Below are 144,179 nucleotides of genomic sequence, written 5' to 3' on the forward strand. Positions count from 1 at the left end.
TATGCATTTCACTTACAAACATGTGTCAAAATGTTGACTAATTTATCAACGCATGTGAAAGGTGATTGCCACCAGGGGCCTGTTGCACAAAACTAGGATAAGGGATTAAGCCAGGATATCTTGGTGATCCTGGCTCAATTGATCCGTAATCCGGTTGCACAAAAGATGGATAGGGGGCAGGAGGATATGTTATGGTATAAATTACCATGGAGATTTATTCTGTGGAGCTAGCCTGCTCCAGACCAGGCTAAGTTCCAGGATCTATTTAATCTCATCCCTAATGTCAGTCAGCAGTCACCACAAATGGAAACCAATAGTTATTTCACTGCTCACTATACATTGTTATCACATATAACTAGACCCACTGTCATTATTTAAACGTTTGTGATCATTTATTTCAATCATTTTGGATAAATAATGATTTTTAGATGATGTTGCTATCATTAGATAATTTACAGTTTCCCATAGACTATAAGGCTATATATAAAATTATATAATATTACGGCCACATGGGGAAAAAAAAGACAAGTCATAATATTGTAACCAGTTGTTTTAAAGGAGGACAGTTGTTAAAATGACAGATGTGGGGCATTTCGTAAAATTGTACTTCAGTATGGTTTCATAAAGAAAGACATGCTGATGTGCCAGAATATTAAGTATCACATTGTCATAAGTATCAAAACTGTAAAAAGAATATGTAGCTTTTCTGCAGAAAGAACCAGCCTCATAAATTTATGACTTTATCCTTTTTCCTCAGTGTGGCCCTAGTACTCTGTCATATAAACAAATACACATTCCATATAAACATAAAAACACAATGTGTAACATTATGTTCCTTTATTGAATAAGGACAAAACAAAGCAGGTAAACCATCAGCTCCTTTTGAAACTGAAGTCACAGTGACTCTACAAGATGGAAAGCACAGAATCAAAGCATATTATACAAAATGATACATATACATTCAAAGGTCTGTATATAACACACCCTGCATGTCTGCACACTAAAATAAATGCAGGACAAATCCATACACATCAACTGAACAGACAAATGAATGGATGCAGTAGCCTCCCTGCAGCCTTGTATTACACACAGTATACCGCACACACATCATAAGAGGCCAAATTCTTAAAAAAACGAACCCAAAAAAACCCAAATTCCTCTGCCACCGCAGGACATATTTAACCAAAATTGAAAGCACACATACTAACTAAAATAATTCAACACATATTGGTCCCTCAGCAGCCGACCACTGTCGTCATCAGGGAAGATTGCCGGATTGTCCCATTCCATGGCTGGTGGCACTCTGGGGGCCCTCTCCTTCCTCAGGCAGGCCACATTGGGGAGGACCGTACAAGCCACAGTAATATCACATGCCCTAACAGGGCTGACCCTTGATTTGTGAAGGCAGTGAGAGCGTGCCTTCAGGAGGCCAAAGGTCATTTCAACTCTGGCCCTGGTCCTGGCATGGGCATGGTTGTAGGCCTGCTGTGCTTCCTGGGGATCTGTGAAAGGTGTCAGGAGAAAAGGCTGGCAGCAACACACCAGAGAATTCACCTAAATGACCTAGCAAAATAAGTATAGTTTAGACAAAAAATATAAACTTTAAGTAAATGTGTGCTTAAAACAAGCAAAAAAAATCTGTCAATATAATAAGAAAAATTATTTTGAAATAAGTTTACTTTTTCCATAAACACTTACTTTTAGAAAAGTTCTCTTGTTTCACTGGCAGATTTTTTTGCTTATTTTCCTAGGTAATTTTGCTCAAGAAAATATTTAAGATTTTTATTTTAGATATTTTTTTTTTTTAACTGAAAACAAGACAAAAATACTAAGTAAGAAAGACATTTTTGCAGTGCAGTGAGCAACCGACCTTGGGTCCTTTGAAAGGCGCTATATAAATTAAAGTGATTATTATTATAGATCATCTATTTAATCAATTACATTTTATTTATATAGCACTTTTCACACTTGTTTCATTCTGTCAAAGCAGCTTTACATTAATAAAAGCAGGAGAAACACAAAAACATAAGAAACAGAGTACAACGGCTAAGATTAAACCGTACTTAGCGTGGTAACGTTAAATAATAATGTAAGGCTTTAGTAATAATTTATCATAGCTTTATACAGTGTGATGGAGTTACTTTACACAATTTCACTCATATCTGCAGTGCATTTCAATTAAAAATGTAACCGTTTCATAATTACAGTACAACTGCGTTTTTGGAGATGTGAATTAAATATTTGAATTGTAATTGTGATGTTTCAGCGGAGCGGTGAGTGTGTAATTGTGCACTATTTACGCATTCAGGCGGTCTGCAATACTTTGCCACGCTTTTTCTCTTTGCTTTATCACTGTGGCGGTGTTGCCTTTCTTCTTAATTATATCTTTTACCTCCTCGTATGCCTCCATGAGGATTTGTGCTTCCGACGGGGAAAGTACGCGGATCTAGTTGCCATGGTAAATCAGTTAATCTGTGATCTGTGGCGGGGTCTATTTGAGTGAGGCGTGAGCGCCCACCTATCCAGGATTGGTTTCACCTGGCTTAATGAATCCGTGTCTGCTCATCCTGGCTTGGTCTTTGTGCAACCAATTAAGCCTGGACGCACATGTTTTGGCTTCATTGAGCTCAGCTGTGTCATTTATCCCGGATGTCTTAATTCTACTTTCGTGCAACAGGCCTCAGACCTAATGAAATAGTAAATGTTATGTATAGTTAAATAAATATATAGACACTTTTTTTTACATAAATCAATAAGTGCATGAAATGATCCACTATGTTTTTACGTATTTCTCTCTTATTTCACAGATAATGACCGACAGTGGCGTGGACTCAACTCAACTTTATTTATATAGCGCTTTTTACAATTTTCATTGTTACAAAGCAGCTGTACATGAGACACATTGAATACAAGAAAAACAACTAAAGGCATATACCTGTAAAAACAAGAAGGTGAAAACAACAAAAGAAAAAAAAATGCTCCACACGCAAAATATGCATACATACTTACACACATTGACATAGACGCACACACTCATTGTGAAAGCACACATTTAAGATAAAGGAGAGAGAACCACAGGTCAAATATTAAACATACCATAAATTCTTATATGCAATATTAATTATGCCAGCTTCTAAATTCTTAAACAGCCCCCCGGCCAGGCAAATAGTGCACAACAATATACAAACGGTGGCGAGGAACCCAAAACTCCAATCGAGAAAAAAAACCTCAGGAGAACCCAGACCCAACCAGGGGATTCCAGTTCCCCTCTGGCAAAAGCTGCTGCCTCTGCTCAAGCTCAACAGTGCTTGCACAACAAGGCTAAATAAAAAATAAATAAACTTACTAATAAGGTAAATTATAGATTTAAGATTATCATTAACAATCTAATAGCATTTGAAGTGTTGTAGGAAAATCATGTCAAGTCGCCGCGTCCTTTATCCAGCTCTATCATCTCAGCTCTTGTCAGGTCACCGCTTCCCATTCTCAGCTCTGCCATCAGGTCTTGGCATGAACTGCATCCTGCCGTAACCTTGGAACAAAGAGACAAGACTGGCTGAGAGTAGAGTACTGTTCTGCACTCTTTGATGCAGCAAGTACATCATTTGTTGTTGGATGTGTTCCTGGTTCCGGTTGATCTAAATAATGCAGCCTAAATCCTCTGAGGATTAATATTATGGAGGTGTAGTGTATGCAAGATTAAAAAGATGAGTCTTTAGTCTAGATTTAAACTGACAGAGTGTGTCTGCCTCCCGGACCGTGCAGGGAAGAATATTCCAAAGTTTAGGTGCTAGATAAGAAAAGGATCTACCACCTGCACTTGATTTTGAAATTCTAGGTATTACCAACTGACAGGACGCCTGAGAGCGTAATGTACGCGGAGGTCTGTAATACAATAGAAGTGCATTCAAATACTGCGGCGCTAGACCATGTAGGGCTTTATAGGTAATAAGCAAGATCTTAAAGTTAATGCGATGCTTTATAGGTAACCAGTGCAAGGTTGACAGAACCGGGGTTATATGCTCTTACTTTTTTGTACGCGTAAGAACTCGAGCTGCCGCGTTTTGAACCAGTTGCAGTTTTTGTAATAGGCCCGCAGGGCAACCACCTAGAAGTGCATTACAGTAATCTAGTCTTGATGTCATGAATGCATGAATTAATGTCTCTGCATCTGACAGTGACAGCATATGACGTAATTTGGATATATTCTTAAAATGGAAAAATGCAATTTTACATGTGTTGGCGACATGGCTTTCAAATGACAGAGTACTATCGAATACAACGCCAAGATTCTTAGCTGATGACGAGGATTTTATGGAGCATCCGTCAATCATTAAGCAGTATTCTTGGTTGTTACGCATAGCAGTTTTCGGTCCAGTAAGTAACACTTCTGTTTTGTCCGAGTTTAGTAGTAAAAAATTGTTACTCATCCACATTTTTAAGTCAACTATGCAATCCTTTATTTGATGAAACTGCTGGGTTTCATGAGGCATCGAGGAAATATAAAGTTGAGTATCATCAGCATAACAGTGAAAGCTAATTCCGTGTCGCTTTATTATATCTCCTAGAGGTAGCATGTATAATGCGAAGAGCAGAGGCCCCAAGACTGAGCCCTGTGGTACACCGTACTGGACTTGTGATTTGCAGGACGCCTCATTGTTTATTGCTACAAATTGAAAACGGTCGGATAAATAAGACTTAAACCATTTCAATGCTATTCCGTCAATGCCGACGTAATTTTCGAGTCTATGTAGAAGTATGCTGTGGTCAATGGTGTCAAATGCAGCACTGAGGTCTAGCAGCACCAATAACGAAATACAGCCACGGTCAGACGCTAAAAGCAGATCATTTGTAACTCTTATCAAAGCAGTCTATGTACTGTGACATGCTCGAAATCCAGACTGGACTTCATCATTAATGTCATTCCTTTGGAGGAAGGAGCATAATTGAGTTGAAACTACTTTTTGCAGAACTTTAGATATAAAAGGTAAATTCGATATAGGCCTGTAATTCCCTAGTTCTTTAGGGTCAAGTTTTTTTTTTTCTAAAGAGGCCTTATAACAGCCACCTTAAATGCTTTAGGCACATGTCCTAATGTCAGAGATGAGTTAATAATACTAAGAAGAGGATCTATAATTTCTGGGAGCATCTCTTTCAGTAGTTTTGTAGGTATAGGGTCTAGCATGCATGTTGTTGATTTAGATGATCTAATGATTTTAGACAGTTCATCGTGATCTACTGTAGAAAATAATAGCAATTTCTCCTTAGGGGTGCTGTAGTTAGTTTGTTCAGGGAATTTCCCGATAGGTTGCATTGTTATAATTTTTTCTCTTATATCTTGGATTTTACTCGTGAAGTAGTTCATAAATTCATCACTGTTGTGCTGATAATCAGAATCTGATGTCGATGACGACTTATTTTTTGTTAATTTAGCCACGGTGTTAAATAAAAACCTAGGGTTGTGATGGTTTTCCTCTATTAGTGTTGAAAAGTAGGCGGATCTAGACGTTTTTATTGCATTCCTGTAATTTCGAGTACTATCCTTCCATGCTATACGAAATACCTCTAAATTAGTTTTCTTAAAGTTGCGCTCCATTTTCCGGGATGCTTTTTTTAGAGTCTGAGTGTGTTCATTATACCACGGTGTTGGGCTGCTATTTTTAATTTTCTTTAAACGCAGAGGAGCAACTGTGTCTAATATTTCCGAGAAAGTAGAGTTAAAATTTTCAATAGTAGTGTCAAAATTGTCAACGTTTTTACTCATGCTAGATATTTTAGACAATTCAGATAGATTATCGAGAAACGCATCTTTGGTAGTTGAAGTGATCGTTCTACCATATTTGTAACAAGGAGTTTGATTTGCAGCCGTAGGCCATTGAAGCAAACATAATATCAGATAATGATCCGAAATTTCTTCACTCTGCTGAACGATTTTAACATCATCCACATTTATACCATAAGAAAGTATTAAATCTAAAGTATGAATACGAAGGTGAGTGGGTCCTGACACATGTTGACTAACGCCATTGGAGTTAAGAGTGTCTTTGAAAGCCAGTCCCAAGGCATCTGTATCATTGTCTACATGGATATTAAAGTCACCGACGACAAGGACTCTATCTGCGGCCAGTACTAGTTCTGATAAGAACCCACCAAAATCTTTAATAAAATCTGTGTGGTGCCCTGGGGGCCTATATACAATAGCTAGAATAAATTTTAAAAATGTTTTGTTCTTAGTATTAGCTGTCGATACGTGAAGTACCATGACTTCAAAAGAATTGTATTTAAAATTAGACTTCTGAGAGGTGATAAGAGAATTATTGTAAAGTGCAGCGACACCTCCCCCTCTACCTTTTAGACGAGGCTCGTGTTTATAGTAATAATCTTGGGGAACGGATTCATTTAGAGTAATATAATCATCTGGATTTAGCCATGTTTCTGTCAAACAAAGCATGTCTATTTTATGATCGGTTATCAAATCGTTTACAAAAAGTGCTTTATTTGAGAGAGATCTAATATTAAGCAATCCAAGTCGTAACAGTTGATTATCTGTATTTTGTTCATGTTTGATTTGTTTAACGTTTATTAAATTACTTTCAAGAGTTTTACGCAATATCTTATGTTTGCTAATCCGGGGGACAGACACAGTCTCTATTTTATGTTGTTTGTAAGAAGGGATTTTTACATGTTGTATATTTTGTGTATTCGGTGACGCGAGATGGCAAGCAGACAGTTAGTTAAGCCATTCTGTCTCCTTCCTGACCTGGGCCCTAGGTAGTCAGACTTTAGCATTATTAAGACTGTGTGCCAAATTTCTAGAGAGGAGGGAAACCCCATCCCAGGAGGGATGGAGACCATCTCGTTTCAACAGGTCAGGTCTGCCCTCAAAACTCTTCCAGTTATTTATAAAATCTATATTATTCTGCAGGCACCACTCAGACAACCAGCCATTTAGTGATGATAATCTGCTATAAATCTCATCACCACGGTAAGCAAGAGGATGAAAAAGAAGAGGATTTCACTTCCTGTTTGCTGAGAGAGTGTGGTTTGAGACAGAGCTCCGTCAAACTTTTCTAAATATATTGTTTATTCCTATTATATCTTAAGATTTATGTTCTAAGTTGATAATTCACAGAGGGTTAAATGTATCCTTAAGGGTATCCCATACCAAAATCGTCATATAACGCACACACAAATTTGTTTTATACTATCATTCGCTATTAGCCCACAGGCTGTTAGCATTCCCAGCCTTTAGTTTCTGATAATTGCCCTTACTGCTTAACTCACTGTTCTCATTATGACACCACTAATGGGTAATGATTCAGATGTGTTTAACGTTACCTCTGAGTGCAGATGATGAATCTTTCTTTGCACTTCAGTCAGAACTGGAAGCATTGTAGAAGCAGATCCACGATCTACTCGAGAGGCAAACACATCTGTGAGAACGTAAAAACAGCGCTGGAAACATCCCGGGCTGACGCTCGCAAAGCTGCGGTAAGTTTTCGACGTGATTGTAATACTCCTATCACTTCTACTCCGCGTGTTTCTATGCACAGAGCCCAGGCTTCAAGAACACGACAAGCCAAAATGAACTTCACTCCTGCACCGGCACCCACACGGCGGAAGGCGAAATCCAGGACCGGAGCCATGACCTCTCCCTCACCGCCGCCTCCGGTCTTCGAGATCTCTACCAGTGACCGCTTCGCCGCCCTCTGATTGACGAAATGCAACGCTGTGGTCATCGGAGACTCAATCATCCGAAACGTACGCACTTCCTTCACTCAAGGTAAGGTGCGCACTCCCTGTTATCAATGTCTCTGCGGAGGTAACTGCGATTCTGAAGGACGACGAAAGAGTGGGAGCTGTAGTACTGCACGCGGGGGTGAATGATGTGAATATGCGGCAGTCGGAGATCATGAATAGGAATTTTCGGAGCCTTGTCGATACTGTACGCAACGCATTGCCCACGGCCAGGATCACCGCTTCCTACTTACCGACGAGCGAACGAAAAGTTATTAATTTAATAATTGGTTAATGTCATGGTGTATTGAACAGAAGCTGCTCTTCGTAAATAATTTTGATCTGTTCTGGGAGCGACCAAGGCTCTTCCGCCCCGACGGCCTGCACCCCAGCAGCATTGGAGCCGAAATTGTCTGTCTGACAACATCTCAAAGACGCTACGCACCATTTGACTAGTAAGTACAAATTTTAACTACAGTCTGTGTTCCTCTCACCCAACTGTTAAGAATGTTACTGCTTCTAAATGCATAGAGACTGTGTCTGTGCCCGGAATAATAAAACCAAATAATAATTTACGTAAAAGTCAGATAAAAAACCTTATCGTGATTAAACCTAAAGACAATATATTTAATGAGCAAACCCAAACCGGCAGTTATTGTTAAGGAAATGATCACAGACAACAGTTTTGATATACTCTGCCTTACTGAAACCTGGCTTAAGCCAAATTATTACTTCGGTCCACCAAGTTACGGTTATATTCATGAGCCACGTCCGGTTGGTCGAGGTGGTGGTGTCGCAACAATCTTTAGAGACTTTCTTACCGTTACTCGGAGAACAATGCATACATTTAAATCATTTGAAATGCTTGCGTTCTCTTACATTGGTTACTGTGTATAGACCCCCTGGGCCTTACACTAATTTTCTGATAGAGTTCACAGACTTCTTATCGGATCTATTGGTTAACGTCGATAAAGTAGTGATTGTTGGAGATTTTAATATCAACATAAATAGTGCTAACAATGCATTAGCAGTGGTGTTTAAAGAGCTACTAAATCAATAGACCTACTCATCGACTTAATCATACTCTAGACTTGATTATATCTCACAGTGCCGATCTAATCAATATCAATATTATACCTCAAAGCGACGATGTTTCCGATCACCATCTTATAACATGTACACTGCGCACTGCAGAAATCAGTTGTATATCTCGTTATCGACAGGGTAGAATAATCACCTCAACTACTAAAGACAGTTTCGTAAAGAACTTGCCAGATCTGACTCCTCTAATAACCTTTCCAACTAATATAGAATCGCTCGATGACATGACCAGCAACATGGGCACCATTTTCTCTAATGCATTGGAAGCGGTCACACCTATGAAGTCAAAAAAGATTAATGGAAAGATCATAGTACCATGGTATAATAACACCACTCGCGCCCTAAAAAGAGAAACAGGTAAACAACAGCGCAAATAGAAACAAACCCAATTATAGAGAGTGCAAACTGTCACAAAAAGGCACTAGAAGCAGCAAAAGCCGAGCACCTCCGTAACCTCATAGTAACTAACAAAAACAATCCAAGGTTTTTATTTAGTACAATTGCTAAACTAACAAACAAACAGACTTCACCTGACCTGGGTATTCCGTCGCACCTTGGTAGCAATGAATTCAGGATTTTTTTTACAGAGAAAATCTAAATAATACGAGACTACATAACTAAAACCAAACATCCAAGTGTATCTGAAGAATTAGTCTCAACCATCGCCCCAAAAGAAAAGCTACAGTCTATTTCTCCTGTAAGTCAGGAAGATTTAATTAAAATTATTGCAACATCCAAACCGACAACATGCTTATTAGACCCCATTCGGACTACCTTATTAAAAGAGTTACTACCTGTTGCAATTGAGCTCATTTACAAAATTATAACTAAGCGTCTTATCAAAAAACAAACTTAGACCCCAATGAACTTGGAAGACCGATTTCAAATCTCTTGTACTTGTCTAAAATACTAGAAAAAGTAGTGTCCACTCAGTTGTGTTCTTTCCTACAATATAATGACATACACGAAAAGTTTCAGTCTGGCTTTAGACCCCATCATATCACTGAAATAGCGCTCGTTAGAATTACAAAATGACCTTCTTATTGCATCAGATAAAGGTAACATCTCACTCTTAGTCCTGCTTGACCTTAGTGCTGCTTTCGATACTGTAGACCATAAAATACTACTAGATCGTTTACACAGTTATATCGGTATTCAGGGACAGGCACTGCAATGGTTCAGATCTTACTTAACAGACAGATATCAATACGTCCATTTAAATGGGAGATCAAATCTTACGCAAGTCAATTATGGACTACCTCAGGGATCTGTTTTAGGACCCTTGCTTTTCTCCATATACATGCTGCCCCTTGGCAACATTATTAGAAAACATGAAATTAGCTTCCACTGTTAAGCAGACGATACTCGGCTAAATATCTCATCAAGACCAGATGATTCCTTTAAGCTATCCAAGATAGCAAAACAGAAATATTACTTATAGCACCAAAAACACGTAAACAGAATATCTCCGACTACAACCTAAAAATTGAAAGCTGCACCTCCAACAAATACAGTTAAAGACCTAGGCGTTATATTAGACGGCAAACTGTCATTTAAAAATCACATCTCAAATATCACAAAAACAGCCTTCTTCCACCTTAGAAATGTTGCCAAATTACTAAATATTTTATGTGTTGCTGATGCAGAAAAGCTTATTCATGCATTTGTGACCTCATGGCTTGACTATTGTAATGCTCTACTTAGTGGTTGTCCTGTATCATCGATAAACAAACTACAGTTAGTTCAGAATGCAGCTGCCAGAGTTCTTACTAGGTCAAGAAAATACAATCACATAACCCCAGTTTTATCATAGCTTCACTGGCTACCCATTAAGTATCGTAGTGATTTTAAAATTCTTTTAATTACTTACAAAGCCTTAAACGGTTTAGCCCCTACTTACTTAACTGAGCTTTTATAACATTATAACCCATCACTATATCTAAGATCTCAAAACTCAGGACGTTTGATAACACCTTGAATAACTAAATCCACCTAAGGGGGTCGAACTTTCTCATACGTAGCACCTAAACTCTGGAATAGCCTTCCTGATACTATTCAATGGGTCAGACTCACTCTCCAAATTTAAATCTAGAGTAAAGATCTTTTCAGCCAAGCTTACACTTAATGCACAGTTAATGAACAGCAGCTACGCTTATTATTCTCAATCTGACTCCGCCTCCGGATCCCCATCCCGAGGTAGGGAGAAATTCCGCCAGGTCCAGATGATCGACATATGCCCATCCCCACCTAGAGATTACGCCAGCTACAGCTGCAGACTGACTGACCATCCCAGCTCCATCTAAGGCAATTCCACCAACACCCAAGAGAAATATGACCATCGAACCATCCCAGCTCAGACCACTACATCCCCAACAAGAGCAAAGACGGACTATTTGTCTTATTAATGCTGAAGTTACAATACTTTGTATTTAATGCTAAACTTGCATCACATGTCAGCAGTTTGAAGTTATAGCTGCATTGGCTTTTGGTCGGGGTCACTGAGTTCAGAAATGACACGTCAGAGGGGATTTGGCCCTCCCGGCTGAGCCTGGTTTCTCCTTTTTTCTCCATTAATCAATCATTGGAGTTTGTGTTCTCGCCACAGCATTTATTAGATATTATTTATCTTGCTCGTTCTATAAACACCATGCACTGTGCTGTGTTCTACCTTTTCTGTTTTTCCTGTTTGCTCCTGTAAAGCTGCTTTGGAACAATGCACATTGTGAAAAGCGCTATATAAATAAACTTGAATTGAAGTTAATGCACAAGTTAAACTACTAAATTGTACACGCATTTACTTTAGTATAGGCCTATTATAGTAAGGTAAATACTACAGTAATGAAATATATATGATGTGTGTGTATAATTTGTGTGCGTGTGCCCCTACAGTGGCTGAAAATATTCTGCCTTAATTATTTATCATTTAGTTTACTTTTTTTAATGATGGTGAAGCAAACGAGGAAGTGAAACTATCTGTGCACTCTGACAGAGTTAAAGAGATCTTTTCTTGTAGGACATTTCACAACCTCCATAGGTTACAGAAGAAATGTGAACAAAAGAATCTTCTTTATTTAGAATTAGATTAAATCACAAAATGTCAGTAGGCCTATGTGAATTTAGAAATCAGATCAAGTGTACATTTAAAAATCTGAACGTCATCTCAATCCTGCATCTGGTTTGACTGAGAAGCGGTTCTATGGTCAGAAAAGCAAAAACCTCTTATGTATGATAAGCCCGGTCTCCCACCAACAGGCTGTCAAACAGTCCAGTCATAGAACAAAGAAGACATGATTGTATTGAGTTTGAAATTAATTCTTGGTCAGATATTAAAAGTGCTTTGAGCTGTTCCCCCATTTTATTTGACCTTCCTCAGATAACAGACACAACATGGATGCATTAGGGAATGGTGCACGCATTACAGCATTGGAAAACTCTTATGTACACCGAAGTGTAACTTGATTTCTAGAAAAAGAGGATTAAAATAGCAGTTTTAAAAGATATGTGATGTCACCTGTCAATGTATGGCTTTGTCTGTGTCTTTAACGACTTGAAACTTGCTTAACATATATTAACATGCATTTTTCTACCCCTACTTAAATGGTTACAATATTTCTGGGTAAATATCATAAAACAGTTTATAGTCTTCTAGTCGGAACTAAAATGGGATACAAATAAAATTATATATATGTTTATAACATTTACATCCAAAGCGACTTACAGGTGGGGTAAACAATGGAAGCAATTGGGACAACATAAGGACAAAAAAAAATCATAAGTGCAATAAAACTGGTGTCTCATATAGTCTATCACAGTATACAGAGCTAAGTTAGAAGTTTATAAGGGAGGACAATTGCATTTTCTTCCTTTACTCAACACTTCATTTCCCTATTTCCAGGAAAAAAAATATAATATGTTACCAGTTCATGTTAGTGAACAATTGAATGTTGTGGTATGTGATAGTTTACCACACAATAAAGACAAAGTGAAGGTGTTTAAATGGATTAGAGTTACATTACATTTACTGTCATGACTCGATCATGAATAATTTTTAAATTACTTCACACACCATTATGTATAAATGTAGCTTCTAAATATATTATTAATAATAATGATGATTATTAACAGTTGCACTAAGTGTTTGATATTTTGACTAACACAAGATAAAATATGGGTAAAACAAAGGAGGAAGAGTAATATGAAAAAGATGCTGAAATGTATTAAATATTAAATATCCATTTAAGGGTTAAGCTGTCTGAGATTTTTCCTTAAATAGAATTATACATTTTTTCCTGAGCAATATTTAAACGATCCAGACGTGTCTGTATTTCGATTCGATTTCTGCTGACATCAGAGTCTTCAAACAGAAGCTCATTCACTTTTGCACCATCCATTAAGCTGAGCATCTCGGTGCAAAGGAGGCGAGCAGTCTCCTTTAGCATCAAATACTGGATCAACATGGGGATCTGGTCCGCCATCCGCTGTACCACAATCTAAAACAGATGAATAGGAATATTTGTCAAAATTGATAGCACTAATAAAAGTCCTACAAAAGAAAAATGCTTTTGAGAATGAAAAGAGAGCAAACTTAGTTAATAAGTAACATTTGTTGTCACACCTGATAATAACCCTGAAGCATTTCAGAGTACATGCTTTTGTTGTCAAAGACAGGAATGTTTTCCTCCGAAAATGTCTCTTCTGGTTTGCCAATTTCATTCAAGACCTTCAGGTAGATAGGATCTTGAGTGTAGATCAAGTTCTCCATTTCAAACTGCTCCAAGATCCTTTCCTCTGCTTTGGCCTGCTGCTTCAAATGAATGTTATCAATTTTGTTCTATGGTTTAAAGAAGGAAAAAAAGAAAGCAAGAGAGTCATAATCAAAGAGCAAAGAGTTTTTCTTTATTCAATAAAGAAAAACACACAGAAAAAGCTGCAGTTTCGAAATTACCTATGTTTGTGTGGATTACAGCCCGTGATGTACTGCATAAATAAACATAATTTACATAGAGCAATCAGCATCGCCATGGGAACAGAGGGGACTAACAAGGCGCAGCTGCCGGTCGTCAAGATCTGATCTCACAGGAAGCATGGTGAGCTACCACTCCATGACTTTAAGTCTCTGATGCTTGTCTCCCCATTATTCTCACAAGTTCCGACAAGTGACGACCGACACCGTCCATGGAAGCCCACACCCAGACACGACTGGGGTTGCGACACACGGAGTATACGAAGGAAACAAGACTCAACAGGGACACAGCAGCCACGAGGGACACTAGGGACGCATAGGAGAGCCGGGACAAAGCACACCGCCTCACACCCCTCTCCTCAGGCTCAGAGACCCAGACTTCCGGTTTCTTTTGAACGGCCACGGGCGGGTTCTTTTAATAAAATTCCCCCTGTCATTCCTCCACCCGTCACACAATGAACACAACAACATACACTACCCAACAGCCTGATACACAATATAGGCTGGTACAGGCTGATAGCGTGATAGACACGCACACACACAAAATCATAATAAAGAGAAAGACATCACGTTGCCAACTGGTTTGCAATCTTTGGTTTGTGCTGGAAAGGACTTTAAGAGTGCACAAGAAAAGATCTGAAACATTTTTGGGCAAATAAGGTCACCCTATTGTAATTTCCCAGTACATTGCGGATTGTACAGAGCGTCACCACCAGGTCAAATAAAGAAAAACAGTTTTTTTGTCTTTTGTTACATTTACCTTAGTGACATTTAGAAGATAAGGGTAGTTCTTGAAGCACTGTTCCGAAACCTTGGTAAATTGCTTGTGGATGATATCTTAAGGAGAAAACGGAAATAAAAGTATTTTTGCCTGTTCCAGAAAAACTTGTCAGTTGGTTTTGACAATGTTCAGCACATTTTTGGGTACAAAAATAAGATCTGTGATCCTACCTTTTGTGACACTGAGTGATTCAATGGCAGGATCCTTAAGCTTTTCCACACATTCCTGCAAAAGCTTCTCAATCACTTTGTAGTTGCTGAAACCAAGGAGTTCTCTTCCTCTGCATTTCTGGCTGCGATCCTTAAACATCCTGATTGATTCGTGAACTAGTTTAAGAATAGGAGACATTTTCTCATTATGTTATTTAACAAGCACTGTCACATTAAGCTGTTACTCCATCAACAAAAGCACAAAGCAGTAAAGTGTAACCCAGGGTTTTCAAAACTGGACAACCACCAGTCTTCCACTTTTTTTGTCTCCCTCATCCAACGCAACTGATTAAACTCATCGCTCATTACAGGAGACTGCCTGAATAAGATAAAATATAGTATAGGTGCATTCCAAATCGTGCAATTATGAACTTTCCCTCTATTTTCACTGTATTTGAAACCCCTGCTGATTATTTTTTCCTGCTAACAATGAAATAAAAATATAATTTTTATGGAAGGTGTATTTTAACTGATAGAGACAGAATATGAAAACAATCAGGGACATTTTTTTATAAAAAGATAAGAAATTGATTTGCATTTCAGTCAGGGAAAAAAGATTTGGTCCTCTACCAAAATAGTCCATTTGACTCCAGTGGTTCTACCTTATTTTTATGAAGCAACGAGAATACATTTTGTGAACAAAACTGAATTCAACAACTTCCTCTAGTCTCCAATGCATTTTCAGAAAAGTACACAGTGCATACATGTGGTGCTGAGGTAGAATGCAGACGTCTGTGTTTCCTCTACATCAGTGGTTCCCAAACTTTTTACAATGGCGTACCCCCCAGGGATTTAACATCATTCTTTGTACCCCCTTTCTTACAGCACAATTGTGGTCTCGAAAATGTTTTAATGTGAATTTTAAATACATTTCATTTAATTTTTTTCATACAATAAATCATGTATCACTGGTATATAATAAATGACTCAATGCTTAATGAGATGCATGTGCTGGAAATGACTTGCATAACTCTGTGATGTTTGGTTGTTTCGGAGAAAGTCTGAATCTCAAATCATTCTCTATGGAGAGTCTGTGTCGATATTTGTTCATTATGTGGGCAAGTGCTGAAAACACACTCTCGCAAAGGTACGTTGGGGAGAACAGCAGTAATGTTTTCAAAGCGCGATGGCCTAAGGCAGGATAATTTGCATGAAAAGATATCCAGAAATCTGTTAGAAATTTTTGTGCGTAGTCAATTCTCAAAGCGCCACTCGTAAAGATTTCAATGAGACTCTCTCCTTCAGAAACAGGAAGGTTTGCTAAATCTTTGCAATTACTTATCCATTTAAATTAAACAAGCAATTGTTGTTGCTTCGTTGCAAGCCGCGTGCAGTCAAAATATATACGGTACGTAAAGACACGCACTTACGCATGACACTTGAGTGGACGCATATTTTTTGATTGGATGGCATGAATTTGACCTTTTATGGCACTACCTGACTACTTTTTTTCTGTGTGTACACTAGAGGGAGCACGTCTTTATATTAGGTTGTGAGAAAAACATGCCTGGTTGAATGGCCGGGTGCGTTATAATTAAAGGTTCTGTGTGTAAGTTTCAGAGGCCACTATTGTTGATGTAGAAAATACAACCTACAGCTCCGCTAGAGAAGCTACGGTTGCCGTCACAGGACAATAGGGTTCCGTAAATGATAGTGGCCATTATTGGTGGTGTTGATAATTGCAATCGACGTCTCACAGGCGAACAACAGACTGAAGCTACGGACAAATGACAGAGATGTCGTCGTCTGAGACAGCAGAGAGTAACCTTTGCAAGTCAAGTGACAAGGTTTATCTACAAAGAAAAATAAATAAATTCAATTTACTCTAATCGTTATAGTGAATATTATTGTTACTTGTTAACATTGTGTCAGTGATTTGATCGCTTATTTTGCATAGATTTTTTTGGCACGGTAACTAGGTTCGTAATTTACAGCCTATTGAAACGGCTTGCTAATGCTAAAGGTGTGTAATCTAACCGCAAAAGTCTTAGCAGACGTTTTCTCATCATCACAGAGTCAATCAGAGGATTTAACACGGGTAGAAAGAGGGAGAGGGCAGAGAGCTAGGTGTGTTGGAGATGCAGGCAGGGCGAGGAGAGGCAGAGGATCTAACGTTACCCGGGAGGACCGCACAAGATAGGATGTGGAAGCTAAGCAGTATTATAATATAACTTTAATTTACACCCGATTTATCCAAATTATGATTATGACATGATTTCTAACTTGATTTGCACACGGCCATGCAACAAGGATTTATGATACAATTACAAAGTGCTAAAAATTTACAATGAAAAACGCTACTTCACTTGATGATCAGCTCATCTATTACCTAAAGCTATATAACAAACAGTTCACTTGTATATCAGAAATTAGACAAACTAACCGGTCCAGCAGAAAGCTGACAACTTTGGCGTCGCTTAGCAAACACTTGTCCTGCTTCACTGCCCTCCATTTGGGAAAAGCCACCGATGTTTATTCGGGTTTTCTGCCGTTTTTTTGTCTCGACTTCGCCTTGCTGCATCGTATTTTCTCTTTTTTGAATGAACAGATTGACGCTCTATCGGTTCTTGTGCAGAGTATGTGTGGTCCGCCATTATCGCAAATTTTGCTTCTTACTGCAACAAAGAACCGCTTCTATTTCTAATAAAAATCACGACAAGTAAATTCTGTTATTGTTCTTCCACTTCTTCTGCTAATCCTTCTATGTAGTCGCTTTGCAAGCTGCCTCAAAACACAGCCGAAGAAGAAGAACTAGTCCCGTGCATCCTTCATTTTACGAAACATGCTTAGTTTGTCTGTGTAGTGATACTATAGAAACATGGCTGTGCACATTGATAAATTACATGTAAGGGTGTGCCCGCGGTGTATATACATAAAATGGTTTATTTTGTAAGGTATTTCTCTACCACTCACAACATAGTTTTGTATTATATATTACATTTTGGTGAATAAATCCTTCAAAATCCTACACACTGTACCTTTAAGTAAACAATTGATTTGTGCATTTTGTTCACGTACCCCCTCCGTCACCTGGCGTACCCCCAGGGGTACGTTTACCCCAGTTTGGGAACCACTGCCCTACATGCATGCATTGTGAAAGCCGGCTCCTGCGTCTGTACTGCACACATGCATAATGTGCTCTCGTGGATGCACATTGGAGGTCAACTCAAAAGTCATCTTTGAAGATGAGCGGAAGTCCTAGGGTTTCCAAATTACTTGAAGGTGCGTAATTAATGACAGAATTTTCTTTCTCTGGCAGAGTTACCCTTTAAAGGGTTTTTATGGGGGGTTCTTTTCAATTCAAGAAAATTTCACAAATACAAAATACAAAGCTTATCAAAGACACAAGGCTGCATGCGATAGGCTATCAATATGGAGCACTAACACTAGTTAACTGAACTAGACTGTAGATGTCAAATTAACAATTTGGTTCTCAAAGTGTGGGCACGCTCTTTGACATAATTTGCCCTTATTTGTGAAACTGCAAGAATTGGTCAATATAAAACCATGGTGAGTTTATTTGGGACAATATAGTATTGTAAAATTCATACACTACATGAATGTAAAATCTGCAGGTGCCAGTTTGGGCACCCCTAGTAAAGCAGGTCATTTGAGGCCATTTATCTTTCTGAAAAAAGGAAGTATACTGACATGACTCCTTGGTTTGGTCAAGATTGTCACTCCAGCTTTTGAATTCAGCCCGAAGCTGGACAAACAAGTTGTCCTCACAGTTCTGGTCCCTACTGGCAAGCTGCCCATTGATCAGCTCTCCAAGTGACAAGTCCTTGATCATGTCATTAAAACCAGTTAAGGTCTGTAAGAAGAGAGAGAGAGAGAGAGAGAGATAGAGAAAGAGAGTTCTGCATGCCATAATCTGTCTTGGACTTTGGTATGAATGAATAAAGCATGTGTTTGTCGTTCACACTTGTTTGCATTTAACGGAACCTTACTGTTGATGCCCAAATGCCATATGCCCGAGAGGTCAGATCAGTCAGTCAGTCATGTTCAAAATTAGTAAAATGAACTACATTCGAAGCACCTCATCTGCAGTTCTTCAACGTTATCACGGTTGATTGTTCAATATTAGTTGCATTGAATCAATATCACTGTAGAAAGATTCAAGATATGGAAGGAAGGAGTCGGGAACCGGCAAACATTTAATAACAGAAATAAAAACAGCCGGCGGCCCCTCACGGACGACCTCCGGCGAAATAACAAACATAAATAGAAACACAAGTTCGGGCCCGGTCCTCTCTCTTCCAAGGTCCGGTCGCTTGTTCCTTTTATATGCTCCCAATCTCCTACGTGATTCGAACCACGGTCTCGCCCCGCCTACTCTACTACAATCACATTTGCACCTGCCATTACTTTTGCAAAAACGTGGAAATTTCAACAAACCACCATTACTGTGATCAATGTTTGCTCAAGCTGGCAAACAACACATGCATTTTAACACACTATTGACCAAAGTATGCTAAGTTTCAATTTAAGTTTTGTGGCACTACAGTGTGAGATTAAAGCAGTATTATGGATGTCATATCAGATGTGAAATTAAAATATTAATATATATTAACTATTGAATCAATTAGAAATCAAGAATCAGTGTATGAAACTTCGTCGAGGTTGATCTGTTTATTTGAACTAGTTTGTTGATTGTCACCATTGTTGAGGTTTGTATGTTTACTTTGTCACAGTGCTTGTACAAAACTTACAGTTCTCATCAGTCACAGGAAGCTTAACCTCCACTTTTCTGAAAAAGATTGTTTATTTGATCCCAGCTAAAATTATACAAGCAAACAACCAAAAACATGCACTGAAAGAAAATTGACTTAATCAAAGTCAAGATTAACTAAAACAACCACGTTCACAGTAATGGTGGTTTATTGACATTTCAATTCTTTTTAACATTAACAGTGGGTTCAAAGTAATTAACATTGACTGAATGGTTTTCACCTAGTGTTTAAATGCAAACAGAAGCGAATCTTTGATATTTCCATAAAACTCAACATCATTTTAATAATATTAGCCTACCTGTACTGCCTCAACACTCTTTCTGCAGGTGGCACTAAATGTACCAGACGCTGGTATGCCATCCCCCACCAAATAATACAAGAAGAAGATTGGGATTGTGTGCTGAGGCTGCACATTATGGCTAACATTATTAAAACGAAGTTCAGTTATATGAAAATATCAAACGATTCGCTTCACGAAAGTCAACATGTCACAAAGAGGCGCTTTTTGGAATCATGTGCTGTAGGAACTCTTAGACAGGTGGACCCCATAAACTCCCATTACAACAATCTTCTTTATGGTTCTTTTCAACGTTACCTACATCAAGGATGGCCTGAGGTTGAGTAAATAAACAGCAAATTAGAATTTTTGGGTGAACAATCACTTTAAGAAAAGGATCAAACTAAATTCAAGATGATTTTTCCTACCCAACTGGCAGAAAAAAGGTCTCATTTATCTCTTACTAATTGTGTATGCGGGCCCGAAAGCCCTAAGTAGCGTACACCAAAAATTTATAAAACCGTGTGAACCCATACCTGTAAGTAATATTCACTTTATGAATCAAAGATCACATGCAAGTGTGTTTAAGTGAATCAGCCTCACATCCCACCCTGTACACGCCCCTTTTAACTCATAAACAGTCAATGAATGCTGTTTCGTACATTAATAAGCCTGGCATCTAGTCCGCTTGTTAAGCCTGAATTCACAGACCATTATGAACTTATAAAATATCCAGGTCCATCCGCTATCAGATGCCATAGGAAAACAGCACAAAAATGATGTAAAACTGCCGATTACCCCTGATCCCATCCTTTAATTCCTTAAATAAATCACAAATGGCAAATGTGTACAGCATTTAGACTGATCATTAACACCTCATTAAAATCACATCATTAATTAGTGATGTCCTTAACCTGAGATCAATTTTGAAGACATATTTGTAAATTACAAATATTTCTTCATTCTGGTTTTGTTATGAACACTATTATAGTTAGGACTGATAAAAAGAGAAATGATTGTGCAAGAGCTTAATGGCTGTATTTCCAGACTTTGACATTTGATGAGCTCGTTATTTAAGGAAAATTCTAGTTATTGACACACTGAAATAGAATTGTTCACTCAACTTGACTACAAGTCATCTGAAGAGGATCATCTCGCTGCAGTTTATATCTCACAAGAAAATTAAGCAACTCCACAAACACCGTTACAATCTTGACTAATTACAAACCACTTTCGCTTTATATCATATGTCTATGTCTATCAGAGGCTTTGCTGTAGTTAATTTTTTATTGACGATAAGTTTTATTGAAGTCACCATTAGGCCCCTCGACCTTCATTAAATAACTCTCTCCTCTTTCCTCAGTTGCAGTAGTGTTTGACTCTAAACACTTGTGCATTGATGAAAGAGTCTGAAGTTGTTTGCTTTGATTGATATTATTATAACGAGATTTAGAAGCAGAAATGTTGATTGTGTACTTTGTGAAAGTCTCCTTAAACATTAACTTTCAAAGATACATTAACTTTCAAAGATACTAAGTGCAGCTGTAATGTGTCTGAGAAGAACTGAACCCCTCCCGGCTCAGAGTGGTTTCTCCCAAGTCTTTCTCCCTTAATTTATTCATCATTGGAGTTTTGGTTCCTCGCCGCTGGGTCATGTTGGCTCGCTCACCGGGAGACTGCTATTTTTAGATTAGTTTATGGTCTGCTTAATTCATTTAATATTGCCTTATTAGAAGATTGCTTTAAATATTGCACTGTACTATATTCTGCCTCTTTTTGTTTTTTCCTTTTTCTTTTCTTCTGTAAAGTGAATGTTAAAATTTTGATATTTTCAAGAGCTTCATTCATTTCCAGTTTGTTCAGCAAAATTATTAATTCAGATTCAATCACTGATTCATTCAGTGATGATTATTTCAGTCTCGTAGCTGTGCCTTGGGGTGTGACAGACTCATCCCTGAGTCAGACGACCATGATACCTGCCTCATGTGTTTGGGGGTCAAACATGCTGAGACCGGTTTCGTTCATCCCTCATGTTCTGTCTGCGAGTATATTGCGATCAAGGTGTTGCGGTCACGATTGGCAGCGTTCTTTGTGAGTGCCGCCACCACCCCGTCTACCTCGCAGGGGTAGACTGCAGCTACGACGGCAGCGACGCCTTCGGCGAGCGGCGGGGCTGATCTGGGGGTTCCTTTGGATGTTGTTCTGCCAGCTCTTCAGACCACCCATACCCCAGTACGCTCACCTGGTGCGTCCCCGATGGGCGGCGGTCGTCATCCCATAGCGGCCAGGCTTAAAAGAGGGATGAGGAAGAAATCTCTGTCTACGCATCGGACAGCTACCCTCTGGCATCAGATGCAGAAGACTGCTCCGATCTCCCGTCTTCAGGCAGTCGAGGTCAAGAGGAGTCTGAGGCTGTGATGTCAGCCATGATAAACTGAGCGGCTGTGAGCATTGGACTGTCGCCGCTGCCCCGGTGCCTTTTTTGAGGAGTTATCGAAGTCCTGGAACGTGCCCTTCTCGACACGTTCTAGATTTGGTAGCTCTGTAGCTGTCACTTCCCTGGAAGGCGGGGCGGCTAGAGGATACGTCGACATCCCCCAGGTGTCGCGGGACACTCTCGCGGGTCCACCTTGAACTGGAGAGGTTTCTTCCTCTAGTGCGGGGCCATCACGTGCTAGTCTGGTTGGACAGCATGACTGCTGTGGTGTACATCAATCGACAGTTGACAACTCGCCCGACGCCTCCACCTATGGAGTCAGCAGGTGAGCAAGTTCCTGCGGGCCAGGTTTATCCCGGGTGAACTGAACCAGACAGCAGACATGCTCTTTCGTCAGAGGACAACCCGCGGAGAGTGGCGGCTCCATCCCCGCGCAGTCCATGTCCTGTGCAAGGTCAGGGAAGAGGGGCATCAGGTACTATTTGTTGCGCTCTATTGGCCCACCCGGACCTGGCTCTCAGACCTCATGGCGACTGCCCGTCCTTGGCCGATTCCCCTGACGACGGACCTTCTCTCGCAGGGAAGTGCACGTTGTGGCACCCAAAGCCAGGCCTCTGGTACCTCCATGCCTGGCCTCTGGATGGGACGAAGAGACCTTGAGCGGCTTGCCCCAGGCAGTCAGAGGGACTGTCCTACAGGCTAGAGCCCCCACCACTAGGCGCCTGTACGCCTATAAGTTGCGTCTCTTTTTGTCCTGGTGTTCTTCCCTAGGGGAGAACCGATGGAATTGCCAGATTGGGTCCGCGCTAGCCTTTTTACGTTGAAAGTGTATGTTGCCGCACATCACAACCTCGTGGAGGGTAAGTCTCTGGGTAGGCATGACCCGGTCACCAGGGTCGCGAGAAGGGTGAATCCTCCTTGACCGCCCTCCGTACCCTCTCGGGACCTCAATGTGGTCCTTCGGGGCCTTGGTACGACCTTTTCGAGCCCCTCAGAGAAGCCTGTCTTCTTCACGTGTCGATGAAGACTGCGCTCCTGATGGCGCTCGCCTCGACCTCCAGGCATTTTCCGTGTCCCAGGGTTGCCTATAATTTGGGCCTGGCGACTCTCACAGGATCCTGAGACCCAGGCCCGGCTACGTGCCCAGTGTTCCCAACACTCCCTTCAGGGACCAGGTGGTGAACCTGCAGGCGCTCCCTTCTGGGGTGGAAGACCCAACCTCCGATGTGCTGTGTCCTGTACGCACATTGCGCCTCTACTTGGACCGCACGCAGTACCTGAAAAGGTCCGAGCAGCTGTTTGTCTGTTTTGGGAGACAGCACCAGGGGAGGGGTGTCTCCAAACAGAGATTGGCAGCCAGGATCGTGGAGCCATCTCATTGGGATACCGATCACAAGATCGCCGGTTCCCGCTTGCAGTGAGAGCTCACTCCACTCGGAGTATGGCCTCCCCCTAAACACTGGCCCAGCGTACCTCTCTGGCGGACATTTGTCAAGCTGCGGGTTGGGCTACGCCCAGCACCTTTGTGAGGTTCTATAACCTCACAGTGGAACAAGTGTCAGCTCATGTCTTACACCCATACCTACCTCACTTCTAGGCGGAACGCCCTGTCCGTTATGACTGTCAGTACAGGCTTTGCAGTATGTCCAGTACTATTCACTGGAAGGTTACATCTCGCTGCAGCGCTCACTTGGACTCGCTCAGCTCGAGGTCGTTATACAGCTCACCGCCGTGGTGTGTAAAGATATATCCCCAGTCTGTCTCTCAACACAACGTCGAGAGACCGACTGAAGGGGAACGTCTCTGTTAGGTCGGTTACCTTAACGTCTTGTTCCCTCCATCAAGGAACTGTGTCTTCATGCCACAACACTGTGCAAGGAGCACCTCAGGTTACTCAGCACAAAGGGTGATGAATGACCGCCGCCATCTTCCTTTTATACCCGTATGTATGGGCGGAGACTGGCGTGGGTGGGCCATTCGCCAATCCCCATTGGTGTTTTAATTTTATCTCGGAGATGATAGGTTCTCAGAATCAAACCCCAGTCTGTCTCTCAACACAACGTCTTGTTCCCTCCATCAGGGAACGAAGGTTACAGATGTAACCGAGACGTTTCCTGCCCCATGTTAAGTCAATGGGGAACTTTTGGGGGCTAATAGGCTCCTCAAATTTGGTAACCCTCATGTTACTAGGAAATTCTCGCTCGGAACTACGACCTGTTGAAGTTGGATGCCATGTTAAGTAGTTGTAATAAACACATGTTGTAGTTATGCTTCAGCACACCTGTCTCTAATTATTAAGCAAACCTGAACACCTTGATTAGATAGTTCAGGTGTGTTTGATTGGGGTTAGAGCTAAAATCTTACGGACGGTAGATCTCCAGGAGCAGGGTTGGTGACCACTGATCTAGGCCATCTCGTGTATCTCCTTCTGTCCCCTGGTTATCTGATGTTCTCTGTGAGCATCGTGCAACTCTCAGGTCTGCTGAGAGAAAGTGGCGCAAATCAAAAGAACCTACAGACCACTCTTTCTATCAGTCTATTCTCTCTTCCTTCTCTGCAGATGTCCCCTCTGCGAATACCCAGTACTACCATGCTAAAATCAACAACTCTCCTGACCCTCGTACTCTCTTTAAAACCTTTTTTGCTCTTCTTTGCACGCCTACCCCTTACCTCCATCGGACTTAACAGCTGACGATTTTGCGTCGTTCTTTGTAAAGAAAACGACCACCATCAGCCATAAATTCTCTGCGCCACTGTCTCTTGACCAGTCCCAACCCCCAGTCACATGCTTGCCCCCCTTGTTCTCACTCCTATCTGAAGAGGACGTTTCCAAGGTCATGTCTTCTAACCACCCGACTACCTGCCCCGTAGATCACATTCATCTCCTCCAGGCAATCTCTCCATCAGTTGTTCCCTCTCTGACTCACATTATCAACTCGTCTCTCACCACTGGTACATTTCCTACACTCTTCAAAGAGGCCAGTATTACCCCACTACTAAAGAAACCTACTCTTAACCCTGCACTGTTAGAAAACTACAGACCGGTATCCGTAAACTCTAGAATGTGTTTTATGTTACCAGCTCTCATCCTTTCTCACCCAGAACAACCTCCTGGACAGGCACCAGTCTGGTTTCAAGAGCGGTCATTCCAGTGAAACTGCGCTGCTCTCTTTCATTGAAGCCCTGAGACTGGAAAGAGCTTCCTCTAACTCATCTGTTCTCATCCTACTGGGTCAATCTGCCGCCTTTGACACTGTTAACCCTAACATTCTCCTGTCCAGCCTCAAGGCTATGGGTGTCTCCGGAACTGTTCTACAATGGTTCAGGTCTTACCTCTCAGGTAGGTCATTTAGAGTATCCTGGAGAGGTGAGGTGTATGAGTCCCTGCATCTCGACACAGGTGTGCCTCAGGGCTCAGTGCTTGGTCCGTTGCTATTCTCTGTATGCATAACATCCCTAGGCTCTGTCATTCGGAAACATGGCTTTTCCTATCACTGCTATGCGGATGATACACAACTCTACCTGTCTTTTCGGCCAGACGATCCGACTGTTTCTGCACACATCTCAGCTTGCCTAGCCGACATCTCGCTCTGGATGAATGAACATCACATGCAGCTGAACCTTACAAAAACAGAACTGCTTGTAATCCCAGCCGACACAAAGACTCATCATAACCTTTCATTCAACTGGGCCCTTCAATCATCACATCTTCAGGAAAGGCAAGAAACCTGGGAGTGGTGATCGATAATCAGCATAACTTCACAGATCAAGTTGCCAGATCCGCCCGGTCCTGAATATTCATCCTCTACAATATTAGAAAAATTAGACCCTTCCTATCAGAGCATGCTACGCAAGTCCTAGTACTCTTGTCCGGTCCAGACTGGACTACTTCAATGGTCTTCTGGGTGAACTTCCAGCTTGCAAAACCAAACCTGTACAGATCATCCAGAATGCCGTGGCAAGAGTTATCTGTAATGCACCGAAGAGAGCACACGTCACTTCTCTCTTCATTAAGCTTCATTGGCTCCCTATAGTCGCTTGCATCAAATTCAAGACTCTGCTCCTGGCCTGCAGGACCCACTCACCTTCGTAATCATACTTTAGGTTTAATACTGTTTTACGGTATAAATGTGGATGACGCAAAAATCCTTCAGCAGAGTGAAGATATTTCGGATCATTATCTGATAAAATGTTTGCTTCACTGGCCAACGGCTGCAAACTCCTTGTTACAAATATGGTAGAACAATTACTTCAACTACCAAAGATGTGTTTCTCTATAATCTACCTTAATTGTCTCAAAACTCTAGCATGAAAAATAAAGGTGAAGATCTAGACAATACTATTGAACATTTTAACTCTACCTTCTTGGAAACACTAGACACAGTTGCTCCTCTGCGCTTAAAGAAGATTAAAAATGGCAGCCCGACACCGTGGTATGATGAACACACTCAGGCAATAAAGAAAGCAACCCCAAAAATGGAGCGCAAATTTAAGGAAACTAATGTAGAGGCATTTGTAAAGCATGGAAGGATAGTACTCGGAAATACAGGAAAGCCATAAAAACATCTAGATCCTCCTATTTTTCATCACTTATTGAAGAAAAGCAACACAACCCTAGGTTTTTATTTAACACAGTGGCTAAATTAACAAAAAATAGATATCAGCATAACAGTGATGAATTTATGAACTACTTCACAAGAATAATCCAAGATATTAGAGAAAAAATTATAACAATGCAACCAGAAGTGAAACCTACTTAACAAACTTACTACAGCACCCCTAAGGAGAAATTGCAATTCTTTTCTAACGTAGATCACAATTAACTTTCTAAATTGATTAGATCATCTAAATCAACAACATGCACGCTAGACCCTACACCGACAAAACTACTGAAAGAGATGCTCCCAGAAATTATAGATCCTCTTCTTAGCATTATTAACTAATCAGTGACATTAGGACATGTGCCTAAAGCATTTAAGGTGTTATTAGGAATTACAGGTTTATATCGAATCTACCTTTCATATCTTAAGTTCTGGAAAAGTAGCTTCTACTCAATTCTGCTCCTTCCTCCAAAGGAATGACATTAAGAACTCCAGTCTGGATTCAGAACATGTCACAGTACAGAGACTGCTTTGATCAGAGCTACAAATGATCTGCTTTTAGCGTCTGACCGTGGCTGTATTTCGTTATTGGTGCTGCTAGACCTTAGTGCTGCATTTGACACCATTGACCACAGCATACTTCTACATAGACTCGAAAATTACGTCGGCATTGACGGAATAGCATGGAAATGGTTTAAGTCTTATTTATCCGACTGTTTTCAATTTGTAGCAATAAACAATGAGGCGTCCCCCGCAAATCACAAGTCCAGTACGGTGTACCACAGGGCTCAGTCTTGGGGCCTCTGCTCTTCGCATTATACATGCTACCTCTAGGAGATATAATAAAGCGACACAGGATTAGCTTTCACTGTTATGCTGATGATACTCAAATTTATATTTCCTCGAATCCTCATGAAACACAGCAGTTCCATCAAATAATGGAATGCATAGTTGATAAGAAAACTGGATGAGTAACAATTTCTTATTACTGAACTTGGGCAAAACAGAAGTGTTACTTACTGGACCGAAAACCGCCATATGTAACAACCAAGAATGCTGCTTAACTATTGACTATAAAACCCTCATCGACAGCTAAGAATCTTGGCGTTCTATGCAATAGTAATCTGTCAATTAAGAGGCATATCACCAACACCTGTAAAATTGCATTTTTCCATTTTAAGAATATATCTAAACTACGTCATATGCCGTCACTGTCTGATGCAGAAAAATTAATTCAAGCATTCATGACATCAAAACTAGATTACTGTAAGTCATTGTAAGGTGGTTGCCCTGCAGGCTTATTACAAAAACTGCAAATGATCCAAAACACGGCAGTTTGAGTTCTTACACGTACAAAAAAGTATGAACATATCAGACCGGTTCTGTCAAAGTTGCACTGGTTACCTATAAAGCATTGCATTAACTTTAAGATCTTGATTATTACCTATAAAGCCCTACATGGTTTAGCTCCGCAGTATTTGAGTGAACTTCTATTGTATTACAGACCTCCTCGTACATTACACTCTCAGGCGTCCTGTCAGTTAGTAATACCTAGAATTTCAAAATCAAGTGCAGGTGGTAGATCCTTTTCTTATCTAGTGCCTAAACTTTGGTATAGTCTTCCCTGCACGGTCCAGGCTGGAGACACACACTGTCAGTTTAAATCTATACTAAAGATGCATCTTTTCAATTTTGCATACATTACACTTCCATAATATTAATCCTCAGAAGATCTAGGCTGCATTAGTTAGATCAACCGGAACCAGGAACACTTCTAAACTACAATTGATGTACTTGTTGCATCAAAGAGTGCAGAACAGTACTCTACTTTCAGCCAGTCTTGTCTCATTGTTCAAAGGTTACTTCAGGATGCAGTTCATGCCCAAGACTTGATGGCAGTGCGGAGAATGGGAAGCGGTGACCGGACAAGAGCTGAGATGACAGAGCTGGATAAAGGATGCGCCGACATGACACGACTTCACTACAAAATTTCAAATGCTGTTAGATAATTAATGATAGTCTTATACGTTTTATTTATTTAAGCATGTCTTGCAAGCACTGACAAGCTTGTGCAGAGGCGGCAGCTTTTGCCAGAGGGGAACTGGAACCCCCTGGACGGGCCTGGGTTCTCCTGAGGGTTTTTTTCTCGATGGGAGTTTTGGGTTCCTCGTCACTATTTGCATACTGTTTTGCACTATTTCGGACAGCACCCCCCTTTAACAAACTGAAACAAGAAAACAGTGCATTTTCTTTCTTCGTTTACTCAAAAAAAAGAGAATTCTGCTTTGTCGTTTTCGGATTAATAATTAGAAAACGGATAAACGGCTTGAATACTTGTTTTACACATGTGGGAAGTATGAAACACCCCTTTGCGCTTATTGGTAAACCAAAAATCATCCCTGAAGTCATGATCTAAGTTACCAAGTCTACTAATAATACTTTATTTCAAGTCAAGTCGAGTAAAAATCAATAGTTGCAGGTTTTGGGGCTCATTTAAAAAATATATTGTAACTTGTTCTGAATCTGACAACTAACTTTGTTTCTTTACATCTATGGTTTTGTAAAATCCATTATCACTGTCTGCTCATAGCAAGGCTTTTTGGACTACAAACAGCGCACAAGGATCGGCTTCTATCATCACAGCACCGCGAGAGCTATTTGAAAGCATATAGAGCCGTGTACTCTCGAATCACGCTCGCGATACTGTGATGTCACAGGCCAATTGTTCTGCGCGGCGCTGCGGGAGGTCAAACAACATATCCAAGCATGTTAAACAACATATAGAGGCCAAGAATGTTACAGTGGTCTTTTCACATAGTGGTGCTCTTTGAATTATCAGAGATAAATATCAAACTACAGAGATGAAATACTCCAAGGTACTCGTATAGTAAAGATAAGACACATTTAATTAACCAAATTAAAAATGTTAAAAGTGTAGATCTATGCGTATTGGCTACACAACCTTATTCAAGCTTCAGCATATGTAAAGCGTAATTTGTCCATAAACACACCATCTCCTTTCCCCTACCAACTAAATTAAATCATCGGCTTAATCACGAGCTCAGGGTTTGTTAGCTCTCACGCACATGCCTTAAGGCTCTTTCACACTCTCAGGCTGCCCAACTAAACAAATCTCACACCAAATATCAAGCAAACGGTAACGCAGAACGAATGGACATATGGGAATAACTTTAAAAGAAGGAGGATCACTGTGCTTCATCGCGATGTGCTTCAGTGAATGCTGTTTAATTCGCACATTTCAAGACAAGCACGAACAGATAATCCACCCGGCTGGTTTGCTTATCTCAGGATCTACCATATCAACTCGGGACAGCTCCTATGGCAAGCGGAAAGGTTCAAAATAGGAGTAATGACTTGCCGCAGGAAATTACTCAGCTATCCCCAGTCCTACTGAGTTTCCCAGTGACAGGCCGGAGCTGACAATGGAGAGGATGGCGGAAGACTCACTCTCCTCAGCGGGCGAATTACTTTTCTTACTAGGCGAGGCACTCGCTAACCTCGACGGGCAAATGACTTTCCTCACTCCGCATCGACTCTTTCACCTCGGCAGGTGACTGCTCACTCACGTTCCTCACGCAGTTGACAAGCCAACTTATGCCTTAGACTTCTATCTTTTCTTATTTATTCTTTCAGAAATCCCAATACTGCTTTAATTACTAGCCGGTCTCCAGGCATTCTTAGAAGATTTTTTAAACTCAACTTCATTCAGAGAATTTTCGCATATCAATAGCAAATGTTCTACATTTTCCACTTATCCACGTTGTATGCATAGTCAAGTCTGGTGTTTTAAGCAGTCCTTTCAGTCTCAGTCTCCTCCTGATCCCATGTTTCCTGCAAGATTTTGTTGATATTTTCTTTAATGATAATTTTAATTTCTGATTTATTAATTGGGACTTGTATATCTATGTTTTACACTTTTAGACCATCTTTTGGTAGTTTATCCACTTTTTCATTGCCCTCAACACCCACATGTGCTGAAACCCAAGCAAACTGTATGTACATATATGGGTGATTTATTTAATTTTTTTATTGATTAATTTCATCCTACATGTAGATTTCCCGGGGGGGCACGGTGGCTTAGTGGTTAGCACGTTCGCCTCACACCTCCAGGGTGGGGGGTTCGATTCCCGCTTCCGACTTGTGTGTGTGGAGTTTGCATGTTCTCCCCGTGCCTCGGGGGTTTCCTCCGGGTACTCCGGTTTCCTCCCCTGGTCCATATACATGCATGGTAGGTTGATTGGCATTTCTGGAAAAAATTGTCCGTAGGGTGTGAGTTTGTGAGTGAATGAGTGAGTGTGTGTGCCCTGCGATGGGTTGGCACTCCATCCAGGGTGTATCCTGCCTTGATGCCCGATGACTCCTGAGATAGGCGCAGGCTCCCCGTGACCCGAGGTAGTTCGGATAAGCGGTAGAGAATGGAATGGAATGTAGATTTCCCACTCTGAATACTTTGAAAAGACGACATAGTGTCAGAGCAGATGAATGTTCTATATGAGTTCATTTCTTCCACCCATTGTAATACTATAATAATAATAATGGCCACCATTTCTGTTGAAAATGCTGAAAGCTGATCAGATGTCCTTTGTTCATCTTTAATAATGCAGGAAAATCCCTCATCAGTTATTTGCATTATTTCTGATCAAATAATAAAAATGAACCACTGACTCGAACAATATGAATCAAATCGCAAAACAGTATCTTCATTCTAAATATTTATTTCAGTCAGCACAGCACCAGACCTCTCTGTCTTTCGCTGAGCCCTATTGTTGTGCATCGCGTGTCCGCACACTCGCTCATAATTTACCAAAGTGAGCCAAAGAAGAGCATAATTTCTGAATAATATTCAAAAGCGAAATGTTTTTCAACAAAAACAGAATAAAAAAAGGTAATGGCCCATTTCCTAATAAGGAAAGTCAGTCGCAAGCAAAGGAAAGCGAGTCGCTCGCCGAGTGAGGAATTCATTTGCCCGCCGAGGTGAGCGAGTGCTCCGCCTAGTAAGGAAAGTCATTCGCTGGACGAGGAAAGCTAGTCGCTCGCCAAGTGAGTAATAGTGATGGGTAGTTCGTGAACGATTCGTTCATTTTGAACGAATCTTAAATGTGACTCGGGAAGAACGAGTCGTCATGGGACGTGATTCGTTCAGTCGAGCATGCGCATTACGCAACATGCTCTGGACATTTAACAGATGCAATCAGAGCCGGAAAGTGAATTGATTAGTTCACCTCTCGAGTCTTCGGGTTCGACTCGTTCCTTCATCACGTGACATCACTGCACGCTAAACAAATGCAGTCAGAGCCGGGTTCGAGTCGTTCGGTCTTTTGTAATTGGACGTGACGGCTTTGGGCAGATAAATTAGCTAATTTACAACCTTCCTAACAAACGGGTGCATAGCCTAGCCCTAGTGTTTATTTATTGATAGATAAAGACAGTGAAATGACAAATTAATCAAGATAAGAGGTGAGGTGAGCTAGTCATAGACTAAATACCAAGGTAAACAACTAATTCATATTTTCTGTTTATTATAGCATTATAGTTTTGTATTGGTTGTAATGTGATCAACGTTTGCCCAAGTAGTAGATTTGTTAGGAAAGTGAAATGTAACATTTTAATTATACTTTGCTAAAATGAACGAAAGGAACGATATGACTCGAAAAAAGATTCGTTCATTTTGCTGAACGAGACTCAAAGGTCCGAGTCAATAAAATGATCCGAACTTCCCATCACTAGTGAGTAAAGTTATTCGCCCACCTAGGAAAGCGAGTTGCTCGCCAAGTGAGGAAAGTCATTCGCTCACCGAGGAAAGTCATTCGCCCTTCAAGGTGAACGAGTTCTCCGCCTAGTAAGGAAAGTCCTTCGCCGGCCGAGGAAAGAGAGTCGCTCGCAAACAAATCATTTGAGAGTCAGTCAAGAAGTAAGGTAATAATGATTGGCTATTATTATGACATTATAGTGTTTTAACACATAACACAACAAAAATGTCTTATTGGTAAGAAGGTATTTTGATGAAAACCTACTGAAGACGTGTGAGAGGGGAGTTTGTAGTTGTAGAGGTCGGACACAGATGTGTATCAGTAAATTTGAAGTCAAAATTTGAAGTTGTACACTTATTGATTTTTTTTCTCTCCCGCAAACCCAACACAACAGTTACTGTGTGTTCATACCAATCGCGACTTGTGCAAATAAATCGTAGTTTGACGCTTGAACGTTTTGAGTTTACTCGCTTGATTCCCGGTTTAAATTTTCTTCCCTACAGACGCGAATTTGCGTCATGGGAGGAGCTTCTGCCAGGAGTCTTGTATGTGTATATATATATATATATATATAGCTCAAATTGTGTAAAGATCATTTTTGACATTTTACCAGATTGTCCGACCTCCTCACTCACTTTCTTCCAAGCAAGATCCTTTTTATTTCTGTTTCGATAAAAGTCAGATGTATTGTTGATCCATTGTTGTTTGGGATTTCTGTCTCCACTCGCAAAGTCATGATCACATCACTACTAGAGCAATTGTTTAGCTGATTGTTTAGCTCGTCTAAAATTTTCGCCAAAGTTCAGATTTTTCAAGTCGCTCAAATTACGTGTCAAACGGCCAAAACACTTAATTTGCGCCAATCGCATCATTCCCACCGCCTCATTTGCAAAACATGCAAGCTGCCCATATCGTATGCACTTATGCACTGAACGCTGATAACAGGCTAGAAGGTCTCCCTCCTCTTTAGCCCAGAGGACACAGCTTCTGTGATTTCCAACAAGAATGTCAAATTTGGACTCGTCTGAACATAGAACGCTATTCCACTTTGAAATAGTCCATTTTTAATGAGCCTTGGTGCACAGGACACGACGGCGCTTCTGGACCATGTTCACATATGGCTTCCTTTTTGCATGATACAGCTTAAGTTGGCATCTGCCGATGGCACGGCTGATTGCGTTTACCGACAGTGGTTTCTTGAAGTATTCCTGGGCCCATATAGTGATGTAAATGACACAGTCATGCCAATGAGTGATGGAGTGTCTTCTGAGGGCCCGAAGACCACAGGCATCCCATAAAGGTCTCCGGCCTCATCCCTTACACACAGAGATTTCTCCAGTTTCTCTGAATCTTTTGATGATGTATGTGCTGTAGATGATGAGATTTGCAAAGCCTTTAAAAACAATGTTCCTCAATGTCAAATTGCAAAGTATTCTACAATCAATTACGCAATTTTTACGCAGTCTATCACAGATTGAAGAGCCTATGTTTATCTTTACTTCTGAGAGACTCTGCTTCTCTATGAAATCCCTTCTATAGCTAATCATGTTACAGAACTGAATCTGTTCAAAACTGCTTGCTTAGAGTACATCCTAAACATATGGGGGCCCCTAAGCAAACCTTTTTGAAGGGCCCTTGTCATAATAGTTCATACTAGATATAAACATATTTTATTTTCTTATAGTCTACAGTTATAATAAATAAATAAATAAACACACTTAAACGAAAGACTGAAAGATAAAAAAAAAACATTAAACAGACAGTGAGAACAATTAATTCTAAAATAAAGTGTACATTTTCCTTGACATATAGTCAGGGCCGGATTGGGAATCATTTTCAGCCCTGGAGTTTCATGCCTTAGACCGGCCCACTTTAGTTTACGACTGACTATATTAAAATAATGATAATTTAAACCTCAGAATAAAAGTCTGCAATAACGCACTGTTCTCTACAGCCTTTTAATTCATTGTATTTTTCAAAAATATCATAATTTCCAATTCAATGAAAATACGGTTTCTACGGTTTATTCTATTCCCTTTCAATTGTGGAGTTTGTAACTATCGTTTGATTAAAAACATAATAGGTCACTAGTAACACTTGGGCATAGAGAGTTGTTATATTGCAACTAATGTTATCACAGCAAAAAAAAATGCTTTTCTTACTTAATATTTTTGTCTCGTTTCCATTCCAAATATTAAAAAAAGTCTTAAATCAAGAAACATTTACAAAACAAGTGTAAAATGGCATAAGAAATGATGTCTTGTTTTCTGAAAAAAAAAACCTCAAAATTAAGTGATTTTTTGCTTAAAACAAGCTAGCCTACATTATCTGCCAATGGGGAAGAAAAATAATTGTGTTTCCTTTTGAATTTAGATTTGCCTTGTTTGAAGCAAAAACATTTTTAGGTGTTTTTTTCAGAAAACAAGACATAGTTTCTTATGCCATTTCACTTGTCTAGTAAATGTATCTTGAATTAAGAATATTTAGATATTTGAACTGGAAACAAGACAAAAATAATAAGTAAGAAAAGCATTTTCTGCAGTGATGATGTTTGCTTATTCACACACACTGTGACTGTGGAACAATATCAGCTTACCTGCTGTGTCTTTCACAGTGAGAGTCTCTGGCATGATACAACTGGGTCCTGGCTCTGTTTCTGACACTAAATACAATTTTAAACATTTATTTCTGTTACCACATATATCATTAATTATCGCAGGGCATTTTTCAGGGCTCTTCATTACTAGTTCTTCTGGATGACAATCCTACCTGCCCATTCTGGTGTATTGGGCTTATGACTGGAGCTTGGTAATGTTACTGGGCCTGACTTTTCATCACTATTATCAGCAAACTCGACTAGAGGCGGCTGCTGCTGAAGAGCCACAAGAAAAAGTTTGATACATGAACGGTGGTTTGCAGACAACTTTGTTTTGCACGGCCGCTAACATCTTGCATTGCTCCTATTCCTAACTACCTTAACGTTAGCTCACCGGCCGTCTCGTCGTCTTCATTTGTTTTGAGAAAAAATGTGGTCAGCTTAGATCATTTGGCCGCGTCAGTTTCCAGAGCTTTCTTCTTTTTTATTCTGGTCTTTTCAGCGCCGCCTTCGCGCTTTCTGTTATCCATTTTTATTTCTGACGGTTTTCTATTTGGAGCAACTTGCAGTGCCGCTGTCGGGGGCGGGGCCAATGAGTCAAAAGATAATCAAGTCATCATTAACCTGCAGGCTGCACTCTGAGTGGGGCTGCGAAAAAATATTAAATAAAAAGATTAGGGCCGCTGTGAGTGCAGGCAGCCTAGGGACAGCAGCATACACATTTGAACCGTGCCATGACAACACCGGCCCTCGCGGCCAAAAAAACGGACCGGCCCACCGGGAATTCTCCCGGTGCTCCCGATTAGCCAATCCGGGCTTGCATATAGTATTATTTTCCTTAATTAACACGTGGCTTGGAACCATCTAGCTGTAACTCAAATGTGTTTTTTCTAAACAAATGAGTGATTAACAAAAATAAAGCATGATGAATATAGTTAAATTAATGAAGCTAAGTATACGAAAACACATAAATTATTCGCTAAATTTTATATCTCAAACTAAGAATTACATATTATCATAGACAAACCAAATGCAGTGGATTGCAGTGGTGTGCATTATAGCTGAAACGCGCATGAAAAATGTAGTTGTTTTCGTCCCGTAAGTCATTCCCTCAAAATAATGTTGAGCTGTAAATAATCATATATCTTTTAAAGGAACCCACATTGTAAAACCTTTAATTTGTGAGAAATATTTTACTACAAATCTACAACTACAAATTCTACAACTACAATAATAGTTGTAGAATTTGTTCTACAACTACAATAATAGTTGTAGCATTTGCAAGTATTATTGTAGTTGTACAACTACAACTACAATAATACTTGCCCACAATTTGTGCGCTCGCTCCTGCCCGCACCCGCCAACAATTCAGCTAGAAGGATTTAAACAATGTTGAGGAATGCTTATGTTCATAACAACAGACACAGAACATGTGCGCTTAAATGAAACGTTTATCTTATGGTCGATAATGTTCATGTTAAAGCACCACACCCTACAATTAACTTGACAAATGACGACATGTAACAAATTACATTTTTTATGAAATAAAACTTTTCGCTTCTGAAAGGGTATACAAACAACCCCTGAACCCTTAGCCTTCAGCTATAACAGCACAGACACCATATTCAAACGTAGCAATTTGCACTGTATATTAACACTTTTGTGCATTTATTGCAACTTACTAATTCTAATTCTTTATCACTTTTGTCAGTAACAAGAGAGAAATTTGTCCAAATGTCAGACTTGCCTTGCTTCTGTTTTGTGCAGTCCTCGCTTTAATTTTCCACTCTCTACTTCGTTTACTTCATGCTTGCTGGCGGCTTTAATTCGCAGGAATGGCACTATTTGTTTTAATGTTTTCTTGTAATTGCATTGTTTCAAATAATAGTACTGTGTTTTAGTTGTACTTAAGTCTAATCAGAACATAAATACAATTAACTATGTCCAGAAGATGCAGTGTGAAGAACTTCATACCTTGTCTATGAAAATCGGCTACAGATATAGCCCATCCAGTAAATCAGGGTGTTGGGAGTGCAAGTGTCTCAACATTCATTGATGAGTATTTTACTCCACGCATCTTCAATATTATGTATCGAAAAAACAAATCATACTTTTGCCTACTCGGCATTGTTGGTGTGTTTATAGTACATTTCGGCTAGATTTTATGTCAGGTAAAGCATTGTGAAATGATAGCTGACCATATATTTCAACAAATATAATTTATTTATTTCTGTTTTATTAATCAATATTGTAAAAACGTACTGGCTATAGGGCATGTGAGGCTGACTATGCCCTATGTTGCATATTGCGGTGGTGCCCGCCATCTTGGGAGGATAATACTTTACTACTATTATTCTTTTTGATATGTGGTTACTTGTTTTGTTTGATATATGGAGAAATTGAAAGTGAATGTTTTAAACACAGCAAGTGAAAGTTTTTAACTCCACAAGACAGACCTTCCATATTATATTTCCTAAAACAATCATTATTCTTTTTTATTCATTTTGGTTATGGAAAGGAATATTGAAAAAAGTTTTCATCAAAGTTTTTTTGTTTGTTTAGATAATGTTCTTTGCTTTAACATAATATCATCTATTTGTTTGTTTTTTCAATCATAACTTCTACATTTGTTTAATAGAAAAATTACATCCAAACCATCAAATCGTTTACACCTCATCACTTCAATCATACCACTGTTGGGGAAAACTTTTCCAGTTATCAAATTGGATTTTAAAAAGTTTAAGTTACTGATAAAGCACTTACAACATATGTCACTAATACATACACTCTAAGCTTATAACCCTTATAACCCAATATTACTGAAGCAAGCAGATGATAATGATGGTGAGTGTATTACCGTAATTAAGAAGTTTTTTGCCTCCTGAGGGTCAAGTGGTGGTCCTGATTCACATCCCTTGAGCTCACTTTTCAGGTCCCATATCTGCCTCTTAATTTTTTCTGAGAGCAGTGGCAGTGACTTCTAATGGATAAAAATAACATCAAAATTATAACTGACAGTTGTAAATGCAAAAGAATGTAAAACGGATGCAAAGGTAATAGCTATTTACATTTTCTGAAAAAAAGGCAGTGTTTGCAAGTCAGTATAATGTTATGAACATGCACGTTTAGGTTCCCTTTTGAGGGCATTCTATTGTATTACTATCATATAAAGCAAGAGGGTTAGATGGTTGATTTGACCTTTATGTTGATCCGGAAGCACAGTTTAGTCTGTAGTATCTCTGTAGCTCAATTAGAGATGTATTGTGTCAGGTTGTGTTTTCAGTCCCAGGGTGCTAGCTAAATCAGTAAATGTTAAATTATTCAAAATGACTACAACAGTTCATTGGTCTTTGAAAGTTTGGAGTTACATGTAATGTAGGATTTTAACAAATCAACATTTAAAAAAAATTAAAAATAAGATTCTTGAAAGTGTTTTGAATGGTGATTAAATTACTTGCAGTAATTTGGGAAAAATTAAAAACCATTCAATATAGAAATATACATTAGTATATAGTGCGGTTGAAAAGGGGTGGAACATTTCAGGTAAATTTCTGGAAGTTTTACATAAACTTTCCACAGAATGTATGGTTACAAATTGGTGTAGATTTGTTTAGTCAATTTCCATGTGAATGGAAAACTGGGTAATTTGCAAATCGTAATATTCCAATTAAGTTATTAATAAATAGCTGATTGAACAATAATGATGTTGACAAACCTAACAAACAAACAGACTCCACCTGACCTGGGTATTCCGCCGCACCTTGGTAGCAATGAATTCAAGAAGTTTTTTTACAGAGAAAATCGAAATAATACAAGACAACATAGCTAAAACCAAACCTCCAAGTTTGTCGGAAGAATTAGCTTCAACCGTCACCCAAAAAGAAAAGCTAGAGTGTTTTTCTCCTATAAATCAGAAAGAATTAAAATAATTGCAACATCCAAACCAACTACATGCTTATTAGACCCCATTCCGACTAATTTATTAAAAGAGTTACTACCTGCTGTAATTGAGCCCATTTGTAACATAATCAACTCGTCAATTAATCTAGGACATGTCCCAGGACCCTTTAAGCTGGCTGTAATCAAGCCTCTCGTCAAAAAAAGAAAACTTACACCCCAACGAACTTGGAAGCTATAGACCGATTTCAAATCTCCCGTACTTGTCTAAAATACTAGAAAAAGTAGTGTCAACTCAACTGTGTACCTTCCTACAAAATAATGACATGAACGAAAAGTTTCAGTCTGGCTTTAGACCGCATCACAGCACTGAAACTGCGCTCGTTAGAATTGCAAATGACCTCCTTATTGCTTCAGACAAAGGGAACATCTCACTCTTAGTCCTGCTTGACCTTAGTGCTGCTTTCGATACTGTAGACCATAAAATACTACTAGATCGTTTACACAATTATATCGGTATTCAGGGACAGGCACTGCAAGGGTTCAGATCTTACTTAACAGACAGATATAAATACGACCATTTAAATGGGAAATCATCAAATCTTACGCGAGTAAATTATGGACTACCTCAGGGATCGATTTTAGGACCCTTGCTTTTCTCCATATACATGCTGCCCCTTGGCAACATTATTAGAAAACATGGAATTAGCTTCCACTGTTATGCACATGATACTCAGCTATATATCTCATCAAGACCAGATGATTCCTTTAAGCTATCCAAACTGGCAGAGTGCATCGAGGACATAAAACATTGGATGACTAGTAATTTCCTCCTTTTAAATTCTAGCAAAACAGAAATATTACTTATAGCACCAAAATCAAGTAAACAGAATATCTCCGATTACAGCCTGCAAATTGAAGGCTGCACTGTTACTCCAACAAATACAGTTAAAGACCTAGGCGTTATATTAGACGGCAACCTGTCATTTAAAAATCACATCTCAAATATCACAAAAACAAGCCTTCTTCCACCTCATAAACTATTTCATAATTTGGCAACATTTCTGTGTTGCAGACGCAGAAAAGCTTATTCACGCATTTGTGACCTCACGGCTTGACTATTGTAATGCTCTACTTAGTGGTTGTCCTGTATCATCGATAAACTAACTACAGTTAGTTCAGAATGCAGCTGCCAGAGTTCTTACCAGGTCAAGAAAATACGATCACATAACCCCAGTTTTATCATCGCTTCACTGGCTACCCATTAAGTATCGTATTGATTTTAAAATTAATTAATTATTACGTACAAAGCCCTGAACGGTTTAGCACCTACTTACTTAACCGAGCTTTTATCACGTTACAACCCATCACGCTCTCTAAGATCTCAAAACTTAGGACTTTTGACAACACCTAGAATAACAAAATCCACCAAAGGGGGACGAGCTTTCTCATACGTAGCACCTAAACTCTGGAATAGCCTTCCTGATACTATTCGAGGGTCAGACACACTCTCCCAATTTAAATCTAGATTAAAGACACATCTTTTCACCCAAGCTTTCACTTAATGCATAGTTAATGAACAGCAGCTATGCTAATTATTCTCTTTATTCTCTTTACGCCTCTGCCTCGGGATGCCCATCCCGAGGTAGGAAGAAGTTCCACCGTGTCCAGACGACCGACAGATGCCCATTCCCAATTTGAGATTACGCCAGATACAGCTGCAGACTGACTGACCATCCCAACTCCATCTAAGGCAATTCCACCAGCTGCCAAGAGAAATATGACCATCGGACCATCCCAGCTCAGACCACTACATCCCCAACCAAGAGCAAAGACGGACTATTTGTCTTATTAATGCTGAAGTTCAAATATTTGGTATTAAATGCTAAACCTAAACCACATGTCAGCAGTCTAAGTACAGCTGTGACACGTCAGAGGGGATTTGGCCCTCCCGGTTGAGTCTGGTTTCATCCAAGGTTTTTTTCTCCATTAAACAATCATTGGAGTTCGGGTTCCTCGCCACAGCAGGGCAGTGTTGGCCTGCTCACCGAGAGACTGCATTCATTCATTTATTTATTTTATGAGAATTTAGATATTATTTATTAGAATGATCTTACTCGTTTTATAAATACCATGCACCGTGCTGTGTTTTAACTTCTCTGTTTTCCTGTTTGCCCCTGTAAAGCTGCTTTGAAACAATACACATTGTGAAAAGCGCTATATAAATAAAAACTTGAAAAATTAAAAGTGGAAAAACTTTTTAAATGAGTAATTCTTTTGAAAGCATTAATTGAACAATGGGCAAAATCGTCTGAATAGGTTCACGAATCACTTCAAATTATTTTTTCAGTTCACAGCACGATTTGAAACATCTGAAGGGGCAGATTACTCACTCCTCGTAGCGGACTACTTAAAAATACACAGAACAAAAGGAGCGTTTGACGAAGTGGATGTGAATTTATATCTATCAAACCAAAATTGCAAATGCGTAATTTTAATTGCCAGCAATGATAAATGCCCGACATATGCGCACATCCGTGCGACCAGTTAGTCAGACACAGCAATATGCACGTGAACTGTTAGACAAAGATACACTGGATTGCAGAAATATATTTGAAGAACAGAAGGAAGAAAACTTGTTTTGTCTGAAGTCAGTTTGTTTTACATATAAGAGAGCACTGCAGATGTTGGGATCTTGGGAAATGCTTGGAGTTTAGTTACATGCATTGTAAACACAAAACTCTGTAGGTTATTTTTTGTTTGACATGGTCTATGTTATTCTAAATAAGTTTAGTTGTGTAAGCTACATTGACATTGGGAATAGATGAAATTTACATAAATGTTTGTCTCTTGTGTGTTTGTCTATTCATTCCTCTCTTTGCATATAGTGCAAAGACAACTGTTTATTAATATAATAGTAATTGAAAATACTGCTTCAAATATATAATTGAAATATTGGCATTAATATTAATTTTATGAAAAGTATATAGGCTAATCAGATACATAGTAATAAGTAACTACTTCAGTAGTATTTTCATTGCATACTTTTTTACTTTTACTCGAGAAATATTAAAAATAGTGACTTTTACTTGAGAATATAGACTCTCTTGCTACTCTACCCTCAACAGCAAGTTTTTGCTTTCCCAGAGCAGAAGGGCCTTTCTCTGTGTCTACTCTGTTCAGTCAGCAACAAACAACCTGCTTATAGAATCTGATAAAGTCTCACTCCTAGTCCTGCTTGACCTTAGTGCTGCGTTTGTTACTGTAGACCATAAAATACTACTAGATCGTTTACACAATTATACCGGTATTCAGGGACAGGCACTACAATGGTTCAGATCTTACTTAACAGACCGATATCAATACGTCCATTTAAATGGGAAATCGTCAAATCTCACGCAAGTAAATTATGGATTACCTCAGGGATCGGTTTTAAGACCCTTCCTTTTCTCCATATATATGCTGCCCCTTGGCAACATTATTAGAAAACATGGAATTAGCTTCCACTGTTAGGCAGATGATACTCAGCTATATATCTCATGAAGACCAGATGATTCCTTCAAACTAACTTAATGCATGGTTACTGAACAGCAGCTACGCTAATTATTCTCTTTCTGCCCCCACCCTAGGATGCCCATCCTGAGGTAGGGAGAGTTTACGACAGGCCCAGTTGAACATCATACGCCTAACCCTAACGAGAGAATATGCCAGCTAAATCTAAACATCCCGTGCCATCCTCCTGCTAGAGCCTGCGGACTAACTGACCATCCCATCTCCATATCAGGCACTTCCATCACCAACCAAAAGCAAAGACGGACTAATTGTCACAATCATGCTAAATTAACAACAATTTGTCACATGAGAGCAGTTTGAAGATATAGCTGCACTCTGTGACTTTGATTGGAGGTTGCTGGGTGATTGTTTGTGGGGAAGGGGGGGTTGTGGTTTAGGGGGTTAATTTGTTGGGGTTGTGGGTTGTCAATTTGTTGGGGTTGTGTGGTGTCACGGTTTGTCTTGGGAGACAATGCAGGAGAACCCAATTGCAGGCACAAGACAGGCGTAGGGGTAAACAGGGGTATTTATTGTACAGAGAACACAACAAAAGGACAAAATAAACCCACGATGGGGAAATCAGGACTGGGATAATCTATGAACGAAAACAAGAACAAGGACTAACTAAACTAAGAAAACAAACACTTGATATAAACACTTACACTAACTAAACTAGACTCACTTGACACGGAGAAAACAGGACTTTGCAGACAAGGTAACAGCATACATGTACAAGGTCTCTGTAGTAGAGTAGGCGGGGCGAGACCGTGGTTCGAGTCCGGTGAGTAATTGTGAATTAGCGCCAGCTGTGCGCACACCGGGCTCGAATCATATAAAAGGAACAAGCGACCGGACCGTCGAAGAGAGAGGACCGGGCCCGAACATGTGTTATGTTTGTATTTGTATTTATATTTATGTTTTGTTCGCCGGCGGTCGTCCGTGAGGGGCCGCCGGCTGTTATATTACTTTATTAAATGTTTAAATGTTTGCCGGGTCCCGCCTACTTCCTCCCGGGTTTCGGCACCTATGTAACAAATCTCCATAAAATGGAAGGAAGGAGGCGGGACCCGGCAAACATTTAAACATTTAATAAAGTAATATAACAGCCGGCGGCCCCTCACGTTCCTTTTATATGCTCCCATCTCCTACGTGATTCGAGCCCGTTGTGCGCACAGCTGGCGCTAATTCAAATTACTCAACCGGACACGAACCACGGTCTCGCCCCGCCTACTCTACTACAGTCTCAAACCAACGGCAACGGCAACAAGGTATTGGCATACAAGCACGACACGTACAATGAACAAGCACAAGACAATGAACACGAGGGTGTTTTAAAGGGAACCAAATCAAGAGGGAACAGGTGCAAGGGATTAACTAATTTACACAAACTAGGAAACAGGAGGGCAGGAACGATGACGCAGACCGGAGAGAGAGAGTATGGTGACAAAAAGGTGCCGTCTCTCGCCCACATGAAACAAAGGATCCTTTATGATTCCACCTCTAGACCAAGAAATACCTGACATGGTGAGGTGGAATCATGACAGTGTGGGTCTAGTTTGGTCTTTTTTGTGATGGATATCAAGGAACAGAGGAATACAAATAAAGTTGCATTATGTCATTACCATTTTTCCCTGGCTGTTCCTATGTTGTCAGGTCGATCACAGAGTGGGCCGGGTTGGACGGATGGGGCTTCCTGGGTCGCAGTTGGTGGGCTCTCCTTGTTCTTCATGGACATTTGCTTGGTTGGTTTTTGGTCAGGTCATTGAGGTCAGCTGTGATACGTCAGATGGCCTTCCGGCTTAGCCTGGTTTCTCCTGAGTTTTTTTTTCTCCATTTATCAATCATTAGTTTGGGTTCCTCACCACAGCAGGGCAGTGTTGGCTTGCTAACCAGGAGACTGCATTTATTTTTGATATTTTTTATTTTTGGGATTGGACCACAAGACGCTGTTCATTTGCAGAGTGTAGGGATCTGGCGGGTACATATGTCTGCAGTAGCGAGTGAAGATAAGGTGGTGCCGAACCAGTGGTGGTCTTGTAGGCCAGGAGCAGAGTCTTGAATTTGATGCAAGCGACTATAGGGAGCCAATGTAGCTTAAGGAAGAGAGAAGTGACGTGTGCTCTCTTCTGTTCATTAAAGATAACTCTTGCCGCAGCATTCTGGATCATCTGTAGAGGTTTGGTTACGCAAGCTGGAAGTCCAGACCCTACACCGACAAAACTACTGAAAGAGATGCTCCCAGAAATTACAGATCCTCTTCTTAGTATTATTAACTCATCTCTGACATTAGGACATGTGCCTAAAGCATAGAAGGTGGCTGTTATAAGGCCCCTTGTCAAAAACCCAACTCGACCCTAGAGAACTAGGGAATTACAGAATTACATTTCGTTATTGGTGCTGCTAGAATTTATTGCTGCATTTGACACCATTGACCACGGCACACTCCTACAAAGACTCGCAAATTATCGGCATTAACGGAATAGAATTGAAATGGTTTAAGTCTTATTTATCTGACCTTTTTTAATTTGTAGCAATAAACAATGAGGTGTCAAGCAAATCGCAAGTCCAGTACGGTGAACCACAGGGCTCAGTCTTGGGGCTCTGCTCTTCGCATTATACATGCTAGAACACTAGGAGATGTAATAAAGCGACACAGAATTAGCTTTCACTGTTATGCTGATGATACTCTTTATATTTCCTCAAAGCCTCATGAAACAGTTCCATCAAATAATGGAATGCATAGTCGATATAAAAAAACAGGATGATTAATAATTTCTTATCAGTGAACTCTGACAACACAGAAGTGTTACTTATTGGACCGTAAACCGCCGTACGTTTCAACCAAGAATACTGCTTAACTATTGACGTATGCTCCATAAAACCCTCGTCGTCAGCTAAGAATTTTGGCATTCCATTCGATAGTAATCTGTCATTTGAGAGCCATGTCGCCAACACCTGTAAAATTGCGATTTTCCATTTTAATATTATATCTAAACTATGTCATATGCTTTCATTGTCAGATGCAGAGAAGTTAATGCATGACATCAAGACTAGATTACTGTAATGAACTGTTAGGTGCACGCCTTGAGTGCGTAGTTCCATTTTCCTCCAGAGATAAGCTGTCAGTAATTTTCAGGCAATGTAGCCACTAACCAGCAACAAAAATGTCTAAGAAACAACAGAGGTGTGCTGTTTTAAGGCAGACTTTTTTCAATGCAGGAGACCAGGAGGAGACCTTTCTGACAACCCTCGGTGTCACGGTTCATGGATTCATTGACTCTCCCTCGCTATGTGGATGCACGTGGGTTGAATGGATGCGGCTCATCAGCACTGCTCGGGTTCTGCTGATGAGCTGATCAGCGCCAGCTGTTTTGGATTAGGAAGTCCTATTATTGTTTGTCACTCCGTCTTGTCTTTGTCAGATGGTTGTGGTGGTTCTCGGGTCGACACTCTCCGTCTATTCTCCTCGCTCCAGTTGGTGTCTGTTTGGACATCTGCCTTGTTCGGAGGATCGTGTTCTGGTTTCCTGCAAGCTGTCTGCCCCATGAGTCCTGCGTTACCGAGCCGAACTATTGACTCGGTGTACAGTCTTTGGACCTACACTACCTCTGTTCCATTGGTGTTAATAAACACTAGTTCACTTGCTATTGAATCTTTGACTGTTCTTTCGAGCCATGACACTCGGTTCGTCCTGCTGCGACCTCTGGGGTCAGAGTAATTAAAGATTGAAAGCACCAGGCGGGGCGATGATGACTTTGCATCCGGGAAGAATTAACTTTTTTCAGATCGACAAACCAACATTCACCGGTCCGTATCTCCGGTCCGGAAAACCTTAGAGAAACAAGCCCAGTCTCGTTGGAAAGTTCTCTGCCGGGGCTTTCAAACGCCGCCAACGAGCTAGATCCCCTGTAACGTTAGCCACGGGACCTGGTGGCCCAGCTCCTGCCAGTTACCATCCTCCATATATATCGTGTAAGTATAGCATGGGTTTCGGTTGTTAACATGTTGGCGGCTATAACCTGAGACTTTACATCGTTCCAAAGACAGGTGTTATGTGGTAACATTAGTGGTAAAACGCTATCGCGCCCATCTGTTCAGAAGACTTGTGACCGACATAAATTCTGTAAAGCTTATTCATTACAACGAAAGAATGTTATAGCAGTTTATTTCTCAGTGAGCTCAGTGTTTTCTCGTGTGTCCTAAGTTAGAGCGGATAGAAACAGAGTTTGTCTGTAGTAGAAAAATTGTCTTACAAATGCAGTTACAGACCTGTCTCTCTCCTCCCATTTATTGCAAAAATACTTGAATGTACAGTTTTCAACCAGGTCTCTAAACTACTGGGTGACAAGCAGTCTGGCTTCAGAACAAACCATTCCACTGAGACTACACTGCTATCGGTTACAGAAGCACTGCAGCTAGACAAGGCAGAATCTAGTTCCTCGGTCCTGATTCTGCTAGACTTATCTTCAGGGTTCAAAACTGTTAATCATCAGATACTGCTAGCAACCCTGTCATCGCAAGCACTTCCCTCCGCTGGTTCAAATCCTACCTCTCTGGCAGATCCTTCAGGGGTGCACCGAGGGGCTCGCTGTCCACTGCTCACCACATGATCACTGGGGTCTCTCAGGGATCGGTGCTTGGACCGCTGCTTTTTTCGATCTACACGACATCCTTGAGACCCATCATACGGGCACATGGCTTCTTATATCACTGTTATGCTGACGACACCCAGATTTACATCTCATTTCACCCAGATGATACCACTGTAGCAGCTCTTGAGGGCACCCCTCAAGAACATCTCAGCCTGGATGAAAGAGCATCACCTCCAGCTGAACCCTGCCAAGAGAGAACTACTCGTATTTCGGCCACACCCTACGGTGCAACACGACCTAACCAACCATCTTGGCAATACCACAATCACTCCTTCCAAAACAGCCAGGAACCTCGGAGTCATAATTGATGATCCGCTGTCCTTCAATGATCACATTGCAAAGACAAGACGAACATGCCGATATGCCTTATTCAACATTAGAAAGGCTAGACCCTTTCTCACTGAGCATGCGTCACAACTCCTAGTCCAGGCCCTGGTAATCTCAAGGTTGGACTACTGCAATGCTCTCCTTACTGCAAAGGATATAAAACCGCTCCAGCTGGTTCAGAACGCAACAGCACACCTCGTCTTCCAACATCTCAAAAGGGCTCATGTGACACCCCTTTTCATTTTTGCTACACTGTCTGCCGGTAGAAGCCTGTATCAGATTCAACTCACTATTGTTTGCCTACTGGACTATCTCTGGATCTGTCCCTGCATCCTTTCACACCCTCCTACACCACATCAAGAACACTACATTCAGCAAACCAGCGGCGTCTTCTCCCAGTTAACAAACTTCTACAAAGACTTTAACCCGTTTCAACAAAAGGACAAGATTTCTTACATATTGAGAGAAAACTCAATAAGCTCAAACCTTGCTGCAAGATATGTCAAGTCCTACCACCACAAAAGAACAACCAGCACAACACTACAAAACACTTTCACAACAGACACAAACGGACACTTTATGACAGGATTCTGTCACCCTCACTAACAACTTTCCCCAATACTTTGCTCTTTTTGTCTTTACACTTGTGCTCAAAAGTTTACATACCCATTGCAAAATCTGTAAAGAGCCGAAACGTTTGGAAAAAGAAGAGGATTTTTTATAATTTAGGTTGGTTTTTTATTTAGTCCTGCCCTGAGCAAGTTTTTTCACTAAAGAAATGTTAAGATTAAGTTCATACTAAATAATAACAGAACTTCTTAAAATAGCCCAGGGCAAAAGTTTACAGGCCCCTGATTCTTAATACTATATGATGTTACCTTGACAATCAATGACAGTATTTATGTTTAGTCATAGTTGTTTAAGGATTTCTTGTCTGTCATGAGTCATTAGACGGTCCAATGATCTTCAAAACTTTCACCCAGGTCCTACACAATTGTCACAGGTCGGGGCAGACCACCAATACTCTAGCCCCGGACACCAGTACCACCTCGAGGAGACCCCGGAGTTCCCAAAAAGCATACGGACAACAAAGTTAAAAATGAACAAATTGAATTTTATTAATTTAGTTTAAAACTGAGCACTCTAATAACTAATCTTCTTTCCGGCTTCTCTCTTCCAGCCCAGCCAGGGCAGGTGGACGACAGCCTCTTGCCCGTACTTCTCCTGAGGGCGGCCCGACACAACGGTAAGTATACAAGGGGGGGGGCTTCCTTTTACAGGTCGGCACCGGTGAGTATACAAAGCAGACCTTCTACCAAAGATCGGCAACGGTGAGTATACAGAACAACTTTCCTTGGCAGGTGTAGAGTAGCAGATATGCTGAGGGAACTTCCCTTACAGGTAAGCAGCAGTGAGTATGCAGACATGCCTTCCAAAGTGAGCAGGCAGCAGGGAACACAAGAGACTTTCTTCTATAGGCTCCAGCAGATGTGCAGACAAGGCTTTCTTCGTAAGCAAACAGTAATGGAGACGTTCCTGTACAAGCCGGCAAGGGTACATAAAAAGACGGCCTTTCCAAGGTAAGCAAGCAACAGTAAACACAACGGGTTTTCTTATACAAGAAACAATGAAGATCTGGACAGGGCTCTCTTCATAAGCACAAGGTAATGGCAGAAGAAAAGACGTTCCTATGCAAGTAGTAATGGTAAGTATGCAGACAGGTTTTCCAACTTGGGCAAACAGCAGTAGACACAAAGGGCTTCCTTATATAAGCAACAATGAAGATCCAGACAGGGCTTTCTTATACAGGCACAGCGGTGAGCAGGTAGATGTGTGGCCCGTCTAGATAGATCTTATAATAGCTATTTCCAGGTCATTAGTGTGGAACATCAGCTCTACAAGTAGACGGTACTCACGGTCACAGGCACGGACATCGGCAAGACAGGTGCTCCACACACTCCAATAATAGTCAAACCAATCCGCAGCAATACACACGTGTAATTATCCACACCACACAAACTGAAATCAAAGTACTCACAGCAACGTAGGGCTTATGCTCCGCCGCCTTGACCGAGACCCGTCTCCTGGAGTCGAAGTGTCTGATAGTAGTAAGGAGATAGAAACCACATAGACAGTACTTCCTTCCACATGCAAATCTCCCCGCCGGCCAAGCTAGCTCCTCTGTTCTCACACAGCAGAGACACGATGAAGCTCCGATATAATAGGGCAATGCTCCTGTCGGCCTCTCGCTTTCACATCACCAGGGAAAACACAGCAGAAGGGAGCATTCTCATTAGTGGGGGCATCCGTTTTCGTTTTCTCCTAGATCCTTATTCACAGCATTTATTCCTCTTCAACCAAGTTGAATAGTCTGGTCCTTTTACCCTTCTTGAACTCACTCTTCTTATGTCCACTCGCTAAACTGCTGCCTCTTCCTCCACCCGGAACGGGAATGAGAGCTCCACAATAGCAACAACGACGACAACCCTCTTCCTTCCTTCAACATCCCTTTTATAGCCCATCCTTCTCTGTTGAGTCCCAATCAGCCATCGTAACGTTTAACCGGCACACCTGACGCTTGTTTGCTCGTTGAATCCCCGGCCAAGCGATCCGAACTGGCTGGGTGTTTCGTTTAAATCGGTCCAGCGGGAAACCGCCCTCACAAAAGTAGTTCCGCTTGCCCGTTCTCCTGTTGTCACCCCATGACACAATCTTTGCTTTTTCAGCATTTCTAGATATTTGACTCATGTCCAGCAGTAACTGTATGATGTTGAGATTCCTCTCTTTACATTGAGGACAATCAAGAGACTCATACACAACTTTTACAATAGATAGAAACATTCAGTGCTGCCCACAAAGTCAACACAATTCTTTTAAAGTCAGGTCGGTGTAAAACCTCTGAAAATGGTTGTGGTGTAAATTGTTATCGTTTCGTTTATACATCTTTTTTCATTAACTAAAGTCTTTCATAAGATTAAAAAATACATACATTTTTTTTCAGGAAATTAAATATATATTTTTTTACACCTAAACCATTTTCAGAGGTTTAAATGATCCAAACATGGTATTTTTGAACACACCCCTAATGAGCCAGACACAAGATCCTCCAATTTCGCTATGCTCAGCTCTACAATTCAATAAGTTTGCAAATTGTTTACTTTGCTCACATGATATATTTAATGGCATATCAACTCCCTAGAGTAGACTCTAAAAAAAGCATCCCATAAAATGGAACGCAACTTTAAGAAAACGAATTTAGAGGTATTTCGTATAGTATGGAAGGATAGTACTCGAAATTACCGGAATGCAATAAAAACGTCTAGATCCGCCTACTTTTCAACACTAATAGAGGAAAACCATCACAACCCTAGGTTCTTATTTAACACTGTGGCTAAATTAACAAAAAATAAGTCGTCATCGACGTCAGATTCTGATTATCAGCATAACAGTGATGAATTTATGAACTACTTCACGAGTAAAATCCAAGATATAAGAGAAAAAATTATAACAATGCAACCTGTAGTGAAATCCGCTGAACAAACTAACTACAGCACCCCTAAGGAGAAATTGCAATTATTTTCTACAGTAGATCACGATGAACTGTCTAAAATCATTAAATCATCTAAATCATCAACATGCATGCTAGACCCTATACCTACAAAACTAATGAAAGAAATGCTCCCCGAAATTATAGATCCTCTTCTTAGTATTATTAACTCATCTCTGACATTAGGACATGTGCCTAAAGCATTTAAGGTGGCTGTTATAAGGCCTCTTTTAAAAAAAACCAAACTCGACCCTAAAGAACTAGGGAATTACAGGCCTATATCGAATTTACCTTTTATATCTAAAGTTCTGGAAAAAGTAGTTTCAACTCAATTATGCTCCTTCCTCCAAAGGAATGACATTAATGATGAATTCCAGTCTGGATTTCGAGCATGTCACAGTACAGAGACTGCTTTAATAAGAGTTACAAATGATCTGCTTTTAGCGTCTGACCGTGGCTGTATTTCGTTATTGGTGCTGCTAGACCTCAGTGCTGCATTTGACACCATTGACCACAGCATACTTCTACATAGACTCGAAAATTACGTCGGCATTAACGGAATAGCATTGAAATGGTTTAAGTCTTATTTATCCGACCGTTCTCAATTTGTAGCAATAAACAATGAGGTGTCCCGCAAATCACAAATCCAGCACGGTGTACCACAGGGCTCAGTCTTGGGACCCCTGCTCTTCGCATTATACATGCTACCTCTAGGAGATATAATAAAGCGACACGGAATTAGCTTTCACTGTTATGCTGATGATACTCAACTTTATATTTCCTCGATGCCTCATGAAACCCAGCAGTTTCATCGAATAAAGGATTGCATAGTTGACTTAAAAATGTGGATGAGTAACAATTTTTTACTACTAAACTCGGACAAAACAGAAGTGTTACTTACTGGACCGAAAACTGCTATGCGTAACAACCAAGAATACTGCTTAATGATTGACGGATGCTCCATAAAATCCTCGTCATCAGCTAAGAATCTTGGCGTTGTATTCGATAGTACTCTCTCATTTGAAAGCCATGTCGCAAACACCTGTAAAATTGCATTTTTCCATTTTAAGAATATATCTAAATTATGTCATATGCTGTCACTGTCAGATGCAGAGAAATTAATTCATGCATTCATGACATCAAGACTAGATTACTGTAATGCACTTCTAGGTGGTTGCCCTGCGGGCCTATTACAAAAACTGCAACTGGTTCAAAACGCGGCAGCTCGAGTTCTTACACGTACAAAAAAGTATGAGCATATAACCCCGGTTCTGTCAACCTTGCACTGGTTACCTATAAAGCATCGCATTAACTTTAAGATCATGCTTATTACCTATAAAGCCCTACATGGTCTAGCACCGCAGTATTTGAATGAACTTCTATTGTATTACAGACCTCCACGTACATTACGCTCTAAGGGGTCCTGTCAGTTGGTAATACCTAGAATTTCAAAATCAAGTGCAGGTGGTAGATCCTTTTCTTATCTAGCGCCTAAACTTTGGAATATTCTTCCCTGCACGGTCCGGGAGGCAGACACACTCTGTCAGTTTAAATCTAGACTAAAGACTCATCTTTTTAATCTTGCATACACTACACCTCCATAATATTAATCCTCAGAGGATTTAGGCTGCATTATTTAGATCAACCGGAACCAGGAACACATCCAACAACAAATGATGTACTTGTTGCATCAAAGAGTGCAGAACATTACTCTACTCTCAGCCAGTCTTGTCTCTTTGTTCCAAGGTTACCGCAGGATGCAGTTCATGCCCAGACCTGATGGCAGAGGTGAGAATGGAAAGCGGTGACCTGACAAGAGCTAAGAGGATAGAGCTGGATAAAGGACGCGACAACTTTGTTTTTTCTACAACATTTCAAATGCTATTAGATTGTTAATGATAATCTTTCATTTTTATATTTTTATTAAGCCTTGTTGTGCAAGCACTGATGAGCTTGTGCAGAGGCAGCAGCTTTTGCCAGAGGGGAACTGGAATCCCCTGGTTGGGCCTGGGTTCCCCTGAGGTTTTTTTTCTCGATGGGAGTTTTGGGTTCCTCACCACCGTTTGCATATTGTTTTGCACTATCTGCCTGGCCGGGGGGGCTGCTTTAGAATTCATACTTGTATTAAATGTGTCTCATGTACAGCTGCTTTGTAACAATGAAAATTGTAAAAAGCGCTATATAAATAAAGTTGAATTGAATTGAATTGACGCCTCCTACTCTGGATTTAATACAAGCATTATAAATGATAAAAAATAATATTTTCTGGCTTTTGTTACCGGGCAAACAAAGAGCAGCCGGTTAAAGTAAAGTCAGCTTTACTTTAACCGGCGGTAAAAACTATAAAACAGGCCTGTATGTTTGTTTTATTATAAAGAACATGCACATAAAACTCAAGATAATTATATAGCACAGAGAGTCAATATACAATCTGTCTTGTGTGTTTGCTCCACGTGGGTTTGAACAGTTTTTTTGAAATTTTCTATTATTTAAATTGTTCTTTCTTTTCCACTTAAAAAAAACACATATATAGGATATAATGTTGTGCTTTATGAATATTTAATCTATATTTACCTTATTACTAAGTTTATTCTTTTTATTTAACCTTGTTGTGCAAGCACTGTCGAGCTTGTGCAGAGGCAACAGCTTTTGCCAGAGGGGAACTGGAATCCCCTGGTTGGTCCTTGGTTCTCCTAAGTTTTTGTTTCTCCATTGGAGACTTGGGTTCCTTGTCACCGTTTGTATACTGTTTTGCACTGTTACCCGGCTGGGGGGGGGGCTGCTATGGACTATAGAATATAGAATAAGTGTTTTAAAGTCTAACTTGATTAAAATTGCATTTAGGGCATAGGACTTCCGGTGATGGCGTAACGAGGTAGACGGGTTAGGTGTCCGCTCTCCGAGATTGATGAAAAAACCCACCAAAACTCGATGATATTTTATTCATTAATTGAGTAAGTTAAGTATGAGGGTGGGAGGAGGATAATGACAAACTGAGAAAAGACATCAATATCTTGGGCCAGGAGATGCGTAATAAACTTGACAACTTAACGGAGGAAATGAGAGGTCTGACTGAAAGAATGGAAGAAGCCGAGACTCGCGTGGGCCGTGTTGAGGACATAACACTGGATTTGACTGAAGCGCTAACCGAGAGCATTAAACGACAGAGGAGTATTCAAAACAAACTGAATGATCTCGAATCCAGATCCCGAAGAAACAACATACGCCTTTTCGGTGTAGGAGAAGGAGAGGAAGGGAGGTCAGTGACGCAATTTGTGACAGATTTCCTCAAACGTGAGTTACCTTCGCTAGCGGAATTGGATCTCAAAATTCAGCGAGCCCACCGAATCTTTACAGCTAAGCCTCGAAACAACATTAACCCGAGACAAATTATAGTAAATTTCCAAGAATATACTACTAAGGAGCTAGTCCTCAAAGAAGCGTGGAAAAAAGGACACATTCAGTCAAACGGGAGAAACATTTATTTTGACCACGATTTTGCAACTGAGATCGTCCAAAAACGCATGGCATATCGAGAGATTAAGAAAGCGCTTAAAGAAAAAGGGGTACGTTTCCAAACACCTTACACGAGTATGCGAATCCATTGGGAGAGTGGCGTTGGAATGTACAGCAGCGCACACGAAGCTGGACTGGAGTTGCGGAAACGCGGCTTGGAAGTGGAAATCCCGACAACGGCTACGGAAGAAGTAGCTATGGAAACGAGACTACAGAAGTCACTGGGATGGTAGCGGGAGGTGCGCCCCCGGCGAGAGCACAGAGCCCCAACAGCGCAGAGGGCAAAAGAGAAATTGATGGAGTTCCAGAGAAGCGGAAAAAATGACTAAATATTAGCGTCTGCATCATTGACACAGGAAGGCCAAGTAATTCACAGGTCTAGAGGAGAGGCACCAGAGAAGTAGTTAGGACGTTGGACATTTAAGATGGAAGCAGTTTCCAAATCTTACATAGGGCCCTCCCCTTATGGGGGACACTTCCCTAGGCCTACCAATGGGGCCCAGTTGGGAGAGACATTTTTCCCTTTGAGTTGGAGTCACAGGTATCCCTTGTACCACTGTTCTTGTTTATCTTATTTTTTCAAATTCTTATGTTCTTGTTCTAGTTTCTTTCCACTAGTAGGGTCTACGACAATAAAATACTCAGGACATGAGTGAGTCATGTAAACTGAAAATTGTGACAATAAATGTAAACGGTCTGGGCAACCCGATAAAGAGGAGCAGGGTGTTAACGAAATTGAAAAGGGATAAATTGCAAGTTATTTTCTTACAAGAAACTCACATGGCAAATGAAGAACATGAGAAATTTAAAAAACTTGGATACATAAATTCCTTTTGTAGTTCACACAAGAATAGCAGGAGGAGAGGAGTTATTACCTTAATTTCGAATACTGTCAACTTTGAATCAATGGAAGAATGTTCTGATAAATATGGCAGATAAGTGATTGTTAAAGGGAGGATTGATAATACTGTTGTCACACTAGTTAATGTATATGCACCCCCGGAGGAAGACAGAAATTTCTTTAATATGTTGTTTGACAAAATAACGACAATGATTGAGGGGACCTTGATATGTGGAGGCGATTGGAATACGATTTTGAATTATACTAAAGACACAACAAGCACTAAAAGATATAAAAACATTAAATCTAAGAATCTTAATAATCAAATAAAAGATGCAGGCCTATGTGATATCTGGAGAGATCTGCATCCATCAGAAAGGGACTATACACATTATTCAGCAGCTCATAAGGTACATTCTAGGATTGACTATTTTCTGATAAATACTATGGATAGGCACCGGGTAATAGACTGTAAAACCGGAATAGCAGATGTGTCGGACCACAATGCTATATACTTAACCATACACTTAGATAACCCAATCAAAACAACAATGTGGAAAATGAATGTTAATATTCTTAATAATGAAACTGCGGTGCAAGAAATCAAAAAAGAGATTCAGGACTGCATAGCCAATAATAAGGACAAACAAATAGAGCCAACAATATTATGGGATACTGTTAAAGCAGTGATGAGAGGAAACCTGATATCAAGGTTAGCTCACATTAAAAAAAAGAAAAAGTTATTACAAGCTGAATTAGAACAAAAAATTAGAAATCTAGAAAAACAACAGCATACAGATAAGAGTGAAAAATTGTATGGAACTATAAGGGGAATTAGAAAACAATTATCTGACATGGCAAATGAGGAAATTGAAAAGAAATTGAGATTCACAAAACAAATATTTTACGAATCAGGCCCCAAAGCCACTAAAATATTGGCAAAACGATTAAGAATACAGAAATTAAGGAACTCAATTAACAAAATCAGAGACCCAGAAAGTAAGGACATAAAATTTGGACCGGAGGAAATCAAAAATATATTCTTTAACTATTATAAATCTCTGTATAATCATTCAGAACAAGTGGATAGAAAAGATATTGAAGATTACTTAGCGGAATTAGATCTCCCCTCCATAGGAACCATTCAAAATGAATCATTAAATACACCCATCACCAAAAAAGAGCTTGATAAGGCTATCAGCAGACTGAATAGAAACTGATTAGAAACCTTTCTCCCAGACCTGATAGATGAGGACCAGACAGGTTTTATAAAAGGTCGCCAAACGCAAGATAATATTCGGCGCACTTTACATATAATTAATGAAGTCAATAAGCAGAGCACCCCCACAGTATTAGTGAGTCTTGACGCGGAAAAGGCTTTCGATAGAGTCAGCTGGAACTTTCTCTTTGCGGTTTTGAAAAGAATGGGCTTTGGTGAAACTATAATCAAATGTATCCAGGCCCTGTACAATAAACCAGAGGCCAGAGTTAAAATAAATGGCGACCTCACAGATAGATTCGAGCTCTTCAGAGGGACAAGGCAGGGATGCTGTCTGAGCCCCTCCCTATTTGCCTTGTTTATAGAACCTCTGGCTCAGTGTTTAAGACAAAGTAAAGAACTTAAAGGAGTCACAGTCGCTAAGGATGAACATAAGATTGGTCTCTTTGCAGACGATATTATAGTATACCTCAGCAACCCGGACTATACTTTTCCTAAACTTTTAACGTTACTAGAAGATTTCGGAGGGAAATCTGGGTATAAGTTAAACATTTCAAAGACCCAAGTCCTTTGTATAAAATACAAACCAATTGACTCAATTAGACGAAAACACAAATTAAAATGGTATTCAGGGAAAATAAAATATTTAGGTGTTTATCTGACTGGAGAACTAAACACATTATATGAGGCGAATTATAGTAAGATTAATGAAACTATTCAAAAAGATTTGACAAAATGGGCAACACTAATAATGGATCTAAGTTCAAGGATAGAAGTGATAAAAATGAATGTGTTGCCCCGAATATTGTATTTGTTCTCTTCACTCCCAATCTGTATACCAAATACTCAATTTGGTAAATGGGATAAACAAGTGAGTAGATTTATTTGGAAGGGGGCAAGACCAAGGGTAAAGCTCAAAACTCTACAGCTAGAGAAAAAAAGAGGAGGACTTGCTCTTCCAAATTTTAAAGAATATTTCCTAGCTGCCCAGCTGAGATATATAGTTTGTTGGTGTTCATCAGAATATTACTCCAAATGGAAACACATCAAGCTTAACTATGGAGCATGCCAACCACAAACGAGACTGGGTGAGAAAATCTCTACCCAACAGATAGAACCTAATCCTATAATAGATACAACCATTAAGATCTGGTGGGATTTAATGAATAAATACAAAATTGAGGGGGAATGTAAATTGTTGATTTGGCCATTGCACTCCCCAAAATTCAGAAGTAGTCAGATGGATAGCACATTTACAAGATGGAACGACAAGGGAATCACTGCGGTGTGTACATTAACAGAGGAGAAAAATTTTTAAACTTTTGAAAGTTTGAAAAGGGAATTTGACCTTGAAAACTCTGATTTATTTAGGTATTTTCAACTAAGACACTTTTACAATACAGACATTGAAAATCACCTTTCTCAAGAGGGCAGTGAATTAATAGATATGTTCACAGGGGCATACAGAAAATTACCCTCGAAAATTTTATCCAGGCTGTACAAATGTTTACAAAAATGTAATGGGTCTGACTCATTACACATAAAACAGAAATGGGAAGCAGAACTGCAGCTTAAACTGTCAGAGAGTGATTGGCACTCGATCTGTCTTTTGCAACACACTTCTACTAGCTCCAGACAATGGAGAGAATTTGGCTGGAAGAATCTGGTGAGATACTTTATTACTCCCCACATTAAAAGCAAACAGTTAAAGATCCCCCAGCAATGCTGGAGACTATGCGGGGAGGTCAATGCCAATCATTCCCATGTATTCTGGACATGTACAAAAGTTCGCCCTTATTGGGAATCTATTGTAACAGAAATGGAGAAAATTTTGGGTTACAAAATACCGAATGATCCACAGACTGTATATCTAGGCCTGATAACTAAAGATTGTATTGGAGTGGAAGACATTTACCTATTCAAAGTGATGCTAATAACCAGTAAGAAAGTTATAACGAGGAATTGGTTGAAAAGTGAGCCTGTGAAACTGGACCAATGGAAGAATATCATGGAGGAAATCTTCACAATGGAAAAAATGACTTATGACCTGAGACTGAAAGCACATGAATGTAAACTACGATGGTGGAAATGGTCTTATTATGTAACGCACTCAAATGTATAAAACAAATGGAAGACTTATTATATGTAGCACCCTACCTGCTGTTATTCTGTTCTTTGTGAAATTGTAAAATAAAAATGCATAAATAAAAAGTTAAAAAAAAAAAAAAAAAAAATTGCATTTAGGAATTTATAATCTGTTTGATGCTCAACCTGTGTTTCTCTCTCCATTGTCTTAGGTGTGTGATCCTCGGTGATGGCCACTGTGCATTTGTGGGCGCGCATGTGTGTGTGTGTGCGGAGTGTTTTGCATGTGGATGTGTTTTTAATTGGTGTTTGTGTGTCTGTCTTATATATTTTCACCTTTTTGGTTTTTAATGGAATAACTTTACTGTATATGTTTTGCTTATAGTCCATATGTTTCTAGTACAGCTGCTTTGCAACAATGAATCTATGATACCCTTTTGTTGTCTTGCAGTACATCTTCATCTTTGCAAAATCCTAATTAAAGCATCATATAGATGACATTATATAATGTGATGTTATTAAAGTTTCTGTATATAAATGTTCAGATTCAAGTCAATAATGCTTGCCTACAGGACCACAACTGGATCTGCACCAGCATACTCTCAAACCCTCCTACACCCATCAAGATCCCTGCATTCAGCAAACCAGCAGCGTCTTGTATTGCCTTCTCAAAAGGGCAGTAAATCGCTTTCACAATCATTCTGCTTCACAACTCCTTCCCGATCATTCTGCTTCAGGAAAATTCTTCCTAACTCAGTCCTGTCAACCACATCTCTCACAACATTCATAAAACTACTTAAAACCCATCTCTTTTGTGAATGGGGTGTCCTGATCGCGCGTAGAATGGTGTGAAAGTATGTCGGTGCAGATCCAGTGAAAGTCGTGTAGGTAAGCATTATTGACCTGAATCTGATACGGGCTTAAACCGGTAGGGGTATCACATGAGCCCTTTTGGGCTGTTGGAAGACGAGGCATGCTGCTGCGTTCTGAACCAGCTGGAGCGGTTTGATAGCCTTTGCACGAAGGCAGTGGAGCGTTGCAGTAGTTCAACCTTGAGATTTCCAGGGCCTGGATAAGGAGTTGTGCCGCATGCTCGGTGATGTAGGGTCTAACCTTTGTAGTCAGCAGAAATTTCTTGAGATGTTGCCATGTTTGCCGAATTAAAAGGGAAGAAAGGATTGGACATGGAAAGCTCTGGCTTCGTGTGGATGTGGCTTCAGTGGAATGAAATGGCATATGGGAAATTGTTATTGCAAATATGCTGGTGTTATAGCACATAATTTGTGGAAACTCAATTGGAAATGGACTTTGTTTTTCCATTGAAAATTTCGCAGACATTAAAAACTTGCCTGCAAAGTCCTCCAACATTGCTGCCTTGTAAACACTGCAATTATAACTGAGGAAGTGATTTAAAGACGGACTTACTTTGATATGATCAACAAGACATTGGGACAATTTGGTTGCAAGACATTTAACTGTAGCTTTGTCCTCATTCATAAGGCAACTGTAAAATGAAATAGTGTATCTTATGTTATTCAGCCCAGTCCGGTGAAGAATGATAACTTACACATTTTATAAAAACTATAAATTGACATTAGGAATGATAAAAAATGTAGTATAATAATAATTTACTAATTAAGTAATCATCCTTCAGGTGTGGTTAAGATTATTACCTGAAAACCTCATGATTTTTGAAAAACTCTGCCTCCATCTGAGTTGCCGTCTCCAGAGAAATGTGTCCATCAATCTGTTTTTGGCCTCTGCATTTCACCAAGATGTAACCTTTGCTGAGAGGGATAACTCTGTTCCGGATGATGTTCAGAATGTTATGCTCCGTTCCCTTGTCCATTAGGTCTGGCTTGGTCAATACCGCTGTAAGAAATAAAAAAGGATGTCATTGTGTAATTTTTGTTAAAAGTTAATAAAAAAAGTAGGAATTTAGTTTGTATTACTATGTGAGCTCAAGTCAAATAATAGTCGCTCATGCTCACTGTGGTCTCAGAATTCTAGGGGTCATGTGATATAGCTAAAACGAACATTATTGTCTGAACTTGGTGTAATACAGTGTAATTATGCTGTTTATGGTTCAAAAAACACATTATCTTTCACATACTGTACATTAACATTGTTGCTCTCTGCCCCACCTTTCTGAAACGCCTCGATTTATACCATGCTCATTGTTCTGAAATGAACGGTGTGCTCTGATTTGCATTCATCTAGCTGCTAACGCATATTGACAGGTGGTAATGTCAACGGTACCGTGTGAGTGTGAGCCCAAATATGACTTAGAAAATGCAGATGACCAAGCTGATCAACTTTGCCATTCACAACTTCAGCAGAACGTAACAGATTGGTATGGTTTTACTTAAAAAAGCGTTTAGGTTTAAAGGTTAGATGACTATTGGAAGCTTCTTTAGACCCTGTGACACTGTATCTCGATGCAATGCGACAGTAAAACGTTATAAACAGGGCATCTGTTGCATCAAGCAGGGATATAATTGTTGAATGTGATTGTAGAAAAACTGACGTTTGAATAGTAAGTTGCAAACTTTTTACAGGCGGTGAATCAGAAGCAGCAGACTGTCTGTCATGATCTCAGTCCTCGTTTCTCCTGTGTATGTGAACTTTTCTGTTACTTCCTGTCCTGTACTATGTTTTGTAGTCCTTTATAGTCATTAGTGTTAATTAGTTCCTCCGGGTGTATCTTGTTATCTTGTTAGTTTCTAATTATTTAATCCCCAGTGGTTACTTTGTCTTAGTGTTAGTCGTTGTATGTTTGTTCCTGTTCCCAGTTTCGTTACTCAGTGCCCATTTGGATTATTTTAGTTTCTTGTTTCTTTGTTCTTTTATTGATTTGTACTTTGTGTTTTTGTTTATTAAAGTCTGACTGCATATGGATCAGCTGCCTCGCTGCCTGGAATACTCTACATCACACTGTCCTTGCAAAGTTGAATGTGCCTCACTTTTTAGAAACAGCCTTTGTGCACAACCAGATGTTAATGACACTCGAATATTGTACTGTATTGGAACAGTGTTTTGAAAATAAAAACCACTGGTGAGTGGCTTCGCGGTCTTCCAATGGAAGGGGCGAGTCGGGGCTCCCGACTCGGAGGAGGCTGCTGCAGGACGGTTTAGGTGCGTATTTCGGGGATGCACTCCCTTCTTCCCAGGGGGAGGATAAATCGGGACTTACCACCGGAGGAAATGTGGTGGAACAGTTGAGATGCGCAATTCAGGTACGTACTCCTCTTCTTTACAGCGGTAGCGGACAGAAGGTTACGACGAGGGGGATTCCTGCGAGCAGTCAGGGGATTGGTCGGGTATGCAATCCTCTTCTTCTACAGGCGACAGGCAGAGAGCTTAGGGCTGGGGAGCTTCAGGCTGGGGAGCTTCGCTTCAAACAGTCAGGTGAGTATACAGGCACGTAATCCTCTTCTTCTACAGGTAGCAGACAGAGAACTTACGGCTGGGGAGTTTCACAGCAAAGAGTCAGGTGAGTATACAGGCACGTAATCCTCTTCTTCTACAGGTAGCAGACAGAGAACTTACGGCTGGGGAGCTTCACTGCAAAGCAGACGGTTAAGCATGCGCTTCATGTGTCCCCCTTCCCAATGGGCTGTCAGACAGAACACTCAAATATCTGTGGAGTACAACAGTGTTAACCTCTTCTTACCTCTTAGAACGTGATAGCGAACTCAGGTAAGTAATGGACATCCAGCAGGATCAAGTTCACACTTCACACATCAAAACAGTGCATCACATCACTTCATCACTGCAATTCAGCCCTCCGTGGGAAATACATATATATAGATGGCCGTCGCCCATTTGCTGACCTGGCATTCACATCAGGAAGTCCCATAGACCAGAGAGGGAGGATAAAGATCGAGTGGACTACTCACAGTCTCTCACAAACGATCTCACTGTCCAGCGATTTCCTCCTTCCGGTTGAGTCGGCTTGCTCTTTCTCCCAATACTCACAGTACCGCGCCGTTTGCCAGCCCCACTTCCTCTTCTCCTCTGCTCACGCTTTCTCCGAGATACACAATCCCCAAAACAACCCCCTCGTTGGTCTGTACACTCTCCTTTTATCCTGCCCTAATCGCAACGTGTCCCAATCGCGGGGCTTCAATCCCCTCGTGCACAGCTCTCTGCGATTTTGGCTAATTACCCCATTCGCGGGGATTTTGCGCTAACCCGAACTAGCCCGGTGTTCCGTTGTTATGGGTCCGGCGGGGGCAATCGTGGCGAACATTAGTTCCGCCTTACAAGATGGAATACAAAAAGTTGGAATTTCGTCACCTCGTGACAGCAGTCTTTCCTGTGCATCAATTTGAGCAAGAGTACCTGCAGAGGATGTAACACGTCCCAGGAGCCTAAAAAAGTTAGAAGGACCATTGGTTCAGCACCGACTAGGCGCACTTGCAAGTAAGGTGCAGGTATGGAAACAGTCCAGTACCATGCCGATACAAGAAATGGTCTACGATGGGGAGAGCTAACTCATATCCCAGTTAACCGAAAGGCCTAGCCGGTTAAGGTGCAGGAGCATGAGATCCCTTTTAGTACACAACAAATCTCACGAGTGCACTAAGATAAGCCAGTCATCTAGATAGTTACTGCCTTCATGGAATAGGGTGTGCGTATTTGTGCGTAAGTCAAATGTATTTATATAGCAGCTTTCACATACAAGGAGGTGTCACAAAGTGCTTTACAATAAAATAATAACAGTAAAATAGATATACATTACCATGTTCATACAATCACAACAATACAAACAGGAGAACCATATTGTTAATTAAAAATGTGGAGCTACCACACAGAAAGCATGATCACCTTTCCAGGAATAACTAATAGGTCTTGGCCTGAAGTCCTCACAGAATGACCAGGGGTGTGAGCCGGCACTAGATCCTGAACATAAGAAGAGGCTTGGGCATGCAAGGCCCTATAAGCAATAACTAAATATTTGAAATTAATAGGAAGCCTATGAAGTGCTTTAAGCACAGGGGTAATATGTGACCTCCTGCTGGACCTTGTCAAAAGCCTAGGAGATGCATTCTTTACCGTTTATTAACGATGCAACGAAGATTTGTTATAGGTAGCTCCTATAATGCGAATAGGTCAGTGGATGACGCTGTGACTCTGTGTCTTCCCTCAGTTTTGCAAGATCTTGAAGCCCCAAATTCTTATGTCAGAGTCCTTGTTGTTGATTATAAATCTGCATTTAATACAATTATTCCAGTTAAACTTTTTGATAAATTACAGAAATTGGGGATTCAAAAATCCCTTGCTCTTTGGATTTTGGACTTTTTGCAGAACAGAACACAACTACTTAAAATTAATAATCTACTTTCAAGTCCTAAAACAGTCAGTGTTGGGAATCCACAGGGATGTGTTCTGTCACCATTTTTGTATTCTGCGTACACGAATGAGTGTATTTCACATTCTAAATCAGTGCACATTTTTTGTTTGCAGATGACACTACATTGATTGGTTTAATAACAGATTACAATGAACTGGACTATAGAAGAGAGGTTTCTACACTGGTTAAATGGAGTTGTACTCATAATAAACAAAGGAAACGAAGGAAATGCTATCTTGGTACTGACGATAAATGGCCTAGACGTGGAACAGTTTCAATGTATAACGTTTCTCGGGACTACCATTTCTGCGACGTTAAAGTGGGACGACAACCTAAGAGACATTATAAATAAATCTCATCAAAGGCTTTTCTTTTTAAGACAACTTAAAAAGTTTGGGGTATCTATGCAAAGCCTGCCCTGACAGCCATCACCTTGTCCACAAAATGAGACAGAAAATTATTGCAATCATTATTAGATGACACAAGAATAGGAGATATTACAGGGGAAACAGTAACGGTGTTATTAATAGTCTCAAACAACGTATTAGGAGTAGCCATTGCAACTTAGGGCAGACCAAATGGTAGGACCGAATACTAATTTGCCAAGCCCTCACAGTGAACCGCCCAGAGACAAAATAGAAAACAACGACATAAAAGTATGTGTCCTAGGTCGTTTGCCACAAACCGATCCTGATGTGCTTTTGTTCAACATCCTGAATGGTATCCATTGCATCGCAGCCGGCGGCTAGTTTGTATCCTCTGACACTTGCTTCACCTCACATTTGTTCCTGGTCTTAATATTAGTGTATTTTTTACTTTAGTTACCTATCACTGTCGTTGCCGAATTATTTATAACTTTATATTTTTGAACCTATATTAATTGAAATGTAACGCCGCTAGCATATTAGCATGTTAGCTTGCCTTTTCTTTACATTGTGGAATATCATCTCCCCTTATATGTCTTGTGTGCTAACTGTTTCTCTTTTTAAGTGTATATACTAAGACTCATCAAGCAACCTTGGAAAGTTAGGATTGCACTTCATACCCGGTGAGTTATGGCTTCTATCCCTTTTGATGTTACTTGCACCTCATGTCATATGTTTAGCTTAGCCTTCTCTGTCAGCGGCGACGGTTTTACATGTGATAAATGCAGGGAAGTAGTTAGGCTGACGGAGAAGATCTTAGAATTAGAGTCTCGCATCCAATCTTTATTTGAGGATAGTAAGAGTGTAAGGACTGTAGAAAACACTTCGGATGCGAGCAATGTTAGCGCACACAGCTCTGTTCCGGTTGAAAATTTTGTGACGGTGAGACGGCATAGACGCAGGACAAAACATCACTCAACCGTTCCGATTAAAGTCTCGAACAGGTTTGCCCCGCTCAGTGACGCACCGACTGAGAAACCTGCTGAAAGTACCCTAGTGATCGGTGATTCTATTGTCCGGAACGTTAACATAGAGACACCAGCCACCATAGTCAAATGTTTACCGGGAGCCAGAGCGCCTGACATCAAGTCAAATTTAAATGTGCTGGCTAAGGCTAATCGTAAATACAGTAAGATTGTTATTCATGTCGGCACAAATGACGTTAGACTCCGTCAATCGGAGATCACTAAAGATAATATTAGAGAGGTGTGTGAGCTCGCAAAAACGATGTCAGACACTGTAATATTCTCTGGCCCCCTTACTGCTTACCGTGGTGATGAGATTTATAGCAGGTTATCATCAATAAATGGCTGGTTGTCTGAGTGGTGCCTGCAGAATAATATAGATTTTATAAATAACTGGAAGAGTTTTGAGGGCAGACCTGACCTGTTGAAACGAGATGGTCTCCATCCCTCCTGGGATGGGGTTTCCCTCCTCTCTAGAAATTTGGCACACAGTCTTAATAATGCTAAAGTCTGACTACCTAGGGCCCAGGTCAGGAAGGAGACAGAATGGCTTAACTAACTGTCTGCTTGCCATCTCGCGTCACCGAATACACAAAATATACAACATGTAAAAATCCCTTCTTACAAACAACATAAAATAGAGACTGTGTCTGTCCCCCGGATTAGCAAACATAAGATATTGCGTAAAACTCTTGAAAGTAATTTAATAAACGTTAAACAAATCAAACATGAACAAAATACAGATAATCAACTGTTACGACTCGGATTGCTTAATATTAGATCTCTCTCAAATAAAGCACTTTTTGTTAACGATTTGATAACCGATCATAAAATAGACATGCTTTGTTTGACAGAAACATGGCTAAAGCCAGATGATTATATTACTCTAAATGAATCCGTTCCCCAAGATTATTACTATAAACACGAGCCTCGTCTAAAAGGTAGAGATGGAGGTGTCGCTGCACTTTACACTAATTCTCTTATCACCTCTCAGAAGTCTAATTTTAAATACAATTCTTTTGAAGTCATGGTACTTCACGTATCAACACCTAATACTAAGAACAAAACATTTTTAAAATTTATTCTAGCTATTGTATATAGGCCCCCAGGGCACCACACAGATTTTATTAAAGATTTTGGTGGGTTCTTATCAGAACTAGTACTGGCCGCAGATAGAGTCCTTGTCGTTGGTGACTTTAATATCCATGTAGACAATGATACAGATGCCTTGGGACTGGCTTTCAAAGACACTCTTAACTCCATGGGCGTTAGTCAACATGTGTCAGGACCAACTCACCTTCGTATTCATACTTTAGATTTAATACTTTCTTATGGTATAAATGTGGACGATGTTAAAATCGTTCAGCAGAGTGAAGACATTTCGGATCATTATCTGATATTATGTTTGCTTCAATGGCCTACGGCTGCAAATCAACCTCCTTGTTACAAATATGGTAGAAGGATTACTTCAACTACCAAAGATGTGTTTCTCGATAATCTGCCTGAATTGTCTCAAATATCTAGCATGAGTATAAAACGTTGACGATCTTGACATTTCCATTGAAAAGTTTAACTCTACCTTCTCGGAAACAATTCAATTCAATTCAATTCAAGTTTATTTATATAGCGCTTTTCACAATGTGTATTGTTTCAAAGCAGCTTTACAGGGGCAAACAGGAAAAACAGAAAAGTTAAAACACAGCACAGTGCATGGTATTTATACAACGAGTAAGTTCATTCTAATAAATAACATCTAATTTCTAAATAAATAAATGAATGAATGCAGTCTCCCGGTGAGCAGGCCAACACTGCCCTGCTGTGGCGAGGAACCCAAACTCCAATGATTGATTAATGGAGAAAAAAACCTCGGGAGAAACCAGGCTCAACCGGGAGGGCCAGATCCCCTCTGACGTGTCATAGCTGCACTCAGACTGGTGACATGTGATTTTAGTTTAGCATTTAATACCAAATATTGTAACTTCAGCATTAATAAGACAAATAGTCCGTCTTTGCTCTTGGTTGGGGATGTAGTGGTCTGAGCTGGGATGGTCCGATGGTCATATTTCTCTTGGCAGATGGTGGAATTGCCTTAGATGGAGCTGGGATGGTCAGTCAGTCTGCAGCTGTATCTGGTGTAATCTCAAATTGGGGATGGGCATCTGTCGGTCGTCTGGACATGGTGGAACTTCTTCCTACCTCGGGATGGGCATCTGTCGGTCGTCTGGACATGGTGGAACTTCTTCCTACCTCGGGATGGGCATCCCGAGGCAGAGGCGGAAAGAGAATAAAGAGAATAATTAGCGTAGCTGCTGTTCATTAACTATGCATTAAGTGAAAGCTTGGCTGAAAAGATGTGTCTTTAATCTAGATTTAAATTGGGAGAGTGTGTCTGACCCTCGAATAGTATCAGGAAGGCTATTCCAGAGTTTAGGTGCTACGTATGAGAAAGCTCGTCCACCTTTGGTGGATTTTGTTATTCTAGGTATTGTCAAAAGTCCTAAATTTTGAGATCTCAGCGAGCGTGATGGGTTGTAACGTGATAAAAGCTCGGTTAAGTAAGTAGGTGCTAAACCGTTCAGGGCTTTGTAAGTAATTAAAATAATTTTAAAATCAATGCGATACTTAATGGGTAGCCAGTGAAGCGATGATAAAACTGGGGTTATGTGATCGTATTTTCTTGACCTAGTAAGAACTCTGGCAGCTGCATTCTGAACTAACTGTAGTTTGTTTATCGATGATACAGGACAACCACTAAGTAGAGCATTACAATAGTCAAGCCGTGAGGTCACAAATGCATGAATAAGCTTTTCTGCGTCTGCAACACATAAACTATTTCGTAATTTGGCAACATTTCTAAGGTGGAAGAAGGCTGTTTTTGTGATATTTGAGATGTGATTTTTAAATGACAGGTTGCCGTCTAATATAACGCCTAGGTCTTTAACTGTATTTGTTGGAGTAACAGTGCAGCTTTCAATTTGCAAGCTGTAATCGGAGATATTCGGTTTACTTAATTTTGGTGCTATAAGTAATATTTCTGTTTTGCTAGAGTTTAAAAGGAGGAAATTACTAGTCATCCAATGTTTTATGTCCTCGATGCACTCTGCCAGTTTGGATAGCTTAAAGGAATCATCTGGTCTTGATGAGATATATAGCTGAGTATCATCTGCATAACAGTGGAAGCTAATTCCATGTTTTCTAATAATGTTGCCGAGGGGCAGCATGTATATGGAGAAAAGCAAGGGTCCTAAAACCGATCCCTGTGGTAATCCATAATTGACTTGCGTAAGATTTGACGATTTCCCATTTAAATGGACGTATTGATATCGGTCTGTTAAGTAAGATCTGAACCATTGCAGTGCCTGTCCCTGAATACCGATATAATGGTGTAAACGATCTAGTAGTATTTTATGGTCTACAGTATCGAAAGCAGCACTAAGGTCAAGCAGGACTAAGAGTGAGATGTTTCCTTTATCTGAAGCAATAAGAAGGTCATTTGTAATTCTAACGAGCGCAGTTTCAGTGCTGTGATGCGGTCTAAAGCCAGACTGAAACTTTTCGTGCATGTCATTATTTTGTAGGAAGGTACACAGTTGAGTTGACACTACTTTTTCTAGTATTTTAGACAAGTACGGGAGATTTGAAATCGGTCTATAGCTTCCAAGTTCATTTGGGTCTAAATTTGGTTTTTTGATAAGAGGCTTAATTACAGCCAGTTTAAAGGGTCCTGGGACATGTCCTAGATTAATAGACGAGTTGATTATGTTACAAATGGGCTCAATTACAGCAGGTAGTAACTCTTTTAATAAAGTAGTCGGAATGGGGTCTAATAAGCATGTCGTCGGTTTGGATGTTGCAATAATTTTAATTAAATCTTCCTGATTTATAGGAGAAAAACACTCTAGCTTTTCTTTTTGGGTGACGGTTGAAACTAATTCTTCCGACAAACTTGGAGGTTTGGTTTTAGCTATGTTGTCTCGTATTATTTCGATTTTCTCTGTAAAAAATTTCATGAATTCATTGCTACCAAGGTGCGGCGGAATACCCAGGTCAGGTGGAGTCTGTTTGTTTGTTAATTTAGCAATTGTACTAAATAAAAACCTTGGATTGTTTTTGTTATTTTCTATGAGGTTACGGAAGTGCTCGGCTTTTGCTGCTTTTAGTGCCTTTTTGTAACAGCTTGCACTCTCTTTCCATGCAATTTTAAAGACCTCTAATTGGGTTTGTTTCCATTTTCGCTCCAGTTTACGCGTTTCTCTTTTTAGGGCGCGAGTGGTGTTATCATACCATGGTGCTATGTTCTTTTCATTTATCCTTTTTGACTTCATAGGTGCGACCGCTTCTAATGTATTAGAGAAAATAGTGCCCATGTTGCTGGTCATGTCATCGAGCAATTTTATATTCGTTGGAAAGGTTATTAGAGAAGTCAGATCTGGCAAGTTCTTTACGAAACTATCTTTAGTAGTTGAGGTGATTGTTCTACCTTGTCGATAACGAGATATACAACTGATTTCTGCAGTGCGCAGTGTACATATTATAAGATGGTGATCGGAAACATCGTCGCTTTGAGGTATAATATCGATATTGGTTAGATCGGCTCCGTGAGATATAATCAAGTCTAGGGTATGATTAAGGCGATGAGTAGGTCTATTGATGTATTGTGTTACACCACAAGAGTCTAGTAGTTCTTTAAACGCCACAGCTAATGGATCGTTAGCACTGTCTACGTGGATATTAAAATCTCCAACAATCAGTACTTTATCGACGTTAACCAATAGATCCGATAAGAAGTCTGCGAACTCTATCAGAAAATTAGTGTAAGGCCCAGGGGGTCTATACACAGTAACCAATGTAAGAGAGACCAATGATTTTTTACTTTTGTTTGGAACTGTTATGTTCAACGCAAGCATTTCAAATGATTTAAATGTATGCATTGTTCTCCGAGTAACGGTAAGAAAGTCTCTAAAGATTGTTGCGACACCACCACCTCGACCAACCGGACGTGGCTCATGAATATAACCGTAGCTTGGAGGAGTAGACTCATTTAGACCAAAATAATCATTTGGCTTAAGCCAGGTTTCAGTGAGGCAAAGTATATCAAAACTGTTGTCTGTGATCATTTCATTTACAATAACTGCTTTTGGATTTAGTGATCTAATATTAAGTAGCCCAAACTTTAGGCGTTGGTTTTGCTCATTAAATATATTGTCTTTTGGTTTAATCATGATAAGATTTTTTCTCTGACTTTTAAATAAATTATTATTTGGTTGTATTATTCGGGGGACAGACACAGTCTCTATGCATTTGAAAGCAGTAACATTCTTAACAGTTGGGTGAGAAGAACACAGACTGTAGTTAAAATTTGTACTTACTAGTCAAATGCTCCTCTGCTATTAAAGAAAATTAAAAATAGCAGCCCAACACCGTGGTATAATGAACACACTCAGACTCTAAAAAAAGCGTCCCGGAAAATGGAGCGCAACTTTAAACATTAGACACAGTTGCTCCTCTGCTATTAAAGAAAATTAAAAATAGCAGCCCAACACCGTGGTATAATGAACACACTCAGACTCTAAAAAAAGCGTCCCGGAAAATGGAGCGCAACTTTAAGAAAACGAATTTAGAGGTATTTCGTATAGCATGGAAGGATAGTACTCGAAATTACAGGAATGCCATGAAAACGTCTAGATCCGCCTACTTTTCAACACTAATAGAGGAAAACCATCACAACCCTAGGTTTTTATTTAACACCGTGGCTAAAATAACAAAAAAGAAGTCGTCATCGACGTCAGATTCTGATTATCAGCATAACAGTGATGAATTTATGAACTACTTCACGAGTAAAATCCAAGATATAAGAGAAAGAATTATAACTATGCAACCTGTAGTGAAATCCTCTGAACAAACTAACTGCAGCACCCCTAAGGAGAAATTGCAATTATTTTCTACAGTAGATCACGATGAACTGTCTAAAATCATTAGATCATCTAAATCAACAACATGCATGCTAGACCCTATACCTACAAAACTACTGAATGAAATGCTCCCAGAAATTATTGATCCTCTTCTCAGTATTATTAACTCATCTCTGACATTAGGACATGTGCCTAAAGCATTTAAGGTGGCTGTTATAAGGCCTCTTTTAAAAAAACCCAAACTCGACCCTAAAGAACTAGGGAATTACAGGCCTATATCGAATTTACCTTTTATATCTAAAGTTCTGGAAAAAGTAGTTTCAACTCAATTATGCTCCTTCCTCCGAAGGAATGACATTAATGATGAATTCCAGTCTGGATTTCGAGCATGTCACAGTACAGAGACTGCTTTAATAAGAGTTACAAATGATCTGCTTTTAGCGTCTGACCGTGGCTGTATTTCGTTATTGGTGCTGCTAGACCTTAGTGCTGCATTTGACACCATTGACCACGGCATACTTCTACATAGACTCGAAAATTACGTCGGCATTAACGGAATAGCATTGAAATGGTTTGAGTCTTATTTATCCGACCGTTTTCAATTTGTAGCAATAAACAATGAGGCGTCCCGCAAATCACAAGTCCAGTACGATGTACCACAGGGCTCAGTCTTGGGGCCTCTGCTCTTCGCATTATACAGTTGTGTTCAAAATTATTCAACCCCCACTGAAATTGATTGTTTTGGTCGGTTTGACATTGATTATGATCATTCATTCATCCTGCTTACAATTAAATCAAAGAGGCACGTATAGGTCGTTAGGTGGAAAGTTGATCTTGTTTCCTCAAAAAGTCTCTGGTCCAGGTGTTAAAGAGTTAGAGTTCCAGTCAGTAAAATCTAGCAGTTGGTGCAACGGAACCCACAGTGTATGTAGATAGAAATAGCTCTTTCTATGGTAACAAAAACATAACGCTTCATTGTGTAATACACCTCTGAAGGCATAGCTACAATTACGGTTTGTATATTATATTGCATTATACCCCATGTCCTAACAGTGTCGAGAGACGTTCAAAGACAATACATGATGGAAAAAGCCCTTTTAGAAAACTCGTCTACTCCGGAAACGCCAACAATAATGTTGCACGTCATAGTCATAACGGTAAATATTTTTAAATTGAGATTAAAAGAACATCTGAAAGCTGAATAAATAATCTTTCCATTGATGTATGGTTTGTTAGAATAGGACAATGTTTGCCAGAGATACAATCTGAGGGTGTAACAAAAAAATATTGAGACAATGGCCTTTTAAGTTGTCTATCAAAGGCCCTGTAGCTAATAAAACTGGTTTTGTCCTCCAGGGTCATAAATGCCTTGCACGGTTCTAAAGAACAAAAGCTCATGTATGTTCCTTTCATACCTGTATGTATGGGCCGGAGACAGGCATGCATTTATCATTTGCCAAGTTCAATGGCCTTTTGAAATTATGATCAGAGTTGAGAAGTTCTCAAGCTTAATCCCTAACCAGTTAACGTGATGTAAGACCAACCTCATACTGTGATACTGAATGTTTACGGATGAATAAATGTGCTATTTGAGTTTACATCTAGACACTTCAGTTCATTAAATTGTGTTTCTTATTTTCTGAATGAGAAGACGGTTAAACCTTTGCAAAATAAAGACACTTTTGTGATGGGTTTATACAATTTGGATATTGTTCTGATAATGTGTTTATAGCTTTCGATATTCGATTTTTTCAATAAATTGTGTGTCGGCAATCGAGATTTCTTTTTAAATAATGTATGTATTTACTTGTTGTAGCGCTTTGGGCGCAAGAAAAGCGCATATTAAATAAAATGCAATATTATTATTATATATATATTGATTGATGAGGCTGGGTTTAATCTAACTAAAAGGAGCAGAAGGGGTCAGAACATTATTGGACATTGTTTTCACTGTCAACAATTTTGTTTTTGGGAAATTATTTTATACGACTAAAGTTGACAATGGCATGCTGTGAGATCATTCATCGGAAAACATGCCCCAAATAAAAATGTTCCTGTACGTTGTTGACAAATAATGCCTGTACGATATGATATGTGAAATGTAGAAGTTAGTTTGACGAAAGGTGGATTAAAATCTGATTTCATTCATTTTACTCACTGCACCACTGAAGCTGCTGGCAGAGTAGTGTCGTGTTTGCACTCATATTGTTTGTGCTTCCGATGCCCATAATCCTAATTATTGGAAGTTATTGTTGTGGCAAATCGGCCTTCCATCGCAGAAAGAAATCTCAGAGACAAGGGTTCCAGGTGCCAAGAGTTTAAACTTTATTTGGCCGGGCAAGCAAAGTGGGATATTCAGAGTTCATCTGAAGTGATCCAACGAATACATATCTGACTCCATCTTTTATACATTGTTTTCAAGTTGTTATCACAGTTTAAACCAATCATGTGTGCATGACATCGTCTTCTTCCAATCAGGTTTCATATGACATCACTTTTTCATTAGCCCGTCACTCTGCGCGCATAGTTCCGGCCTAACATATTAGGATTTAATGGTTACGTGCGCCCCTCAAAAACAAGTGCCTCTTTATCTTGACACTTTTCGGGGGGTTTCGGACGATACATGATTTAACCATGTTTTTATCAGAGATGAGCTCATGGTTTAGCGATAATGAGCTACCCAGTGTCCTTGGTTGTATGCCATTTAATTAAACTTCTCTACAAAAGTGTGTGGGGAGTTCGTCTTAGTGTTAAAAGATATGTGGTGTGTGTGCAGCTGTTCAAGTGTTCAGACTCATAACATTACTTTGTTAAAATGAGCTCACTGTTTAGAGATACCAACATCCTTGACTCTATGAAACAAACCAAACTTCCTTATTAAAACTTATTTGTGTTGCATGTGCAGTTAAGATAAGCTGTTTGTTGTTCATGCAGGTGTTCATGAGCTCAAACTTAACATGAGGCCCAATATTGTTTAATAAGAGTACATGAAACATATAACTAACTTAATGTATTATTTTATATAAGAAAACGTAATACTATAATAGAAAAACCACCATATTATTTAAAAGGACACATTTCATTAGAAAAATTCACAAAAAAACTGACTTAAATTCAGGACCTTTGAATGTGAGGGGTGGGTCATTCCAATCACCCGAATCCCTCCTGGTTACAGGCCTCGATTACCTATAAGATTACCTACAAGTTCACTACACTCTCAGGGCTCTGGTCAGTTCGTAAAACCTCAAATTTAAAAAAGCCTTCAGAATAATGTGAGGGAGGCAGACACACTCTTGTCAGTTAAATCTAGATTAAATCTTAGATTAAAGACACATCTTTTCAACCTTGCGTACACAACACTTCTATAATACAAATCCCCTAAGGGATTGATAGGCTGCATTATTTAGATCAACCGGAACCAGGAATACAAGTACATCTAATTCGAGCATACCCAAACTACTTGACATTCACATGTAAATTGAAAATATAGTTAAAAGTAAACAAAATATGTTATTATTAGAGTTGAGCCGGATACTCGGCTGAAACGAGTATCCAGTACGGATAAAGCACTTTTGCTGAGTACGAGTATTATACGAGTAATACGAGTCAATATCTGTGCTCGGATTGAATAAAAATCCTCATTGGGTAGCTGACTGTGTCCGCGTTCTGTGATAGGCTAGTCACAGCGCCCCTCCCCTACACACATACAGATGTATTGTGTTGCTGACTGTGTCTGTGTTCTGTGATAGTCACAGCGCCCCTCCTCTACACACATACAGATGTATTGTGTTACTGACTGTGTCTGCGTTCTGTGATAGTCACAGCGCCCCTCCTCTACACACATACAGATGTATTGTGTTGCTGACTGTGTCTGTGTTCTGTGATAGTCACAGCGCCCCTCCTCTACACACATACAGATGTATTGTGTTACTGACTGTGTCTGCGTTCTGTGATAGTCACAGCGCCCCTCCTCTACACACATACAGATGTATTGTGTTACTGACTGTGTCTGCGTTCTGTGATAGTCACAGCGCCCCTCCTCTACACACATACAGATGTATTGTGTTACTGACTGTGTCTGTGTTCTGTGATAGTCACAGCGCCCCTCCTCTACACACATACAGATGTATTGTGTTACTGACTGTGTCTGCGTTCTGTGATAGTCACAGCGCCCCTCCTCTACACACATACAGATGTATTGTGTTACTGACTGTGTCTGCGTTCTGTGATAGTCACAGCGCTCCTCCTCTACACACATACAGATGTATTGTGTTACTGACTGTGTCTGCGTTCTGTGATAGTCACAGCGCCCCTCCTCTACACACATACAGATGTATTGTGTTGCTGACTGTGTCTGTGTTCTGTGATAGTCACAGCGCCCCTCCTCTACACACATACAGATGTATTGTGTTACTGACTGTGTCTGCGTTCTGTGATAGTCACAGCGCCCCTCCTCTACACACATACAGATGTATTGTGTTACTGACTGTGTCTGCGTTCTGTGATAGTCACAGCGCCCCTCCTCTACACACATACAGATGTATTGTGTTACTGACTGTGTCTGTGTTCTGTGATAGTCACAGCGCCCCTCCTCTACACACATACAGATGTATTGTGTTACTGACTGTGTCTGCGTTCTGTGATAGTCACAGCGCCCCTCCTCTACACACATACAGATGTATTGTGTTACTGACTGTGTCTGTGTTCTGTGATAGTCACAGCGCCCCTCCTCTACACATATACAGATGTATTGTGTTACTGACTGTGTCTGTGTTCTGTGATAGTCACAGCGCCCCTCCTCTACACATATACAGATGTATTGTGTTACTGACTGTGTCTGTGTTCTGTGATAGTCACAGCGCTCCTCCTCTACACACATACAGATGTATTGTTTTGCTGACTGTGTCTGCGTTCTGTGATAGTCACAGCGCTCCTCCCCTACACACATACAGATGTATTGTGTTACTGACTGTGTCTGTGTTCTGTGATAGTCACAGCGCCCCTCCTCTACACACATACAGATGTATTGTGTTGCTGACTGTGTCTGTGTTCTGTGATAGTCACAGCGCTCCTCCTCTACACACATACAGATGTATTGTGTTACTGACTGTGTCTGCGTTCTGTGATAGTCACAGCGCCCCTCCTCTACACACATACAGATGTATTGTGTTACTGACTGTGTCTGTGTTCTGTGATAGTCACAGCGCTCCTCCCCTACACACATACAGATGTATTGTGTTGCTGACTGTGTCCCGCTCCGCTCACTCACACACAGAACACTGAGAAGAGAACAGATCTCTCCCTCTCTGTTTCCCTCAGTCACTCAGGTTCGCGGGTCTTTACCGTTAACGTTTAGGTCTCTTCAGCTTCAGGTTTGTTTTTTATTTCGGTTTGTAGTACTTATTTATTAACCAGTAGAGTTTGGTAAACGTAGGGTTTGTTCAGACGTGGTGCTTGGTAGAATGCGACTCGCGTTGCGTCTCTGCTCGACCCTTGTCTTTTTTAAACCGTCAGCTGGCTCTAACCAGTTTTTAATTCAAAGTTAAGAACATAAAGTTATGTTGAGATGAAAACTCTTGTTCATTACATTTTACTTCATAATAGCAACCGCATGTGTTGTATTCATTGTTGCCAAACTTGTTCTGTATGTAGTTTGTTTGTCATCGTGACCAAAACCATTGATCTAAAGCTCAATGCTGATGCTGTCATGTAAATATTTTTCTAATCAGCATTAAATATAACGATTTCTGATCAACCCATATCAATTGCATGCTTAAAATAACATACCGGTTAAAGCCCCGCCCATCTCAAGACAACCCGACCCACTTCCTGGTTAAATCCCGCCCACTTCTGGGTTAGGCCCCGCCCAGTCCGAGTACAGATTCAGATACAGATAATGCTGTACTCGCTCATCCCTAGTAATTATGTGTGCTAATTTCCATCATTAATGTAATTGTTAAAATTCTAGTCAGTAAAATCTAGGGGCAAGGTTGCAAAATGGCAACCAATCGCTCACTCGAATTGCAACCAATCGACCCGTGGTGTATGTAGATAGAAACAGCTCAGTCTAAGAAAACATATTACTTCATTGTCTACGCTCTTTATAAACCTCGGAAGACATAGTTATATTGCATTTCGGTCAATAGATCCTCCAAAAACATACAGACTGGACCTTAAATTGAGTTTTAGTTTTCCTTTTGTTTGTTTTTATATGAAGTTTTTTGTATATATAGTTTCAATTGTTATTGAATATTATTTTTTATCATCACTCAGTGTATTTTAATTCTAGGATGCCCTGTAAAATCTGGCAAGGGGCAACAGTTGAAAATTAGCCCACCGGCTACTACTAAGTAACAGTGTTTTGAATTGATCTCACCAGTGTCTTATGATCGAATACCGGCCTATTCGGACAGTAATTGTTTCTCATAGGGATCGAAGATATTTTAAACATTTAGGGGGATACAGGTGGAATTTTATTGCCGTTTAAATCCAGAATGTCTGTTTTTCTCCCAACCACCCGCAGAAAAATCCCAGAATTACCAACTGTTTTTTTGACAAACACCAAGGTTGTGCAGTCATTTATTTGCCGTCAGAATCCACATCTCTGAGTTTATAACAGGTGTTAAATCCAAAACATGTTTGTAAGGCAGTTCCAACGTTTCAAAAGCATCATATAGTGTTGCTCTTTAGAGGGTTCAGGGATTAAATTGTCAGATCATTAAAACCCTGTAAATGGCAGCATAAAACAGACCGTCTTATGACACGCACACCTGAAGCTCTTCTGTGAACAGAGAAAAACCGTTCACAGATGGCAGAAAGTCCATCCGTGTGGCTTTCTTTATTTTACAAAAGCATAATGTTTCGGTTATTATGCGTCTACCAGATAAATCTAAACTCTTAACAGCTAAAAATGATATTATATGTGTCTGTATGATGACCAGAGGATACAGAGTTTAATAAGTCTTGGCTGTTAACGTGATCTCATAGATGCATCACACGAGCACACATAACATAGACACAACATATATACGTACACACATACAGTACACAGGTTCAACACAGATCAGGATCGCGACTTCACTACACAGAAAATGAGATGATAAACCTTCAATATTGACATTTTAAAATATTATATTTATTCCATTATAATTATTAAATATGTGCGAATTGTCATGTTAATGAGCAGGTTAGAAGTGCATTTTCCAGGTTCGCTGGATTACAAACTCACACCTACACGGTGAATTTATCATTGTCCGAATGCATGAATTTTATCACCAAGTAGCCATGCAGATTATTTTTACAGACGTCCTCATAAGAAAAAATTACCATCCGGATAGGGCATAAGACTATGTTGTAGTGTGAGTGATTCTAAGGGCTTGTGTGGCATGTCTGGGGGGAAAAGTTGGCTTTTTCAGCAAGTTTGAATGGTTTTGAGCAGAGAACTTAATTTTGACCAGAAAATAGGATCTTGTGGTAATTGGGTGAGAAGTTATGGATTTATGTTTGAGTTTCAAGAAAAGGAGCCATAATTTCAAGAAATGTGCTTAAGCAAACAAAAAGAACTAAATCATTAATAACATTAATGTGTTAAGGTTACCAAATGCTTTTAGTTACACTAAATTCACAAAGTCCCCTCCACTAATCGGACACACTCTTATGAGATCCTGATTTTTTCACCTGTAATTCATTCATTTTAACAATTTAACATTTCATTTAGTTTAGTTTAGTATTTTGTGTTTTACTTGTACAGTTACTTTAATAGAATTCAAATTGTAAAAAGTGCAATAAAAATTAAGTTAATTAATTGTAAATAAAAGTTGACTTGCAGTTTCGGGACCCGCCCAAAACTAATCCGAACCACCTCTGCACCTCTTGGAGCTAAACGCTGCAGGATAGTGGCCATTCAGGACGAGGATTTACCTCCCCTGTTTTAACATGATGCTAGCATTCTTTGACATTTATTATTTATTAAATGTACAAGCATTTAAGCACATATTGATTATTGATTACTTACCTATGGTTCGTTTACCATCCGGATCTACTTCTTGTGCCATTTTTAGTGCTTCTGTTGTTGCAATGTCAATGTTGCATGGCACCACTACCATGTTTAAAGTTTCAGTCTTCTCAATATATTTGAAGATTAGATTTTTGATCTAGAATATAAAAAGAAATAAATCAGGTCAGGTAAACAAAGCAAACCACATGCTATTAAGACAGCAGCTCTCAACAGAACTGTGTTCACTTTGGTGAAATGTTATTTTGCTGGCTGTAGCAACTATCCAACTCTCACATCACAGCTGCCTTTCCTGAGCAAAACAATAGAGTGATAAATATTTAGTCAAGTCGAGACATGAGACATGAAGCTAAGCGTCCTTCAGGTCGATTGCTATGAACCAATCCTGACATCTGATAGATGGCCAGGATGCGCTTCAGCGTGAACATCCAGAAAGGAACATTCTGCTGGTGCCTCTTCAGGGTACGCAGATCTAGGATGTGGCGCATACCCCTGCCTTATTTGGGGATGATGAAGTACGGGCTGTAAAACCCCTCGACTAGAGGGACAGGCTCGATCGCCTTCGCCTACAGGGTGGCGACCTCGGCCCGTAGTACGGGAGCATCCCTGCCTCAGATCGGGGTTGAAAGGATGCCTCGAAACTTGGGCGAATGTCTGGCGAATTAGATCGACTTGCTGAGAAGGACCGTTGGCCGTAGCTACCGTGACGGTGTGGGAAGCTCGAGCCAAGCGCCCAGGGACCATGACAGGGGGACTAGGGGTACGATCTGCTTCACCGTCCACCCAGGGGGTGGTTCGATGGCTGGCAGTGCAGATCTCTTGCCGTGGGGAGGCCCCCGGGGAGGAGATTGGCTCTGCTGATTTACATGCCTGGCGATGCAGCTCAACGAACTGTTGAGTTGAAAGTGCTTAGGGCTGCTAAGTATACTCGACGTTGCGTCTCGCTATGATGCAACGTTGGGTTGCCGAACACCGTCGTGAAGAGGGTGAGAGCGGCTTTGAAAAACTCCCAGAGGGAGAGGAAAACTCCTTGAAGTGGGCTGTTGGGATGGGGCAGGACCCATCCCAGATCGACCATCCAGCGATGGAATGGCTGGGGTGGGGCCCAAAGGTACCAGAGGTGCGGAGTTCCTGCATAAGCGCTGGGTCAGTCTTACCCTTATCTTAGCTCTCTCAACGCCTTGGCCTGCACCTGCAGGATGGCCATAGCGTGGAGAGAGGGGGCAGCTTGGCCCTCAGCAGTCAAGCTCGACACCAGAGATGAAGAAACCTCCACGATTTGGACGGGAGTCGAGATCGAGCCCCCCAGGTGGCAGCCGTCTGCAACATATCCTCTAGCTGCCCTACCATCGAGGAAAGAAAGGGTGGCGGAACTAGTTTGACATGCACGCGCCGAAAAGGGGGCGTTTCCAGGTCTTACTGAGTTCCTCATGCACTTCCGGGAAACACGGCACCAGGGGCGGGCGCGGCTCCCTTGACTCTGAGGAACCATGTATCTGGCCGCGAATACAGGGAAGAGGCAGTGTGGTGTACTGCAACCCAATGCTCGCTGTGGCCTGGGAAAACATGGCTGACATTCTGACATCCTCTTCTTTCTGAGCTCATTCCCGGAGGAGGGGGCTGCAAGGACATCTCATCATCAAGCACCGTTTCCGATACGTGGTTGAGGAATGAGAAGGTGGGACAGACGAGACGAGGTGCGAACGGTCCGCGAGCCAGTGCAGGTTATGCAGCACGCCGTCTCTGTTTAATCCGGGGCGGAGTCCGGCATGCAAATTTCATTCGCCAATTTCATTGGCCTTTTTCTAAACGAGTCGAAGTGATAGGTTCTCGAGGGCGAACCCCATCTGTCGGTTTGACACAACGTTGAGAGACCGACAGAAAGGGAACCTTCATTGCTGAGGAAAGCAATAGAAACCATCAAAGATTTTTTTATGATTTCCATTAAAATACAATTATGTATCTGTATGTATCTAGCTATTACCATTAAATAATTTGTGTGTTTTACACATTATTCCATGATGTTTTTTTAGTTCCCATCTAAAAAAAAAAATCACACTATTATAATCCATCACATATTACTAGATACCATTAAAGTTTCCATTAAAACCAATTTAATTCCTGTTATAACTATAACATTCATTACATTTTCTATTGTATTTGGCAGGGATCTATTTTTTTCCCAGTGTTAAAGAACCAAAGTTAGAGTTCATCTTTGTAGATTTGGAAAATCAAAAAAATTGCCAGTTCTGTCTACATTGTCATTTCAAACTTGAATCCTAGACACCCAAATTATCAAATGGACATAACATACAATGGTCAAATCGATATAAGGAGTCAAACTTGTACTATAAAACTTTCAACAGTGGCCCAGCTGGCATTTGGCACTAACCTGCTTTCCAATATCCTCTGGCTGTCCTTGAACTGGGACTCTGGCAATTCCTGGTAAATCAATCAGCGTGAGGTCACATACATTTGGTGACATAACCGTTAAAGAAATGGGCTCATCACAGATTCCAACCCCTTTCCCTGCCAGCTCATTTTGGGCTGTAATAACACAAATAAACATACATTATGTAATGAAAGTCATAGAGTTTTGGAATAAGTTAGTAAATTTATCAACAAAACAAACATCAAATGTTAATTATTATCTCATACTTAAAACTTATTGTCATACGCATGACCTTCATAGCCTCTACGCCTCAGGCAATGCGCAGGTTTTAACTTTAACTTGTGCTTCGCTGTACGTGTCGAGGCAATGACCACTAGGCGTCAGTGTCCACGTACGTGTTGCTTGTGTAACCAAGACAATAGCCAAAGAAGAAGTTGCTTGTTTGAGAAGTATTAGCAGTGATAGCGGCAAGTAAACAGTCACTTTTTTTGCAGCTTGAGATGTTAAAAACAATAGAGCAAATAATTTACTTAGAGTCATGTTCACTCTGACACATTTCCGAATGAACTTTCTATCACAGTGTTTATTGTACCTGAGGGAGGGATTCAAACAGTTTAGAGTACCAATTACAGTGCCATGAAGGGTCCGCGTTGTTACATTTTTGGAGAGTTGTCACCAGGCTACACAGAGCTATGTACAGCCTACAGCGTAGGTCCTACTCAGGACCCTAAATTACACTTAAGTCTCTTTCTACCCTCCTCCTCCACCTCGGGATAACAATCCGGGATAACAATCCCGAGGTTACCACAGATTATGCCAGCTCCAGTTGGAGAGTAATCACAGCAACCGGGACATGAATGATCTTTGAAAAGTATTCGAACTGAGTCTGTGCCATTTATGTTAGTAAAAATGTCTCTACAATAGTTATGGGTAATGAGCACAAGATCAATTGGTTGTTCTACATTTCCAAATTAGTAACTGGTAACCACCAAAAAAATTATAAATCCATGACATTTTCACAACATGATCACAACAGGCAGGCAATGTCTTGTGGCAACCAATCTAGGAATTTCACTTTTTCAGTTGCCACGACAGTTCTCGTAACATTGCCATGATGTAAGTTTGGTCATCAGATCCTGTTGCCGTAACTTAAGGCACGTATTTTGGCTATCTGGGTTTTGTAATTACAGTATGTGTCCTGGATCCATAATGTCCAATCAAAATCTTAGAATACACTTCCCCCCTGTAGTGATGAACCATCTCAGATGATATCAGTAAGCTGGCTTGGGTGTAGGATTGTTTAACTCCTCCCCTACAACTGTCAGTGTGCTGCCAGAACATTTGAAAATGAAATATCCGTCTTTATACATACAATCAATTTGCAGTGGAAAACACAAGAAGCGCCCAAAATTATTCCCTCGGAAATAAGATTTGAGCATGACGTCATGTCCTAAACACAGAGGATGCCTGATAAAGATAAAGGCCCCTGCTGGGACAGCACTGCTACTGCAGTGTGCAATACAGATAAAGACCCCTGCTGGGGTGTCACTGCTGCTGCAGTGTGCAATACAGAAAAAGACCCCTGCTGGGGTGGCACTGCTGCGGCAGTGGGAAATACAGATAAAGGCCCCTGCTGGGGTGGTACCGGGGGGAAAATGAGAAAGTTGATAGTCAGAAGATAGGGTAGGCAGTGTTACCGCTGGCGGGCGAGTGCTCGCGCTGCCATTGCGGTAATGGACCGGCCTAGAGACGGCAGAGGTGTTAGACTCTGGTGATCCTGTAGACGGCTGGATGCTGGTGTCTGCGTGGTTTGACTTTGTGTTCGACGCCTCTTCCTCGCAGTGGTGGGATGGTCGTTTCCTCGAGCTGTGGAACTGTGGTGCTGCGGGTCTTGTCGGCAGCTTTTGGCTTCGTAGTGGGAGCGGTTATGGGAATTCCGAGCTGGCTGGAAGTATACAAGTTGTACAACTCTGCTTTGGTTGCCTTCCGGGAAAAGGAGACGTCGCCGTTGTCTAAGGCCAGCATTAAAGCTAGGACGGTCCACTTTTTTAACTCTGGGATCGAGAGTTGAGCTGAGGTGTAGGAGGAAGCAGAGGAAGCTGCCAAATCCCTGGATGGTGGAGGAGATGAAGTCACGTTGCTACGTCGTTTCGGGGTGCGACGGACGGTGCGGGAGGGCTGGAGGCCTCTTGGGGTCTCTGCCGTCTTAGCTGTGACTGCTTCTTGTCCGGTGCTGTTGCTTTGCTTAGCGGCCGGGTTTTCTAAGGGACCCTGGGAGGCAGAGGAGTCGTCGTTGTCCATTTCGTATGAATCGTTTTCAGACATGTTGCTATATGCTGCGAAAATGTTGAGTGGAGGAGGTAAGGGGGTTTCACAATTTATAGAGCTCGCTCTGGTTTGGTAGGATAGGTGGTGTGATTGCTGATGCCGGGCAGCTGCGTGATTTCTAATGCCGTGCAGCTGTGTGATCGCTGATGCCGTGCAGCTGCGTAATTATTTGCACATGCTCCTCCCGAACTTTGGTAATAAAGCATCATAAAGCATGGGAAATGTCCTATTGGGGAACTCAACTGTGCTGAAAGAGTGGGATTACAACCAGAATTCTGGAAAAGTTGGGACGTTTTTTAAATTAGAATAATATGAAATTTAAAAGACTTTCAAATCACACAAGCCAGTATTTTATTCACAATAGAACATAGATAACAGCAAATGTTTAAACTGAGAAATGTTACAATTTTATGCACAAAAATTAGCTTGTTTCAAATTTGATTCTTGCTACAGGTCTCAAAATAGTTGGGACAGGTGCATGTTTACCATGGTGTAGCATCTCCTTATCATTTAAAAACAGTTTAAAGAGGTCTGGGCATTGAGGCTATGAGTTGCTGGAGTTATGGTGTTGGAATTTGGTCCCATTCTTGTCTTATCTAGGTTTCCAGCTGCTGAAGAGTTTGTGGTAGTCTTTGACGTATTTTTCATTTAATGATGCGCCAAATGTTCTCTATAGGTGAAAGATCTGAAGTACAGGCAGGCCAATTCAGTACCCGGACTCTTCTACAATGAAGCCACGCTATTGTAATAGCTGCAGTATGTGGTTTTGCATTGTCCTGCTGAAGTAAACAATGCCTTCCCTGTTTGGAGGGAAGCATGTGTTGCTCTAAAACCTTTATATACTTTTCAGCATTCACAGAGCCTTCCAAAACATACAAGTTGCCCATACCTTATGCACTTATGTACCCCCATACCATCATAGATGCTGGCTTTTGAACTGAATGCTGATAACACTCTGGAAGGTGTCCTCCTCTTTAGCCCGGAGGACACGGTGTCCGTGATTTCCAACAAGAATGTCAAATTTGGACTCGTCTGACCATTGAACACTTTTCCACTTTGAAATAGTCAATTTTTAATGAGCCTTGGCCCATTGGACACCACGGCGCTTCTAGACCATGTTCACATATGGCTTCCTTTTACCATGATAAAGCTTTAGTTGGCATCTGCTCTATGGCACGCGCATTGTGTTTACCGACAGTGGTTTCTGGAAGTATTCCTGGGTCTATATAGTAATGTCAATGACATAGTCATACGGATGAATGATGCAGTGTCGTCTCAGGGCCCGAAGACCATGGGCATCCAATAAAGGTTCTGACTAAGAAGGCAAAATCTCCCTAGACAGTTTAATTGACAGCGGCTTACCCTTTTTATGTACTAAAAAGCAATGTGTGTTTTGAGCTTACATCTTCGAAATGTGAAAACTTGGAAGTTGTTTTCTATAGTCGACAAGCTCAAAACGTTTCACACCCCGTTTAACCTGTGTTAACGTCGTCCACTTATGATCCGGTCGACCAAAACGCATATCACATGTAGGTTACAGAGGCCCTGAGAGTACAGGGGCGCTTCAGGGGCCAATAAGATTTCAAATGGGGCCAGTGCACCTCTGTTGTTTTTTTTACTCGGCCAGTCTTTGTCTAAACAAGCGTAATTCGGAATCAGACACCCTGCCTTTCAGTAAAACATTTTCGGGATACTTTTTACAGTAGGCTACATCACTGCATTTGATTGACAAATATCTCATTTCATGCCACAAAAAATACCTTGATTTACTTGGCAAACCGTCCCCTCCCTTAGCACGTTTGGGAGAAACTATTGTGAGCTGGTTCTAACATGTCACACCTGAATCAATTTATTAGTGTCACAGCCTGGTGCTGACACCTCTGATAGCAACCTGAGGGTGCCATTCCACTCTGTGTTCTGTCTGTTTTGTAAGGACTCCAGTTCCCATCATGCTTTGTCTCTGTAGTGAAGTAGGCGGGGCGACACCGTGGTTCAAGACCGGTGAGTAATTGTGAATGAGCGCCAGCTGTGTGCACACCAGGCTCGAATCAGGTGGCTACCTGTTTGTCCCTTCATCTGTGTGTGCATATATATAGCCCTTGTGTTAACTTGTCTTTTGTGGATTATTGTTTGTCTCGGTATCATTGTTATATGTTCCCTGCCTGGATTTACCCCTACATCTTTGGACTTCAAATTAAACACCTTTACTGCACATGGATCTGCTACTTGTTTTCATTCAGCTCATCGGGACAATTAGCCTTGGTGTGTTAATGAGGGGGACATCCACAATATTTTGGGAGATGGCTAATGAGCTCAGTTGTATACTCTTTTTCCATCTCTAATTTAGTTATAATCAAAATATTGAATAAAATGTTTTATCTGAATAATCGAAAAAATTATCTCCAAACTAATCGATTATCAAAATAATCATTAGTTGCAGCCCTAGTTAGAGCTAAACTCTGTAGAACACAGACCCTCCAGGACCTGGGGACCACTGCTTTTTATACACAGAAGGCTATCAAGATAACAAGGGGGATAGTGAATGTAAATATTTCAAAATAAATTCTTGGTGCAAAATTGTAATTAATTCAATGCAATTAACCTGGCCCTATCAATAATTTTTTCACATTAATTCAATGGTTACATGCTATCAGGGAAATCTGTCTTAGTCCACTTCGTGTGTTTTGAAGGGGAAAACTACTTACCCTCTGAAATGTGTTGTTCAACTGATGAGGGATCCTTAATAACAACATTCTGTCCACCGTAAGCTATAAATGCCTTCCAGTTGATTCCACTCCTTTCCTGCCGCAGCTTCAGTTCTAATGGGCATCTGGTCACAATTCCTTTAAAGGACAGTTCAATTCATATCAATGAAAGCTTACCGGTTTTGGCTGTATTAAATAAAGCTAAACGAATAAGTAGAATTTAAAGTCTTTTAATAAATAACCAGAAGAATCCCTAACCAAACGAAACACAAAACAAAAGCAGACAATGAACTAAAGGAACAGACAAGCTTAGATACACATGGGAAACAGAATCAGGTTAAACAGAATCAGTTGAGGGACTAACTAACTAAAGACAAACACAGGAAATGAAGACAGAAGACAAAACCAAGCACAACATTACAAAACCAATACTAACTAAAACTGTGATAGAAAGATTACTTTAATCGTTATGTAAATTATAAATATGGTAATGTAGTGTTGGTTGCTGACTAAATAACTACTGTCGTTTATCTATTTTACCCATTTAAAATCATTTATGTTATGCTTATATAAAAATCAGAGAAAGAAAAAGGGTTCTCACCGCTCCCTCTAGGAAGTGAGACTCCAGACAGTGCTTCCAAAACAGAACTTTTTCCAGAACTCTGGTCTCCAATTACAACAATAGTTGGCAGTGCCAGTTCCTTTTGAATGCCAACCGATCGCAGAGTGTCGATAAGATCAATGAACGGACGTATTCTCTCCTCTAAATGATCATGAAATACTCCGTTCATTTTCTTACTGTAAAAGTCATAATAAAAGTATTGGATAAAGATTAGTACTTGTATCACATTTTTGGAGCATAAAGCAGATACTATTAGATCGCTACAAAGCAGATAATATTAGACTAAACAAATAAAATGCTTCTTGTCTCACCCTTTCTTTTTTAAAGTAAAACTTTCATCTTCATCATGAATTTCTTCTGAAGAACCAAAATTTGAAAAATAGGAAAGAAAGCCTTGAGATGTATTTTTACTCTCCATTCTTTGGTCGCAATTTGCAGAATGCCTCTTATCATTTAGGTTTTACCCCAGCACAATGTAAAGTCCTCTGGAGCAAACAGAATTTATATTGTATCACACCCACAGTAATAACGAAAGTGAAAATGTTAGGTATTTGGGTAATTTCTGAGATACTAGAATTTAAATTGTATTACACCCTCTAAAGTAGTACTCCAACACAGGATGATGAAAACTAATATACTTTTAATAAAAACCAAATATCTGAAAAACACATGCGGCACAGAAACACGGAGAACAAACAGAGACTAGTTACATTTTAGACAAGACGATGAACAAAGGAACAGGCAGAGTATAAATAATGTCATGGTAACAAGGTTGCCCTAACACGGGGAAAACCATTACCAGGGACAGACATGAAGTCACACAACCACAATAATAACGAAAGTGTAATTGTTACGTCAGGGCTAGTCAACATCTTTTATGAACCAAATACAAAAAGAAGGTTAACAGAGACATAGTAAGAATGAAAGTTAAATGCACTGTGAAAAATACATGATAATGTAAAAGAAAACATAAAAATAACATCAAACCATTATGCATCTCCATACGGTGTGCTTAGATCTGTCCACAGATCTTTCTTATAGTCATTCATATACCCAGTCATACCTGTGTGGTTTCCCCCCTTTTTAAGTTACTTTGCTTTATTTACTCTAGCTTGATGGCATTTGTTTACCAAGCTACAATGTGAAAAAATCCTTTTAATTTCTGGCAACCACCATTGCTTTGGTAAATCATAAATGTTAAAAGTATGATTAAAGATTTAGACAGCGACTTCCGGTTATGGCGGACAGAGGGTAGGTCGTATTGGACTAAGTGGAAGCTAACTTTCCTGAAAATAACCCTGCAGAAAAACTAAAGCTTAACTTTAATAAGTGGAAAATTGGGTAACACTTTATAATGACTGCACACTATGAATCATTAGTTAAGCATCAGTACATAGTTAATTAATCATTTATGAAGCATTGGCCCCACATTAATAGACATTAGTAAGCAGTTTATAAATACAGCTATAAATGCTTTGTTCTTGATTTATAAGCATGTATATAATATGCTTAATAATCAAATTTTCATACTTTATTAAGGATGAATTCATCATTTCTAAATTAAGGATTACATTACTTACAAACCAGTTTGTTAGGAGTTGACAGTGGTTCATGAGATCATTTAGAAAGTGTAAGTAAATGATCAATAAACTCTTTGAATGCACATTTATACATCTTATTATTCTGACATATAGTAACAGTTATACTTAATATGTTAATAAATGCTTTTTTAAAACACATTCCTGTTGTAATTCATGATTAAATAAGGCAGTTATAAAACATTTACTAGTTCTTAGATAACTATTTTTTGTGAGCTCATCTAAAGTGAGGACTATGTATGCCTTGTAAAGCATCTACAAATGAGAGTTAAAGGCTCATAATCCTACTGTAATTCATGATTAATTAAGGTAGTTATAAAACATTTACTAGTTGTTAGATAACTATTTTTGTGAGCTCATCTAAAGTGAGGACTATGTATGCCTTGTAAATCATTTACAAATGAGAGTTGCATATCACTTCACAGTTATATTTTGTCTGGAGGTGTGCAGGAATTAAAAAAAATCTCAGCAGTTTATTTTTCATTTTATATCTGTTCATTTAATATTCATTTATATGTTCGGTTGTACAATTTTAATTTTGCAGAGGTTTATTTTTTATTTTATATTAAATAGTTTAATATTCATTAATATTTACAGTTGTACAGTTTCTAATGTTCTGTATCCCTCTGTGTTGTGTTTTTCCTTTTTCTGTTTAGAAGATAACTGAGCCTTTAACTCTCATTTGTAAATGCTTTACAAGGCATACATAGTCCTCACTTTAGATGAGCTCACAAAAATAGTTAACTGACAACTAGTAAATGTTTTATAACTACCTTAATTAATCATGAATTACAGCAGGAATGTGTGTTAAAAAAGCATTTATTAACAAATTAAGTAACTGTTACTATATGTCAGAATATTAAGATGTATAAATGTGCATTCAAAGAGTTTATTAATCATTAACTAACACTTTCTAAATGATCTCATGAACCACTGACAACTCCTAACTAACTGGTTTGTAAGTAATGTAATCCTTAATTTAGAAATGATGAATTCATCCTTAATAAAGTATGAAAATTTGATTATTAAGCATATTATATACATGCTTATAAATCAAGAACAAAGCATTTATAGCTGTATTTATAAACTGCTTACTAATGTCTATTAATGTGGGGCCAATTCTTCACAAATGATTAATTAACTATGTACTGATGCTTAACTAATGATTCATAGCGTGCAGTTATTAAGTGTCACCCAGATAACTCTTATCAACGATCAAGAAAGATCATTACAAAATCTATGACAGGTTTAAAGTTAACAGAAATTTGGAGAAACCTTAACCCAAGTTAAACAGAATTTCCTGCATTTCAAACACTCATAAGACATACTCAAGAATTGACTTCTTTCTAGTTTCCTCCACCATATCGTCCGAAATAAGGGAATGTTGGTATGATAGCATTCTGCTGTCAGATCATGCCCCAATTTCATTTAGACTGTAGGTGAATAACATAAAAGATCTAGATTTCATAAAAGAATAACATAAAAGATCTAGAGATCTAGGTTTAGATTTAGATTTCAAACAAATTGGCTCCAAAGTTCGACATTCATAGCCTTCTTGGATGGGAAAATTGATGAACAAACAAGGGTTATACAAAAAGCAAATCTAAGGAATATTATAAAAAATTAGGAAGTCTGGATCAACAAATAAAAGAAATGGAAATACAATATATTGCTAATAAAGACTCGGAGACAAAGAAAAAATTTTTTTAATTAAAAGCGCAATATAACAAATTGTTGAGTAACAAAATAGCAAAGAACTTAATGTGGTTAAAACAATCAAATTATGATCAAGGAGAGAAATCAGGGAAAATATTGGCGTGTTGAATAAAAAAAAACTCCAAGCAAATAGAGCAATCAATGCTATTGTTTCAGAACTGGATCAGACCGTGACAGACCCATTTGAAATCAATAAGGCCTTTAAAGTATATTAAAAAAAGCTTTACAGCGCTGATTACCCATACAGTTCTGAAGATCAAAACTCTTAGATGAACTCCAATTTCTACAATTGGCAGAAGAGGATAAATTAAACCTGGGAGAGGGCTTAACTATTGAAGAATTGTTGGAGGCGACATATAGTTTGAAAAGTGGGAAAACACCCATACTCTATGGAGATTTACAAAATGTTTTCTAATAAACTGTTACCACACTTATAAGAGATGTTCAAGGTTCAACAGATATGGCATCTTATCTGCCTATTTCCTTGATGTCCTGCGATACTAAGATTCTATGTTAAGCTCTAGCTAGAAGGCTTGAAGTTCATATCCCTAGAATGATCCACGATGATCGGAATTGATTTGTACTTGGTAGACAGGCCTTTAGTAACACCCGCAGAGTCTTAAATATACTGCATAAAAAACATGACATTAGACATCATGCAATTCTGTCCCTTGATGCAGAAAAGGCATTTGAAAGGGTCGTTTGGAAATATCTGTTTGAAGTGTTAAAAAGATTTAAAGTAGGAATAAGAATTTTGCAATGGCTTAAACTATCATACAGTGAACCGTTAGCCCAGGTTATAACCAACAACGGTACTTCTAAGTTTTTCAACTTGGCCAGAGGCACAAGACACGGGCTGCCGACTGTCTCCAATACTGTTTTTATTTGCAATAGAGCCTCTGGCTATGAATATTAGAAGGAGTACAATCATGAGGGCGTTACGATAGGACATAGGGAAATCGTATAGCACTGTTTGCAGATGATATCATTATGTTCTTAACTGACTTGAAGACTTCAATTCCGGCACAGGTCACTAACCTGATGTGAGAATCTGGATTTCGTCCTGTCCTCTACAAATATTGCATCTGTGTTTAATACAAAGTTCATGTATCATATGTATTCATTCCTATTAATTCCTATTAATATTAGCTTCTATTCATATAAGATGTGCCTTTCATTCTTGTTGTTTAACCTCGTTGGAAGTTCTATCATGTCATGCTGTCTTATGTTGATATAAGTATCTGTTGTTCTCCATATCAAGGTTCCTAATGATGCCTATGGACGATTGTTCTGTTATTGTAATAATGAATATGTAATCATATCTGATTGTTCAGGAGGAAAGACTAAACAGAAAGTCTGGTGATTTTCCACTGTTTTGGTGGTTTTATATGACGCCTCCTAAGAGAAAATTATAAGTATTAGTCCTAAAACAATAAACATTGGACTCTGATTGAACAAGCACTTGTGTCTGTGTCAAACTTTGTCTCCTGGATCCAGAAACTCTGTGTGTTCCGTCGACTAGACTCTTCAACCGTAGAATATTGTTAGACAAGGGGACATAAGAAGTTTACATTCTTTCAGTTGGGGGCTCGTCTGAGGGGAGACTCTTCTCTCATTGAACGAAAGAGAACAAAATACCTCTGGCACACTGACGATTGGACACAGACCTACATTAAAAGGGGTAAGTGTTTTTCTATACAGTTCTTTATGACTTACAGAAATCTAACGCTTACCCTGTAGGATTCTTGTGTGTTTAAATTCATGTTAGTGGGAGTGAATTCTCCCATTGTTGTAACACTGAGGCTGGCAACAGTAATTAGTAAAATAATTATTAGCGAATATGAATAGGTTTCAATTCATGTTAGTGGGATTCGACTTCCCATTGTTGTGACAGCGAGGCTGGCAACAGTAATTAATAAAATAATTATTAACGCACGAATATGAATGGTTAATGCAGTCTTGATCACACTGTAATTTGGGATCGAAGTGTTAGCTTTGAGAAGGCTTTGTTACTCAAAAAAAAAAAAAAATATGTTTAATGGTTATTCTAAAAGATAACATTCTTACAGTTAAAATTGAAAATATTATTGATATCACTGTTACTGCATGTATTGAAATATTGGTGTCAGAAAAGGACGGTGAATATAATATCCCCCTCTGAACACAATATTACACATGCAGCGCTGTTGAAACTGTTGGTCGATTGAACACGAGGGTTTTTTTCTTTGTTTTGTCTGTACTGTACTGTTTATCACCGCCGGGTATATATAGAGTGTAAGATGGGAAATTCTGTTTCGAGGCCACTGCCGGGCGAAACGCCAGTCGCCTGTATGTACAGAAATAATCAGGGATTTTATACAGATCCAGTATGTTAGCAATCTTGCAGGATGGTTGGAGGGAAAAAAACCGAAAATGTTATATTCCCTATCCGAGGGAAGGGTCCTTTTCTGATGAGTGTATGTTATTGGCAAAGGGCATGAGACCCAATATGGGATTATCAATACATGTTTAAAGCTTATGCAGTATGGAAAGACATGAAATTGTTGCGTATGCAAATCAAAACTGCCCCTTGCCAAAAACAGACTTCTCCCTCTGCACCATCACTGTCGATAAAACCAATAGAGATGAAACCATAAAAATTAATTGATAAACCTAATGTAACTACAAACCCTCAAAATTCAATGGTTTGGGTAAGAGCTGGTAACACGCTAAATGATAGACCGTTAAGAAAAGTTTGCCTTCCCCACAATTATCAATTGAAAATGATAAAATCACAAACAGCGATACGGGGGCAAACCCAAATGCGTTGTTTGGGAAACTTTTACAGATGTTGAAATATTCTTTTAGACAGATAAGAGTGTTTCTTGATAAATGTCTAGGGAGTCAACAGGTCTTATCTTTTGAAACAGGCAGCAAGAGAGACTCAGCTGCTCAATTTTTGTGTGTTTTAAGAAAGTATGGATTGAAGATTCTAAATTGCCATTAAATAATGACATAAAGCCTCTGTTTTTTTAGCACTCTGTTAAATAACATGAATCATAAACAAGCGCAATTGATCAGAATCACTTAGCATAGGGATACTCACAGAGAGATGTCGGTTCTAATTTAAGTGAGATAACCCTAACATTTTCGAGTAATGTGAAGGCCAATGGTCTTAAACCATTTTTCCACAAATCCACAAATATACCAGGTGCTCCACTTAATCTTTTAGGTCGTGATATGATGCATAAATTAGGCATGGACATTAAGTTTACTGATAACAAGGTTGTTTTTCCTTTCTGTCTAGTTTACAGGCATCCGTCGATCCTCTGCCTACAAGTGGACTGATAAGCGGCTCAAGGGTAACTCCCTCCGGTAGCAGCGTATCTATAGGGGCGGACACCATGATTAACCCTTTGTTATGGTCTCAGTTCAGGGATGAAACTGGTTTCATTGACATGGGTCCTCATCGGGCTAAACTTAAAACAAACAAACCTGTCTACATTAAACAATACCCTTTGTCTAAAGATAAGGAACAAGGCATTCAACATTTGATTGAAAACTTTGTCAAGCAGGGTGTCCTCGAACAAACACACTCACCATATAACACACCAATTAATCCTGTTTTGAAAGCGGATGGGAAAACTTGGAGATGAACTCAAGATTTAAGAGCAGTTAATCAGTTAATTATACCACTCGCACCAATTGTGCCTGATGTTTTGACTGTTATGAATTCAGTGCCACATTCGCACAAGTATTTTACAGTAATTGATTTGTGTGCAGCCTTTTTCTCTGTACCTGTACACCCAGATACTCAGCCTTTGTTATCATTTACATTTAAGGGGCAGCAATATTCATGGAAACGCCTTGCTCAGGGCTATGTAGACTCACCCGCTGTCTTTTCTGCAGCAGTGCACAGAACTTTGGCCAAAATGACTGATTTGCCTTCAACAGTGTGTGTGCTTCAGTTTGCAGATGACATACTCGTGTCGGGGGAGACGGAGGAGGACTGTGAAAAAGCATCTATAATTGTTTGCAATGTACTTGCCGAAACAGGTTTTAAAGCCTCGAAAGAGAAACTGCAATGGGTTCAATCCAAGGTAACCTATCTGGGACATGTGTTGATGCAGGGTCTCAGAGCAATATCTACAGATAGGGTCCAGCTGATCAGAAAGGTTAAGTCCCCACGAACAATAAAGGAGCTACAAAGCTTTCTGGGACTAATTAACTATTGTAGACAGTGGATACCTGACTGTGCGATTCACGATAGGCACCTGAGGGGTCTGATAGATCACAAAGCTCCGCCAAACACATCATTGGAGTGGACTGCGGAAGCTGATGAACATTTCAATGCTTTGAAAGCAGCCATCACGACGGCACCAGCATTGGGCCTGCCGGACTACACCAAGCCTTTTCACTTGCATGTGAGGGAGACAGCGGGTGCCGCCTTAGGGGTCTTATTGCAACTTCATGGCTCAACATATAGGCCAGTTGCATATCTGTCTAAAAAGTTAGATAACATAGTCACAGGTATGCCAGCATGTCTTCGTGCTGTAGCGGCATGTGCTCTGATTGTACAGATGGCTGAGAAAACTGTGCTGTCACACCCTTTAATATTATATGCATCCCATCAGGTAGGTGTAATTTTACACAACATGCAAACACAACACATGACAGCGCAACGACGCTCAGGTTACGAGGCTACTCTGCTGGCAACAAAAAATCTTAGCATTCAAACAACAGCAAACGTTAATCCTGCTTTGCTGGGTATTTTGGGTATGGTAGACATGGCAGATTTTAATGTTGACATGATTTATGACTTACAGAAATCTAACGCTTACCCTGTAGGATTCTTGTGTGTTTAAATTCATGTTAGTGGGAGTTGATTCTCCCATTGTTGTAACACTGAGGCTGGCAACAGTAATTAGTAAAATAATTATTAACATGATTGCATCTTTGAACTGACCACTACTTACTCTTCTAGGTTCGATCTGTTGGACACGCCCCTAGAGGGGGGAGAACACATTTATGTTGATGGGTCTTGTTCAAAGCCATCTGACGGTGTCTACCTCTGTGGCTATGCTGTGGTTTCCGAGTCAGGAGAGGTAAAAGAAGCTTTTGCTCTAGATTACAATTCGGCTCAAGCTGCAGAGTTGATAGCATTAATACGGGCCTGTGAGCTGATGACAGGAAAGAGAGTAACAATTCACACCGATTCTCGGTATGCTTGGAGTGTTCTTCACCATTATGCCAGAATGTGGGAAGCGAGAAGTTTTAAAACTGCTGATGGAAAGCCAATTGCACATGCAAATCTGATAGGACAGGTAACTGAAGCAGTTCAGCTTCCGCTCGAAGTGGCCATAGTAAAGGTCAAGGGTCACGCTTCGGGGGAGGATGAACAGACTATAGGCAACAGAAGGGCTGATGAAGCCGCAAAGGCAGCAGCCCAAGCTCAGATTAAATCACCATTTCATCCAAAAAATGAATCAAAGGTAGCAATGACGGTGCACATAACGAATGTATCTGACATTGATATCAAATTCCTGCAAAGTCAAACAACACAGGGAGACTTCACTGAACAATCGAACACTGAAAACACGACTAACAAAAGCTGTACTCGATACAGGAAGAAAGGGGCTTGATTTATTGCCCGCAGTCTTGGCAGAAATAAGAATGACCCCATCTTCCACGACAAAATTGTCACCGTTCGAGGTACTAATGGGTAGACCTTTCCCGACCCCGTGGGTCAAAGGCCGGTCTGGTATTTCTTCTTTAGGTGATCTGAAGGTGATCCAGGAGCACTACGTGACTTCCCTAGTCGAAAAGTTAAATTCTATATGTGCTGATGTTTCTTTGTGCCTTGCTCTTCCCTCAGAGCACCCTACTCATAACTTTGTTCCAGGACAAAAGGTCTTTGTGAGGAATCTGAAGCCAACAAAGGTTGGAGAACCAAAGTACCACGGACCAGCGACTGTGATTGCCGTAACACGGACAGGAGTTCTGACGGACTACCAGCCACAGTGGATACACGCTTCCAGACTGAATCTGTGTTCTTCAGGAGAGCAGGCAAGCTCCAATTTAACATAGAATCTCAACAGGGGATTCACCTTAATACATCTCAGGGTAGAGAAAGCACTGACTAAGCTGAGGACAGAACTACCTTTTGTGAGGTAGGGGCCACCCAAAGCAAGAAGATAGGAGGGCCATTGAGCCAACAGTGCTGACTCCGTAGCTTCCCCTGAGTTGCATTGAGGGCCAAATTGAATCATTGAAATTATCCTAAATTAAGAAGTAAAATTAGAGAGAAATTAACTGCTTACAACAGACATGATTTTAAATGATGATGGTAACTACGAGATGCCAAAACAAATGTCTCTAATAGTACAAATGACTCTGAATATTCGAGAAGGAAGACCACCAACATCCCTAATGCGAGACTATAACTGTTCGTATACAGGAGAACCTTTTCAAGGTCCTGCCTTTTATGTAAATGCTCGTCCCGCAGAATTATGTGTGTGTTCCAAATCAGGCAGACATATAGTAGGAATGTCTGATTGTAGAAATGAAATTACTTTGTCTCAATCAAATAACGGACATCATAATTGCACCATACAATATCTCAATAAAACTACTGAGGGATTTGAATGTCCATTTTCACACTTAGACAGTTCACCAGGAATGGTGTGGGTTTGTGGTGAAACTGCATATTACCATTTAGATGCAGGGGAATGGAAAGGTTGTTGTTATGCTGCTATTTTGTCCACAGGAACTAGCATAATGGAAAAGACAAATCTGGCCACATCTTTGAATAGACATAAAAGGGAAGTAAAACTGCCAAATTATTATGCAGGCCATAAGATTAGTGATCCATGGACTACTCCTTGGGAGAACGTGGGATGGTCCCTAGCAGGTTTGTTTACAGGAACCGGTACTACTGTTGCTCTGAATAAAATTAATGGTCTGGCATGGCAAGTTCTTTCTTTGGAAAATGACACAGCACAAGCTTTAAACTTAATCTCTAACGAATTAAAGAAAATGAGAGTTGCCGTCGTGCAACATAGACTTGCTTTGGATATATTAACAGCAGAGAAAGGAGGAGTGTGCAAAATGCTAGGAGTATCTTGTTGTTTTTCAATTCCAGATTATGCAGACAATATCACCGACGTTGTGAAGCACATGAGAGAATCAGTTCGTGAACCCACACCGGTAGATGCAACATGGTTTCAATGGTTGGACAGCCTATCCGGGGGATGGGGATATTGGATAACCAGTACAGTAATTCCAGTTGTGATGACCATCTTAGCCTTGTTATTATTTTTGCCATGCATGTTGCAGTGTGTGGTGGGATGTGTTAAAAGATCTGTTACTTCCTTTACAACCAAAGGAACCGATCGAATGATGTTAGCAAAAAGAACGACTGACGTCAACCAGGCTATGCTGGTTAGACGCACATCTAAAGGTTATCGTCCGAAATATCAGAATCAAACTTGGGGATCCATATTTGATCATAACAGCGATACGGACGAGGATGATATTGATTGTGTTCAAACGCAGGAGTTAGAACCAGAACCAATACCGGTGATAGAAGAACCAAGAAATGTTGATGGACGTGAAAATGTAATGGAAGGAGATAATGGGCTTGAAGATTCGGTAATTGAGATTGGCACGGTAGATGATGAAGAGTAGATATGATTATGTTTATGTTTTCGTTTTTATTGAGGGTGATTGGTGTTGTTATGTTTTTATTACAAATCAGTCCGATTGATCTTTTACCTCAAAGAGCAGCTTGCAAACCAGAAAACCACATAAAAATACGCAAATGCAACTATCCTTTTATTAAAGATTTTGTATTAACCTTTTGATTAACCTTTTGTACTACTCTATATATATTTGTTCTTTAAAGGGACACAGGACTGCTTGTAAGACCGTTGGTCTGAAAGTGGCCATTGTGAGAATCTGGATTTCGTCCTGTCCTCTACAAATATTGCATCTGTGTTTAATACAAAGTTCATGTATCATATGTATTCATTCCTATTAATTCCTATTAATATTAGCTTCTATTCATATAAGATGTGCCTTTCATTCTTGTTGTTTAACCTCGTTGGAAGTTCTATCATGTCATGCTGTCTTATGTTGATATAAGTATCTGTTGTTCTCCATATCAAGGTTCCTAATGATGCCTATGGACGATTGTTCTGTTATTGTAATAATGAATATGTAATCATATCTGATTGTTCAGGAGGAAAGACTAAACAGAAAGTCTGGTGATTTTCCACTGTGTAGGTGGTTTTATATGACGCCTCCTAAGAGAAAATTATAAGTATTAGTCCTAAAACAATAAACATTGGACTCTGATTGAACAAGCACTTGTGTCTGTGTCAAACTTTGTCTCCTGGATCCAGAAACTCTGTGTGTTCCGTCGACTAGACTCTTCAACCGTAGAATATTGTTTAGACAAGGGGACATAAGAATTTTACATTCTTACATAAGGTTAAAGAGTCTAGTCGATGGAACACACAGAGTTTCGGGATCCCGGAGACCAAGAATGACGTAGACACAGCAGTGCCGTTCAATCAGAGTCCAAAGTTTATTGAAAATAGTTCCCATATTTGTATTGATAAAAGAGGAAGTAAATATGTCATTGAAACTATTAATATTATTCACGTGGTTAGTTCTTTGTTCTTAGAGCTCCTTATAAGTTCATTAGATGTTCTTCATTAGTACATTTGTATTGAGAACTCCTTATAAGTACATTAGTATTTTTAGCAGAAGGCAGCACGATGTTCTGAACATTCTGTTAACTTGGTCAGCGTTTGAACTCAAGTAAAGTTAGACTTAATTCAAGAACAATATTCATTGAAATACATTTCTCACAATATGATTTGTGAACAATAATCATTGCAATACATTTCACATTATGTGTGTGGGACACAGGCGAAACCCAAATTCTCACACAGGAGTAAGTTTAACATTTGTTAAGTTTGTTATTAATTATGTTTTTTACGTTTATTGGTAATATTATGTAGGCTATAATTATTTACATATCACCAAGGACCATGAACATTTTTAAACCCTAGTACAAAACCACAGTGTCCACAAAATTATATTTTTACTAGTGGTGGGCCGTTAACGGCGTTAACGCAGTGAGACTATTATCGCGCGTTAAAAAAATTGTCGCCGTTAATCTATTCTCAAAGTTGGGTTGGGAGCTGGGTCTATACTACGCAAGCTATGATGACTTTCACCTTGATATTTTAGCGCGGATGTATACCAGCTTAACTGCACTGTACGGAGCGAGAACGAGATTTTTCAACTCGCGTGATTCGCGTCATTCGCGGAAGCGGAAGCAGAAGCCGCCTCATCATCTCATTAGCAGGGCTTCATTCGCGCAGCAAGTAGGTCTATTGGCTCTTTGCATTAACATATAAATCACTCGCGCTTGACACGCCATTCGCGTTTGGTCTGAACACAACATAACGTTACTGTGAAATTACCGCATCAAACGTGACGTGCTAACATGGATGCAGCTATGAAGCCGCCGGGTTTGCTTCAGGGAATATTTATTTTTAAGAAGCTTCCCAATGGAAACATCGACAAGACTAAGTAGAATTCCGTAGAATTAAGGCAGTTCTGAAGGCGAAAGGGGGTCAAACACAGTATTAGTATGGTGTTCCTAATAATCCTGTAGGTGAGTGTATATGTGCAATAGATCTTGTTGCCCAGTACAGTTATATAGTGCTTCAAATTACTCTTCATTCAAAAGTAATGTTTTACTTTTTTTCAGGAAACTTATTTTAATTTGTCTTTTATTTGTGTAGTATTACTTGTAATAGACATGCCCTGCCTAAAATATTTAATTGTTAATAGTAATATGCAAGGTTTGTTCTATTGTATTGTTAACTATTGTATGGTATATCGTACAGGCTAATCTGTTTGTTGACCGAAAGCAATTCGAGAGTACTTAGACTCTCGCGAGACTTTGATGTCATACGCCGATGTTTGCGTAGAGCCATGTGAGGACGGAACTTAACATCGATTGTATTTAACAGTGTGCGGTTGAGTTCGTTAGCTACAGTGTAATTCTTTTTTTCATTGAAAGGTATTTTCGCTGCAGCTAGTTTCAATTACATACAATCTTCCATCACTTTGATGCCATGGATGAGTGAGTATTAATGGCGGGGTTTTATATTGTCCAATATAACCGACTTGCTTGTAATCAGTCTTTTGTCAAAAGCAAATATACTGTCATAAACTCCTTTCAATCGTTTAACTACATTTAAACATAGATTTTACATGTTCCTTAAGCACCCTGTTGAAGTGTCCCGTGAATTAATTCAACACATCTCTGAACAGTTAAATTCGATAAGCTCTCGACTTCTGCAAAGACCACAAGAATCGGAAGCGGATTGCTTGTACTACTGGCTGGAAAGTGTTGTTCGTGTTCTTCACCGTTTGGCTGCGGTTGTGTCGCTGCCAAGAGAAGATGAGATTTTTTATACAGTAGTTTGGAACATTTGTCGCAAGCAGATATTTGTGTAAACTTTGCAGAGCGTCGTCCAACAATGACAGTCGGAAAAGAGCAACTACAGTTTCTTCTGGAACAACATTTCATCTATTAGGAGGTGGATGAATAGATATAAACTTTCTATTCAACAGATATATTCGGACATAAGCTTGGAAGACTTTAAAGTAGTGGTGGGCCGTTAACGTGCTGCGTAAACGTGAGACTCTTATCGCGCGATAAAAAAAAAATCCGCCGTTAATCTATTCTCAAAGTTGGGTTGGGAGCTGGGTCTATACTACGCAAGCTATGATGACTTTCACCTTGATATTTTAGCGCGGATGTATTCTAGCTGAATTGCACTGTACCGGGCGAGAACGCGATTTTTCAACTCGCGTGATTCGCGTCATTCGCGCCGCCTCATCATCTCATGACCAGGGCTTCATTCGCGCCGCAAGTAGGTCTATCGCGTCTTTGCATTGACTTAACATGTAAATCACTCGCGCTTGACGCGCCATTCGCGTTTGGTCTGAACACAACATAACGTTACTGTGAATTTACCACATCAAACGTGACGTGCTAACATGGATGCAGCTTTGAAGCCGCCGGGTTTGCTTCAGGGAAAATGTATTTTTAAGAAGTTTCCAAATAGAAACATTGACAAGACTAAGGTTGTTTGCACCTTGTGCAATGCGGAATTGGTTTAAAAAAAAAATTCTCTCAACAGGTCTAGCTTTAGTTGAAACCAGTACATTTGTATTGGCACCTAATGTATTATGGCTCCTGTATGACATATCGCTTGTTGCTCCCTAACTCTTTTTAAGTTGCTTTGGGTAAAAGCGTCTGCTAAATGACTAAATGTAAATGTAATGTAGGAGCTCTTCCAGTCTCAAGTACCACCTAAACGCAAATCATCCCTTAGCTAATGCGGAAGTAAACACAAGTAAATCTTATTGAACATAATTTAATTTTCATCACCAATTATCATAGTAGAACAGCTTTCTCAAGCAGTTTGTGATGCATTTTGGAAACAGGAGATGAGCCTCTGGTCTAATGCGCCACCTGGTTTGAGAAACCTGTTCTCAAAGACTTACTTTTAGTCATTATTTGGGTAGCACACATATTCTGAATGCCTTCGGCAGAATTCAAATGAGCCATTTTAATCTAGATTAAAAAAATGAATCTATTCCCAAAACTACTTCAAAGCAATTATTAACAACTTCATTGGCCAATGCCCCAACAGTGGATTCAGAATTGTCGTGGGGCATCTGAGATCCCTAGGCATAAGGTAGAAAATACTTAATGCCATATTACTTTAGTTTAGTCATAGAAAATTAATTTTATTTCAAGATCAACTTTAGGGGAGATGTCTCATCAATTTTTCATGTCACTATTTGTAAAAAAAATAGTGCTTGGCTCACTGAACATTTAGTATCCAATAGTTCCACTATGTGGCTGCAGAGTTCCCCTTCTGATTCAATCAGAAATAAGGTTTTAATGATAAAGGACACAGACAGGTGTGTTGGAACTGAACCATGTCAAAGTGTTCAGAAACCAATTGACATCCAGTACATTAGCAGTCATTTAATGTTTAATGAGCCATTAAAGTCAACAGGCTATGCATTTAAGAACATTCCTTTCATCCCATTTGTTAAGTTTCTTAACAAACAATCTGCTTTGTTTTTGGCAGAATTTTTACATAATTTTTCGCTTTATTCAAAATGAATTCATAAGCAATGAGATCATCTACCTAGATGGGACAAACACTGCAGTATTCTAAAGATCAATTTCAAGTTACTACAATACAGATATTACCGATACTACATGCTCCAATTTGTGACCCACCCAATGTCATATTGACTGATTTTCTGTTTTCTACATACAATTTAGTCAATAGCGTTTAGTCAATATAGTGATTAAAATGATAAAATCATGATTTAAAATAGTTATGTTTAAGTATACACATCTAAGTTTTTTATAAGGGCTCTATAAAAATTGTTGGTCATTTTCATTTATGCCTTGTACAACATTATCATGTTTTCTTAATATTTTTGAGGGTTGCACGCAGTCGGATTCTTGAAATGATTAGACATGTTGATCCAGTGGGCACAGTTCTGCATAGCTGGGACTTACTGCTGACGCAAAGGCCACCATATTCAGTGCCTGGTCCTTTGTCTCTGTGGCATATTGACGGCAACCACAAACTTGTCAGGTAAGCTTTGTTAATACGATTTATTTTTTTATTGTGTAATTGATGGAATTTTTTTTGTCTGCCTTTTCGGTGGAGAATCGTTGTCCATGGTGGCATTGATGGGTAGAGCAGAAAGATGATGTACCTTAAGGTAAACATTAACAACAAGGCAGCGAGTGTTTTGGACTGTTTTCTTGAAGCAGTCCACGAGCATGGTTTGCCTCACCGAGTGAGAAGTGATAACATGGCGGGGAAAACATGGAGGTGGCCTGGTTTATGCTGGAACATCCAGAAAGAGGACCTCGTAAAGTGGTTGTTAACTTAAAACTATAAATTATGTTATTTTCAAAATTAACATATGTGATTTTTTTTTCACATCATTAAAGAACCCCTGTGGTGAAAACCATTTTTTATGCTGTTTAAATTGATATTGTTTATGTTTATGTGGTATAGTATTGTAATAAGAAAAAACATGTGCGAAATAATAATTTACCTAGTGCTGTGTATTTTCTGGTAATTAAAGTTGCCACAGTATACAAATGCAGTTTGTGTCAAAACTCATTTGACCCTGGGGATCAGCAGTTCGAGCTATAAATAATGCAAGGATAGATTTGGTGCTGAAATCATCTCTGCCCTTCTGTGTCAGCTCTGTTTCACTTTCAGTCTAAGCAGCATCTGGAAGTGCCGAGTGTGATTGAGTTGAGATGGGCTAATTTGCATAATCATGTATCTGCATATACTCGTGTAAAGTCACATTCAAGCTATTTTAAGGCAGGAAAAAATTTCACAGGGAAACACGTTAAAATATGTTTTTTATGGTAAAAGACAAGTTTTAGGGGATAAAAGTATTGACCACAGGGGGACTTTAACTAACATTAAGATAATTTCCATAACTTACTGCTTTTCAATGGCTTTTAGTTTTATGTTTTGTAGAACGTAACAGCTACATCACAGGAAAAAGTGTTCAAAACCAGAGAATTGAGCGGTTGTGGCGCGATGTGTGGTGTAATGTCATATGCAACTACTATTCTGCCTTCCGACACCTGGAGGAACTTTCGCTGTTGGATCCTGACCAGGACCTTCATTTGATCTGCCTTCATTACATCTTGCATCAAAGGCTTAATCATCATCTTAAGATGTTCACAAGAACATGGGACAGTCACTCCCTGTCTACAGTAAGGGAACATGTCACCCAGTCAGCTGTGGCTAGCAGGCCATGTAATGAACTCACAGCTCTTTCCGCATACAGTATGTATAAGATCTCTGTAATTTATAAATTCTTTTAGGTACCCATCAATGTTGTGTTGCCAGAATATTTATAACACAATAATACGCAATACGCTTGAACATTAGCTCTCTTCCCTGTCCTTTACAAAAAGTGAAGTAACTATGTTTTTGTGGTAGAGTGAATGTTGTTTGTATAAAAAATATTATACTACAAATTTTTTTGTTAAACTGCGGTTTGTGTAACAAAGCAATAATTAAGTTGTGGTTACCATACACTAGTTTAACCATAGCAACTATGTTTTTCAACCTTTGCTAATTTTTGGTAATATTTTTAGATTGTTAATTTGTAAGTTGCTTTGGATAAAAGCGTCTCTTGAATGAGTAAATGTAAATGTTATCATATTTACTTAAGTGTTAATTTTAACTATTGTCATTTATTCTGTAGGAAGACCATCGCACTCTTGGAATAGACTGGGACGCACGCACCTGTCGCGGTTCCAGATCCTGTGCAAGAAGATTCTTCCTGAGCCTCCGCCTGCACTACAGGATATAATAAATTCTCACCTGAGTCTCACAATTGATCCATTAATGGTCAGTGAGGTTTTTGGCATCGATTTCCATTTTCAGTGCTTAACAATTGCCGAGGCTTATTTGACATCAAATGTACTGTAAACTTTCAGAATTTCTATTTATGAGTTGTGTTTTCTGATGTTGTGGGTTTTTTAACCTAACCCTTCTTTCATACAACAGCACAACAACTGTAGTTCTATGAAAATGGTGTAAAATAAAATAAGAATATAACGATGCATGTTTTTATTTGTTGTTTTTAAATAAGTTGATATGAAACGCACTATAAAAAGGCACTTGTGCATGATGCAGAATAGGCTACAGACAGAAAAGGCGAAATGTAAAACGTAAAAGCTTTCTACAATAACTAACGATTACTTTTATTATATGTTGATATATTTCATTACTTTATCATGGCAGTAAAATTGTCCAAAAAAAGTCCAAAACAACATTTGATAATACAAAATGAACTTATATTTAACTTACAATATAGGCTACTGTACCCCTTGACTGTCAGTTACCCGCGGGGACAAACAACTTTTTTTTAATTTAGCTGCTAATATACTATGCCAATGTAAAAGAGCTACAGGCAATTTTTTAAATAAAAATAAATCTAATTTATTTGTATTCAAATAAATAAACTGTCTTTAAAACAAGACCAAGATTAGGTTTGTAGAAGCCCCACCCCGAAAAAGGGGTCCGACAGTTAGCGGCAAGTGCACTTTCCGCCAATTTGCACACTTCGAATCTGGAGAAGCTAAAAGATGTCAATCGAGAATACCAGGTAAGGTTTCATCATTTTGATTAGCAACATTTGAAACCTTCAGCTAAACATTTTAGATTGATCTGAAAATCTTGATCTTTAGATTGATTTGGATGCGTTTTCTTTAAAAGCCGGTTCCCTAAAGTGTGGTTGAACAAATAGAAATCAATCTCGCAAAAACATGGCTAAGTTACAACATTCAATGTTCATTTTGTAAAGGATTAGTGCGGTATAAAATGCTTTATCTTTACATTTGAACGATCAGTTAAATTTAATTTTAGGCGGTATTTAATTAATTAATCAGATTATATCAAAATACAGCGCGCTGGGTTGTCAGACAAAACTGCTCACACAACATACCACATCCCCTTTCTTAGAATTAATACACCAGTTAGCCCATGTAGGACTTTAAAATGTCCTGCATGTCCAAAAATTGGAGAGAGGCGATTTCTAATGAAACTGAGGTTTATTAATCAGATTAACAAAAATACAGCGCTGGGTTGTCAGACAAAACTCCTCACTCCTCTCATAAGCCAACCAACCCAGAATCAAACAACCACACAGTATATATTGTTATGTCACGACGATCTATCTTCTGCAGGGGCCTTGTTTCCACCAATCCCAGAAGTCTTCTTTGTCTCCTCTCCTCCAATCACTGACTTCTTTTCCTGCAAAGTTTCTGTGAAACATTCCTGAAAAAACAACATTCCAGATACCTCCCCCACTCAGAAACTCTTATCATTATCATAGTACATGTGTGTGTGTTTGTTGAACTGAGTACGCATTCCAGCATAAGGGCCTCTCTGCTTCTGCTGTTGAGAAGCAGAAGTTATCTTATCAGTTGCTCTCATCTTAACTCCCCTGCCTCCACCTCAGGCTGGCCTCCTCTTTCACACACATTCCTGTTGCGAAGCACACCAATATCGCCCACATTTTTACACTGTTTTCACAGTGCAGATTATATGATGAATGAATGTATGAAACAAAAATATATCTTCACAACCTAAGAAATACATAATAAAATATGTAATAACAACAGTAATATCCTTCACCCATCACTCCTTTCAGCCTGAGGGCCTCTCCGTTCTTGCTGTTAATAGATAAGGTTTTTGGTCAGCTGACATACGCAAGATCAGCTTGAGGCATTGAGGCATGACCACCTGATGACCGCCTGATGACCACCTGATGACCGCCTGATGACCGCCTGATGACCGCCTGAGCTCACTTCCTCTTTTCACCCCCACCTCCTTGCAAAGAGCAGATTAGTATTGAAAATAGCTTTTCATAGCAAGAGATGTATGATTATAATTTCAATGCACCTTTCAAGAGTATTAATAAAACATCAATCAATATAATAGACCAACAAAATTATTTTTCGGCTCACTACAATACAAAACAATCTCATTTGTTCATAACACCACAATTATAGACCCAGAAGGGCGTTTCATTATAATAAACATCTCTATTAATAGTAGCCCGGTTACAATCAGTAATTTATATGGCCCAAACACAGATCACCCATCTTTTTATGACATTTTTTACTTTCATATCAAACTTTTCTAACCGTCCAATCATAATCGCAGGTTATTTCAACACAGGTCTACACTCAACAATAGATAGATCTAACAGTTTAGTCAAAAAACTTATCTGAAAATCTACAGAAACCATAAAACAGTTCATGAGTGATTTCTTATATTAAAGAATATTCATTTTTCTCAGCAGTACACAAATCATACTCCCCCATTGATTTCTTTCTCACCAGTAACTCTATCATATCAAGTATTTTCGAAGAAAAAATCCATCCAATAGTTATTAGTGACCATGGATTGGAACACAAAATCAAAGAACTAGAAGACACAAATGTAAATAATCCAACAGAAAAAACACAGTATACACTAAGAAAATATAAATTTCAGTTAAACTAAATTATCAATAAACAAACCATATTTTTAATTCAGAGGATAATACAAGAAAATATAAGGCAAACCAAATTAAACAAAATAAGGAAAAAACTACAATAGCAGTTATTACAGACACAGCAGGGAGGTCCACAAACTCACCAGAAGAAATAAATAAAACAATTGTAAATAGTATTCTTCCCAAAAACACCCAACTGATATTGATTCATTTCTCAACAACCTCAACCTACCTCAACTCTAGTAACCAACAAATAAATACTCTGTAATCCCCGTTAACAAAACATGATTTTTTTAATGCTGTCAAACTAATGACGAATAATAAAGCACCAGGTCCTGATGGTTACCCTGCTGAGTTCTACAAACACTTTTGGACCACTTTATTACCACTCTTTATCCGAATGATAAATGAATCAAAACGGAAATCTAAATTCCCAGACAATATGAACACAACCCCAATTTCACTCCTTTTCAAACGCAATTAAGACCAAACACCACCGTCAAGCTATTGTACAATCTCCTTAATCATGAAGACATGAAAATCGTAGTCAAGCACTAGCCTTTGGATTATAAAAAAATCCATCTATAATCAATCCAGACCAAACTGGTTTCATTAAAGCATTAAACTTGCATCTAATAACACACATAGACTTTTTAACTTAATGTATTATTCATCAGTTCATAAACCCAAAACCATCATAGTCTGTCTTGATGCAGAAAAAGCCTCAGATAGAGTAAACTTGGAATCCTGTTTTCCACATTAGAGAGGTTTGGTTTTGGGGAGTCGTTTAATAATTGGATTAAAATTCTATATACATCACCGTCATCACTAACGGACTATAGCTTCACACTGCACCGCAGGACTAGACAAGAATGCCCACTCTCCCCCACACTTTTCAACATTTTTATTGAACCATTAGCGGCAGCCACCCGTCAAAACAGCAACATAAAAGGAATTCATACACTTAATATACATCACAAAATAAGTATTTACGTTGATGATATTAAAATTAAAAAAATTTGTGTAATAAGAAATGTAGTATATACTGTTAAATTCAGCAAAACTTGTTTTCAATGTACTGTTTTCGATGGTTCCGATCGAAAGTTCTTATCAATTGTTGTATGTGGGGCTTTAATTAGTGGGACACCTACGTAAACTTTATCGCTTCTCCTTTAAGCGCTCGCGCTCAGGCGCATGGTGTGTGCAAACGGGGAAGCGGAGGTAGTTTCACTCTCTTTTATTTGTCTTGTATTGACTAATTTTCGGTAATGAAATCACTTTATTTATGATGTCAAAACACTGTTAAGAAGTTATGTCATAATGTGTATCAGTGTGATTCGATTATTTTCTTTGTAAGTTGCTCTTTTAACCGTGTTAAAGTTAGAGCCTCATTTTCACGTGCGTTTTTCAATGCGGGAATTAGAGAGTAACGTTAGGCCTTCTCGAATGTCCCAAATTGTGCCTCACTTCTCTGTTTAAGGTTTGTTTTTCCAATTTGTGATCATTTATTTGACTGTTTACTATGTAATGTGTGAGTTTAACTTGATAGTTGCGTAACTCCAGCATATATTCATTTCATACTAAAATGCCTTGTGGTATATCTTCATACAATGAGACTGTTTGTGTAAAATAGGAACTTTATTATACACACAGTGGTTCAGCAATCAGTTTAAAGTGCATTTAAGTGAATTTATAACATGTATGTTAACTTTTTCTGTTATTGAATTTCCCTGTGAGTGCTGTCCTGTTATGTGGGGTAATTCAGCAACATCGTTTACATGTTAAATGCTTTATAATGCCTTTGTTAAAGTGTTCGCGCTCAGGCACATGGTGTGTGCAGAAGGGGAAGCAGAGGTATTAGAGAGTAACGTTAGGCCTTCTCGAATGTCCCTAATTGTGCCTCACTTCTCTGTTTAAGGTGAATAAATAACAGAATACCATCACTTCAATTGTTGAGTGGCCGTGTTTCCATGGTGTCCTATGGTTACCACTTGAAGTCTTCTACACTGGTGAATAAGTAAGTACTACAAACCGAAGTAAAAAACAAACCTGAAGCTGAAGAGACATAAACGTTAACAGAAAACACCAGTGAACCAGAGAGAGAGAGAGAGAGAGAGAGAGAGAGAGCTGCCGTCACAGTCAGCAACACAATACATCTGTATGTGTGTAGGGGAGGGGCGCTGTGACTGTCACAGAACGCAGACACAGTCAGCAACACAATACATCTGTATGTGTGTAGGGGAGGGGCGCTGTGACTGTCACAGAACGCAGACACAGTCAGCTACCCGATGAGGATTTGTATTCAATCCGAGCACAGATATTGACTCGTATGATACTCGTACTCTGCAAAAGTGCTTTATCCCGCTCAACTCTAGGAATCACCCAACTCCAGTAAATCTTTCATAATAATAACCTGGCACCATTCTCCCACTCGGTCCAGAGATATGACATTGGGAGCAATTTATTTTTGGAATACTTACAAATGTTGCAGGAAAATGGGCAGTGTCCCTTTAAGAGTGTGGGGTTTGTAGTCTAAAACGGGAAGGTATTGTGGGTAGTGTAGGGCGGGAGAGCAACGTGTTAAGAGTGCCGTGCGAGTGTTGATAGAAGCTAGAAGAGCGTGGAGATTTTTGTTTTAACCGTATAAATTGTGAAATCACCCGGAAATAAAGCGTCTGGTGTGAGATATGGACTTTCGTATACGAAATTAAACATCTGCATCGATATAACTTTGACTCATCTTTGTGGGAAATGGACAAGAGTATTAAGTTACAGTTGTCCGTGACCAGGAAGGCGGATTAAGAAAAGGTAACACAAATCAAATCTTCAATTCCATCAAAAATTACGACAATTCTTCTCAACCTCCCCCTTCCGATATTAGCAATAATAAATATATCTTCCTCAAAAAGATTACTCTCCAAAATATATACAATTGTATCGAAATCATACAATATATTAGGTCTACCAAAAGTTAAATGGGAGTCAGATTTATCTATTGCTCCTGATGCCGCCATCTGGACACAAATCATTAAAACATGGATATCCATGAGGCCAACTTCAAGATTTTGCATGTGAATTCTTATCTTATCATGACAAACATTGTATCTTTGGAAAGGTCTGAGACTCTAGAATACATATTTCATCACTGTTTCATAAAGTCATTTATGTAGAAAGAGTCAAAAATCCGTATATGACAAAACTATCATCAAACAATGGAAAGCCATGAGGCCAACTTCAAGATTTTGTATGTGAATTCTTATCTTATCATAACAAACATTATATCTTTGGAAAGGTCTGAGACTCTAGAATACATATTTCATCACTGTTTCATAAAGTAATTTATGTAGAAAGAGTCAAAAATCCATATATGACAAAACTGGGATCAAACTATGGAAAGCCATGAGGCCAACTTCAAGATTTTGTATGTGAATTCTTATCTTATCATGACAAACATTGTATCTTTGGAAAGGTCTGAGAGTCTAGAATACATATTTCATCACTGTTTCATAAAGTCATTTATGTAGAAAGAGTCAAAAATCCATATATGACAAAACTGGGATCAAACTATGGAAAGCCATGAGGCCAACTTCAAGATTTTGTATGTGAATTCTTATCTTATCATGACAAACATTGTATCTTTGTAAAGGTCTGAGACTCTAGAATACATATTTCATCACTGTTTCATAAAGTCATTTATGTAGAAAGAGTCAAAAATCCGTATATGACAAAACTAACATCACACAATGGAAAGCCATGAGGCCAACTTCAATATTTTGCATGTGAATTCTTATCTTATCATGACAAACATTATATCTTTGGAAAGATCAGAGACCTGTGCTTTACGAATGTCAATGGGGGGCCCGTGCCGTGGCGATTTTCGGATCGCTAGGGCATTCTGGGATTTTAATGCGACAAGCCCGCGTGCAGTTTATAAGCATTCGTGTTTTTTGTGGATTACTGCATGGAAGCCCTTTCATTTCAATGAGCCATTCAGTCCGATGGTGCATCGGCCGTACATTTATTAAATGCGGTTCTCCTTAACCATGTGCTGGGCAATGTAGGAGTTTCGCGTAGAATACAAGGGAATGGACAGTGCTACGAAAAACCTGCGTGCAGTTTAAGTGCATTCATTGTTTTTGTGGCTTATTGCATATGGAAGCCCATTCATTTCAATGAGCCATCCATTCCAATGGCGCATGGGCGATGCCCCGCATGTCCCGCGGGGTTCTATCGGCCCAAGCTTAAAGTAAGAGAACCGTCACTGTCCGACATGTGACCGACAATGCGCAGTATACTTGTTAATGCCTTAACAGTTCAAGAGGTCATTAATCTTATTCTTCAATATTGTACTGTAATGGAAACTGAATGGGTTGAATGCAAAGTTCCTGAGCTTTACGCTTGTTGACGGGGGGCCCTATTCGCCCCGCCGTGTTGACTTTCAGATCGCTAGAACATTCTGGGGGTTCACTGCGACAAGCCCGTATGTAGTTTATGCGCATTCATGTTTTTTCTGGTCTACTCAATGGAAGCCCATTCATTTCAATGGCCATTCATTCCGATGGTGCGTGGGCGGTACCCGGCGGGTCTCTGTTGGGTTCTGTCGGCCCGAGCTTGACGATTGAGTAGCATCGCATTACCCTGACGCGTTGTACCAAATGTCTCTCTTTCCAGATACACTGATGGAGCAATACAGGGCACATCAGGAGGGCCCCGAGCCCACTGGGAGACAATGTCAAGAAATGTATTGCGGGCTTCCGGTGGGAACATCAACCATGACGGTCGCACAGTAGAGAGCTCCCGATGTAACCCGCGAAATTCGACCAAAAGCCCCGGTGGTATTGTTGACATAGTAAGAATCTAACTTAAGGGTAGGGGCAAGTCACTACTGTAAACGTTTAATTTACTTTTGAGACGTCTTGAGCGGAGAAATACAGTTTCATCCTCGACGACCAAAGCTAATTAGCAGCTAACATCAATTAGCAAAAGATGACGGACGTAGAAATTTTGGAAGAACTGAGGCAATTTCGCCAGGAGAACAGACAGCAATTTGAGGAACTAAGAAGTGACATATCAGGTCTCAATAACAGACTGGGGGAGGCCGAAGACCGAATCGAAAAGGCTGAGGAAAGGATACAAGCCTCAGAGGATGCGGCATTGGAGATGCTAAAGTTACACGTGAGGCTAGAAGAGAAGCTAACAGAAATGGAAAGCCACAGCAGACGCGATAACCTAAGGATATACGGGGTTTCTGAAGAGACCGAAAAAGATTCTGATACCATGCTGTCTTTTGTAGACAAACTTCTTCGTGAGGGCCTTCAATTATCAGAAGAAATGCCTGATTTACAAATTCAGAGAGCACACCGCTCGCTAGGTCCTCAGCGAGCAGCCGGCGCTCCGCCCCGATCTATTGTGGTCAAGTTTTTGAGCTATAAGGTGAAGGAAATGCTGCTGCATAAAGCTTGGAAAACAAAAGGATTCAAATGGAAAGATATTCATGTAAACCTTGATCATGACTATCCGCCATCCATCATCGCTAAAAGGAAGGAATACGCCGAGATTCGGAAGGTTTTGAAAGCTAAGAATGTGAAGTTTCAAACGCTATTCCCCGCGAGGCTACGTGTGATGTATGAGGGCGGAGCCGAAATATACGATTCACCGAGTGAAGCAGCCAAAGATCTTGTGAAAAGAGGCTATGTGATCACGACAATGCCACCACCACCACCGGCAGCATTGTCTGAGCGGATAAAACAGCTGTCCTGGACCCAAGTAAGTCGGCATTCTAAGAAGGATACACGCGACCCCACACGGGTCATCAACTACAAGGATAAGCTCCGTACATTTCGGAGGAACACCCCAGACGCGACAGTAGATTAAACTGAAACGAAGTAACGGGAGAACCGCCAAGTGACGTTAGTTATTATTAAGACATTGTGGTGAGTAGACTGTGAACTTTGATCAGATGGGTTACACAGGTAGAGCTTTCAAGATGCTGTGAACCAACAAGGACCCCCTTCACTGAACCCAGTTGAAGGGTTTCGCCTTAGAGGGCCCCCGCGGGCATATTAGGGTCTAAAGGATAGACCCCTACATAGGAAGTCAACTTTTTATATACTATATGTTGTTTTGTCTGTTCACAATTTGTGTATGTTCTGTAATAGTTATACTCTGCTGTTCTAACGCAGGGAAGGGAAGAGCAACGTGTCTATTTGACTGGTTAACCATTGACATATTTACATGTTTAATAGACCTGTAAAATTTGTATCATTTAACATAAATGGCATACTTAATCCAGTTAAGAGGTCAAAAATGTTATCTCAACTGAAAAGGGACAAGGTCCAGATAGCATACATACAAGAATCCCACCTCAGTGATAGTGAACATGCTAAGTTAAACAAAATGGGGTACACAAAAGTATATTTCTCCTCACACGAATCGGGCAAACGTAGAGGAGTGGCGATTTTGGTGTGCAGTGCGGTAAATTTCGAATTCATAGCCGAACACAAAGATAAAGAGGGGAGGTACATTATGATAATTGGTAAACTGGATGGAACCTTAGTGAGTCTGTTCAATGTCTATATTCCACCAGGTAGTGATTGGCCGTTTTATAAACACGTACTTGAAACAATGACAACAAAGAGTCAGGGCGTCCTAATAAGTGGGGGAGATTTTAACATTCGTCTTATTCCAAAAAACGACAGTTCAAATGGCAAACCCGACACTAAAAATCTTTACAAAAAAGTAAATAATTTCATGAAAGAAGTAGGGATAATAGATATATGGAGGGAAATGAACCCAACAGGACGAGACTACACTCACTACTCTGGGGCCCACAATGTTTATTCCAGAATAGACTTATTTTTTATGTTTAAAAATGATATGTTTCGGGTGATAAATTGTGACATAGGACCGAGAGTACTCTCAGACCACAACCCGGTATACCTGTCCCTCAACCTCAACAGTAAAATAAAGTCAACTCTATGGAGATTAAATACGAATATTCTGAAAGATAGGGATATCATGACTAAACTGAAGTTTGAAATCGAATCCTACTTGGAATACAATGACAATGACGCTGTCTCACCAGCTATATTATGGGACGCTTTAAAAGCTGTGCTTCGTGGGAAAATTATTGCAATTTCTTCTACGGTAAAGAAATTGAAAAAGCAAAAATTACTAGATCTCGAGATCAAACTTAAAGAGTTACAAAAAGAACACTCATCCTCTCTAAAGGATTCAGTGAAAGTAAAAATGATCGAAGTAAAGAAGGAGATAGAAGAAATAAACACACAAGATATTCAAAAAAAACTTCTTTTTACAAAACAACAATATTACGATACTGGAGGGAAAACGCTTAAACTTTTATCATATAGATTAAGGAAACAACAGGCGGAGAGAACAATTTTCAAAATTAAACACCCTGAAACAAACCAAATTGAGACTAACTTAGAACAAATACAACGGTGTTTTGAGGAATACTATCAGAAGCTATATTCTCAGCCTCACTTAAGAAGCACTGAGGAAATTGACTCATTTTTAGCCTCACTAAATTTGCCCCAAACCACAAATGAGCAAAATAGGAAGCTAATCTCAAAAATTACTAAGGAAGAAATTATATCTGCGATTAAAAGATTAAAAAACGGAAAAGCCCCCGGTGCGGACGGTTTCAACTCCGAATGGTACAAACTCATGCAAGAACACTTGGCACCGACATTAATGAAAGCATTCAATGGGGTACTTGAAACAAAGACTATCCCCCCATCATGGAAAGAAGCTATCATATCTATTATCCCTAAAGAAAACAAAGACAAACTGGACTGTGGGAGCTACCGCCCCGTAAGTGTACTCAATATCGATTACAAAATATTTACTTCCATATTATGCAAGCGTCTCGAGGCAATACTACCTGAACTCATACACAACGACCAGACAGGCTTTATTAGACAAAGGCAGACGCAGGACAATATTAGGAAAGCGCTTCTGATAATGAAGCATGTCAGGCAACGCAAATTAGAAACTCTTATAATAAGCTTGGATGCAGAAAAAGCATTCGATTCGGTACGATGGACATTTTTATATAAAGTATTAGATGCATTTGGTTTCCATTCCGACTTCGTTGGGATAATTTCTGCACTGTACAACAAACCCACTGCCAGAGTTAAAATAAATGGGGATCTATCCAAACCTATTAAATTGGAAAGAGGAACCCGCCAGGGCTGCGGAGCATCGGCACTACTTTTCTCTTTATTCATCGAGCCCTTAGCTCAATGGATTAGGCAGAGCACAGAAATCCAAGGGGTTACTTTAGAATCAGGTGAACAAAGATTAGCTCTATATGCGGACGACATATTAATATTTCTGACGGACCCCAATCAGTCACTTCCTAAAGTAATGAGAATGCTGGAGGGATATGGCTCCTTTTCGGGCTATAAAATCAATATTAATAAGACTCAGGTTCTAAGGCTGAACTACAATCCACCTATGAAGATCAGAAGCACATATAAATGGAAGTGGGAATCGGATTGCATAAAATATTTAGGAGTTGTTCTGACAGAAGATCTGTGTAGAGGGTTTGATGCTAATTATGGGCCTTTAATTTCAAAAATAAAATCAGATTTACAAAGGTGGAACAATGTCCCGTTTCTAAGTTTACACTCTAGGGTGGACTCAATTAGAATGAATATCCTCCCTCGTTTCCTGTACCTCTTTCAATGTCTCCCAATTTGGTTAACTCAGAAACATTTTGAGGAGTGGGATAACATATTGGCAAAATATATTTGGCAAAATAAAAGGGGTAGGATAAAATACCAAACAATACAATTGATGAAGGAGAAGGGGGGGATGGGCCTTCCCTGTCTCAGGGACTACTATTATACTGCCCAAATTAGACCCTTAATCTGTTTATGCTCACCCACCTACTCGGCTGGATGGAAAGATGTTGAAGGGATTACTGCAAATTATATACCCATTATGACCCTTTTAAATGACAAGAAACTACAAATGAATACCAATATAATTGAAGATGTTATGTATGAATCTCTTCGGAACTCCTGGAATAGATTAATGCAAATATGCAATGTAAAAGAATTGTCTAGAATTTTAAGGTGGTGTGCGTATGACTCCGATTTCAGACCAAACGCCCTTGATGGAAGATTTAAGGGTTGGGTCTCAAAAGGAATTACAACCTATCTCTCTTTTACGCACAAAGGAACTTTAATGAGTTTCGAATCTCTACAGAACAAATATGGCTTGGGTCAAGACGATTTCTATAGATACTTACAGGTTAGGCATTATTTTGATCAAAATATAAAAATAGCATTGGAAAAACGGAACTTGGGGTTCCTACAAACTTTCTTAGCATTAACCACGTCAATTTCTTTAAATAAATTAATTTCTAAGTTATACAAAGCCATTCAGGAAAACAAAGAACCTAACACAGAGTACATTAAGAGGAGATGGGAAATGGAAGGTAATATTCAAATTTCAAATAACAGTTGGGTGAATATATGTAAAGTACAATGGAGTACTACTGACTCGAATACCTGGCAAGAGTTCTGTTGGAAGAACATAATCAGATTTTTTATCACACCAACTCAAAAGAGACACCAAGGTAGTGGAGACACATGCTGGAGACTTTGTGGATTTTCAGGGGCCAATCACTATCACATTTTCTGGGACTGCCCATTGTTGAGACCCTTTTGGTCACAAATATGTGATCACATTAACCATACGTTTAATAGCAAAATACCTTGTAACTTTGTGAATTTGTATTTGGGCAACGTTGATGTCGACAACTGGAGAAACAAAGACAAGAGGCTGCTTTGGATACTATTGGCAGCAAGTAAGAAAACTATAACCAGGAAATGGTTAAAGCCGGACCTCCCGACCATCAACGAGTGGATCAGCATAATCCAAGACATCTACAAGGCGGAAAAGCTTTCATTCACTCTCAGGTCTCAAAGAGACATGTTTTACATAATCTGGACAAAATGGACTGAGTATGTCAAGCCTGTAAGGTCTGACTTTGTATGATTGTTATAGTTATAAATGGAAAAATATATACATTTTCTGTATGGTTGCTCTTCCCATAATTGTTCATATTAAAAATGTTTAAAAAAAAAATAAAAATATTAAAATAGTTAAGAACACAAAAAAAAAAAAAAAAAAAAAAAAAAAAAAAGAAATGTATTGCATACATGGCCCAGGGCGGGGCAAGCTTCCTGAATGACACCGAGAGGATATGTAGGCAAGACCAGTTGCACGCGCTTTTTTTTGGGACGAAAGAGTGTTTTGCGTTTCCAGACTGACTGTTGTTCTGTCTCTTTGTTTGTCTGTCTGTCTGCAGGTGTTAAAGACCTTGAGAACGCTGGCCATTCAGGAGACCACCATCAATCAATATTTGAAGTTCATGGACTACATGGCCGCAACACCCCCTCCGACCTGCCACCTCTCCAATGGGGTGTTATTCGCCATCAGAAGGGAGTTGAGGATGATGCTGCGGAGCATGAAGTGCCCGGTAACGTTGCACGGCCTGCATCAGAAACTATAACATTAATACTCTGTAAAAAAAGGGTTAAGCATATATACAGTCAGGTCCATAAATATTGGGACATCGACACAATGCTAACATTTTTGGCTCTATACACCACCACAATGGATATCAAATGAAACGAACAAGATGTGCTTTAACTGCAGACTGTCAGCTTTAATTTAATGGTTATTAAATCCAAATCAGGTGAACTGTGTTAGAATTTCAACAGTTTGCATATTTGCCTCCCACTTGTTAAGGGACCAAAAGTAACGGGACAGATTAATAATCATAAATCAAACTTTCACTTTTTAATACTTGGTTGCAAATACTTTGCAGTGAATTACAGTCTGAAGTCTTGAACACATAGACATCACCAGACTCTGGGTTTCATCCCTGGTGATGCTCTGCCAGGCCTCTACTGCAACCGTCTTCAGTTCCTGCTTGTTCTTGGGTCATTTTCCCTTCAGTTTTGTCTTCCGCAAGTGAAATGCATGGTCAATCGGATTCAGGTCAGGTGATTGACTTGGCCATTAGATAACAGTCCACTTCTTTCCCTTCAAAAACTCTTTGGTTGCTTTTGCAGTATGTGAAGGGTGTTTTCTTAACCAGGGAAAGAATTCTTCGGTCATTCACTGCAGTTGTTTTCCGTGGTCTTCCGGGTCCTTTGGTGTTGCTGAGCCCTCCGGTGTGTTCCTTCTTTTTAAGAATGTTCCAAACAGTTGTTTTGGCCACGCCTAATGTTTTTGCAATCTCTCTGGTGGGTTTGTTTTGTTTTTCAGCCAAATGATGGCTTGCTTCAATGATAGTGACAGCTCTTTGGATCTCATCTTGACAGTTGACAGCAACAGATTCCAAATGCAAATAGCACACTTGAAATGAACTCTGGACCTTTTATCTGCTCATTGTAATTAGATTAGATGATGAGATTCAACTTTATTGTCATTACACATATACAAGTACAGTGTAACGAAATGTAGTTAAGGTCTAACCAGAAGTGCAGGATATACAGTTTGACTAAATACAGAATACAAATTTAGGAAAATAGTATACAATGAGCGTGTACTACGAAAATACTTTACAGAAGGAATGTTCTATGACAATATGACAGTCGGCAGGTACTATGAACAATATAAACAGAAGGGTATATACTGTGAACATTAATGTACAGGTGCTTATGAACAGATAACAATTTAGACTATACAGTAGTGCAAGTGACTTAAGTGTGCATTCATTACAGACATTAGCTATTAAAGTTGCAGTGCAATAGATAATTTTATGCGGTTAATAAAGGTACGGTGCAGTATAAATGAAGTTATTAAGGTTACAGTGCAGTAGATGAGATATTGCAGTTATTGAAGTTATAGTGCAATACATGAGTAGATGCAATTAATAGTTACAGTGCAATAGATAAGTTAGTGCAGTTATTGAAGTTACAGTGCAATAGATAAGTTAGTGCAGTTATTGAAGTTACAGTGCAGTAGACGAGTTAATACAGTTATTGAAGTTACAGTGCAGTAGATGAGGTAATGCAGTTATGAAAGTTACAGTGCAGTAGATGAGGTAATGCAGTTATTGAAGTTACAGTGCAGTAGATGAGGTAATGCAGTTATTGAAGTTACAGTGCAGTAGATGAGTTAATGCAGTTATTAAGGTTACAGTGCAGTAGATGAGTTAATACAGTTAATGAAGTTACAGTGCAGTAGATGAGTTAATGCAGTTATGAAAGTTACAGTGCAGTAGATGAGTTACAGGTGATGACATTGGGATAGTGAGGGAATAACAGACACCTGGCCATGGAACAGTTGAGAAGCCAATTGTCCTATTACATTTGGTCCCTTAACAAGTGGGAGGCACATATGCAAACTGTTGTAATTCCTACACAGTTCACCTGAATTGGATGTAAATACCCTCAAATTGAAGCTGACAGTCTGCAGTTAAAGCACATCTTGTTCGTTTCAATTGAAATCCATTGTGGTGGTGCATAGAGCCAAAAATGTTGGAATTGTGTCGATGTCCCAATATTTATTCTTCTGTCTCTCTCATCACCTGTGTCTCGTCTCCTTTAATACGTTCACCTGCTCTGCTCGTTGTATTCTCTCTGTCGTTGCCTGTGTCTCGTCTTGGGTTCTGAATTTGCCAATTGGTTGACGTCCCTGGGACAACATAAAGGGAGCGAATGTATTGACCAAAATAGAGAATTTCCTGGGAAGGAGTGACTTTTATAGAAGGGTTTGACCAAAGAAGGATGGCTAGTCCTGCCAAGGTTCAAAAGGCAGACGAGAACACAGTGGAAGGGTTTCTCTTCAGCATGTCTCCCAGGAGACAATCGAAGAACGGGAACCTGTTTTTCAGAGCCATAATTCAGTCTGCCAGGCAGCACTACCACGGAGTCGTGGTTTTCTCTATGGAAAAGCCAGCGTTGTTCATCCAGGCGGTAAAGAACGGCAACGCTGTGAGACTGCGGAACGTCAAGCGGACTTTGAGTAGGATCTGTTGTCTTATGGAAACGTGGTTCCATTTATTGCGCTCACCTGAAGGACTTAATGAAAGTCTTTTGCTTGTTCCTCAGACTTTTCCAATCCGGATGGTTACGACATCTTGTGCTCCAGTTCTACCAGCATGGAAGTAACGAGCCTGCTGTTTATCCCCTGTGCATCCGCTGAGCTCCAAGAGGCTCACTATAGCGGAAAAACCCTCGGACCGAAACAGCAGGTGAGAATGTTAAAACCTAAAATGTTAAAATGATTAAATGTTAATGTTTCTGTGCCTCCATTGACCGAAATGGACAGAGCCTCACACTTACTTTCATTTTTTCGCAGGTGGGAGAAGTTTTTGGCAAAGTCAAGCTCAACGGTGGTGTCCGTCAACGGCTCAGATCGTGAGCTTAGAGAAATCATTATCTACGATGGGACGGGTGACATGAAGGTGACTCTGTGTGGGCCCGTCCAGTGTCGCCGAGCCGATTTGACCGTGGCGGAAGACAAGAGCAAAACTATCCAGCAGGTATCGAGGTCAACGGCACTTTTGAGTGGCAAAGTAAAGGGCGTCGAAATCACCATCAAGCGCCGGTGTCCCAGTTGCCGGCAGTTGCAGACGGCGTTCGTTGAAAAGTCCTGGTTGCAGCGGTGCGAGGGCTGCAGGCTGAAGCAGTCGTCCCTGGCCTTCGTCGCTTCCTTCTCGGGAAAGGCCATAGTCGGGACAGACAATGGTGAAGACACCTTGGTCCTTATCAGCTCGGCGCTGTCCACATACTTGCGGGGGGCCAGCCTGGCTAGTCTGTTGAATGACACAGAGGCCATCGAAGATCAGCTTCTGGTGTCACCAGGCCTAGACCTGACCATCAACGTCGTTGGGTTCCTTTTGTCCATGCAACGAGCTGTTGAGCCACCTGCCCTTTAGGAGATGCTGGAACTTGGTGAGGTTGCAGAACCACCTGTCTCTTCACACACAGCCAGTGGTACTTCCAGCACCTGAAAAGACGTTGAGTGAGGTACAGTGTTTGTTCACAAGATTCTGTTTAGTTTGTTCGTGTTTGGCCAATGACTTTGCCACAAATGTCCGGTTTGAAATGCTTGTACTTTAAATTATTTAGTACGTATTTTCGTTGAAGTTTTGCTGAATGTTTCTGTTTGTGTTTCTTGCCGTTGCGTTAAACGTTTTCCATGTCTGTATTGCAATAAAGTTCAGATCTTAGTCGAACCCCTCTGCATGTCTTAATGTTTTATTGTTTGAGGAGTCTTCTCCGTTAACGGTACCTTGTCTTGTGTGTAAGAATCATTTTGAAGTGGAGATGTTTTGACTAGAAGGTGAGCCCTTATAAAGTTTCGTTTTTCTTGTAATTACTGCTTTTCACTTGAAAGTCTGAACTATAGAAAACTGGTAAAAATATGCCGTTCAAAATTTTCCCAAAGACATGCATTGATGTTTGTTATGCATAATTATTCTTGAGGTTTAGTAAATACTACCCATGCAAAGTTACATATTACTTAAATATAGGTAGAAAAGTAAACTGTATGCAAACTTACTGAATCAACTCAATAAAACTGGCAACAAATTTACAAGGAATATCATTGAACAATTTTAATTTGGGGAATTAAGTTTATTATCAACTCATCTCTTAGTGGTTTTAAAAACGTATGTCTAGTTTTTTTAATGTTTTAAATTCCCAGCTAACGAGTCAAGTTGGGCTCTTGTCCCTTGACTTGTGTGTTAGTTTAATTGCATTTTAATATCTAGAAGATTTGCGAAAACGGAACTCAAAAAATACTACAGCAGAATTCAGACATTAATGAATATATTGCAAATGTTGGACGGTTGGCGGGTCGGTGTGTTCACTCCTGCAGGTCTGTCTCGTTAATGTTGCCTCGGCAACCTGGGCGCTGTCTTTTAGTGGCACCTGGTAGGCATTAACAGCATAAACTAATTAAAAACTCGCGTTAACTGTGTTCTATTGTCAGATCGTTGCCTGTTTTCTATCCCAGCACACCTACGGTCCAAGTTTGCTGTGCATGTCCGCTATCCTTGCGGGTGTGGATTAATTACCGGACTTCGGGAAAATCTATCAGATGCGGATTTAAATTTTGTTCAAGCAGTGCTCTAGTCACCGAGGATCATAACTACCCAGCAAAAAGTCGTTCAAAAGACGTCAGTGCCAGACGTTCAAACAACGTCCAAATGTGGTCGAGAACTGAAAGGTGAAACAACGTCTTTTTCGGTCATGGAAAGACGTCTATGAAAGTGTCTTCTTTTTCCTGACTTTAGTTTAACTTCATTTTAAGAATAAATTCATTTTTAATGTATTTAATATTACATTATTTCTCTCAAAATAAAACAACTGACAAAAAGTACAAAACAAAACATTTATTGCCATTCATTTTCAGCTTTTACTCAAAATAAATAATTAGTGAGTTGTTGTAAAGATGGTCCAGTTCGCATGTAGCCTATAAAATGCCTTGATCAACTGTTTCAGTTAAAAGTAGGCCTACCGTGCCTTCCGTCCAATAACAATAAGCCATTTTGTTACTTTCATGCTTTTTTATTTTAAGGAGCACTGTCTTGTCTTTGAAATGTAACAGGCAATTCCGACAATATGCCATTTTGGCTGCATATGTTACGCAAAAAAAATATGTGAACATCCAAAAAAACCTCAGAAGGTGCTCGATCAAACACAGTGTTTCGCTATTAAATAACAAATATCTGCACACAACTGCGGCTCCCAAATTTATTTAGTAAGATGCATGGAGGATACACGTGTCTTTCAGCCACCTTAATACATACGTTTGGAAGCAGCAGTGGTATTGTGCCGATTTTTTGTGAAAACGCCAAACTCCCCAATCAGTACAAGGCAGGAATAAACTGGAATTGAACATACTTAACGCAGTGTTAGAAATAAATATTTTGATTCAATGTAGCTTAACAATGAAAATAGATGGGCATTCAAAATAGGAAAGTTTTTTTTAAATAATGAATATTGAAATGAAAATTATTTTTTAAAGATTAATTATACTCCTACACTAAGATCTCCAGTAGGTGGCGGCAAATCACGTGTAAAGATTGAGTGAGTCATTCATTCGAATAATAATTCTTAATTAATCCTTCATCCCTTTATCTGTGTCTTCTTCTGAAACATTTTTATATTTTTATATATGCATGACATTTTAACATGAAAATTTATTTTACTGTATTTTCTATCTGTTTTGTGTAATCAGATTGCAACGATTTAACTGTTTTGACTCTACATTCACGGTTTGCATGTTATTTGCGTCACTGAGAAATTACTTTAAAATCTGTTAGCGTTAAAATAGGATTTAATTCGTTTGAATAATATTTGATTTGTTACTACATTGGGTAACATGAATAAACAGTCAAAGTGTATTTATTACTATTAAACTGTTATTATTTACTTAATGTTCGATAATAATACATCAATTAATACATTAATAAAACGTATAGAGGGCACTGCAGCTGGTAACTGTGAATTTAATTTAATTTCGCAATACATTGTGGACAATTGTCTGTGTTGAACAGTGCTAATTCTGGAAGTGTTAGAAAGTCGACAAGCTCAAAGCATTTCACACTCCATTTACACCTGTTTTTAACATGGTCCACTTGTTATCCGATTGACCAAAACGCATATCAGGTGTAGACTACAGAGGCCCTGAGATGACAGGGGCACCTCAGGGGCCAATAAGATTTAAACAGTGCCCCTCTGGCCCCACCCCTAGATCCGCCAGTGGTGTTGATTATTTATGCACTTTCCATTCACTTTTTTCAAAGTATATTATATCCATAATTAGTTTTCAAATATTTGTGAAATCGGTTTATTACAGAAAACAAATATCTCAGGTGAATTCTTATCACGTTACATCGCCCTCGCAGACACCCTTTTCACCAAAAACGGATCTAGGTGAACCACAAAGGTTCGCTATTTTCATTCCAAATTTTGCCGAAATGTGTTAAGTTTGCATCCCTGAAATTGCAGTGCACTTTTTTTCTGCATTGTGGCTGTCTTGTTAATTGTTAATCATTCAATCTCCGACCCTTTCTTATTAATTATGATATCCTTATCATAGTCTATTCTTCATGGTTTGTTAACATCATTATGAAATTTCATGAAACACACTAGAAACCACTGTGTTAGGTAGAAAATACCTAACACAGTGGTGTACAGTGCCGCTTTCTGGAAGGCTTTTTTTGTGCCGTGGCCCTTCATGTTCAGCTGCGACATTACATTGTTGGTCATTAGCCTGAAAGAGAGAGTAAGAAGGGGGGTGACGGATGGAAATAGGGAGAGAACATGATTAAGGTGGGATTTTGAATAGAAACTGTGATAGAGAGAGGGATACATTGCCTTCCCACTCACTTCATTTGTATTCTAGATAGGGGTCATCTCGCCTATTTACATAGCCCCACCAAGTAAGAAACAAGTGTGCACAAAATTGGGCAAAAAAGTGATGTCTCAAGGCAACAGGCAATTCTTTTATTATCAGAAATCAAAGCTTTTATGATTAGGGTATTTTTGATTTTCAATAAGGCATAGCTATCCATAATCTTTGTGGTGCAGTCCCTGGGGTTTTTGCTCCTATTTTAATTAATTGGGTAGTCTAAGTAGAAAAAAGTAAATATCATGATATTATCACTAAACAGTATTGGTAACAAACATCTTTAGTCTTTGCATGATAGTTTATTATAGTGAACTTAAATAATCCATTGATCTTACTTTTATTGGTTAATACTTTTATTTCTACACTACAGTCATCATTGCCTTGTGCATGATGGAAGGGACCATGAACACAACTTCAACATAATATTCACTAGTAGTTGTCCTGTCACTAGCAACATTTACAAACATGCAGTATGATTATTGGTGGGTTTTCACTGTAAAATAACAATGCTGCAAATATTGGCACACTTTTGAGAAAACCTGCAGTACAATAATAGAGTATAATACAGTAACTTTAAAGCCGTTTCAGTGTCCATTATGCTAAGCTTTTGTTTTGGAGAAAATAATAAGCATCAATAAGCAAACTTGTATATTTTCACCAGAACATGTCTCTCTTCAGTATTTTCTAGCTTTTCCTAGAAGGCATTTAGTTCCTCTATTGTGTCCATCCTTCTGATGTTGTACATTGAATTAGCAGGTTCTGCACCTCCAATCCTCTTGACCTCCTGCATGATTTCCACCAGTTTTTAAGGACATATTTTTGGACATATTTTACATAACATTGACAAGAATATTAATAAAAACTGATACATTTTGACTAGTAAATTATTGGTATCAAACATTGGGATAATCGTTCCCTTCTCTTAAAGATGCAAATGATTATAAAAAAATATAGTTTCAAATAGTAAAAACTGTACTTCTTCATATGTTTCTTCATATATTTAATGTTTATTTATGTAATATATTTAGTTGTGAAAATGTTCAGCTTCTTCTTTGTGAACAAGTAGGCTATTGGTACCTTCCACCTTTAAATATTTAAAAGCATATATTATTCCCATATCCAAAAAGTAATTCATGATATCTGACACAACCATTTTCACAAAATTCATTTTCAAAATGTAATACTTTTAAATGCAAGACGTCAGTCACAGATATCAGGATTTTAATTTCCTTTTTGACACCATGAAATAAAACCACTGATATCTCATAAATTATTACATTTTAAAATGGCATCAAAATGTAATTAAAGTTCTTCTGCATTTTGGATATCTGCAAAGTCTGAATACAGATAGCAGCAACTTATTACTTAAATTGAATTTATACCGAAATTAAGAATTCAGATTTTATACTAGAAATTCCATTTCTGATATAAAGATTTATCAACACAGAATTATCAAAAATGAATATCCTGAGAATAACTAAAAGTCAAATCGGATTGCCAAAGACTTTTCTCCACACATATTGGATTGGATATTCGGGTTGTCAGTCAGGTATCTTTTGGAAGGCCAATTAGTGTGACATAAAAGAACAAATTTGAAATACATCCATTCTGTGGCCAGTTGAAGGGCTTGGTGTTTCTGAAATAAAAATTTAAGTCGGTTCATACCAAAAAAAGATGAAAAATAACTGCACACTTCTACTGAATTTCCAAGACAAGAACTATAAACTATCCAGATGTACTTCTTTTTATAGTTTTTAATTTTTTACTTGGCCATGTTCCACCTAAAATTGTGGTGGAAATGATGAGAAAGATGAGAAACAGAGGATCCAAGTGAAGACAGGGAGATAGGTAAGGGGACAAGACTTTAATAAATAATAAAATACAAAACAAACACCCACGAAGGGGTCAGATAACAAAACATGGAAACAAGAACAAACTAGACAAGACTTTAATAAATAATAAAATACAAAACAAACTACCACGAAGGGGTAAGAATAACAAAACATGGAAACAAGAACAAGGTTGTGTTCAGATATGTTGCGTTCAGACCAAACGCGAATGGCGCGCGCGTAGTTGGACGCTTGAACATTATGAGTTTACTCGCTTCATTCGCACGTCAAATTCGCTTCATTCGCGCGTCAAATTCGCTTCATTCGCACGTCAAATCCGCGTCATGGGAGGGGCTTCTGCCAGGCGGCTCCAGTCTCATTTCGAAATGGCGGACATGGATTTTGTTGAGAGAGTAGCTGCGCTTTATGTGCTATGGAAGGCTGAAAAACGGCGTAAAGTCGTTCGGCGACGTGTCTGGGTCCATCCGATCCTTCGGAGACGCACCCAGCTTATGAGTTTTACCAACTCCTCCAGGAGCTGCGCCTGGATGACAGCCGCTTTCAGCGGTACTTCCGGCTGAGCACGTCCCAGTTTGATGACCCGTTGTCCTGTGTCGGTGCGAGGATTTCCCTCCAGGACACTGTTGTGTATTGTCAGAAAACAAACTTCACGATCACCAGTAATCACGTTTTCTACTTTATTCCATCATACATCTCTCCTACTTCCTCCTCATCCTTTCTTAACAGGAACTCTAGCGACACCTACAGTTTAGGCGTGTATTTCCATATACCACATATTCCTTTTTGTGGAAGAAATATTTGTATTATACTTTAAGTAAACAGCACAGAAAACAAAAAAAACAACAGTTATATGAAGTCAACAACATGCATAAATTCGAACCTGAATTTTTCTCTTTTAACTTAAATGTTAAGCAATTTTCCATTCCAAGGTAAAGATGAACAAACATAAAAATATATGGTTTTCTTTTTATCAACCCCTGTATCTCCCTCCCCTCTTAACTTAGGATGTATATCTCTTTATGTAACATAGTCCTTTGACCAAACTGGAGCACGACACACTCTATGTGGACGTGTGGAACTAGGGGAAGAGATTAACAGCTGAGATGTCTGAGGTGCTTCTAGAGGCTTGAAAGAGTCTTCAACAGGAGGACCCATCTCAGATGTGGGAACACAGGAGGAAACCAGTGCCAGGTGAATAGCATTCCAAACTTTGCCATCCGAAAGGAGGTATGTTGCAGGGCCTTTTTGAGCCACCACCTTAAGGGGCTCAGTAAACTTGGAATGTCCTTTCTTGATGATTCCAGGCCTTCTGACACGCACAAAGGAACCGACTTGAATCTGTGGAGATTGTGCGCTGCGTCGTCGATCCGTATATTCCTTCATTTTACTCTGTGACTCCTTGATGCGCTGTGTCAGGTTGGTTTGATCCTTTGGAGGCGCCACGCACGGAAGACCTCTGACATGCAATTTTGTCTTAATCTGTCGACCATGTAGGAGCTCAGCAGGGGACAGTTTTGTCACAGCATGTGATGTTGCCCGGTATGTATGTAGAAACTCTGTGACAAAAGTTTTCCACTCTTTACCTTCAATGCTAGCGGTCTGTAGACAGTCTTTAAACACTCTGTTGAAACGTTCTATCTCACCATTCGCTTGTGGGTAGTAGATAGAGCTACGGCAGTGCTTAATATCTCTGTCTGCAAGGAATGCTTCAAACTCAACAGAAATGAATTGCGAGCCATTGTCAGTTACGAGTTCAAGAGGATTACACTCTCGGCTGAATACCACAGACAAGAATTTCACAAGAGTTGCAGATGTAATGTCAGGCGCAAACGCAATCTCTGGCCATTTGCTGTAATAGTCAATGAGAGTCATAGCAAAACGACATCCTTGAGGAGCATTATTCAAGGGTCCAACCACATCAATGGCCAGCTTTACCCAAGCTGTTGTTGGAGTAGGCACAGGACAGAGTGGCGCTACATGGGTATTAGCAGTTTTATCATGCTGGAGGCAGGTGGAACAAGATTTGATGGCATTTTCCACTTGGCAGTCCATGCCAGGCCACCAATACAAATCCCTCAACCTCTGCTTTGTACGCACGATCCCTTGATGAGTGGCGTGTGCCAACTGGATGAACTTTGTCTGCAATGCTTCTGGAACGATCACTCGATGTGTGCCACGAATTATGTACCCATCATGTACAGACAACTCATTCCGAAGACGATAGTAAGGAGCAATGACTGAATCTTTCGTGCTGTGAGGCCATCCCTTGTCAATACAAGCTCTAACCTGTCGAAGAAGAGGACAGGCGTCACACGTAGACTTAAGCTCCTCCACAGTAACGGCGGCGAATTCAGGTGAAAGGACTGCCACCATCTCTGGCTCTTGTTCTAGAATGTGATCAGAAGATGGGAGCGGAAGTCTGGACAAACAATCAGCAGTCACGTTGTCTCGACCAGGCTTGTATCTCATGCTGTAATTAAAGCAAAGAAAGCGTGCAGACCATCGAGCAATCCTTATGCCTGCGCGTCCAAAACCCTTCGTGGAAAGCAACGTAGTCAAGGGGCTGTGATCAGTGCAAAGAGTGAAATGGCGGCCCCAAAGGTAACTTCGCCATTTTTCAGTGGCCCAAACACATGCCAGGGCCTCTTTCTCTGTCGTAGAGTACTTTCTTTCGCAGTCCGACAGTGTTCGAGAAGCAAAAGCGACTGTTCTTTCAGTAATGCCATGACACTAGGTTAGCACAGCACCAATGCCGTAATCCGAAGCGTCCGTAGTTACTGTCGTTGGTAACGATGGATCAAACAATGCAAGGGCTGGGCTAGTAGTAATCAGTTGTTTCAGACGACTGAAATTTTCCTGGACCTCTGCAGTCCAGCAAAACTCGGCTGACTTTCGAAGTAGTGCACGGAGAGGTTCCACCAATGTTGCAAAATTGGGAATGAATTTCGAATACCAGCCTGCTAGTCCGAGGAAAGAACGCAAGGACTGTGCATCATGGGGAGAAGGCGCTTGCTGTATAGCTAGAATGTGGTCCGGGTTTGGATGCAATCCCGAAGCAGAAATAACATGGCCAAGAAACAGTAACTCCGTTTTCCTGAAGTGGCACTTTGCCACATTAAGCTTTAAACCACAGTTTTGCAGACGCTGTAGCACAGCTTGAAGTCGTTTCTCATGTTCCTCAGGAGTCTCAGCATAGACAATTATGTCATCTAGATAACATTGCACACCGTCCTGACCAGCCAAAATTTTAGACATCATCCTTTGAAATGCACTAGGTGCTGATGCCAGCCCATAAGGGACCCTTGTGAAACGAAAAAGTCCATCATGGGTGACGAAAGATGTCAAATCCCTACTATCCTGATGCAGGGTCACTTGGTGATATGCATTTTGGAGATCTATTGTAGAGAACATTGAAGCCCCACGCAATTCCGTAAAAACTTCCTCAATGTGTGGTAATGGGTGACTGTCGACCACTACGGCTTTGTTTGGCTCTCGTAAATCAACGCAGAGACGAATGCCTCCAGATTTCTTTTGAATGACCACAAGCGGCGACACCCATGGAGACGACTCCACTTTTTCTACGATCCCTTCAGATTCCAGCCTGTTTAGCTCTTGTGACACTGCATCTCTCACTGCGAATGGCAGTCTACGCAATTTCTGCTGTAGTGGTGGCACATCTGAACGCACATTCACTTTGTGTACAAAGCCAACTGCCAAACCCACAGGCTCCGTGGAATTAACAGCAACCTGTCCGATTTCTGCAGAAGTTGCAACAGATCCATTCCTTATATCCAGATGCAGAGCAGAGAAAAGATCCATGCCAAGTATTGATGTTCCGCCTGTCACAATGTAGAATAAAGCCTGTGTGCGATTACACTGATGCGTGACAGTAACAGAAAGGCACCCTAAAACTGGAATAGGCATTTTCATGTATGTCACCAAGCGAACATTAGGCACTGTGAGGGAAGTATCTGAGAAGTGTCGTTGGTACAGATGCTCTGGGAGGATGGAAACAGCCGATCCAGTATCCACAAGTAGTTCAGTGTTTAGTAAATTCCCGTCAGCAGTATGCAAGGAAACATTACATGTAAGGTTTTGTTTCCGTTTCAGATGCAGTGGCATTTCAATGCTTAAGACTGTTAACCTTGGTACAGCAACCTCTTGTACATTACAGGTGGATGCAGAACTCCGACAAACTCTAGCAAAGTGTCCCATTTTACCACACTGTCTGCATTTTGACTGTTTAGCTGGGCAATTGGGATAGTTTGCTAAATGTGATGTAGTACCGCAACGGTAGCATGTTCTCGCATCGCTTTTTTTCTGTGTTGTATTAGATGTCATCTGATGAGAAGCTGTGGACTTACGTGTAGCAGATATCTGTCGCCACCGATGTTTTGCACCATCACGTGAGCCAGTATGCACCACTTGAACAGACGTTTCAGCTCGCTCCATAGCTTTAGCTTCGGCTACTGCAGAGTCAATTTGTCCCGCGATCGTAATCGCCTTTTGCAGAGTGAGATCCGTTTCCAACAGCAGACGTTCCCGAATGCGCAGAGTGCACGTCTTCTCGACAATCTGATCCCTTAGCATGTCGTCAGCGAGCAAACCGAATTCACAGGTCACAAGCAGTTCACGCAGAGCAGCCACATATTGCACAATTGGTTCACCGACTCTCTGAGCACGCTGGCGAAATTTGTTTCTCTCGACAACCACGTTCACTTTCTGTACAAAAAATGCTCGTAAAGCAGTCAGCGCAGTATCGTATCGTTCATCAGCCACAGTTAGTGTATAATAAATACGCTGTCCCTCCGTACCCAAGCAATGGATAAGCAACGCACGCTTTCTCTTTCCTGGAAGGTCTTCTTCCGACAGAGCAGTCACGTAGTTATCAAACATACGAATCCATGAATTAAACGGTACGGTCGGCTCACCCGGAGTTTCCAAAAAAGCAGGAGGGGGCGTGAGAGCAATCAGAGCCATCCTCGTCGCCAATATGTTGTGTATTGTCAGAAAACAAACTTCACGATCACCAGTAATCACGTTTTCTACTTTATTCCATCATACATCTCTCCTACTTCCTCCTCATCCTTTCTTAACAGGAACTCTAGCGACACCTACAGTTTAGGCGTGTATTTCCATATACCACAGACACCAACTACAGGCGCTGTATTCCAGCGCCTGTAAAAAAAAAAAAATCTTAAATTAGGGTTTACCTTTTTCTTAGTCACTCAATTCAAGATTATTTTTCTTACCCCATTGGCAGATATTTTTGCTTGTTTTAAGCACAAATTCACTGAAATTTCATATTTTTTTACTAAAAACAAGACTTATTTTCTTAGGTCAATTTACTCATCAAGAAAATGCATCTTGATTTAAGAATGCTTAGACATTTTCACTGGAAAATAAGAAAAAATGTCTAAGTAAGAAAGTCATTTTTTGCAGTGTATCAGTGGCGGCTGCTGATCATTTAAAGAGGGGAAGCTCATTTTCGGCCTAAATCATTAAAATTATCCATTTATTTATATGTAAATTCTGCCCTACGTTCCTTTTCAAGAAAATGCTCTGTAACCCTGTCATACCAACTAGGCGTCTTTTCCAGTGACTTGACCAGTGTCCTCTCAATGGCCAGCAGAGCTAGGCTGCTTGAACGCCCTTGGCCCATTGTGTTACGGGTGTAGGACTTGAGCCGCTTTAAACAGGAGAAGCTCCTTTCTACACCTGCAGATGTCGCTCCAATTGTTGCCACTAATGAGAATAGTTTGTAAAGCTGAGGCATTGCACTGTCCAACTCCATGTCTTTAAGGAACACCAAGTAATCACACAGCTTTCCCCTGTTACTCTGCAAGTCCTGATCTGAATACAGGACTTGAAGTTCAGACCTCAGTCTCCCTGAATCAAAGTGATGGCCATAACTTTTCAGGACACTTTGGATTATGAATTAATGAACAAACAATCTAATATATATATATATTTAACTCAACGGGAGGAAATGTGGGAATTATGTTAAACTGAAACAATGAATGTGGGGTGAAATTGTGTGAAATATACGATGAAGGTTGCAGCAGTTTGTCTTTCGACTACTCGTGCAAATCCGCGATGGGACTGAGTTGGAAATGGAGACACAGAGGGATACGCGTAATAATCTGAAGACCACGCCCACACCAACCGTCTCTTTGCATTGCGAGAAGCTGCCGCCTCCTTGTCATTTATGATTTAAAAAAAAAAAAAAGGCTAAAAGCTGATTTGTGACAATGTGTATAGCAAACAAGCTAAAAAAAACAAGAAATACGTTTTTATAAACTGTAGACCCCAAAAAACTAGCGTTTTAGGACATAAAAGTGGATTAAAAAGAGATGACAGACCCTCCAATCATCACGCAGACGCTCGGAGTCCGGGCCAGCCCACTCCTTCATTCATCCCAGAGACGCTGAGCGTCCATGGGCGGGACATAATCGCAGCATTATCCAATGACCGTCTTGTTTCTAAGCACTGAAAAAAACTGTTTAAAGCAGCCCCATTGAAGTCAATAGACGCTGGGCTTCAACAGAGTAATGCACTGTACGCTACAGGAATGAATGAGAAGGAAATCGAGTCAGCCGACCTAAGTAGCTGATTCTGAACGAAATTGTTTTCGTTCGAGATGAACGTGTTTAACGCATTTTTAGTCAATAAAGTGTTAACATAATAGTACATATATTTGACTATTCATTTTTTGACAATTATAGGGGAAGCTGAGCTTCCCTTGCACTCTTAAAGAAATCGTGTCTGTTTAAGACGTTAACAGCCCATTCAGCAATTAAACCTTTATTTTTTTGGTTAATATGTGAAAGTTTTTTTTCTATTCACCCGTTTTGTTACAAATTCAAATGCATTACTTTATTGTCCTAATCTTCAACGAATGGCCATTTAATTCTAGAACTTGTTTAGCATACCCATTAAATGTAACTACACATACTGCCATCTAGTGGATACATTGAACAACAAGCGTAATCGATGTATCCATATTTCACAATTCCTTGAAACATCGAACAACTTGTATTACATGTTTTTTTCCAAATCCTCAGCCTCTTTTGTTTTGAAAGCATTTATCCAAATTTCAATTTGTTTTAGGGCTTTCATACAGCCTTTTACACCTTATTTAGCATTTGGAAAGCCATGGCCTATAAACAAAGTGTCAGAAGAAACACACATAAAAAAATTAAATGTATTTAAAAGGGATCTGTATTAAACTACAGAACATGTTGAACATGTCACTGGGCAAAACATTTTAAAGCTCGACCTTTGTCACATGCCTTCATCCTCTACTGCAAACTAATTACAATACATTTTACAATTAAAAGAGTCTCCATTTATATGACGACATCAGCAACTGCTCCAAATGAAGCTGATACAATGCAAAGTCGGTTTAAAACAAATAAAGGTAGATTTTTTTTAAGGAACATACAGAGAACGACAGAAAATGAGGTTTAATACTACCTACACAATTTTGGAAAAATACCATGGTCAACAGGTGAAATAACATTTACAAACACCTCAACAAATCTACTCTTTATGTTAAAAAATATATCCACGATAAATATATATTTTTAATATTTCAGTATAAAACAGCACATATAATGAAAATACTTATATATTTAATGAATATATAGCGTTTATAGTTTTATAAACATATACATTAAATAAAATAATTTTTGAGGATTTTAATCCCGCACTTTATACACTGATACAGATTAAGTCTTCAGTAAAAAATTCAGATTTAGAAAATAATTAACATTCAAAATACTTTAACCTTCCCGGATGTTTCCATGGTCACTTGTGAAAAGTGTAATCCATTGACATTGTCTTTATGTGGTTTCTGTGAGCTTGTGTTAACTCTGGGATATCTTTTGTGAGTTTGACATTAACCAAGTCAGAATTCAGGGTTTAGCTGACAGTAAGTTAACCCTGCTTTTAAACAAGTTTAAAATATGATTAAATATGATTGTACTCTGACAGTCGGCTCACAAGCATACCTTCGCAACACAGAGTTATAGAGACGCGGCAACCAATTGTTCTCTCAAAATCTTCATGAGACCCCGAAGCCATAACAACAACTGCTGATCACACTATCAACCTAAACAGATTTTTTTAAATCTGTATGTCATAGTTACATGGGGTTGGGTTTATCATTCATTCTGGCTTTAAGCTTTTGATCTATCATCAATTAACAACTGCCAGCCTACCCCCTAGCAACAATACAGCATTGATCCCAAACCATTTGGCAAGCTCTATATATATATATATATATATATATATATGTATATATATATATATATATATATATATATGCATCAGAACATCATAGAGACTTGGTGTTTGGTTCGTTTGGTGAATCATTAATTGGCAGCTGCAAATCCACTGCCTAGCAACCAAACAGAGTACATTAGCAACCATTTAGGTAGACCTACATCTCTGCATCAGAAGACCGTAGAGACATGAGGGCTGGTTTGTTTCACTTGTGGCTAAGGGTATTATATTTTTGGTATTATCAGTTGAAAGTTGCAAAGTCACTCCCTAGCAACCAAATAGAGCACCTAAGCAACCGTTTATCAGGACCTATATCTCTGCATTAGAACATGATAAAGATACAGGGATGGTTTTTTTATTTGTGGCTTAGAGTGTTAACAATTGGAAGGGAACAAGCCACGGCCATAGCAACTAAACAGATTATTTTAGCAACGCTTTAGCCAGATCTATATCTCTGCAGTAGAACATTGTAGACACAGGGGCTTGGTTCGTTTCACTTGTTGCTTAGTTTGTTATCAATTGGCAGGTGCCATGCCACACCCATAGCAACTAAACATATTAGCTTAGCAACCAATAAGCTCCACCTTTATCTCGGCAATAGAACATCGTAGAGACATGAGAATTGGTTCATTTCACTCCTCCCTATTATCAGTTTACACATGTTTTTGCATACAAGTGTAAGCATGGGTGGTCTGTATTAAAAGTTACTGACCGTTTCTGTCATATTTCTTGGTGGGGACGAGTGTCATTCGTTGTGGATGTGTTATGGTGCCATTCCTGAGCCTAGATCCAAATGGCAAGGCCAATAGAGGCCTTAGACTGCTCGAACCTGCTAAATGTTGCTTGGAGCTTTAATTACTGATGTTGTTTTAAATAAGATTGGGATGGGACAAAGTGCAGTGTGTAAAGTGTGCAAAGCAAAAGAAGAATGGTTATTACATGTTTTTACATTGTAAAGAATTGAAGGGATTTTTAGAAAAATGTAAATGTGTGGTTAAGGATCTAACGGAGTGGTGATGTTTGGATCCGAAAAGAAGTGTGTCAATAAAAAGTTTATAAATCTGTGGATAATTTTAATTGGAGAAATGTTCGTAGGCGTATATAGGAGGAAGAAAGGAGGCGGGGTCGGTGTCACTTAGAGACAATAATTATTTTATTCGTAACCAGAAGTTGCGCCACTGTGCTAATAACTTTCAAATAACTAAAGATCTCTTGATTTCTCCAGACCCCGTCCCATAACATCCACTCAGATAATCTCCTGATTTCTCCATACTCTGTCAATACATATCCCCGTCGTCAATTCAGCTGTGGTGTCTCCCAGTCCGTCTCTCTCTGCTTTTCCTCTGAGACTAGCAGCTCTTATGCTGTCTCCTCACCAATCAATGTAATGAGACGCAGGTGATCTTAATCTGCACTTGACCTACTTTCTCAACCTCTTTCCCGTGTCTCTCCTCCCCGGTGCAGATGTCACTAAACCACGCCCTCCTCTCCACATTAATAAAAAGTGCAATCTGGGAAAGAAGAACTTTAGCTAAAAAGGAAAAAACAGTTTGGGATGTCTGGGCTGTGATCAAAAGAAAAAAAAGAATTGTTCATGAAAAGACTGCACGAGTATTTTAAATGTAAAAAAACGGTTGAATGACTACTAGAATGTGTTTTCAGAACAACTGTATTGTGATTTAAAATATTTTGTGTGAAAATTTTCAGAAAGTGAGGAAGACTTCTGATCTTTGTATGTTTATCTGGTTTGCTTTTGGTTAATTTTATTTTGTGTCTTCAAAGTTTATGTAGATTTTTTAAAGATGTTATATTTGAATAAACATAAAAACAAAAAAGCACACTCTCGTCTGACCTCGGAAGCCAAGCAGGGTCGGGCGTGGTCAGTACTTAGATGGGAGACTGCCTGGGAATACCAGGTGCTGTAAGCTTTAGCTCTTTAACACATTGTGCCATTTTGGCTGCTTTCTTTATGAGGGGTGGTCAACTTTAGCTTAAGGCCACACCATCCTGAGCACGCCCACTCTCGTCTGATCTCGGAAGCCAAGCAGGGTCAGGCGTGGTCAGTACTTGGATGGGAGACCACCTGTGAATACCAGGTGCTGTAAGCTTTAGCTCTTAAGTGGCCTTTTGGCCGCTTTCTTTATGAGGCGAGCTGGGGCGGGCAGCTTTCTCTTACGTTAACACCACCCTGAAGCGCTATTGGATAAAGCAGGAAGTGAGTTCAGTGGTTTGAAAACCAAGTGGAAAGTGTTTTTTTGAGGAAGTTTTCATTCTTTGTTTCACTTTTGTACAAACCAAGAAAATGTTTAATAGTTTGTGTAGCTCGTTCCCCTTACAGCTTTGTGCTCATCTACTGCACTGTAACCTTAATATCTTCATTTATACTGCACCGTACCTTTATTAACCGCATTAACTTATCTATTGCACTGCAACTTTAATAGCCAAGTCTATAATCAATGCACACTTAAGTCACGTATAGTCTAAATTGTTATCTGTTCATAAGCACCTGTACATTAATGTTCACAGTATATAGCCTTCTGTATATATTGTTCATAGTACATATCGATGCATGAACGTAATGTTATGACATCACGTGTATGCTGTGCAGAATGCATCATCCATAAATCAACGCTTTTCCTTTTTTGTGAATAACAGATTAAACATTAATTAAAATATATTTAATCCAATATGCAGTAGGCATACAGTGATACTATTATATCTGTATCTACTGAATACAAACTATAACTGAACATTAGTTATATTGTTTTTTCTTAGTTAACTGCACACTAATTGTCTAATAAGGTACTGATAATTAAACACTTGAGATCTATTCTAATAGCTAAAAGAAGTAGATTTTTTTCATAAATTGGACACAAAACCATGTGTTCGGGCCCACACATCCAACAGGAGACTCTTCTCCACAAAAGGAGCAGTGATCTTTGGGGTTGAAATTATAATCAGAAATCAGTGTTATATTTTAACAGCTCAAATTTCTGACAGACAGACAGACACTCAGACAGACAGTTATCCTATCAATATGTGGTTTTATGTCTATGCTTTGCGCATTTGTAACCAATGTAGTGCATGAGAAACATCAGACATGCAATTCTTATATTTCTTAAATTGTTTGCTGGTCGCAGTGCTAATCACCAGGGGTCTTGGGGGTCCCCCAAACTGCTATTAACACCCAGATGCTAAACCAAAGAAATTCATACAGATTTTGAACAACTTGAAGGTGAGTAAATGATGTCAGAATTTCTTGTTTTTGTGTGAAGTATCCCATTGAAAATGAATATAGATGGTCATCCCTGAGAATTTTTTGTTACACATCCAAAAGAAATGTAAGCTACTGGGGTTGGGACCTCAAAAGTACTTGATTTCCAATTGATTAAATTTCCAAGAATTGAAAAGGGTTTATTTGAGCTTGAATTAAGGTTTCATTTGGAAATTGTTTTGAACTTTTGATAACAGCAATTATGATAACAGATCTATGAACCAAAAAGCAAATGTATTTACAATAGCGACTCCTAGTTTCTGATCGGTTGTCTGAATAATGGGGCTGATTTCTATCCGTTGATCCGAATACAATAGTGTGTCAGCAAGTTTGATGATTGGACCCATGGTAATAAGCATAAATATTAGTCGTGGACATAGATTAATTTTTTTTAATCTAGATTAGTCTTCATTAAAATGGCTCATTTGAATTCTGCCGAAGGCATTCAGAATATATGTGCTACCCAAATAATGACAAAGTCTTTGAGAACGGGTTTCTCAAGCCAGGCGGCGCATTAGACCAGTGGCTCATCTCCTGTTTCCAAAATGCATCACAAACTGCTTGAGAAAGCTGTTCTACTATGATATTTGGTGATGAAAAAAATGATGTTCAATAAAATGTACTTGTGTTTACTTCCGCATTAGCTAAGGGATGCTTTGCGTTTAGGTGGTACTTTAGGTGGTACACTGGAAGAACTCTTACTGTAAACCAATTCCGCATTGCACAAGGTGCGAACAACCTTAGTCTTGTCGATGTTTCTATTGGGAAGCTTCTTAAAAATAAATTTTCCCTGAAGCAAACCAGGCGGCTTCATAGCTGCATCCATGTTAGCACGTCACGTTTGATGTGGTAATTTCACAGTAACGTTATGTTGTGTTCAGACCAAACGCGAATGGCGCGTCAAGCGCGAGTGATTTACATGTTAAGTCAATGCAAAGATGCTATAGACCCAGCTCCCAACCCAACTTTGAGAATAGATTAACAGCAACATTTTTTTATCGCGCGATAAGAGTCTCACGTTAACGCCGATAACGGCCCACCACTAATAAATATATAAACCGTATGTGCGCAGTACAATCGCCAAGCCAACTTTATAATGATCACTATAAATCGCTTTGAATGATGCTTGGTTTGTCATGCCCATACTTATATGTACATATGTACTAAAACAACAATCACAATGTTTGATCAGTGCAACATTCAATATTGTGATCCTTCAATACATACCCGATGCTTCTAGGATTGTTACAGCCATCTCTTTACGCCGCTCTGACAAGAGGTCCATTCTAGAAGGTATCACGATTTCTGATGGTGTCACTGGAAAAGCCTCCACTACCTCCTTAGCCATCTGTTGTGTAAGATAAATAGCATATGTTAAACTTGCGAAATACTTAAGCCATAGCAGACTAAGAAATTGAAATAGTACACTATTGAGGTTAATGTAAAAATGAGTGTTGTTACAAGGTAATTCAAATGTTATAGTCACCTGCATAACATATACTCCACAACTACAACTACCTACAACTATCTTCCTGTAGACTGTGATTCAAGACACCATGAGTCCATGGCACATCCACCTAGTCTGTTTTACCATGATATATCTGCCGCATGAAGTATCTTCTGCACGTGTGTTAGAATTGTATATTATTGAATTTAGAACCGGTTAATATTACATAACTGTCAAGTTAGTTGTTAATAACCCAGCATTAATATGTACTGCATGATTTTAAAAAAAAAAAATTCAATACCTGAATCTTGCGGCGGCATTTTTAGAATCTTTCACTTCATCTCTTCCTTAGGGATCCACCACAAACACTTTCTGCATTGTCCTGTTGAGATACTATTACAAACATATAGTTTTGTTAGCTTTCGATGTCTGTAAGTTATGAACTATGGTTTGGCAATGGTTTTAATCACCAGAAATTTCCAGTGGTTATGGTGTACTTGCATGAATCCAATTATGGCCTCATAGTTTTGAAAGTTGACCTGCAAAAAAGTTTAAATATTACACATTACTTGAATTTCTCCTTCCGACCTTTTCGATTTGCATTGAATAGTATCTGTGAAGTCTTACCTTTCGGAAACTTTGTTTAGACATTTCAGCCCTCTTATCAAACTCAACCAGGGGCGATTCTAGGTTTTCAATATTAGGGGGGCTCAGCCTCCAATGAGGATATATATATAGAGAGCCACACTCTAATCACCACATATTGTATACATTACTCAAATAAATAAAGAATATGCAGAAAAGCATAAATACAAGTTATTGTTATTCAAATGAATATCACATTAATCGGTCAATCTGCAACATTTATATTTCAAAGTGACAACAACAGTCACATTTCATGAAATAAATATCACAATCAACTGCTGAATCATTATTTAGTAAAAATAACTTAATATGTTTCCCTGCCATTCATTCTGTTTAGCACTAGCGCTGTCACTCTCTCTGCATGACTATGTGTTCATCTATTACCTCCACAATATGTTTTCAATTAATGATAAAAATACTGAAGCGTCTGAAAAACAACATAGAGCTTCTGTACACTTTTATTTCCTCTGAACAATGAATAACACTGCCGCACCGGGCTGAACTACAGTAACTCTTATCTGCCCGTCCTCTTTCCGGAGCTGTCAAAACTACCATCACCTCTCTTTAACTATAGCACATCATCATTAATGACACTTTCTGTGCGCTACAATATCATCTTTATCGTGGAAGTATGACGTCATTGGTGTTTAGTGCTTTCATTTGGCTTGAGGTAAAGTTAACAAATAGTTAACGAGGGGTGAACGCATATAAAACTTTTAAACAGTGAATGGGAATGGGTCTTGTATCGCTTCCACATCATATTAAGATGCATTTATAACAAAGAATGGCAAAAATGCAGATGTCATGTTAATGAACACACCTTGTAACGTTACTCTGATAATGACGTTAACTCCAATGTGCTGACGTGTATGAACTGAAGAATGCGCTAAATAACGCAGCCTAACGCCGTTTTCATAATAAGAGTTTTAAAGGGGGCTATAAAGTGATCTCGAATTCTTGTACAGATTACATTACACACAATATTTTAGGGGGGCTGAGCTAGAACTTTAGGGGGGCTTTAGCTCCCCTAAAAAGGGCCTAGCAATGCCACTGAACTCAACAATACTTTAATAACTGTTTAGCATTTTGTTAAAAGTTTTAGTTATTACTATAAAATACACTCACATTCAGTCTACAAATAGCATGGTGCATCCTTTTACATAAAACTGTAACACTACAGTTTTGAAATTACATACTTAAATGTATGTTTTGTATGCTCTGGTGGCTGAAATACTTATATATCTGGGGGATAAATCCCTGATAACAAATATAGACAAATAATTACCTTCTCGTTCAACCAATTGTTTGGTTTCAGGGTTTTGTACTCTGTTAGGCGCAATGTATATGTAACATTCTGGTCAATTGACCGAATTACTGCTACAATACTTTCACTGCCTTTGGAACTCCAACAAGCCTTAAAAACAGAGACACAGACACAGAGACGTGCACACACACACACACAGACACAAATTAGATCCGTATTTATTTTTTATGCAGAGATTTAATCAAGTTGTTTTGTTTACAAAAGTCCTGATCAGGTTGTTTGAATTTTTCTAACAAACAGATCAGATGTGTTTTATGGAAGTAATGGTACAACATAGTTACAGCTTGCCATGGCTAGGATTTCATATGACAACCCAGCTTGGAAGCAATTACATTTTAATGACAGTGTAGTCAACCCTAAACAGTAGCATATTCACACACACATAATATAACAAACACAAACATCATTTTTTTACCTCCACAATGGTACACATGACTTGTTGCATCAGTGGCACAGTCTGCATCTCTCTTTCTGGACTGCCGCTGTCCAGTAGAAGGTTTTGATGCCTATGGGGACAAACAGAGAAAAAGGAAATATATAAATGTTGTGAAACACAATAAAATGTTAGAGAGTATGTGAGATGTACTTCATCATATGAGGAGTTTTCAAGCTCCTATGTTAATGTTCTGTCATTTGACTTGATTGATAATGAAAAGAACCAATTCATTGATATTAAAATGAAATTACTCAACCGAAATGTACAAGCTTGATAAAAATGATCATTTTAGGAGAAAATTTGAGATGGCACTTGGAGGCTTCTGCGTCAGAACTCTTCATATCATCATGCCCATTGATATGCCAAAAGTGGACTTTGTCTCACCTGTGAAGATTTTGATGCTTCTTCGTCAGTTTCTGATTCCTTCTTTCTGGACTTAGCCTGTCTGACAGAAGGTTTTGATGACTACAAGGACAGGCAGAAATCAAGGATATGAAGCAGACTGTAACAATTAACTGTTCATGTTCATAGTAAAAGTGTAGCAATGTATTTTAAGGAGCCCTTGTTACACACTACATGTATTTAGTATAAAATAATTCATATAAATTATGCATGATTACGCACAAGTAACCTTAAACCACAACATAATCCCAACCATAACCATATAGTAAGTAAATGTAAATAAGTTGTATTATTCTGTACTTGTATATATATAATTACAATGCAACAAACAGAAACTTTAAATACTGTATGACCTATAGAAGCACTTATTACATCATCTTTGTGTGGTAATTGTGAAAATAAGAATTTATTAATGGTTACAGTACTCACCTTTTCTTTAGGAGAAGGCACTACTTCTGGGGTATGAAAGTATTTAGTTTTTCCTCCTTTCGGTCAAACACGCTCTTTTTGGACCATATTTCTTCAAAGTCCTCCAAGCTGCTTTGTTTTCTTTTGCAAGGCATCTGTAACATTTGGTCCGGAAGGTCATGTTTCATGATACGTTCTCTGTACCTTCCTTGTAAGGATGCATACATTTTTTGTATAATGTTGCTGGCCTGTGGTACAGTTTTTTCTGTAGGATTTTGGCTTTGACAATACAAAACCAGTTTTCAGCATGACAATTTGTGTCATGTGTATTTTGCTCATTGTCATCTCTGATAGACTCTCTGTCAGTGTATCTTTTCAGATCCCTAAGCATTATTCCTGACCAGAGTGGGAAAATCATGAGCATTTCCAGTATCCCTGGACATTGATATATGTTATTGTCCATTTCAGTTTCCTTCTCCAGATCTTTTATAGACATGACTGCCTCGTGTACAATTGCAAAGTCTTTTGTGAATGGTGACCTTGGCAATATTGTGTTGGCTTCTGGGATGATGTAGTCGTCCACTCCCTGCTTCTCATCCAGTGTGTCTGCTGGAATTTTTGTTCCACGAATTTGGTCATGAAGTTTTTGAAGACACACCTTTACACATTGTGTGT

The 144,179-nt window shown here is 39.5% G+C and overlaps 1 protein-coding gene and 1 pseudogene across 1 annotated transcript; one reads left to right on the plus strand and one right to left on the minus strand.

Annotated features, from left to right (window-relative positions):
• Positions 1-12,188: 12,188 nt before the first annotated feature.
• On the minus strand, positions 12,189-88,019 carry LOC130416974 (interferon-induced GTP-binding protein Mx3-like). The gene is made up of 13 exons (XM_056742331.1): positions 87,873-88,019; positions 87,541-87,737; positions 86,940-87,077; positions 81,907-82,061; positions 79,515-79,653; positions 60,516-60,714; positions 60,268-60,346; positions 38,064-38,186; positions 18,443-18,605; positions 14,753-14,908; positions 14,562-14,638; positions 13,454-13,669; positions 12,189-13,328 (listed from the first exon to the last, which is right to left on the minus strand). Exons 1-13 carry the CDS (start codon positions 87,977-87,979, stop codon positions 13,104-13,106), a joined length of 1,974 nt encoding a protein of 657 aa, XP_056598309.1. The 5' UTR covers positions 87,980-88,019; the 3' UTR covers positions 12,189-13,103.
• A 49,538-nt stretch (positions 88,020-137,557) lies between these two features.
• On the plus strand, positions 137,558-137,676 carry LOC130416977 (5S ribosomal RNA; annotated as a pseudogene).
• The last annotated feature ends 6,503 nt before the right edge of the window (positions 137,677-144,179 follow it).

The sequence above is a fragment of the Triplophysa dalaica genome, unplaced genomic scaffold (assembly GCF_015846415.1).
Source record: "Triplophysa dalaica isolate WHDGS20190420 unplaced genomic scaffold, ASM1584641v1 Contig4, whole genome shotgun sequence".
Lineage (NCBI taxonomy): Eukaryota > Metazoa > Chordata > Actinopteri > Cypriniformes > Nemacheilidae > Triplophysa > Triplophysa dalaica.

Bases quoted from the DNA above. Each gene is read 5' to 3' on its own strand.
- LOC130416974 (XM_056742331.1), bottom strand. From the start codon at position 87,979: ATGGAGAGTAAAAATACATCTCAAGGCTTTCTTTCCTATTTTTCAAAT. The intron at 60,715-79,514 runs GTAAGTAATCAA...TATTTCTTACAG, and splicing joins GGATGGTAAACGAACCATAG to CGGTATTGACCAAGCCAGAC. The intron at 60,347-60,515 runs GTAATAATCTTA...TTCATTTTACAG, and splicing joins AAAAATCATGAGGTTTTCAG to TTGCCTTATGAATGAGGACA.